We start from the raw sequence: 113,420 nt of genomic DNA on the forward strand, positions 1-113,420 counted from the left end.
GCTTCTCACTGTGGCAGTAGTAGTCATCGTCATATAAGGTCCCTAAAATTATCGTCATATCCATCTTCCGCATGCATGACTGGCTGACCCGGATTGTTTTGTCCGCAGGCTTTCCCATTCCTCCTAAAATGAAATGCGTCGGCATGCGGCACGCGAGGCGTCTTGTGCTCATCCTTGTGGCGCAGACGTACGTGACTGTTTTCCTGGTATTTTTCCGAGCACCACGGGCAAGCCAGGTTGATGCCGCACGCTCATCGCAAAACGCGTGCACACGTGCGGGGTAAACGGCGGGAGTAACTACGACGTGGTGTTTTCTGATGACGCCGCACACATTACGGCCAGCAACGTATGGCGGCTGGTCGTATTTACTATTAATTTTATAATGGGCACAATAGCAGTATTGTCGTAAAAAAGAACTGCAGCTAAATTATAAATCCTAATTGTTGTATGCTAGTGACATGTTGCAAGAAAATCGGAAATGTAATAGTTATATCCCTTCGCTCACCAGCTGTACAAGTTGTACCTGCCCCATGAACCTTCAAATGCTGATTAGTCTCATGGCCAACACATGAGCCATACATGCTCAACTGTTCCCAAAAGGACTAAGCAAACACACAACCTCCAAGAAAACACATCCGGCATTGGGAAGAAACATCTAAAATTGGCTCACTTTATTTGACCAACAACCAGTACATTTTGCTTTTATAGCCCACAAAAGACCATCGCCAGCGCTGGATTATGGCTGAAGAACTTTTCTGCAGTTGGCTTTGGCAACAAGCAGAATGCACCATTATGAACTGGAAATACATATGACAAGCCACAGCTTTTACCAGCCCATTGGTTGCACTGGGTGTCAAGAGATAAAAAGGAAGAACCAGCAAAAATGCTTTAATGTATTTAATGTATGCACAATGATCAAACATTAATTCAGAGTGTAGAAAAACATCCCTTCCAGCATGTTCGGCTGATCAACCCATTTGTGACAGCCTTATCGAAGTGAAGGCAAGAACGAGTCCGTGGCAGGATTTCGATGTGGGCTTTAAGAACAGTAGGCTGTCTGCAGTCATAATTACTATTGTGCACCAAACACCCTAGTACACTGAGTGCAGTGAACTTCAGCAATGAAAGTAGTCATAAGAAATTTTTATCGTATGGTGACCGTTGCGAATCCTAGTAAACCGTTACAAGCACCTGGCATGCTGGCAAGAGAGAGGTAGAGATAGTAAAAGATTTTTGAAAGGAGAAGAGGCCAGCCTGAGAAACTGCACTTGGGCCTGCTACTTAAATCCCACTGGGGCAAGGAAGGTACTGAATACTGAGGGTATGAGAAATGAGTGAAATCAACCAATGAACTTTGTACACTTAAAGCATATATGGGGCGCAGAAACAGACTAATCACTGCATAATTCGCATAACTTATTTACCGACCATAAAAAAAAAGTTCCGCAGTTTGTGAAATTTCACCACATAGACCCAAGAGTCCTGACAGGACAAGCAGCGATTTGACAGCTCGGTCTTGCTTCTTTGTGTCAGTCCACGTGCCAAAAATCTTTCGTTCAGACAGAGGGTAAGCATTCAAGCCTAGTAAGGCTGCTTCAAGGTCTTTTCACCCACTAGTATACCTTGGTCAAAAACTATGCAAATGATCAATTGTCTCTGTACAGCCTTACACAGAAGGCAGTCTGGGCTGTCCTCGCGTCCGATTGTGTGCAGATACTTTCAGGTCAATGCTACTTTAAGCCGCAGCCTGTGTAACAAGGTTTCATTGACTTCTGTGAAGTTGAGGGGCATGAGCGAGCCAGAACCTTTGCTCGGGATCAGTCCTGGGGAGCTGTTCCTGTCAATTCTGTGGGTCAGACCAATGCAAGGCAGCAGCTCGTGCACGGGCTCTGTAGAGTATTGCATTGCTATCTTGTCTTATGATGTGTGTAGCCAAAACAGTGTATATCCTTTAGCCGGCACAAAGCAGCATTTCCTTCACAGAAAATTAGTTCAATAATTGTAATTACACTAGCTAGTTTCTAATCATTTTTTTCAAACAAAGAGCACGACTAAAAAGTGTAACAAAGGGAAGGGACAGCAACGACTTCCAGCTAGTGCCTTGTTTGAAACGTATGACCCATATAAATACCATGCCCTTTATAACATCAACATAGCAAAAACAGCACGATGCCATGCTGCAACTTTTCTGCTACGACCCCCATGAGCACTGCCAGCTTTCATGTCCGCAACCTCGTTAAACTCGGTTTCCCCTTGAGAACATGATTTTAGTGCTAAAGATGACAGACACACTTTACTGGTGCTTGCATCTATCAATCAAACATCAGCAAACGTCAGTTAATTTGAAATGATACGGGGTAAACTTGGAAGCTGCCACAACTAGGTGGGATGGGAGTGGCAACAAAAATCTGTGCACAATACGGCCCTGTTGTGGCATTTTTCAGCACGGCGACAGTTGTCACACTGCCCTTGTTAACCTATATTCGAATCTCCTGATACTATGGAGAGACTTGTTGCATTGGTGGCACACTGGAATTACCACTGTGTTGAACCATGGAGCCTGCCAGTTGCCATTCGAGTATGCGAGTCTACCGATGGAAATTTTTTCTGGCGACTGTTGCACTGCCCTGCAGTGCTTCATGAATTATTTCCTGCTGGCACAGCCATTCCATTCCACGCAGACAAACAAAATGCGCACAGGCTGCATGCAACAGGCATGTGTTTGTGTTGTGTGGGAAGCAGGTTTGCCAACGGGTACCAGTCGGCTGCGCAGTAGCACCCAATGTATGCTTAGATGCAGATATACCTAGCGGGTCCACCTTGGTTCATTCCACGGAGGCAAAAGCAACGCTTTCTCATGTTTCTCTGATGGTGCTTTTCAATGGCCTCAACTTTGAATTGCATTAAACGACGAGACAGAGAAATATTTTATGGATTTGCGAGCAGAAGGATGTTAAAGCTTCCACCCCGTGAGAGCTGTTCTTAGTCCAAAGGCACTGAAACCCACAAGCGCCGTCAAAGTCGCCCACCCCGGACTTTCACTACCGCCTTCACCATCGCTACAGTTACATCTGGATTTTTTTAATTATTAGTAACGATTAATTATTAACAGTGACTCTACATGGCTAGTCAGTGAGTGGAAGTGGTTTGGTTTGTTGGGTAAAAATCAGAACAGACTGCTTTCACCATACGTTGTGAAGTGGGCGTGACAGTGACCCTGGCTCGTCAGTGAGCAGAAGTGGTTTTGCCGGTTGGGTAAAAATCAAGCATGACTGCGTTGAGGGGCAGACGAAGAGTGTGGAGCACGTCAGACATACTTTTAGCCTGTGCGATCAGTGTACGTGCTTTGTGCCATTGAGAAATTTAGCAGGTATATCCCGTGTATTGTTTTTTACAAGCTTGTCCGACATAAGCGTTAAATCATTCATTCCTTTTAAAAGCAACACGAAGCCAGCAGGTGAGAAAGAAAAAGGTATGCTAGTAATACTAAAGGAAATTCAGGCTGTTAGCAATGGTTCAGAACGACATGCAAACAATCTTTGCTAGCATGCACAGTAGCTGACGAAATACTGCAGGGTAACAGTAGCACATGCACACGTGATTACAAAGAGGGTTATGGCATGTACAGGTAAGTGTGTAAGGTTGATTTAGTGCTAATATGCTGCGTGCACACGTAAATAAAAATACCCTGCAAAAAAGATGAACAAGGCAACTGAGGTTAGAGCAAATAGAAACAACAACTACGCAGAGTCACCTAGATGGTATGCTTAGAATGTAGATATAACAGTTCAACACAGCACGTAGCATCTGTTATTGCTGAAGCCACTGACGCATCACCTAGCTTGTCATAAATGGGCACGATCACGGACGTTTGGCGACATCGTAAATTTTGGAGCACACGAACACAACACACACGGAAAATGCCACAGTAACTCACGACAGATATCCGGCGCATTTTTTGGCCACGCTTGTAACGACAAGGATCACGGCAAGTTGAAGCGAACGAACGAAAACTCGCTGTCACTGCGACGCACCATTGCTAGCTGATGGGGCTCTAGATTATTCACGTATACACTCCTGCAGCGACACAAATCTGGACACTTGCAAGTCGAGTACGGAGCAGTATCAAAGTATTTGCCTCGCGTTGTGATGCCGACACAACACCGTGTATAACAATGACTGTGATGATAGCATCGATGACTGCGGCGCCAGCAGCTTCACACAAACAAACCTCTGGAAAACTATGACGCACCACACACATCGGTCACGTTTTGAAGGCAACACGGTGCTTCTTACTTTACTGCACATTTTGGGGCAACATTTGATTCTGATACGTACGTACGTATTTGATATGAAAACATTGCGCTCTGCGCAAGTGCTGACCAGCACTTCGCGTTGCTGCCACGAATAGTCATCGGACTTTGAAGACTGCAGAAGATACAAGCGCGGTGACACAGGCTTGGAGCTGAACACCTCATATGAAACGAAAACACAGCGCAGCACCGCACCACTCGTGAGCGACTCCACACAACGCCGACGCTCGTAACATTCTTGCTTGCCTCGGCACCGCGCGAAGCCGGAATGTTTGAAATAGGCCAACGGAACAAACCCGGAACAGACAAGCCCGTACTAGAGTGAACTCTACCCGTACGTATGCCAATACGGGGCCAAAATTCGCTCTTCGATGGACTTCGGCCTCTTCTCCATGCCGCTCGTCCGTAGGTCATCCGTAAAACCCGCGGTAAATCTATAAAAAGTGCTTTGTTTACACAACTACTTCTACGCGAGTGTCAAAAACAATAACAAACTCGAGTTTCGCAGAGAAAAATATAATGCAAACATCTACAAAGCATGTCCATGACGTCACGGTGTCTAGGTGACGTCATATTAAAAGACAATAAACTCAGGCTAAAAATAAATCTTGATACTGTAATATTAGTGTGTCACTGCCAAAAATATATGCAATACTATTGAAGTAATTGGAATGTAATGCAATTGCGCAATTTTTTTGTTGACGCACGTCACTTCCGTGGGGCGCAGCAGCCAGTTAGGGGGGAATCGGCTCGGAAGCCCCGGGTTGCAGCAGACGCAGCCATTTTTTTTTTGTTGACGTACGTCACTTCCGTGGGGCGCAGCAGCCAGTTCGGGGGGAATCGGCTCGGAAGCCCCGGGTTGCAGCAGACGCAGCCCCTTTTTTAAGCTCTACAGTAGAAGTATACGGCTCTTTTAAAAAAAATTATTGTATTGTGAGAGTTCAATCTAAGACGTCTAATAGCGTCCTCGATAAACACGCACCGGTGTTGCGCCCAAAACCGGCGCGGTGCACAGTGCCCCACGACGGTGCGTACCGGCACGGAGCGTTGATCGAGGACAAACGGGGCGGTTCTACCCAGGCGCCATCTCTTAATCTAAGAAATCAACTCGTAAAAACGTTCACAGGTAACAATACAGCACTGTAATGAGACACAGCGCTATTTGAAAGTGGTATTTATTGAAGGCTAATGATTATATGTACGCACAACTTAAATCCGTCACACATGCGGAACAACGTACCGCCACCGCTTCCACTAAACAGCTACATACAAGTTGCTTCTAATCTTCGTTTGAGCCATAATGCGAGTGCCTGTTTTGTTCCGCCCTTCCGTTACAGCAAAACAAGTAGGTCTTCATCGTCTTGCCACTTCGGTAACAGTTCATGATAATTCGATCGAACGAAACGATCGAATGTCAATCCCCAACTTTCTGGCAATGCATGCAGCCGTCTTTGAAGTACACAAAGTTCGCGTCCTCATTTACAATCACTGGCCGTTGTTACCGCCCGTTAGGAGACTGTCGCATCGTTGCCCGATGAATTCGCAAGCACGCCATCCTTGTCAGCAACAATACACTGCTCCGTCCGCCTTGACACGAGTGCGGCGATGCGCCGTCGCTGCAGCAGACGGCGGAGGAAGCTCCTTCGCCGGCATCGTCCGCGATGCATCTCGGGACTGCACGCGGGCGCACCGTCGACTCTCTCGGTGCGCGGCGGTGCAACCAAAAATTGCCCCGCGACGGTGCACCCCGGTTTATCGAGGACGGACGGTGCACACCGGTGCGGTTTATCGAGGATGAAAAGGCGCACCGGTGTGCCCCGGTGTGCACCGGTGCGGTTAATCGAGGATGCTATAAGATTCAAGCCATTTCAATTCAAGCGTAAGCGAACAGTTCTGGGCAACAAACGTTTGTGTCATTTGCTTTGCGACAAATTCGCCAGATGTCGCTACTCGGCAGAGCCGGTAAGCCGGAATGCAGAAACCGCAGAGTGCAATCACAGAACAGGGAGGATTTTGTGCAATCCTTTCGTTTTCAGCGGCAAACGGCTACTCTTGCTTCATTTAACACGGTAAACGGTAAAGCGCGCTAAGGACACTAGGCAACAGGTTCATTCAGAAGGCCGGTGCAGCAAACCACACTTTCCTGCGATCATGACTTGATGGGAAGCAATGAAATGAAACTCTTTGGCAGTTGTCGTTACGGGATGAGCATGCTCTTGCCCTTGTCGCGACCGCCGCAGAGAATCAGCTGCGACAGCGTTTGGGCTTGAACTGATTTATTCAGCCCGCGTGAGCGCACTTGAGCGTGCGCCTCGTGATCACGAGCAGTGCCCGGCGTCGTCTCCTCCTTCGCCGTCGGCGCGGCGCTCGGGCGCCGTTCGTTACCACCTCTGAAACAACGTCGAGGCTACGCTCGAAACACAGATGGTGCAAAGAATCCTTTCGGGTACAGCGTCCAAGAAAGCAAATGCAAAGAAAACTGAGACACGGAGTGCTGAGCGATCACGCTGGCTGCAAGCGTCGTTGCTCCTGCGCTCACTGTATCCTTCCGCCGAGAACGGAGGAGCGTCAAGCCCGGTTTGGCCCGGTGTGTAAGTGCTTTACACTCCGGTATAAAACAAATATGTGTGACTGTGTAAAAGCACCCACACACAAAAGATGTTTTTTGTAGGTTTCTGATGTTTTTACGCTCGTAAAAAATTGATTAAATCAAGAGCGCACAAACACGTCACGATTAGTTCAAGAAATAGCCGTTGCGCTCCGATACCATCGACCCCCCAAAAAACCCCATCTCAGGGGCCCTTTAAAACCACCTGCAGAAGGAACACATGAGACAAGCATTGAACATTAAGTGTTGTTTACCGGCAGAAAGCACCATCCCACAGGGAATTTACACACAGTCTGTGCATTAGCCACACATTGTATCCATGGTGACACATTGCGATGGAGAATTGTCTCCTTGCTCCTCTCAGCCTTCAAAGCTGCAGTGCATGTTCAAATGGGCACTCTGCATGTCTGCCACAGGTCCGACCTGCAATCACATTTCCCGTGCTAGCGTGCCGCAACTGTCAACTGGCTGGTGAAGCAGCGGTGCGACGACAAACGAAAGTTTTCGCTCGGAGTCAAGTCTTAAGCGCTAACCACATGGAGCGATTTTTCCAGCGACGCGACGAGCGACGCGACTAGGATCCGCAGTCGCCGACCCGAAGTCGCTCGCCGAGGCAACCACATGACAGCGACGGCTCGAGCGACTGAGCATGCGACTGAGGATGGCGATTTTAATGTTTCCGCACTGCGCATAGTAACGCGCTTGGTACGCTGGATGTCTGCAAACATTTTTTTTGTTCATTTGTCATAAAAAGCATGACTAAAAAGTATTACGCCTTTCTACCTTGCTTTTTGCACTTCATTGCACCTCTAAAACTGGTTTGGGTTAGCGATAGCGCACGCTTTTCCTTCTGCGCCTCGTATCTCGGCTCCAACATGAACGCCGTGAAGGATTCGCTTTCTTGACGTCGTTTTTCCCACACGGGTCTCACCCAGTGTGAGCGGGAGCCTGCTTGCTTCTGCTTCAGCGTGTATTCAAGCTTTGCCACGCAAAGCTTTCTTTGCCGCTGCACCGCAAACGTCGTCTGCGTGGATCTTCCCCCGTTCTCTTTCAAAACCGGAGGTTGCGTGCTTCCGTAGGGGCTCTCCTATTGGCTAGTCGCTGAGGCCACTTCCGGGAGGCGAGCGACTGTTTCTGGCGGCCCAGAACCGAGCGATTCGATGAGCGACTTGGTGCGCGGCGAAAAGTAGTTCGTCGCTAGTCGCGTCGCGCCCCAAGTCGCTCGCAAAATCGCTCCATGTGGTTGGGGCTTTAGTGTATGACAGAACAGGCTTTCTCTCTAAGACCCCCTTCCTCTTGGCGTACTGCACAACGTTCCGAAAGTCATTTCATGAGAGTGACATGTAAGTAAAAGTAAAGCATATCAGTAAAACCAGAGTCCTTCAATGGTAAAACTAAACGAAGTAAAACACAATTAAGGTAATGGAGATGACTGGTGTAAACGGCCAGGTTTTCAAAATGTGTGATAAGAAATGAGATGTAAAAATTTGACGTCGGTAAGAAACTCAAAAACGCGTTTTACTGAAAACATGGGCTCGTCGCCTAAAGAAATGACGGGTATTGTCGAATATGCCGTGTGTAAATGTTGGGAAGTGCTTGCGTCGTGTTGTGTTAAGTGCCTTGCAATGAATGAGTATGAACTACGGATAGGGCCTCTCCACGCCTGCTACACAGTGGTCTTAAAGACGCCGTGAGCTTCTAGTCAGTGTATGCCGGCATTGATTCATTTATGGCTTGCAGTTGCGCAGGCAAGCGCGCGATCTTTCAGTGTCCATTTTATATGCCTGTCCAAAGCAGTTCTGAGTAGTGACCAAGCTGCTCTAAGACAGGAAGTTCCGTAATGGGTGACCTGAAGAAGCGGATCTAACCTGCCCTGAGCTGTCCACAATTCAGCGGGACAGGCAAACTAAGAAGGAGCAGACGATTTGTCGTCTGCGCGTACCGGTGGCGCGCCTTGGCGCACAAGAACGCTGCATTTAGAACTCTACTAATTGTTATTTCGTTATAAATTATTTCAGCTAATGGTAATTTGCAACGTCGGCCAAATTATTTACAAAATTTCTCGCTTGCTTCGGGAACCGTTGTTGACGCAGCAAAACGCGCCTTTTATGAGTGTTTCTTCGCGTTCACAGCTAGACGGGAAGCTTTTTAAATGCTTATCCTGATTGCAGAAGTGCTGTGAAGTGGGCACAGGACAATGGAAATGAACTGTTCACATCGCGTTGCGCTACCAGCAATTTTGGAGATACTCGACTCCCATTGTGAATAAGAAGAAACGGTGGCGTATCTTGCTGTGAAATTCACATGCCCGGATGCAGACCGTATTTCCGTGTACTTTGTAGCGTTGTTCCAACCTACAGCGATGACGAGTTCAAATGCTCTTTGAGACTACCTAAAGGGACGTTTACCGAGTGCAGAAACGCCGGCCGATACCAGGAGATAGAACCGTCATCATTGCACTGGGCTATGTCTGGTCCCAATCTAGAGCCCATCGCAATTGCTTCAGCGAGCGGACATTCTAACATTTCATGATGGCATCAAAACATTGCCATTACCATGTACCTACTGTCAGACGCGAAAACCTGGTGGCCTTAACAAAACACCGCTGCCCCACCTTCGTCAAACACCGGATACAGCAGACGAGGCCGCCGTTCTCGCACTGAGCAGACGATCAACTGACGCGAGAACGAGCGAGAACTGGCGAGAACGCCAACGAGACTGCGAGCCTGTTGTGTCGTCTGCTCGCCTTTCTGTCGTCTGCTAGCGCTGCTCCTATCGAACAGCGAGGGCAGATTGGGCAGCTCTCTGGTGCAAAAGAAATACATTGAGCAGTTTCGGGATTGGTGGGCGGAGCCAAAGCGAAGCTGCTCCCGCAAATATTATAGGGAGCTGTTTTGGAGCTGCTTAGAACTGCTCTGAGAAGGCGGATAAAATAAATCTACTAGCAGTGTCTTTTTAAAAAATAGACGTGGGTGTACTTTTTGCGACAGCAAACAGAAAATTCGGGGAAGCTTGCACGCACGCGCAAGACTTGAATGGCCAAGCTGTTGCAGGTGAACATTGCCGAACACATAGTTAAGCTTCGGTATCATTGCCTATTTGCATAGTTGCGGTGCTACTCATGGGAGTGCCATCCGCCAGACCTACCACCACACCTTCGTTCCCGCATCGCTTCCTGGGAGGACTGGTTGAACCCGGGTCCTGGCGTAGATGTCAAATCGACGCAAGAACTTCTGGGGGCCCACTGCCTTCGTGTTAGTGCGAACCTCTGGGAGTCCTACGGACCAGCCATCTCCTAATGAAGAGACTGTGGCACGACGGCCCGGACTAGGGCTGTTTAAAGAACAAAGTTTTCTCTCTCTCTTTATCTCGTCGTCACATGCATCGAAGAGCTCGTCACCTTCTTCGCAGTGAATGGTAGATGCGTAGTCATGCTCAGAATTTTAAGCTTCCACCAGCCCTTCGTCATCGACTCGAGGCTGCAGCGGTGGCGGAATCTGCAAGTCGTCTCGGGAAGTATTGGCACAGTCGTATCCATGTCTCCAGTTATTCATAATGACTTCTAGAGAATGCGGTGGGAGCTGTGACCTCTCCCAATCAATGTGTCTTTATATTTAGCATTATGTAATGCAAGAGTTTCTTTTTTTTTTAAAGTCACTGCGTGAGCCGGGTACTCGGTGGTCACCGCGGTTCACGCGCTCACGAGCTGTTGTTGTTGTTGTAGTCCTTTATTAGGCGAGGGAAGGCCATGCGGCCAAAATAGGGGTAGGGGAAGGAGGGGAAGGGGGGAGTAGCCCAGTTAAAAAGATGATGCGTCCATGAAGACGACACAGGGGTTCCCTTCAGACCGCGGAGGTCAGGCTAAGGTGTAGATCTACCATTAGGAGATTTTCACGACCGGAGTAGGCCCGATTCTACACTAATCTTGAGAGACCACTCTCTACGCCGAACAGCCCAAGGGCTCTGATAAAATTCGGATCTTCAAATGGAGGATCATCTTCTGAGGCATCGGGAGGCATAGCATTGGTGAGGATAGGCCGGTACAGCAAAAACGCGGAGCAGCGCCAGATTAGGTGGTCAAGGGTGGCGAATACGGTCATTCGGCAGTGGGGACAGTAAGGAGGTGGAGACCCCGTTGGGTAAATCCATTTTCTTGTGATGTGGGGTGTGAGAGCTGCGTTGGCTCTAGCTTTGTTGACGAATACTTCCGCAGAGCGAGGCATCGGGGGAGCCAGAGCCAGGTAGCCAGGAGGGGTAACGGAAGAAAGACGGCACTTCCGTGCCTGGCGTGCGTGATCAAGTTGAAGGCGAGGGCAGAGGAAGGAGGGCGACGCGTTGTCAACCAGGGGAGGTGTACTATCAAGGCGCTCCCGTGCTGCATCATGTGCAGCCTGGTTGCCCCCATCCGGATCTGTGTGACCCGGAACCCATGCCAAACGGGTAGTGATCCCATTACGCGACAGAATGGCGGTCATATGTTGGATTCGGTGCACTGTTGGATGATCGGTGAAGGGTTTGCGCAGCTCTTGGAGGGCTTGGTGAGAGTCTGTGAGAATGCGGATGCGTGGAGGTGGCGGGTTTGCAATGGTGAAGGCCAAATGATCCAGTGCGCTAAGGATGCTCTGGAGTTCCGCTTCCAGGGGGGACGAGTTACAAGCGTGACGTGTGAGGGAGCCGTCCAGGTCCGGTCGAGCTGGGCAGCGCCAGGCCAGACCCATATGGGAAGAGGAGAGGCTAGCATCCGTGAAAATATCGACCTCGTCCGGCAATTTCGCTGCGAGGACGCGCTGAAGGGCCCTTTCACGAGCGGTACGACGGGAGCGCGGAATTCCGGTTCGTTGGTGGGCAACTGTAACAGGCGGGCTTACCCAAGGGGGAGGGGGTGGTGAGGCCGATGGAAGTACTGGAGGTACACGTTCGTCCCACGCACAGAGTGCAGTTCCCTGTTGTGTTAGTGTCCGCCGAAACCGATGTTGTTGCACGGCTTCCGCAAGGAGCTCTTCCATTGGAGGGACAGGGGCAGCTCGTTCAAGAGCGTCAATGCGAGTATCCCTAGTAGCACAAATTGTTGCCGCAACGTTTCTGCCGTGTTGCCAATGTTGTGTAACGTTACGCAACGTTACACAACGTGGTGACAATGTTGCCGAATGTGGGCCAACATTGGACACATTCAGCAACATTCCCGCAACGTTTACAAACAACGTATAGGCAACGTTGTCCGTATGCACATTTTTCACGTTGCAGCAATGTTGCCAAATGTGGGCCAACGTTGGAGACATTCAACAACATGCACGCAACGTTTACAAACAACGTATAGGCAATGTTGCCCGTATGCACGTTTTTTCACGTTACAGCAATGTTGCCAAATGTGGGCCAACTTCGGAAACATTCAACAACATGCACGCAACGTTTACAAACAACCGATGCGCAACGTTGCCCGTATGCACATTTTTTCACGTTTCAGCAATGTTGCCAAATGTGGCCAACGTTGGACCCATTCAAAAACATTCATGCAACGTTTACAAACAACGGATGGGCAACGTTGCCCGTATGCACGTTTTTTCACGTTCCAGCAATGTTGCCAAATGTGGGCCAACGTAAAATCAGTGTTGGACGCATCCAACAACATTCACGCAACATTTAACGCGTAGGCAATGTTGCCCACATGCACATTTTGTTGCGTTGCAGCAATGTTGCTAAATGTGGGCCAACGTTGGATACATTCATGCAACGTTTAAAAACAACGCATGAGAAACTTTGCCATTTACACGCTTTTTTCGCGTTGCAGCAATGTTGCCGAATGATGGCAAATGTCATATTTATGATGATAAACGATTTCACGTGGAGTTACATAAGCTGCCTAAAAATTCAAATGATCCCGTACAGCACACTTGAATGTTTGCGATATAGTACATATGTAACGTCAGGATACGTTAATTTCGGGAGTGTGGTTAAATGTGATCAACGCGTACGTACAGTTTCTACATATTTAGCAATGCTCACGAAAAACCTTCAAATTAACATTGCCTGTGTACATGTTTATCTAGGTTGCCGCAATATTGAGGAATGTTGAATGTATAGCTGCCTTCTATTGATTTATTATGTGAAACACCACACTAACCCATGTTTTGGAGAAATTACGTCACCTATAAAAGTTCAAATGGTTATGCCCAATGGACGTTTTAGCCACAGTCCACTGCAACGTTTTTAGATTAGGTTGGTTTAGAAAACGTTGGTTCACTGTACCATCGCCTCGTGTCTTTAATTACTGTACTTTAGCTGCATATAATACGGCACTTACACGCACACGCACAGGCACGCACATAAATGAAATCCCCATCGTCAGCCTGTCTACTGCAGGACGAGGGCCTTCCTCCATGCACGGCACTTGCTTCGCGCCATCTCTGCGACCCCGACCTGCCCCGACATACAACCTCCCCCCCCCCCCCCCCTCCCTCCTCGCCCGCTCCATCGCAAGGGGAAAAAACGTGGCCGAGCTTTCTCTTCTCGCGCAAACCCTGCCGCAGCCCAAAACGAAGAATCTGACGCTCCCGCGCCGGCTCCCTCCTTCGCCCTGAGCACGGCTTTTGAAGCTCCTTTCATGGCGGCCGAGCTCGTGCGGGCCATTCAAAATGCAAAAAGGAAAAGTGCGCCCGTAGCCGAGAGGCAGCACTCGCGCCTTCTTGACTTTGAAACTTCCACTTGTCTTCCGGCACCCTCCCTGCTCAATTTGGCCTCGAACTTGTCCCTCCCATCCTAAAAATGAACAAATCTCCCAAACTTTTTTCCTCTTTTCGTCCTATTTCACTCACGACCGTTGCCTCCGAAATTCTCGAATCCATGGCGCTCGCACGCCTCGAATTACAAGTATGCACGAATCTGCAACTTGAACCCTGAGCAGCAGACGAGTTTTTCTCCCCAGCGCAGTGCCATTGGATTCAATTGCCGACCTTGTCTCTGCACGAGAAAACGCGAAGGCTACCAAAAACTGGCCTTTGTTGTCCTTTTGAACATTCGCAAAGCCTTCGACCGCTTACGCCACGAGGCTATTCACGATGCAGTAAAACGCTGCAAAATTACTCGGCCGTCACCCTCATCTCCCCCGACGTTACAAGACTGGACGAGGCCCGCCACTCCTTCGCACAAGAACCAAACAAGCAATACCCATACGCGTGGGTTGCATCATGCAATGCACCCGCTCGCATCCCAAGCATCAAATTTGGGTGACAAGAATCCTGCCTATTTAGCAGGCTCCGTAACTGGCTCCGTACTGCAGCCTCCGTACCAGTGCTCACCTACAACTGAATGAGAAAATCAACAGTCCCATTTGTTCTTCATCCACATAAATCAAGCAGCCTAAAATATAGAATCCAATTCGCGAATCAAACATGAAGGCAAACCAGATTTCGCTCAAATTCCAAATCAAATAACTACCCGCTCTTCATTTAAAATATGAGTTAGAAACAGGCCAGAAAATATTTCGGAGCTGGAAAGATGGGGATGAGGGGAGATTTGAACTAAGACACACTTTGTGTGGCTGGGGCCCCTATATGTACACCACGCTATGAATGCGAATTCTCAGTGTAAGAAAAAATGTAAATTTGTGGACGTCCTAGCGATATCGCGTAATGATGTTATAACACACCTGCAGCGATATCGCATGGATGTCCACAAGCAGATGATCTTGGGTGAAACATTGTATGGACATCACATGAATGTCCTGAAATGACATTGGATATTGTGACCATTTGTGGATATCCCATGGACTTTCGTGGTTTGCTGGATTCAGATGGCAGACCGCAAAAACCCTACATCGATGTGAGATCACTTAAAAACGCAGCTCTCGAAAAACTGCAGAAATGCATGTGGAGGAGACGCTGAGTGTGTGGATTCCCCCATGAAATCTAAAAGGAACCGTGAACGTTTGAACGTTTCTCAAAACGAAAGAAACGCGTGGTGCCGGTCCGACGGCAGGCGTAGCCAAACTCGGCGGCAGATCCGTTTATTTTAGTCCCTCATTTGTAGGATGATCACACAATATTACCTTAGAGTGGATGCAGCCTCGAATAAAATAATACCGCCATTCCGCGCATCGTGCGTTACGTTAAAGCCAGGTGCTGCACCGTTCTCAGACGGTGATTTTTTCAAGATGGCCGCCGGCTGTTCCATGAAGGAAATTCGTTTTTATTTCATTTTTTTAGTAAGCGGGTAAATTTCATCGCCGTTCTTGGTGTTAATGAAAATATACCACAAATATGGTACCTTCGATTGAAGGTTGAGCGCGAACAAAATATTTTTTTGTTCAGCAAAAACTTCCAAAAACACTCATTTATTGCTGTATCATTTTGTAAAGCTAAAAAATACACAGACAGGCTTCGTTTACGTTGGAGAATAGAATTTTAACAGGTCAGGCAGGCAGATTCCCGATCATAGCCAATACTCTTTCTAGTCTCACTAAGTTATCGGTGTCGTGCGTGAGCTCGCATCATCCGCAATGATCGTGTTGGCAGCGGCATTTATTTGTGTTGCGCATTGGCCCGCGGCGATTTCCTCCACGTGTAAGAAATCGAACTTCTGTTATTAGTCACGCAGGCGTAATTATTATAATCATCGAAAAACTACGTCCAATAAATATAAATACAGTAGGATCGTTATAACGAAATCGCTTTATTCGAAATATGCGCTTTATTCAAAATTTATTCTGGTCCTAACCCAAACGGATGCATTTTAGGCCGCATTACTCGAAGCGCCAGAAGAGCTTGACCCGCTTAGAGCGAAGTGGCGAGCGGAGGCGTCGCCGTGCCGCGGTGACCCAGCGGCGAGTCAGGCTGTCAACATGGCAGGTCAACACAAGCTGGTACTTCGCCGGCGGTTTTCTCGAGCCGGTCAGGCTCGATTCGGGTGATCCCCATTTTGGGCAAACGGTCCAAATGCGTGGTAGGGTCATTAAAACTTCGTCGCAGCACATTGATCAAGGGCGTGGACACGACGGTGCGCGAACACTGGCAATCGAACCGTAGAATTGGCAGTGTCGCCGACAACGAGGCGCCGAAGAACTCTTGTGTTGCAAACTTCACGGCTGCACAACTCGGGAAAACAATTCCCAGTGATCATGCAATGCCCCTAATGCGAAACCGATCAGTTTTCATGATTGTGCTTTGTACGCCCAATGAGCGGTTAATCTTTTTATTATTACTATTTATTTATTTTTTGAGCTCAACAAACAACCTCCGTCTCGAGCCACGGCATCTGCGGCGCTTTTCAACGCAAAACTCTCGTATAGCGTTTCGTGACGCCCGCACGCCCCCCTATAAAAGGGGCACTGCCGCTGCCAATTTTTGTGGGCGGCGACCATAGCCTCCTGCATTGCTTGGTCAAATGGTCAAGTTGTAGCAGGGGTTGCTCTCGCCCGGCAAGAACATGAAACAGCCACCACAGCTTACTCTGAATAACGTTTTGCTTCAGTGAATACATTATGGTTTGATTCCGCGCAGCTGTGGCGTATAATAAGGTAAACTGGTTTAGCTTTTCTCGAGTGGTTGCTTATATCAATATACCGCTTATAACGAATTTTTTCGCCGTCTTGCTGACTTCGCTATAACGAGGGGTTACTGTATCTGTATTCTACATGTTTCCTCTTAGTTTTACGGAATAGCAAGCTCAGTTTAAGCCAATCTTTGCAGCGCGTATTTGTTTTCATCAGTAAACAATAACGAGAAGTTTGTGTTCCCCCTCGCCCCCTACTTGTTGCTTATCCCTGCTCCATTTATATGTCCTATTTGAACTTCAGCCTTCGTAATACTATACGAAACCAACTTCGCCATTTTGCGAATGCGCTCTTGAAACATCCGTGCGCTCAACGGTTCGCACCAGCCCCTGCAGGCCGTGTCGCTCATGCAATTGGTATACCGATTGTCTCATCTTACAGTGTGATTTAGTTATTCTAGAAACCCACCACGGTGGCTGTTGTGCTAGCGCTGAGTCCAAGGATTGAGCCCGAGGACGCGGGTTCGATTGCAGGCCGCGGCAGCTGCTTTTTGTGCGTGCGTGCGTGTGTGTGTGTGTGTGTGTGTGTGTGTGGAGGCGAGAAGCGGAAATGCCCGTGTGTTCGGGATTTCGGTGCACGTTAATTAGATCCCCAGGTGGTCAAAATTAATCCGGAGCCCTCTACTACGGCGCGCCTCATCGCCTGTGTAGCGTCGGCGCGTGAAACCTCATAATCAGTAAAATCAGATATTTTAGGGCGATTTTAACACATCATTAAACTTAAAGAGCAAAACACAACTGCTGAGCACCATTAAAGCCGCGCAGCTTTCACCCTCAACTGTGCGTTGTCACGTATGGCCAACTATCGGGCTGTTTTCGTGAGTAATTTACAAATGCCACTCGGGTGCGTTTTTGTCAATGTGCATGCCGCATATATCCAGGAAACTGACCAAATGCACAGCGCCTGCTAATTAACCCAACGCGCGCGTGAAACGGACGGCGCAGCATTTCGACGTCGTAAGGCACGAATGAGAACTTGGGTTTCATTGCCGTGTGTTATTTCGCAATCATTATTTGCTGAATAAATAAATAAACTGGAATTTCAACAAGAAAATAGCTTTTTATGCCATCGTCAAATGGTATCTACTCCGACTTGAATTTACGTTCCATAGCCGCTCACTTCACCACGACATCATACCGAAATTTAACGCGGCCTCTTCACAATGGAGATGTGTTCTTTTGGGAAACGTGCACCATATGGAAAGACAAAGTGATCGGGTATACGCCGTGTTTTTCATTCGACGTGTTGGCCGTATCTTTAAGAAGTTCGCGCAGATTTCTTTCATAACTGCCTGAAAACAGCATCCAGAAATGACTTCCCAAATTTCCTTTCCTATTGTTAAAACATTGCGCGCCTTCCTTTGGTAGTAGATTACGGTTGCATTATAAAAAGGTAATCGTGCATAGACAAGGAAAATTTCCAGTTCCATTTTGCTAAGTTTTCACAAGCGACTCGCACTGTTAACTTTCTCTCTACTGACACCAAATTTTTGCTTCATGTTTTTATTCGTTAGGTGTAATAGGTGTAATATTTGGTAAATGTTGCCGTGAATGGGTATTCTAGCGATTGCGCGATTACAATGGCCACCTTCGGAAGCCTATTTATGGCCCCTTTAAAGCATGCATGGCCGGGTTGTTTTATGTTGCCGCCTGTATATCCTTAGACAAAAGTAATATCTAGATAAAAGGCTCAAACATTGCCTTGTTGCTGGGTCTTCATAATTGCTCGAAAAAAATTAATTTACTGGAGAAATTTTATATGCAAGCTATTAAATTTCTGTGCATCATATATGGGTGTGCGAGCCGTACATGTCGCCAGCTAATTACAATCGTGCGTTTTCCCTTCATGTATGTATACATTACCGCAGTAATTACGGTTGATTTATGAAACGGATTTAAACCCAAAGTTCATGTTCTTTAAATTGCCGCCTTCATGTAAAATTTAGTCACTGTTATAGCCCCTCTGATCAGCGAACGTTCCAACTAGTCCACAACTTGCACGTTTGAAATAGACAACATAAAGTGGGCTGTTTTATATTTCAACTTTTCCATAGACATTTCACCTACCTAGAGCGCCAAAGTCAGAGCACCGTGATATTGTAACATATATGAAACAATAAAACAAAACAAAGACCTAACCCTGGTGTGACACCCATTTTCCAGCCGATACTGCCTGTACAAAAGCTCATTGGCCTATTTCAAGGATATTTTCTCATTATACAAACGAACCTTCCAAGTAACCTGAACATTTTTGCTTTTGTTCCCTTCCAATAGCATTGCACACACTATCTTCAGATTTTTCCTGGTGTAATTTTTCTTCGTAAGAGGTTCCAATGCATCGGACACTTGTCGCGTTCTGCTTGGCGCGAAACGAAATACAGGGCGCCAGGCGTTCTCGGAAGAAGGCGGGTGCTGGGAATCAGGCACGCCGTCTCGCGCATTCCTTTCTTCCTGCATGCCTTATTTATTTTTTGTTTTCGTCGACGCTCCGTCCCTTCTGTGTGTCGCGAAGGAAGTTTCAGCAGCCGAGCGCTAAGTTGGGGATGGCCGAAAAAAAAAAAAAAAAGACCGAAAGAAAAGGCTTTCGTTCTTGGTCAGCGTTTTACCCTCCTCTCACACGCGCACACGTGCGCGCCCCTCGCAGAGGGGTCCTCCTCTCCTGCTCCTTTGCGCCTGGCAGCCGGCGTTGGGTTGGGAAGAGTGGACGAAATGCGCGCGCTTTTTGTAGAAACGAGCAGCCATCGCTGCCATCCTGCACAATCAAACGGAATAGAGAAGGAACCATGTCATACGAAATTTTGTTGTGTGGCCGCATGTTACGGCGAATATTTGCGGGCCGGAAAGTTCATAGCAACCGACCAGTGAAGGTAAGCGCTTGATTTTCTGAGCTCGCCTAGTTCTTTCGAATGCAGTTTACTTCGTAAAAGAGCGGGAACAAGACTGCCCTCCCGTTTCTAACTTCTAAGCATATCCTAGGCTTTTGTGAATGCGTACGGTTGTAAAAGGGGAACACGTATTCGCTTAAATTTTATGGAAAGAGTATAATGAGAAATCAGATAGGCGCTCAGTAGTAGATCTTTTGTTATGATGCTGAAATCGAGTGTGTATATGTTCTGCAAGAACCTTGATATGTACGATTGGCTTTTAATTTACTTCTCGCCGCAGCTGCTCACGCACGCGAAAAATACAACTAATAAATTTAACTTTGGTATGTTTAATTTCACGCGAGTTTTGGCGGCATGGTGTAACAGAACACAATTTAGCGTTGCAGGTAAGCCATATGTTATCAGCTGCTTATGCAAACCATCTTACGATGTAAAACAACGCCTGACGTCTTTGTAGTATTCACATATTTTCCATGTGAAAGGCTGGTCTACGTCGGATGCTTATAACTATAAAGAAAATAAATGGCAAATAAAAATAAATAAATAAAATGATCAAAAATAAATAAAAATATGAAAATAAAACAGCTCAAGCCAGTTTTTAGCACATTTTTCGAGAGCAAAAGGTAAAATTAGGCAACCAAGAAAATACACGGTTGTAATTTCATCTAGTTGTACATGTAATGTTTCCCTTCTTTACATTTGCCTGTTTACTAATTTTTGTTCGTTGCGTTTTTATGTTTATGGCCATTGAGGTAATTATCGTCCTCTTTCAATGATTGCCGACGTACCACGTCGTCATCAGTTGGTCGGCTTCTCTTGTTAATTGAAAATTCTCTGGCAAGCTGTCTGATCGAAGTCTTTTCACTTAATTACTCAATGGCCTGGAAAGAAAGCTGTAAGGTATTTTATATAACTCAGTATTTTGTCCTTTTCTGTTTTCCAGGGATGCTTGAAAAACCAACTCAAGCGATGTGCGTCATAAAGTTGGCACGGGCGACTTTTTCGTTCCAGGTTGCGGGCGACGCGTGCCATAGCCAAATTAAAAAGAACAGGTCCAAGGACAGAACCCTGGGGAACACCCCTGTCTAGATAAAATGTTCTTGGGTTCCATCCTGGATGCGTGCTGTTGAGCCGAATTGGACGATTTTCAAGAAAATTTCGTATCCAGTTTTGGGCCCTTTGGCTGGGGAAGGCCATAGCGAGCTCTTCGAGGATCGCCGATTGGCTAACGTTGTCAAATGCTTTTCGCACGTCAAAAGTGAGGACGTAATCCGGATTGCCAGCCCGTGATGTGCGATTAAGAACACGTCGGAGCAGCCAAAGGCAGTCGTGCGTACTTAGGTGAGGACGGAATCCAGTTTGAGACGGATGAAACCACGGACGCACGTATTCCAAATAATACTGAAGGCGGTTATTGATTAGGCGCTCAATAAGTTTGCAAATCGTGGGCGTGAGTGAAATTGGCCGAAGGTTAGTCAGGACAGAGGAGTCTTTGTTTGGCTTGGGTATCGGATGAACTAGCGTCAGTTTGAGGTCATTGGGAACGTCACCCGAGGCCCAGTAAGTATTAATTATATCAAGCAGTATTAAGTGCGCCGACTCATCCAAGTTACGCAGGTGCTGCCATGTCACACCATCATGACCAGGTGCAGAATATGGTTTGCCCTGGTGAAGAGCCGCTTTAAACTCCCCCATGGTGAATGGGGCGTCCAGATCTCTATCCACGTCTGGAACCATTATGGTCGGCAGCGGGGGGTGGGGACTGAGAGAGGCGTGAGGGAAAAACGCCGTAATAAGGCGACGCTCAACGTCCTCTGGCGTGTCTCGGAGAGTGAGCGAAGCAAACAACGTGGGTTTTTGCTTGCACTTGCCCGACAAGCTCCGAAATGTGCTCCATAGTTTAGAAAGCCCGCGTTCTTTACCAAGCTTCTCACAAAGGCTATGCCAATGCTCGTTGGAAAGGGATCGTTGGTATTCCCTGATGATTTGATATTGGCGACGAATCCGGATCAGGTCTTGCTGACGTTTTCCATTGGTGAGGTAACGAGTGGTGAGAGATTGCATGCGCTTCCAGAGGTTAGTGAGATGTGCGTCCAGGGCATATGTCGAAGAGTCACAGATGATTATCTCTGTAGCCTGCAATTTCGCACACTGTATAGCCGCAGTGAATTGCGACAGGGTAGCATTTTCAGGGATATCAACGTTGCTTCGAAAGGCTGTCCAGTTGATGTGCGAAAGGCATTGACGAGCGCGGAAGCGCTTTCCTCGAAGAGTAAGGAGGATCGGGTAATGATCGCTTCCCCAAGTGGTGGTATAGGCACCGTGCAGTGAACAGGGGGCGACACTGAGCCGCGACACCCAGCGCCGCCATCGGGGAATAAGAAAAACACTGGGTCGGCCACCGCTCGCCAGCGTGCTCGGGTTTCGGTTGCGTTCCTGCTTGGCGGCACCGGATCAAATGTAGTATACGCAATTTTTAAGTTTTATATTAATTAAAACATACTGCTGTAATTATGCCGCACCGGGGTAGGAATAGACTGAAGGACGGAACTGTTGACTACGCGTACGGAGGAGGAAAGCAAGCGATATTGACTTTGCCATGCGTACCCAGAACGCAGGTGGAGCCTTTCGTGCGCACGTTTTCACGTTTCCACATAGCTTTTTTCAGTGAATTTGTGTTTCCACTAGAAAGCACAAATTAATTAGCTGCTCACAGCATTGGAAAGAATCCGTTTTGTTCGCATACTTGAAATCGGACCGCCGTGGTTTCGCGAGTACGGTGCCCGTCTCACAGGATCGATTGTTTGGGTGTAGTGCGGTGTGTACGCTGCGCTACGTGCTAGTAGCATTCACTTCAAAGCAAGTAAAATTACCTTAAATACGCGGGCTCCAGTGTGGATCATGCGGGTGGGGAGCATCGAGAACTGCGCACCAACTGGGGGAGATCTTCGATTGATTGTGCGGTTCAACTCGCCGACGCCAGACAGGCGATGAGGCGCGCCGTAGTGGAGGGATCGGGATTAATTTTGACCACCTGGGGATCTTTTACGTGGCCAGAATCTCGAACACGAGGGCGTTTTCTCTTTTCGCCTCTATCGGAAAAGCGGCCGCTGCGGCCGGGAAACGAACCTGAGGACGATTTTCAATTTCACGGCTTGAATGATCGCCAAACAATCCCAGAATGCGCCTTGCTCCTCGCCCCTGACAGTTCGTTCCGGCTGGTGCCAGTTGGTCCCACCCCGTGAACACGGAGCGAGCACGCTTTCTTGCTCCGTGCACCAAGTCAATTATATCCTCAGGAGCGAAAGACTACAACCTCTGTGCCTTCTGTCTCCTTTTCTGTGAATACATTCACAATGTACACGGGTTTCGCTGCAAGACTACCTCTTCCTTTTTACGGGGTAAGTAGGGCCTCCAAATATTAGAATCATCATAAACTCCGTTTATTTTTTATTGTTCTCTGAAGTTGCTGTTGTGAGCCCCGTTAAAACGGCAGCTGAGTGTTACGTGCCGCATGAATTTTCATTATAAACGTCGCGGAAGACACATGCACAAAGCAGAAAAACCAACATTCGTGCAAATACTGCCAATGCGCGCGGTATTCGCTAAGAGGGGAAATTTATTGTAAGCTCACGAGTATTAACAGCTGGCAAACCGGTATACTTTACTTTGACAGCAGCATGTAATCTGCTTGGTAGTCATCGCCGTTGTATTTTCTAAAAATTTCGTGGAATTGTGCCGCCTGTGAGGCTGTGACCAGCCTTCCCAACTCGGACGATTCAGGGCAGCGAAGGCGGTAGCTTTCCTTCTGCGCTTTGTTTCTTTTTAAAGCCTCTCGGTCGATAACACTCCATCCTGTCGCCGTCGCAGCGTATTCTGTAAACTTGAGTCGCTTAAGCGCACCTAACCACTTGATAGAAGCCTTTGCAAGGGCGCGTGCACAGTGCCTAAAGCAGGCGGCCGGCCAGGACGGTGCGGCTCGGCCTACCCAGTGTTGCGTGGAGGCGCGGTAGATGGCGCTACGCCCGCTCGGCAAACTTGACTGCACGGAGCCTATAGGTGCTCCACTCACGAATCACCCCAGTAGTAGAAATGGTGAGGTCAGGTGAACTGTTATTTTGCTTGGGATGAAGACCTACCCTCGTGGGTAATGTAGGGTCATTGAGAAGCGAGAGGCCACAGTCGTCAATGGCCGCCTCAAGGCAGGAGCCTCGGCTGTCGGTAGAGGCATATCCCCATGTGGTACTTTTCGCATTAAAGTCGCCGCCGATGATAATGGGAGTGCGGGGGTACTGCGAAATGAGGTGGTGTAGCCAGTTATAGTTGATGGATTTTTGCGAGCCGGTGACTGGACGGTAGTACACGGATGCTGCAATTATTGGTTTCCCGTCAGGTAGGCGAACCTGCACGATAACCACCTCGTGATCCTTCGAGCATTGACCTGGGACGGACAGCTTGCAGCAACCTAGGTCCGATCGTACCAAAACAGCTGCTTGTTCTACCACTAGAGGCTGGGAGAGTGGTGTGGTCTTGCCACGGTGAGTTATTGATGGTTCTGAATAACTCGTGTATCCTCTAAGTTTGGGCATGGATCTGGTTTCTTGAAGGAGAATAAGAACTGGAAGAATTTGTGATACTCGACAGGACAGAATAGAAGCCGATTGATTGAAACTACGGCAGTTCCACTGTAAAACGCAAAGGGACCGCTTCATTGTCCAAGGGTAGCACAGAGGGTTATCTTTCTAGGCGGTTCATCGCCTTCATTTGGTGGACCGGGTAGGGTTTGGAGGTAATTCATCATGGCCGTAGTTTGTTCAGCATATTTTTCTGTGAAAGTGCGAAGCTTGTCCATGTCAGCCATTCGAGCGCGCCGTTCTTGCTGGATGTCAGCGCGAATAAATTTTAGAATCTCCATAATATCGTTCGTGTTGGTCGCTTTTTGCGAGGTGGGGGTACGCTTGACACTAGTACTGCGACTTTTTCGTTGCTTGGGCGTGGAGGGAAGGGGATTGCGGAGGGCCGACTTTGCAGGTGCAATAATGGAAGTAGAGGGGGAATCAGCCTTTTTTTGGGGGCGTGATTGAGGTCGAGGAAGCTGCATGGGTGGGCGTGGTATGAGACCCCAGCTTGGATGCTGCAAGTTCAGCCTTGAGCTGCGCGTTTTCCTCACGAAGCTGGTGAAGTTCCGTTCGGAGGCTGGCAAGTTCGGACAATACTGTCTGCAGAATGGGGCCGCTTGTCTCAGGACGTGGAGGTGGAGGGTCAACTGTAGCTGCAGCAGGTGACGACACTGCGCCGACGGCATTGGTACTTGGGTTGCCATGAGTACGAACACGATCAGCCCAGGACACGCCGTCTTGCACTTTTGAATTGGCGCGAGGGGAGAAGGCAGAGCGGGCCGGACACGTGGGGTCCACTGCCAGATGCCCATCCTTTTTACATGCCACGCAATAAAGTGTGCGCTCGCAAGGTTCAGCTTCGGCATGTACGCGCCCACATTTACGACACACAGGTTGATGCGGGCAGTACTTCGCCATGTGCCCGATGTTGTGGCATGCGAAGCAAACCATTCGCTTGGGCTCATAAGGAGATACTTTAACTATAGCCATATAGTATTTGACGACGTTCGGAATCGTTGGAGAGGCAAAGGTTAGAACAGCTCGATTCGTCTTGCCTATCCGTTGCGCCGCCAAGACCTCAGCTTGCTCACAGCGAATCCAATTCAAAATTGTTTCATTTGAATCTCCAGGTTCCACTGTGATGACTCCACGTGAAGTATTCGCACGGCTGGGGAGTGTTTAACCTCGATAGGAAGAGTGACCACACGGTTGTCGTGCTGAAAGCAGAGACTTGTAGTTGCAAGGAGGCGGTTAGCGTGCTCCTGGTCATATAAGGTAACCTGTATGCAGTTTCCGGCGACGTCGTAGCGGTGTGTTGCGAGTTCGGCCATTTCGGGAGTAGGAGCAAGAGCGCCTAACAGATGTGCGAGGGCGTTTTTGGGTATAGCGCGCACACTGATTTTTGTGAGTGGTCTCATCAAGAAGAGTGCTCGGGGCCTACTTACCCGATCTAGGCGAGTGATTGCAGTCTTCCGATTGGGCTTGACTCGAGTCCAGATCTTCCAGGGGCCGTCGTTGTCCCGGTTGCTGCCGTAGCACTCGCTATTTTCTTTGTATTTTTTTTCTGCAACGGCGCACTAACAACGGCGAAGTAACAACAGTTCCGCTGTTAAAAAACACGCATTCAAAATTATTTTAGCTAAAAATGCAAAAAGGGGGTGCGATGGAGCCTTCGGCTCGAGGCTCGCTACAGTACCAAAAGGTCCCAACACTGGCGGGGCAGCAGTGCGAACACGGGACAAATGAATTGAGTTTAGTGAAACGTCATTCTATTTATCACTGTACGAGCGAGACGGGCGGCGAACAGCGTGATAGGTGGCCGATTGAGAAAAGAGAGGCCGTTACTGGGGAGCGGCGGCAGAAGCCTATCGTCTTCTGACGTCATCTGCTGCCAAGCGAGGAGAGAGTGGCCAAATTTTTTGTTAGTGGTCTTATCTCCATTTAAGTTTTAAAAACAGTTTTTCCTGAATCCTATTCTTTCATTGAGCGCTCATTTTTAGCTGTTGCCTTTCAAATCGACTCCACTACTAGAAGATTCAAGCAGTTAGAACCACCGGGATATATAAATAGAATCTCCTTTTTACAGAAAAATAGTTATAATTCGTGCATCCAATTTTTGCGAATCCCAAACTTTTTTTTTTGCAGTAAGCAAGAAGTAGAATGTCGAGTAATTTTCCCTAGAATTTTGCCATTTACGCTTGTGTGTATACTTGAAAGTGTATTGCAATTAAATAGATAACGTTCCTTGTAGTGCTACAAAAGACCTGTGTTAAGATTCGTGCATTATTGATTTTAAGCATAGACAAAACGCTTTGTGGTTAATTGCACTGGCCTGAAGCTATACACCAGATTACTAGTAAATTGGTAAGGTCTTGCAAACACAACATTTTGTTACATGCGGTCTTCATTGCACGTTGTTTAGCTGCATAAACGTTCCGTTTTCAATAGAAATGGCCTGGAAAAAGAAAACGCCGCTAACTGCAGCCAAAAATAAATCTAGAAACTGATTTAAACAGTGCTCTTGATAGGAATCTCACCAATACCGTTTCATAGGCAACTGAAATGTTCGTGGGCAGGTACTAGAGATATTTCTCGACCGCAAAATAAAAAAAAACTCCCAATTTGTCCTATAAACAACAGTTACGTCTGTATACAGTGGCCCAACTGTCTCGGATCCGCACAAAAACCGGCGTAGCCTCTCAAGGGTGAGCGGTAATCTTATCGCGGATGACTAAGGTGGTCCTAAGCAACACAATTTTCTGTGTCTTCGTTCTTAAAGGGACCCTGCAACACTTTTTAAACTTTTTCCTAAATCCTAAATGCTTTCACAACGTAGTGAGCAAACACGTCCAGTACTTAGATTAGGGAATCGCAGAGTACATCACCAAAAATTACAGCTATGCGTCCGTTAGGTAACTTATAAACGGGCTGAATGTTTTTTTCTACTTTAACAGCAAAGCTGTTTAGCAAATCGTAATTTTTTGTGCCAGCAGTTAAAAATAGCAAGACATTGCCGAGCGCGCGCACGTGAGCGCGGGCCTGAAAGTGACGGCCCAGCAGTTAACAAAACCAATAAAATGCCGAGCGCGCCTGTGTCCGTGCCTCGCGGCAACCGCCCGGCATCCCCGGCGCACGTTTGCAAGCCAATCATACCCACTAAGGGAGATTGGCCAATAAAAAAAGAAAAGACTCCAGCATTCGCCGTCATCGTGGCAACATTTGCTCGGAACGAGAAATGCACTGCATGATGCATGCCCTTTAAGGATTGACACTTCCAAAAAAATGAAGGAAGCTCACACACTTATAGCAGCAGTGATGGGGTAAAGGTCTGCGGCAGCGAATAAGAAGCACGTAGGTTGCATTCGTGGACCTAAACCTTCGTGATGGTCTTGAAGGTTACGTACAGCTTTGCTACCTTCAAGTCAAACGGGATAGTGCGAGCTTTCTTTATTGTTTTTCCTTGTCTTGGCGTTCTTCAAGCGCTCACAAACAAAGCCACCAAAGCAAAGCAGAAACTGAATGCGGGTCAGCTGCGACGAGTAAATTACCCAGTGGTGCTTCGTGCACAATGCTTCCACACGCAAGAAAAAAAAAGACTAAAAGCGTTTACCGAAAGTGTCAATTTGGTCACTTTAGTCACTTTAGTGTATTCTCGTCATTTTTCTTTTGGTTGCAACTCGCTGTAGTTAGCAGATTTTCTTCGATTTTAAAATCGGGCTACCGCAGCATTGCATTTTTTAACACATATTTTGGAAAATGTACCGCAAGAACTGTTCACTAGGTGTATAGGTAGATAAAAAATTATACTTTTGTGTAATAGGACGTTATTACGGAACGTGTCAAGGTGCAAGAACAAGCTCGCTGACATGCATCAGTAGATTAGAGCGGTGAGATTGCAAGCATCTCGCAAACGGCAGCAGAAGCTGTTTGATAACGTTGCAAACTGCACAAGCAAGATAACGGGACATTGGCGCGAAAAATATTCCACCGTGACGTCACAAATTGTTCTGGACGTAATGACACTAGGATTTGTAATTTCGTGGCTGCTTTCGCACTCAAATTATCGTAACCCTAGCAAAAGTTCTGATAGAAACTTGTATTAGTCTTATACATTTTTGTATTAGGTGTATAAGACATGTATTAGTCTTATACAAACTTGTATCAGTTTTATAAGTTTCATATACAAGTTGTATTAGTCTAATACAAATACACCTATTAGTTTGTATTAGTTTACAAATACTAATAGATCTGATAGACCTGAGTCTAATACGAACTAATAGAGACGTATTGGTTTTAATAAAAACTAATACAAATGGACCCGCAAAGTGCGATTTCCTGAATTTTTATTTTTTCTGGAAAATCACAAGCCAAAAAAGGTTGAAATGATCGCCCTTGAGCAATAATGTTTATTTGGTATATTATTATGAAGCGTTTTGTTCACTAACAAATCTCCGTAAATCTCCAACCAAATTCTTATGCAAAATAGGTCAACTTTTTTTTTCATTTTCGCTCCTAAAAATGCGCTACATTAAGAGCGCTGATGGGAGCTGGGAGTGCTGCGCCAGCGATAAGCCACCTTACCTGACCTAGCGTCACTAAATAAGCTACGCCTTTATTTAGTGACGCTAACCTGACCTAAAGGTCCTTGATCGGCGTTTAAAGCAGATGATGGGACTTTAACCTGACCGTACCTGCGAGGCTGCAAGAAGAGCAGCAAGAAATCTAACGAAGCCGAAAAAACTGCAACGAAGTCAAGCCAAGCCATGCCAATGGTCTTCGTTGGGTAGCCAAGATGGCGACGGTATCAAAGTGCGGCTGGCGTGTGTGTACGTTCGGGAAGAAGACGGTTAGAAGGAAGCGGCTTCTAGCGTTATTTCACATCAGACGCGTGTGCATCGCGTCATCTAGAAGTGTTGGAGATGTGTCTAACGCCCGTATAACTTTGGCAAGTATGAACCAGGCCGCAGCGCGAACCATCATGGACCCGTCACCTCGCGGCTCCGGACATCTTTGCTCTGTCTGCTATGCTGTTTAACGAACGCCTGACATCGAAGAAAGCGTGTGCATCACGTCATCCAGAAGTGTTGGCGCTGTGTCTAGCGCCCGCCGAACATTGACAAATGTGATCCGGGTCGCCGCCCGACCCATCTTTGACCCGCCACCTCGCCGCTTCGGACTCCTTTGTTCATTCTCAACGGAACGCCTCACGAAGACGAGACTCCATTCTAATCGCGTGTTGCGGAAGGGTGAATGCCGTTTTGAAGTTGCATCGAAATGGGAATGGTGTTCAATCGGCCATTAATGCGCTCGATATGTACCTACGGCTGGACCGTACAGGTTTGACGAGCTTTTCTGATTGCATGCTGGAGCTATTTTGTGGATTCGCATTGCAATTTATTCATTCGTTCTTAATCAGGTTACGAACTTATTTAACATTAAATTATTCAGCCAGATTTCTGTCAGCCAGAGGAATTTGCCTGTGTACCCTGATAATAAAATGTGTTGCCATGTTTCATTGCTTTGTTCGAACTTGCACTGGTTCTGATAGAACTAGTACACTCTGGTCGACCTATCAGACTAATACAGTCTGATAGACCTGCCAGACTAATACACACTGATAGACCTAATAGACTAATACAGACTAATAGACCTAATAGACTAATACAGACTGATAGGACTAATAGGCTGATACAAACTGATAGACCTAATAGACTAATACAGACTGATAGGTCTATTAGTGGCAATAAGCATATACGTGTATTAGAATTTGTATCAGAATTTTTGCTAGGGAAGCGTTAGGCATTGGTAGTCATCTACTGCCTGCATAGGTCGGCAAACTCACTCATGAGTGCACTCACACACCCCCACTCACCACTCATGAGTGAGTGGTGGGTGAGCCTCGCCATCGTTGTGGGCTGGTGAGTGCGAGTGCGAGTGCCACCCGCGGCGAGCCCCACTCGCCACTCGTGAGTGCGAGTGCCACCCGCGGCGAGCCCCACTCGCCACTCGTGAGTGCGAGTACTACTAGTGGTCAGCCCCACTCACCACTCGCGAGTGCGAGTACACTCGCGGCGAGCCCCGCTCGCCACTCGCGAGTGCGAGTTCCACTCGCGGCGAGCCCCGTTCACCACTCGCGGTGAGGCCCACTCACCACTCGTGAATGCGAGTGCTCTCCCCACTCGTGAGTGAGAGTGCTCTCACCACGCACGTGGGCGTGTGAGTCCCGCTCGCCACTCGCCAGCGGCAGGTGCACTCGCGCGATGTGCGGTGCTTACCGCTGTGAGCGCCAACCCTTGAGCTTCTAATCGTGTTGGCTATTCTTCGCAGGAGCCGCTCGCTGTGGTGGTCCACCACAGCGAGCGGCTCCTGCGAAGAATATCTCGAGGGTCGGCGCTCACAGCGGTAAGCACCGCACATCGCGCGAGTGCACCCGCCGCTCGCGAGTGGCCAGCGGGGCTCACTACTTGCGAGTGGTGAGTGCACTCGTACTCGTGAGTGGTGAGAGCACTCGCACTCACGAGTGGTAAGCGGGGCTCACCGCGAGTGGAACTCGCAATCACGAGTGGCGAGCGTGAGCGCGAGTGAGTGCGAGTGGTGGCGACAAGTGGTGAGCGCGAGTGAGTGCGAGTGGTGAGGACGAGTGGCGAGCGTGAGCGCGAGTGAGTGCGAGTAGTGAGAGCGGAGTGGCGAGTGTGAGTGCGAGGGAGTGCGAGTGGTGGGCACCAGTGGAGAGCGTGAGCGCGAGTGAGTGCAAGTAGTTAGAGCGGAGTGGCGAGCGGGAGTGTGAGTGAGAGACAGTGGTGAGGGCGGGGTGGCGAGCGTGAGTGCGAGTGAGTGCTTTGGTATAAATATATTTTTTTGAGTGAGCGTGAGTGAGTGGCATTCAGTTTTGCCGAGCTATGATTGTTGCTGGTGCCTTGCTTGCGCATCTACTGTTTCATATATGGCTGAGTCTGCTGCAACCCGCTAGGTTTTAATGGTCATCATCATCATCATCAGAGAACAAGTGCGGGCCTCCTGTGTTGCGAGGGGACAAAGCCCCTGCTCGCTCCACACACGCCTCGTGCTGCAACAGTGCCGGAACTGGCCCAGCAACTTCGGTTACAATTTGTCATTCTTCTATACATACCTCATTTAATAAACACTATTTGTAAAAAACGCCAAATATTTTTCACAAAGTATATAACAAATATACATTGATATCTATGTTCTGTGGTGCAGCCTGAACAATTCTTTCAAACAGTTGTGACAGTCTCCCGATTTGAGATGGCTGGGCAGGCTGGTACACAAGGAGGCAATCTGTGCAATTGCGGTATGTCTTGTCTTGACGGTTCCTTACAACTGCAGGAACAATGCCTATAAAATTTGTACAACAGCTCAATTCTTCACGGCAAGTCCAGCTGCCACATAACTAACAGCACAAAGACTGCAAAATGTTAACAACTTGAAAAACAGGCAAAAGCTTGCTGGTTATTGTTCGCACGGTTCGATAACCTAGGCACCAACTCTGCAAGCTGTTTGCACCTTGCTGTGAAGATGTGAAGCAAGTTGAAGATCTATTGCACTGGGCAGTGCTGTAGGTAGTAATGAGATTGCGAAGCCTCCACTCAACTTTTACAACCAAGACTGGTAACGGGGAGCCATATTCAAAGAATGTGTTCCTTTGCATTGCACGAGATGTCACCATTGTGAGCCTCAAAATCTTAGCCAAGTGCTGAAATCGCACTTTTGCAGTTTTTTTTATGCCTGTGGCACGAACTTTAAAGCGAAGCTGTCGGCTTCTCACCGATGACACCCGCACGCAAAAATGCACTGCAGAAAAGCTAACTTTACATCAATGTGGAACGCACCGGTGAATACTGTACTGGTGCCGCCATTTGGGAGTGACCCCAGGAAATACAAAACCATGCGCAGTTCAAATGTCAGGAGCGAGGGTGTGTCCTGCAATTTGCCCTCTCCTCGCTCGCGTGCTTGCCTTGAAGCCATGCCACAGGAGCGCTGAAAACAACCGTCAGCAATGCGGCGCAACATACTAATAGGCAACTGCAGCCACTCTGTGCTTCCCACGAGCGCCGGCGTCACATAGCAGACATAGCTTCGCATCTGTGGTGCAGAGACTCGGGAAAATGACGATGGCCACCTGGGTCACTGTCCACTCCGGAGATTCCAGTGTGGTTTCGTCGAGTTTCCGTTTGGTTTTGATTTACAGATTTTAGATCCAAGAAAGCTTTGCGTTACCTATCGTTATCAGTACCATAAAGTTCTGAGCAAATGCCCACCCCAAAACACACACCCCACCTCCCTCGCCCCCTTCAGGGATGAAATTGAAATTTTTGATTTACTAAAAGAGCCCAAAGATAACCCACCCCCTAATATCGATGGCTTTAGCGCCGATGAGTGAACAAAATAAACTCGAATCATCTACTCATGTGCTGATGTGGTCACTTATTTGTCCTTTCTGCACTTGAGCTGGAAGTTCACCCATCTAGTATTTTTTCTTTACATCTCCGCAGTTTTGGTTGCCGGTGCAGCCACTTTTCTCTAGTTTTTCGCACCTGACCCAAAAGATCGCCCATCCCGTATTTTTCACTTGATATCTCTCCACTTTGGGTGGGCGTTCTTTCATAACTTTACGGTAGACAGAGGGGAGGCTGGTTTTTCTTTACAGAGCGAGCTGTCAGCACAGCTGCATCTCCTCTTATCTCGGACACCTCCAGAATACTCTGGAGTGTCTGGCAGGTACAGTAAAACCCCCTTACAACAAATCTGCTTACAACAGACATTTAAATACAACATACTGATTTGCAATGCTTGGTTGGTCTTCCTATCTGTACCATTGATTAAACTTCTTTTACTGCAGATTCTGTTAGAACATACATTTGGATATAACAGACCGGTTTGAAAGGTTAACAAGTCCACGTTTACATCTCTAAAGTGGACTTTTCAAGTGCACGCCACCAACCATTCATTTGCTAGGTACGTTTTCAGAGTTTGTGCTTCTACCTCCCAGTTGTGATCAAACGAAAACAATTTGAAACAATTAAAAATAATTGCGAATTAGTAGAAGTGAAACTTTTTGCATCCACTTGCAGTATGCACTAGTGTGATGTCCTGGCAGTCAAGTGATTGGATTTAAAATTTAAGTGTTATAGTGCAGCAGATGAGGTGCTTATATATGAAAGTTATCATTAAAACAAAAAACGTATGCCCTCATACATTATAGATGGCTAAATCTCCAAGCTTAGCAATGAATCTTTAGTTGCATTTAATTTATATTCATGTGAAGACAATGGAAATGCAAGTGTAGGTTGAAGACGTGAAAGAGTAATATTAGTACGAGTGAATCAAAAGTTTGAGGGGGTGCATTACAACAGGAGCCCAGCAAATGTAAGAAGAATCATGCATGTGATTTTGTGATGTGCTTCACAGTGTCACAAGAGGATGAAACTGCTGAAAAACCCAAGTCATCCCGAGGGCTTGTTGGCCTAAAATACCAACCTGTTTAAGTTGTAACTGAATCTCTAGAAACGACCGGCATACTTTTATTGTGTGATTTGTTTTGAACAGTTGAAAAGTCCAAACTCTTGTTATAGCAGACTTCATCCATGATTCTGTAAAAGTCTGTAGTAACAGTATTTGGATTGTTCATACTTCTTTTATAGCAGACTGAAATCATGACGACTATCACGGTCTGTTGTAACGAGGTTGTACTGTAGTAGCTATGGGCTCTCAAACCGTTGTCGGTGTCGTGCATTTGCAGCGACAGGTTGCCACAACTGCAGAGTACCATTTTTTTTGCTTCTTGAAGCTATAGTACATGCTTCCAGAACAGCTGTGGCACGATCGCCTTCAGGACTCAAATTGGGGAAGCGAAATTCAATCACTGATGTAAGTGCGTCTCTAAGACACTCCACAACAGGATGGGGCCATGTTCGCAAAGAAGACAAAGACAACACGCTGCCATTATGTTCGCTTTATTTTTTGGTGCCCCTCCTCGAGATGGCAGGGTTGGTAGATCCGTGCAGGCAACCCTTTTGGCGAAAAATAAATAGACTGCCACGAATGGCAGCCTCACGAGTCAAGTGGGATAAAAAGGGGGGTGGCTACAAGAGGGACAAGAGGGAAAGAGCTGGAGAAAGGCGATGCCGAGGGAACAGCAACACCCATGTCAACATTAAAAATACCAAAGATAAATATATACAAATGTACAATTAAAACCATGCAATTGGAGTGCATTGTGTAATGACAGTGACTATTAAACTGCTCCGTGACTTGATAGGCGATAAATTAAGAACAAGCAATTATGTATACGACTGCTGAAGAGGCGCACACGTCTATGGCCGCCGCAGTTTCCTGAAAAGAGAACAAGGAAGACGTAAATTGCAGCGGTACCATCTCTGGTATGGTACAATGGCAGCAACTACGACAAAAATGAAGCGATGCTCCACTGATACCAGCAGCCATTTCCTCTATGCATTGAATGCCAAACTCAACACTATAGTTTCTTTAAATCTGAGCTGGAAAGCGCTTCGCACAACATTACTTGTGGTCCGTGCCACCCTTTCCTTTTTTTTTTCCAGGCGAAAAAGGCGGCCATTTTGCAGTAGAGAAGGACACACGAAGCACAATATTTTGGCACACGAATCTGCCTGCGCATACCACTTCCCTTAATTAACACCAGGCACATGCAGTGACACACCTTTGCAAAGTCCAAATTTCCTTTTTTTTTTTTTTATTTCATCAAATTCTGGGTGTTTCACAGGCCGAAGCTATATACCTGGGCTACAAGGATTGCTGTGGTGAATATTAATTAATACCACCCAGAGATGTCCAACGCGTGTCAAAGTCCCGACGCAGGAACATTTTTATTTTTCACCTCCATAAAAAAGATGGTTCCTGGGACCGAACTTCGATCCGGTGCAGCTTCACCCAAAAGTGGTAGACTTTGTGCACAGTGTCTTATTACTACAAACACCAATAAATGTATTTTAGATTCACAAATTCTTTTGAAATACCCGCCAGAATGGCTGCACAGTTGAAAACCGCGATAACAAATCTGCCGGGGAAAGCCAGAAGTTCCGCTTTTGCGGGAATTCCGTTGCCGTGAGAATGAAACAAATTACGGAAGAACCGACTGCAAACCGAAAAATTTGTTTCCAAAAGTCGGTTACATTACTTTGCAAAACTTCACAGGTGACCTTGAAGGGTTATCTGGACTGTGACATCCTCAACAAAGTGTGCGAGCAAGAAGAATGCAGTGATTGAGGACGATGCAAACACCGTATTTACGCACGAAGAGCAATACTGTTTCTAGCTCGGCTGCTCTAGTGTTCATTCCTCAGGCGTTGCAAAGATGCTCCCCTTCACAAGAAGGTCGAGGCTGTGGAGGCGCCCCTCCTGCAGCGAGTGTTGCCACTCCCCAGAAGGTAACAGACTTTTCCCAGAAATAAACGCTGAGTGGAGTGGGACTATACACAACTTTTTTTGTCTTGTTATTTACGTAACACTGGCACCTGCTGTAAAGGTAAGTCATTTTGGCTGTGCAGGGTTCGTACAGGCTTCAAAAGCAAAAATTCAGGGGTTTTCAAGGACTTTCAAGGACCAGCAAACACATTTTCAAGGTCCCCATCTAATTTTTTATCTGGGATTATTTATAACCTTTCCAAATAAATGCAAAAAGTTTTTTTTATTGCACAATACCTAAGCACATTTAGATAGGTGCTAACGGGTTTGTAAATGCTCCCCCAGCGTTATTTTTTTTTATTTCATGGCTGGTATTAACAGGTTTTTCTTTTTCTTTGTGTTTTTCTGAGGCCGTTTGATTTCAAAAATTTGTTAATGTTGCCTGCATCTCCTGCTTTGTCAGCAAGAGCATCAGCTGGAATTAAGTCGACCAAGTGTTGCTTCAAGGCAGGATGAACTATGTGCACGTCCACCATTCGCACGTAAAAAGCAAACGAAGATGGAGCGTATGAAGCACAGACTAGATGGAAGATGCAAGATAGAGAACAGAAGCTGGCTTTCACTGGATTGTATCGTGATATGGATTGGACTGACAAGTGCCTGCTCCCAATGTTGCCTTGTAATAATGAAAATCCACCAAACTTGTAATTTCACGCAGTACACTGAAACTTGATTGTTACAATGTTTCTTTACATTTGTTAACACCTAAAATCCATGACAAATACTTGAAATTCTTGTGAAAAGGCAGAACCATTGATTCTCTCCAGAAAACTCAAGGGTTTTCAAGGACCATTTAAAAATTCCAGGACTTTCCAGGCCTTGAAATTGACACTTCTAAATTCAAGGGTTTTCAAGGACCTGTGCGAACCCTGCTGTGTTACATTACTGACACGGAAGTGATGGTTTTTCACTAAAATATTTCGAACCGCGGAGATTGCTGTAACGAGATTCTACTGCGCTACTAACTACCCTCCTGGGGCGGTACGCTTCGCCAGTTATACAGCTACTTTCAAGCTGAAAGCTATCGAATACGCCATAGAGCCCGGCGACTGTGCCGCAAGCAGGCCCTTTGGCGTCTACGAGTTGAGCGTGCGCTACTGGAGACGGCCGCCCGGGGAACTGAAGGCCACCAACAAGAGGCGCAAAGCTAAAGGAGCTGCGCACTGAGCTGGCTGTCATTCCAGGTGGCTGAACTTCCATGCTCCCGCCTTTGAATGATTCTTTGAACAAGCCGTTCAAAGATAACGTTCAAAGGCCGTACACAGAGTAGATTGCAAGCACGCTCTGACGCCAGCCGACAAGCTGAGGAGACCGTCGGCGGAGATGCTGTGCAGCTGGATATCGGAATTGTGGGGAATGATCGCCGCAGATGTCATCAAGAGCTCCAAAAAGTTGGGCACATCGAATGGCCTGTATGCGACTGGAGACCACTCGGTGTGTCATGGAGACGAGGCCTAGGTGACGACAAGGCAACAGCCAGCTATGTTAGCAGCCCTGACTTGGACTAGGACTGTTCCCATTCGGATTCTCAACTACCAAACGTGCGATGGTGAAGGTGGGCGGCGGCGGCTGGCCGCAACGAACAAAGTTTTGCGCTTCGTGCCCATGTCGACCCTGTACTTTATTTTGACGGCAAGTCCTGCTTGGAAATGGCTTGGTTACGTATAATAACTATTCAAATCTCATTTCAGCTTGATTTTTACCCCTCAAAGTTTTTTTTTCCCCACATAATTATCGCACCCCCCAACTTCACACAGATTTTTCCGGAAAAAAAAGTGAGAGGATTACGTGATTGAATGCGGTACTATGCTCATGACAGAAGCACACTGCAACAAGGACGTTGCCCACCAACCGTATCATTGCGTGACAAGCAGCCAGATTGGCAACAAGTGCACTTCCCAGCAAGCCTTTAAAGGAGCCACGAAGAGAAAATACAACTTTGTTTAATTTGAAAGAACTACGATTGAGTATCTCACTCAGCTCCATTACAGCCCCAAAAGATGTTTTTTTAATGAAAAAAAGCAAGAAGTATTTAAAAAAATTCAAATTTCGCGCCACAGTGACGTGTTATGAGCAAGAATGACGTCATACGGGCCAACAATAAAACATAATTTTCAGTGCGTTAACTGCACGTTAGGATTCAAGTGATGCGGTCAAATGGCAGCAGAGGCCCCATTACAGACGTCCAGTCATGTGTCATCGCGACAGGTCAGTTAGGCGGCTGCCAATCGCACAAACAAGGTTCCGTGACGTCATAGAAAAGTTGCGGAAAATTGGCTAGGGGGTCGCGACTGCTTCACACGTTTTCTTCAATATCTCCGTTATTTGTTCGAAGATTGCGATGATATTGGTGTCATTGTTATCGGGACTAAGCAGTCTTTCTAATAAACCCAACTTGTATTTTCTCTTCATGGCTCCTTTAAAGCACTGCTTGAAAGGCTCTTTTGCCACTCAGTCCCCTGGCACTCAGTCAGTTCCCCCAAAAGGAAAGCAAGGTTTCAACTTACACAGTCAGGTTCGCCTCTTTGTAGGTAGCACACCTGGTGCTGCGTGCCGGGCGCCCTGACGACCTCCGAGCTGGGCTGCCTCCGCCCACCGCTGGAATGAGAAGAGCCAAGGGGCACCCAAGTGAAGCGCTCCGCTTCCTACCCACCACAGCCCGAGACATGACCACTTTGTGGCAGCTACTTTCATTCAGTAAAACGGGAAAAATTGAGAAGTTTCCCCCTCAAATAAAATGGCAAGAACTCACATCCATAGACAGCCTAGAATGTGTGTGCACTCATTTGGGTGGAAATACCTGCACATCCCCGAACCCAATGCACACCAATCAGAAGAAGGGCAGACAACAAACTATTCCCCTGTCTGAGGCTACAGATGGCGACTGCCCCATTCCTGCGTTTCAGGTCGTTCCCATTCCAGTAGATGACAAAAGACTGTTCCTCGGCAGCACAGTCTCGCAAGGTTGTCATCCTCAACCAGTTGCTCGTGCTTTACAGAGCCACAGAAGGGCAACAACTGCGGATTTAAAGAGGCCATGCCGACAAAATAAAAGTTTGTTTTACACAAAAAAATTTTTTTTTTGTTTTACTGTGCCCACAGCGCTCGCCCGACAGCAAGCGATGCTTTATTTACTGAGAAATTAAACATTTTTTAAGCCAAACTTTCAACTCCCCCGCTAAATTACGTTTTTTCTTGCCTTCGACAATGACATATCCAGAGCAGAACCTTAAAACTAAAGATAGCCTAGTGACCAGGGCGTAGCGCAAGGTCGCTTTCCCTGACGCAGGCGGGCGTAGAGGACGATGCTGTCGCAGCCAGTGCGCGAGGTTTAATAATAAAAAAAATTTACCTCACACCAATGCAGGAGAAAGGTAGAAGTAGTTACAGGTGCCATTAGGGTAGTTACAGGTGCGTATGAAATTTCGACAGACTATGCCCGGGGTGAAGCATAATTAAGTGAATTCGTTGCACAGCAGTATTTTTTTTGTACTCGTGCATGGTTCCAAAACACAAGATGTTCACCGGGTTTATTTCTGAAAATCTATACATGTTTAACAGTGATGCTACTGGCTTAGGCCGCTTTGGAGCAGCTTTTGGAGCAGGCAACAATGCGTTTTGGAGCAGCAAAACCAGCTTTCAGAGCAGGTTTTGATAGAAGCAATTTTAAGACGCATCCTGCATTCACGATAGATAATCACTAAAAGCACACTCTTCGACGATAATAAATAATTAAGAGAACCCAGAACATGGATATTTCATCCCCATTTTCGTCAAGTCTCCTGAAGAATGTCTGCATTGAACTTTGTGCAGCGGCCTGCACAACAAAAATAAAAAAAAACAGGCTCTCATTTTTACACAACAGCAGATGTACTATGAACAAACTAAAAATTGCTCGTGACTATGAACATGCTATGTAAAATGAGCGCAATTGGAAGGCTATTGTGGGAGCACCGACCAATAACATCAGTAGCACCTCGGCTTTGACTGCATAATTTGCATCAATATTTAGCAGCGTCAACGCTGCCACCATAAGGGTCTAAAACAACAAGCCGCTGATAGCAACGTTATTGTTTACAAAGGCAGCGGGCAGCCATTTCTGGCAACCAACATGCAGCACCAGGCTGAATCTTGCCCCTTCACGACACATTTGCCGCAAGCAACCAAAACGCTTCCGTTAATGACAAGGTAGCCCATTAAAATCCGAATTAAAAATTGCCTGCGACGCTGGTGCACCGCCATTGCAGCAATAATCAACGGTAAATCAGCCATCGCTTTTGTACCCCTGCTATGCGGGCACTTGCAACGGCCAATAACGCGAACGGCAGTTGAATGCCTTGACGGCCGTAGGAACTGAACGGTGGTGCCTGTGCTCACACGGCACTTCCCATGTTTAGTTCCGTTTGGATGATTCATCACGTTACTCTTGAGATGCTACCTCGCGAACTAAAAAATTTTCTTCTTTAATTATTTTCTGTGCATGTTACACAGTGTATTTCTTTCACTCGTCGCAGCCATTTTTTGTAATAGTACTGCGTAACATTTAACCGATCCAATCCGATTCATGGCGTTGCAAATGGCTGCACTTGTTTTAGTTCCAATGTGGTGAAGCGTCCTAATTCACAATCCATCGCTTTAACTAACCGCAGCGCCGCTGTCCTACCACAAGTTAATTTGCAAATGCGTCGTGACGAATCGTTTTTGTGGCAGCGCGCTCGCCTGCAGTGGGGACACGTTGCTGGGTGCAGCCATCTTGCCCATCTGCCGACGGAACAGAGACCAGTGACCTCCATTGGCTAGGTGATCGCCTTTGGATTTCCAACGGCACTCGCGCTGCCATGTAACTCCGCCTAACTGCCTTTAAGGCCAACTGCTGTTCTCGTAACGGCCGTTAAGGTGCCCGTGTATAACAACCGTTCAAGTCAGGGAAAAAGAACCGCTCCGTCATTTGTTTGCACACTGCTATGCCTAAAGGCGGTCATGAAATGAGATCCCCATCGACCTGCAGTGGCACACATGCAAGAAAAGCAAAATACAAGTAAAATGTACGACTATTTCAGCCTTGAAAACGCCATCGACAAGGCCTGTCGACGGGCTTCGCACCCGGTTGTGCGCAGAAACTTCAGTTGATGTTCACACAGCAAAACGCATCATTGCCGTTATCGCAACAAGGGCCAGTTTGCCTTGGCTCGGATTGCGTCCTGAAAACAGGTGCACCGCGATGTCGCTTTCAATGGGGAACCCCAAGTAGTTAGTTTCATTTCGGAAAGTCAGCGTACACCCTTGGGCGCAGGTTGGGCGCAGAATTGCCAAATTTAGAGGAAATGTAGGAGGATGTAGCAGCCAGAGCACTTGCGCGCAGTTCGGCGCAGCCGTAGCATCGCACGGAACGCATATTCCGTTCGTTCCGAGCAAGAATCAGATTATGGGAACTGAACAGACGGAAATCCAACCGTTAGTAAACATGAAGACACCACCTACGTCGTTTCCTTTTTTTCTCATTTAACTCTGACAAATAAAGTAGATGACATGGCAACACTACTTGAAACGTTTGGCTTAACTTTTACCGCCATACTATTTACAGAGACGTGGTATAATTCAGCATCAGAAGTGAGGACAGGTGGGGAAGGCCAAATGGCTATCAGTATTTGTCCCACAATAGGCAGGGTAAACGTGGTGGTGCCGTTTATTGACGTGTATGTTTGCAGATACAAATGCACACAGAGTTTTCCAGTCTACCATAAATGGACGTGGTCTACGTAATGTAATAAAAATCCTTACACGAGTTACGATCGGTAGTTGTCTACTTGATGCGTTTAATTAGCAATATCCCAAACTTACGGCTGATGTGCATACAGATATTAGTGATAACCTTCAGGTAAACTGCTCACTGAAACAAATATTACCCTTAAGAAAGCCATGCCAACAAATTGTGTGCAGAATATTAGCCCAGCAAATCTATAAATACAGAAACATTCTTCCGGGAAAAAAAGAAAAAGAAGCAACACGTGAAGAGTGGATAGCGGTGTGAAACGCATCACGGAAAACCGCGACATCCTAACTCACAGCAAATAATTTGATAGTGAGATTGCAGTAGTACTTGAGACCCCTAAGCATATTAAAACAAAACGCAAAAAAATGATTCATTTCTACCCGTGGAAGCCCAACACAGATCTTTTGACTATCGTAGTCGCCTTTCTATGAGCAATACACGAGAGCTTATTGGTATTACGCTGTTTTCGTGCACGCACAACACCCAGAGCTTTCGAAACACCTTGAAAGACAAAAGAGCCAATTTTCGCGCTGTAATATCACGCGAAAATGCTGTAGCAGCGAAAAAAGGATTCAGCACGCTGGCGTTCACTCCGCCCAAAATGCGACAGAACCCTGAGCTATGACATTCTTATTTCAAACAAACGACCCCTAAAGCTTCGTGCAACAATAATTGTGGCTGTTAAACAATGTACGTTAGACGACCTTGTACTTGTAGGATTGAGCCAAAACACATCGACCACATATTGATAGTTTTTCTGGCATGAAAACGTGACAACGAAGGCCGATTTACAACTCAAAGTGCAGGCAGCGTCGGCCAGACGAGCGTCTCTTCAGCCTTAGGCTAAGGCCGCCACCTCGCAGCGTGCACAGGAGTTAACAAAATTACACCTCTCCGCCTGGCTCCGCGCCGAATGGGATGGCCGGAGCAACTGTGTGCCGCCGGCAGCCAATCACGGAGGCCATGGTTCGGTTATCTTGTTTATCATCCACTCTCATAGATGGCACTGCAGTACCGCTAGAATGCCAGTGTTCACACTTTGCTTCTGGCCAGACTTTTATACCTGCCATATTTTTTTATGGTTCATACCAATCATTTCCTAAAGCGTAAGCTATGATTCAACAAACATGGTCACGTAAGTGACCATGCCGCTTATGGTCACTTACTCTCACTCACTTCCTCTCTTGGTCAGTGTTGTGTCAGACAAGTCCAAAGCGTTTGACGGCTGTGTTAGGCAGTATCAGCTGGCAGAGTGCTGCACCAACTGCTTCGGTGTTTACGTGTTTGTTCATAACTTTAATTGTTAACCACAATTCTCACTGCTATAAAAAGAATGTGCTATAAAAAGTGCAAATAACTCGTTCGGCAAGCTTATAAGCCTCGCCTAATTTGCGCTTGCTTTTGCCAGCCTCAGCCAATCACACAGCTACAGGCATATGACATCATAAGTTCTGTTGCGGGGAAATTAGCTAGTGCGTCGCGCGGCAATTCCCTTTTTTCCTAATTACATTTACAACTGTATTTACAACTATGTGCATGTGAACCACTTTGCTAGTTTACCACCACCACCACCAACTGCCAGGTATGTACCAGAGCTCAGCGTTTGGCGTTGAGGCCTTGTGTTAACTGGTATGTGCAGCTTGAAGTACGTTGAATACACCAAAGCACCTTTCCAATGGGTACTGGCCGGCGCCGTCATGCTACAAACTGTGCCACATGCAACAGCCCAAATTAGATGTGGGGCGTTTTAAAGCGACCCAGTAGCGCCATATAAATGCATGCATTCTTGGGCTGGGCGGTCGCTTTGGGGTGTTTAGCAGGGGTGAGGATGGCCCAGAGTAGTGCTGTAGCAAGGGCCGCAAAGCAACACGCACTGCCCTCAGTTGTTTTGCTTGCCGCTTTGCGTCCTTGTCCTTGCTACAGCACTCCTCTGCAAAACACGAGAGGCATGAGGCATGATCACGCCGACTTCACAAACAGGCCACAGTTACGATTGTAAATGAAGGCGAGCCAGAGAGAGAGAGAAGCACTCACACGAGGAAGAGCGGACAGCAGCCACGGCTACCACTGCGCCGAGTGTTGGGGGAAGAAGGACCGGCAGGCTGGGGGAGAGGAGCGGGCTGCTTGGGGTCTGTGGCCTCCTTCAGCCCCTGCGACCTCTTCCCCCGCGACTTCCTGGCCTGTGGCAGCTTTTCGTCGACGCAGTGGTCCTGCTTGGGATGGAGGGCTGGGTTCCCCGTCGGACGAGCGCCCGCTACGTCGAGCAGAGCCGAGCGTTGCGGTCGCAGGCCGCCCTCTCTCCCACTGGCCGTCGCCGCTTTTGGCAGGTGGGATGGCCATGTTTGTCACGTCCCCTGCGGCGTCTCCAGCCATTTGGGTCCTCCCCTTCTGGACGAAGAAGGTCACCCGGTTTGCCACCTTCTTTCGCTGCACAGCAAAAAGGCGGACAGGGTGTGTAAGCCCACGACCATGTAGACCACTTTTCACACAACCGTGTAGACCATACACTGGCAGGTTGCATTGTTTTTGTTCTCATACCTCAAATAAAAGCAGGAGCTGTTTATGTATTGGTGATTGCTGCACCCCTGGGCACCCGAGTCACCCCCTGGTCACAGCAGTCCAGCACGAACAGTGTTCTTGACTGTCTCAGCACCATACAATTGCCACGAGACCTCTCCATTTATCCCAAGAGCTATGCATTAAAACTTCAGATCCCAGTGTGCCAAGGCCACCAATGCGTGACAGGGCACAGCAAGACGGGTTGACAGTGCACTCTCCCACGCATCTAATTTTCCACCCCTGACCCTACACATCCGATGTAGCATTCCTGGAACCCCTCTCTCCCCCTGGTCTATGGCCTGCTCCATCAGCTTAATGCAAAGCCCTACTCAGCACTGTTTGATTATCTGGACGAGACTGGCAGCACTGAAACAATTTAAAATTTAGAATAGCAGAATCTTCAGACTGCTTCATCACACTACGCAGCTCTACTCACACAAACTGAGTGTTCTGGTTTTCCTTTCCCATATTTTATTTCTTTTCTCTTGTCCTCTATCTTGTACCCTGTTATCTATCGGGCCCCTTCTTTACTCCCTTCCAGCAAACCTCTCTCTCCCAGGTTAACATTTTACATATTAGGTCAATTGCACAACAAGCACTGCAGGACTTTGCACAACAAGCACAACAAAGTCCTCATCCCTGCAGGATTAGGACTTTGCACAACAAGCACTGCGTGCAGAAATAGTGTATTTGTGGTATTTTGGCTGCCTCAAAAATGCTGCCACTATAACAGAAAGAGAAAAATTAAGGCTGTTCCACTCAAAGTGAAAGCTGTCGGAAGTGCAGAGCAGTGATTCGCCATAATGGGCTGTGGCGCCGTTATCCGCTCCCTGCTACCACCCATCACACTCTTCGCCGCCCTGCCTCACCCCTCTCTTGATGAACGGAGTGGAGGTTTGTACAATGCAATTCAAATTTCCCGCCTTTGCAGTGCTAGCGCATCCCCTGCCTGGAACAGTTCGAGTGGGAGTTTTGTTCTTTTTGTGCTTGCTTTCATCTCCACGTGCCAGCACCTTACTGTGCAGTTTGGAATGCGTCGTTCCTGGCGGCCACTTTTTTCGCTTACTATCGTATAAACCAACCCAATGGGCATTCCTACCTAAATGAACGCGGGGGGCTTCCCGTTATATACACAGATTTTGCCTCAAATGTACCTGCAGTTTTCTTTGCACTAAACCACGGGGAGATATGTGACAAGTGCCAGCGGTTATGACTATATAAGCGAATGGTTGACTATAACCGTTCACTATAACCTAAGCGAACAGTTATATAAACGGCTTGTTTTTCGAAGCCTCTGTCACAGGCTATACATGGGTCCGTTACATCGCTGCAGCGCCTGATTCCAGCAGTGGCTAGACACTGTGATGGTGAACGAGCTACAACGGCAAGGTGGGCCCCTAAAGTGCTCTGCACTTAAAAAGACATCCAGCCCCCTTGTAGTGCTGCTCTACTGGACAGCTACAATACCACAATTTATCATCATCATCATCAGCCTATCTACGCCCACTGCAGGGCAAAGGCCTCTCCCATTATTCTCCAATTACCTCGGTCCTGTGCCAACTGTGACCAATTTATCCCCGCAAACTTCTTGATCTCATCTGCCCCTCTAACTTTCTGCCACCCCCTGCAACGCTTGCCTTCTCAGGGATCCACTCTGTTACCCTTAATGACCAGCGGTTATCTTGCCTTCGCATTACATGTCCTGCCCACGTCCATTTCTTCTTCTTAATTTTTACTAATACTATGTCCTTAACACCTGTTTGTTCCCTGACCCACTCCGCTCTCTTCTTGTCCCTTAATGTTACACCTATCATTTTCCGCTCCATTGCACACTGAGGTGTTCTCAATTTAAGTTGAACCCTCTTAGTGAGCCTCCAGGTTTCTGCCCCGTAGGTGAGTACCGGTAAGATGCAGCTGTCATACACTTTCTTCTTCAGCGACAATGGTAGGCTGCTATTAATTATCTGAGAATGTCTGCCATATGCACCCCACCCCAATCTTATCCTTCTAATTACCTCTGCCTCATGGTTGGGATCTGGGGTCACAACTTGGCCTAAGTAGATATATTCGCTTACCACTTCCACTGCCTCGCCACCTATCTCAAACTGCTGTGCTGTCCCGAGGTTATTGATCATTACTTTAGTTTTCTTCATATTAATTTTCAGGCCCACGGTTCTACTCTGTTTGTCCAGTGCACTAAGCATGCTTCGCAACTCCTCCCCCGAGTTACTTAACAAGGCAACGTCATCAGCAAATCTGAGGTTACTGAGGTTTTATCCATTAACCCTTACTCCTACTTGTTCCCAATACAACATTGTGTCTCCTTGTCTGACGCCTTTCTTTATAGGTATTTTACTGCTCTCGTTACGGAGGATGATGGTAGCTGTGGACCCATTGTAGATATCCTCTAGTATTCTTACATAATGCTCATCTACCCCCTGGTTCCGTAATGCCTGAATGACTGCTAGGGTTTCGACCGAGTCAAATGCTTTCTCATAATCTATGAAGGCTATATATAGGGGTTCAGTATACTCAGCACACTTCTCTGTCACCTGATTGATCGTGTGAATATGGCCCATTGTTGAATAACCCTGCTTGTTCTGTAGGTTGACTGAAATCTAAGGTTGCAGAAATTCAGTTAGCGATTACCTTGGTAAGTACCTTGTAGACGACTGACAGTAAGCTGATCGGCCTGTAATTTTTCAAGTGCTTCATGTCGCCTTTATAACAATTTATAACAATTCACAAATTTAATTCCTGCCCCTTTTGTCAGCCAAAGCAAAACCAAAGCTCAGAGCTATGCCACATGTTGCCAATGGTTATTCAAGCAAAAGACAGCCTGCTAGGTTGCACTAGGTGTGGTAACCAACTCCAACCTTCCCGTTTTTGATGCGTTCTCTTGGCTGCTCCTGCAAGTTTGCCAAGTCATGTTAAGCCACAGTAAGCAGGCAATTCAAAATGCACCCTTTACAACGCAGTATCCCTCTGCGATGGCCGCAACGTGCCCCCAAACAAAACTGCCCCGAAGTACAAACTCCGCAACCTTTCTAATAAAACAGAGCTGCATGTTGTCTTTACGGTTCCTTTAAAATTGGCGCCCAATTTCAGCTCTTTGTCGTTTCCACTTGGCTTCACTTTTCTTTTTACCAACGAGATTTGTTCCGGAGAAGAGCACCGAGCCAAGCAGGTGACTGGAACAGCAGTGAGAACACAGGCGGAACGAAAAATGTCCAAAATAGGCGATTAACTGCTCAGATGGCTTGTGGATTCCTGTGAAGAGGGAACCACTCCTACAGGAACATCCTAAATGCTCGCAATAAACGTTTTGTTTTCTCTCTCTCCCTATCTCCCTCCCTCTCTCTACCCCAAGCGCAACTTTGGGTTGCCTGAGAACAGTTCCCACAATTGCAAAGTTCCCCCCCTTCTCGTGCAAGTGCTCCACCTGCAGCCACTCACCCCAGCCTCCGACGGCCGCGACTTGAAGGCTGACTTCCTGGGTCGAGTCTTTGCCCCAGGTGGACTATTCTCGTCACGTCTGAAGTCTGCCACCTCCCTTGGCAACAGGGTGTTCCTGCTCAAGGCCTGGGTTGGGCTGGGGGAAGCGATGAAGGCCTCGTCGAGGACGCACGTCGGAGACAAGGCTTTGGCCGCCCCTGGGCCACAGTCTCTTGCGGCTGGCATACTTGAGCGCCTGCCAAGAGGACCCTGGGCCATGGCACCTGCCGACAAACAACACATGGTTGCCATGTGAGAAAGAAAGGGAGGAAGAGGATGGGATGCGAGGTGCACTGGAGCGGAGGAATGCCAATTGGGAGTGCGTGGAGTCTTCAAAGGGGCTTTAAATGCGCCGACACTACGCAGGCGATGAGGTGCGCCGCAGTGGAGGGCTCCGGATTTTTTTGACCACCTCGGGATCTTTAACGTGCGCCGAAATCTCGGACACACGGGCATTTTTGCTTTTCGCCTCCAACAGAAAAGCAGCCACCGCAGCCGGGAATCAAGCCTGTGTCCTCGTGCACAGCAGCACAACGCCTTAGCCACTGAGCCACCGTGGCGGGTGTATCACTGTGAGCGCTACCGTGCACGCGTTGCGGGACTGGACACAGGTGGCAGCGTAAACAAGAAGGAGACAACAAAAACGCTCGCAGAGCTAAGAGTGGAAAGTGGACGCACAGAAGATTCAGTTTCACCAGGAGTAAATGCCGATTTGAGTCGTCCACAAATGATACTTCACGAAATGATGCTGTCCAGTGGTTAGATCGCGTGAAAAGATGTATGAACAAGGCTTTGCACAGAAGGTGCTGTCAGAAAAGCGCGACGCCAACCTCGTTTCCCCGGCCAAGGCAGCAGGGCAGCAGCTTCAGATGCCCTCATCCGCTGCACCCGCGTGAAAGCAGGGCTGGAGCTGGCATCTTCCAGCCAAGCGTTGAACCTGGCACCCTGCTTGGTTGGACTGCACGGGGTGCGTGGTATCTTGGGCCGGGGGCTGAAGGCCGCGCTGTATTCGTGAGCACTGCGTAAAGGGCAGGTTGTCAGCTACATGGCTCCTTCCACCTGTAGGCAACGAGCTGACACCCTAACTACTATTGGCTCACCACAGTGAGTGGGAAAGGAAAGAACGGAGGAAAAGTGTGCGCAATAAGTGCTGTCCCATCACAAGGGCACCACTAACCGGAGGGTTTCCAGGATGGTTGCTGCAGGCACAACAGTCGTGCATGGCAACATTTGGAAGAGAGGGAAGCAGGGAGGGACGTCTACCCTCTCGCACCAGCAGGATTAAAGTTAGCTCAGGATGCAGATAGAAAGCAACAGTGCCACATCGCTAGTGGCAAGTACTACAGGTGTGCACATATTCCAAAGTTCAAATATTTCACGAACAGTGTCTGCTATTGGATTCAACTGGCAGCGCAACTTCGCTGTACAAACAATCAATGTTGGCTCTGCCACATGAGATGCAAACTTTCAAGCTTAATTGGCTTAATTAGCTTAATTAATCGCAGGGCTTAATTGGCTCTTTCGCACGATGCCAAAGCTCTGCCAAGAGCATAATACGCGACAGCATTGCACAAAACAAGTGCATCCTAAACTATGGTGCATGTTAACTGAAGTGTTACGCTAGTTCGGTAAAATTTTTACCCCAAAAGAAGTTGCCTGTCAATACAGTGTCCCAAGTGAAGAATCGAAAGTTACTACTCGTTGGCTTGCAGCAAGGTCTTACTAGCCACTAGCATGCCTGGCACCACTGTAATGACTGGAGGGACTGGCCAAATATATACTGTTCGTGTGCTCAGCATGTTGAGAAACACTTATTTCCTCGTGGCAATGCATGCCAGATTTTTCTTCCGCTGCTCTGCCATCTTGTCTGAATCTCCAATTTGTACTCAGCCATGTCAAATCATGAGTGCTGAAAGTTATCTTTTTATGTAGCCGTGTTCTTTAAAGGAGCCATGAAGAGAAAACACAAGTTCGGCTCATTCAAAAGATTGCCTCGTTAGAATCTTACTGACACCACTTTTAACGCAGACTTCGCTCAAATAAGCTACATAATTAGGAAAAAAGGAAATGGCCATGCGCCCCACCAGCTCATTTCCCGCAACATAACCCATGATGTCATACGAGCCAGCTCTGCGAATGGCGGAGGGCGGCACAAGCAGACGCAAATTAGGTAGAGCTTATAAGCTAGCCGAACGAGCGATTTGCACTTAGATTTAGGGCACAGTCTTTTTAAAGCTCTAAGAATGGTGGGACAAACAGTGGAAGTTACGACAGCACACGTAAACATAGAAGTACCGATGCGTACTGCTGTTTGTACTCCGCGCACTATGCTTGGTTTAGCTGCACAGTACTGCGGGGCTTTGGGGTTGTCTCAGATGACACTGGCGATTGACGCAAGCAGCGGTGTCCTATGTGAACATATTTGTCGAGCGAGCACTGTTTCAGGAAACGATTATTTTCTCCCAGAACAAAAGCAAGCCAGCTTTAATTACGGTCAAAAACAAACCAAAGGCAGAAAACCATTGCAGAAAACGGCTTGCCACGGTATGGTGGTGCCATCTAGGTTCAGAATGGGGTTCCTCGAGGACAGCACCACCTTGAAGGGTGGAGACACCCTTTGAACGGCCCCGTGCTGCTGCAATCGGGTCAACGTGCTCAACGTGTTGTTCTTTTCGTTTACAACGATACCTAGCAACGCGATACAGATAAGATGATTCAAACTTTGCCAGTAAACCGCGCTGTGGTGACAATTTTGATGCGGTTTTCACACAACGACTTGCTTCGGCAGCGAGCGAGCGACCCAAATTGGCGGCGCCTGTGTATACGCGTCTCTACCCTGTACGGCGGATGCTTGAATAAGGTACTCTAGGCTGCAGAGCGGTCGGTTCCTGTGATGTCATGAGACCACTGTGATGTCACGAGTCCTGTGAGACCACGAAAACAAACGATTTGGCGGGAAAATCGAAATTTGAACTTAAATTGACTAATTTCTCAGGGAATAAAGCATCGTTTGTATCCGGACAAGCGCTGGGGGCACTATAAAACATGAAATCTTTCGAATAAAACAAACTTGCATTTTCTCTTCATGGCTCCTTTAAGGGCCAACTGCACTCAAATTTCACCTTGGCCAAATTTACTTCGAACGTACAGTGCGTACCACCAAACTAACTCCTCGTGAAATGCCTCGTTAATTATAAACATTTAAAAAGCTCCACTGCACGCGAAGGTGCACCTGCTGGCAGATGATAGCTTGAACACCGGCATGAAGCAGAAGTGACATGGCGGCCAGCCCTGCCCTTTTCCCCATGGACAGCCAGGAGAACCGGTCGAGCTCCGGTGGGCGCAGTTCTCAGATGGCTGCGGCGAGGGCAAAACGTCGTACGCAGGTTTGCTTCGACCGGCCAGCCACGTGCGGCCGCTTGCTCGCTGGCTGGGCCGTCCCTTCGGCCTGGCCATAATGGCCCCGCTCCTCTCAATTTTGGTTTAGAAATCTTGATTTTTGATGGTCGTTGTTTGCAGCATGGATAATCGCATTTCAGCTGTCATATTTTGTATACTGCGAATCTTGTGAGGCAGACTATATGGAAATAAGGTTTTAAAGATGTTGAAATTTTGAGCGCAGTAGTTGGCCTTTAAGCACTATAAACACGAGAGCAATGATTCTTTCATCCCAAAACATTTGATTTGATTTGCAAACAGTTCTCACCATTTCTATTTGGTCGGAAATCCCACATTTGATACTTGCACACATCTAACAATAATGCGGTACATGTGACCTAATAACACCCTTCGCATGCATGTGCACGAAAATATACATGCAGTTTCGTTTGAAATCAAAGTGCACTATGGCAGCAGCTACTTCTAATTTCTAAAAAACAAGGAAACAGTCGGTATACTGCGATTACTTGTGGTAGGTAAATACTAAAAACATCCACAGCACTTTGCGTTCTCATGTGTTCGCAACAATAAGTGAAATTCGTCAGTCTCTGGGCAGGTTGTTTCCACTGGGCAGGTTGTTCTCTCTCTGCAAACTGATCTCTCTGCAAACCTTTGTTTGTTCAGAATACCATAAAAAATTCTACAATACCCCGAGCATGGGAAAGTTAAATTTGAAGGATTGTTCAGACCCTCCGGACTTACACTAGTCCAATTTCTGGGAATCTGCTAGGGAAAATACCGCCTCCAGCACACAGTTCCTTGAGAATAACGAATTTGGCTGAAGGAGAGGGAAATTGTGAACAGTAAGAGTGCGAATATTCGAAACTCCCGAATATTGAAGCAAACAGCAGGATATTCAATTCAGCTTCGAATTGATTTGCACAATTCGATAATGTCAAATGTTTTTGAATTATATTTGAAAATTCATAATAGCAAAGGGGCAGTTTCAATAAGCCGATATACAATAAAGGCAACGCTGGCTAAAAACGAGTAATGCCCTGCGAAAAGAGGTGCATAATATATTCTCTGCAACGAGATGGAGCTAGTTGGGCGCGGAATGTATGTCACTTTGAGCCCGTGCAATCAACGGATGGAAACATGCACTGGCTTTCCCTGTTGGCAGCAACAGGCTTCCCCACAATGCAGCGATGATGTGCTGATAAACAGCATGAGGAAAATGCCCTTGGGGAACTCCTCTTATCTCCCAGACATGAGGCCAACGTGGTCCCATTCAAACTGTCCCGGTCAGCACCTCCTAGATAACAAAGCCAAGCTGTGCTCTGAAGTAGTGCGAGGTTTTCCAAGCAAATGATCCGCAAAGTTGATTTTTTCCCTAGAATGTTCCTTTATATAAGATACCGGGAAGACTGCGTTGTTGCCGAGCTTCATACTCCTAGAGACCTCGCTAAAGCTTTATCAACAAAAAGGCACTCACACTGGTTACCAGCAATGCTAATTTGACAACTGTGCACACTGATTAGCTAGCACCACTCTTTACATTTTATATCAGGCACGAAATGCCATTCACAAAACCCATATTTAAGATTACTGCGCATACAGGGTCTTCAAATTAAAATTCATGCACCGGAAGTGCAAAGTAAGGGACCCGCAAGCAGATGGTAGAAAAGCGGGAGGACGGTACCACGAAACGAAGCCGTGCCTGGGAGGTTTCACAAATCAGGCCGATTGTTAATGCCTTGCAATGCGCCCCATATCCTCCGTTATTTTCCTAAAGTTGACATCAAAATTCACAGTGCTGTTAATGCTTCTTTTAGCAGGTGAGCTGTTTAAGCTTCTAGTTCCACCGCATTTCAAATGCGGAGGGAGCACAGGACAGCTCGCACTGCAGACACAGAGTTTGCAAAGCCTGTTGTATTGGGCTCTCGCGCGTGCTAACCTGGTCCACTCTGGGACTGCGGATAAAACGATCCGTGCCTGCCAGTCATGAACTTCCAGAAGAAAGTTCAAAAATCCACGTGAGGTGCAACAGCTGGGACTCCAGCGAAGAAAGAGGGGCCAAGCCTAGCTCAGCTGTTTCTCCAGCGTTACACCTTTAGTGGAAGCTGCGCAAATTCTTTTGATAAGGCGGCGCATTATTCGTATAGCTCGTCAGAATACAGTTATACCAGAACTACACCAGTAAACTGAAGCACTCGTGGTTGAGGCGGGTACAGAGGAGAAATGCTGCCCCTAGAAACTCTGAATGCCCCACATATAAAATAAAACACCGTCATTAACAAAGTTAAAAGCAGCAGGACAGCCCTGGTGAGCATTTTATGCCACGGAAATATTGCACCAGTTTCACAAGCTGCAGTTCTTGTTGCTGAATGTTCGCTTTCGTTCAAAAATACTCGCTGCGATGCACAACCTATTCGAACAATCATTTGACTTCATATTCACCTCAAAACCAAAAATCATTATTTACACGTGGCTAAAAGTAAGGGCTGCCGCATCAAAAAAAAAAAAAAAAGAAGAAGTACAAGTCGAACGATGTACCTGTGGCCTTTGAGCTCGTCGGGTGGCGGCACGACCACAGTCTCAGCGCAGACGACGTTCGTCTCCTGCCCAGTGATTTCAGTCACGAGAATCGAGGCCTCCGTGTCAACCACTGGAATTCCCACAGGTGCAAACACACAAGACAGCGCAATGCGATTAAGCAATAATTCAAGCAGTACAGCAAGGTGCTGCCTCTGCACTTTGAACTATCCCCATTCAACATGCTTTGGCATTAGGAAGACTGGAACGACGTCAATTTTTCTTGCAATTTTACTTTAACCGCACTATGCAAATTACAGCACTTGGGTACGTTGTCTTTTGCTGTAAAATTTGCCATGAGCACTGCACTTGAAAAAAAAAAAACTCAGCTATACTCCAGTTATCATTCAAGGCATTCTTGCAAGGGTTCTGAGAAAAGAAAACGAAGATGCCAGAAGGCCAGACCCCGGAAGGCCAGAAAATGTAGAAGCTATGGCCAAACACTAAAAATGCCAATGTTAGGATAGAAATAAAGGGCAAAATAACCTTTTCTTATCCAAGAATTGCAAGTTTGCCATAATGCAACTCTGTTGTACACATCTTCCTTTCCTCTCCTTCCCTTTGTTTCTTCTGTGCACCACGCTGAAGGCGTAATGCTGCTTGTAGGCACTTATACAAATAAATAAATAAATTGATCAAGCAACATTCACTTCCCTTAGTTACGTAGTGTCAAAAACAGTCGCCTAGGATAGAACATACTAAAAACCTGAACTTCAGCCAGGTGGCACATGAGAAAAGGCAAAGCACAACAACAACAAAAAAATTTGGAGGAAAACCGTGGCTTGGGTTGCTCCAGGCTACACTTCCAATGCAAGCGGTCGCCACATTTGCCGCAGTTTTGTTGGTCAAGCTACCTCTTTATGCCGTCCAGGCAACTGTCACATGCGGACGGAATGGTGAATGCACTGTGGCTAGATTTTGCTGACGGGTAACTGCCTGACATCTGTCTACATAGATAGCGGCTCTTACATCGAATGGGTTCTAAACCCCCCCCCTCCCCTTTCCCCTGTAATTACAGGGGTCTCATTTCCACTGGCCCCAGTACAGTGATTCAGCTTCTTGTTCAGTCTCCCACCACCAATGGATACAACAAAAAAGGTCCGTTTCGCCATACAATTCCCGTGTCGATCGCAACAATGGCCAACGACGGTGGAGGAGATTATTTGACTATGGGCAATGCAGAGACCTACAACTCCCTTTTCCCAACCAACAATGAGAAAACATGGGCAGTGCAGAACAGGAAGGCAGGACAGCTCTGGCATTGTCCTGTGTGCCTCTCCTCTGCGTTCCAACTTTGAAGACGTTTGAGAACACCGTTTTCAGTGTTTGGATGAGACTCGCTCAATGGCACACGTACCGGCAAATGACGGCACGACCGGCGACTGATCAGCCGAGGCAGGAAGGGGCTCGTCCACAGGGAGGCTGCAACGATGGCCCGAGCGACTGCCCTTCTTCCGCACGGTGACTGTACAGGGGAGACACAGGCGCTGGCTTGGACACTGTTCTGCAGATTGTGGAAACATTTCAGACGAGCACAATTCCTTCCTCCTAAATTTAAATCCTTGATCCTAACAAATAAACAGAACTGCTGAACCAAGCTGTTGTAAGTGAAGGTAGATGCATCAGAGTTAAAACTGGATAGCGAAAACTTACCATGGTGTCACAGGCAAGCCTTTTTGAGCCCCCCCTGTCACAAGTTGGAATAGCCAAATGGCTGAGAACGAGCAGCAAAGGCAACAATAGCCGAGCCACTTCAGGCCACAACAAGGAGGCAGACAGACGGAACAGTTCATAGCCAAGCAGCTCCTGAAGCTCCCTAAATGCGGCTCTGCAGGCATGAAAGGTCTGCAAGGGCATTGCAGGGCTTCCATGAAGCCCACCGAGATAACACCTGCCCTTAATCTCTCTTGTTAAAGCGGAGCTTTAGTGTCATCACTGATGCCACTGTATGAAATATGCCCTGCAGGAAAGCCAACTTCCTCTGACGATGATGATGATGAATGACCCAGGGTGTAGTGAAAGAAAAAAAAAAAAGACTCTTCCCGTGGCCGGAATAGAACCTGGTCCTTCGCGCTATAAAGCCGACTCCGATTGCTCCATTTCGACACGGTCGAAGCGAACGCCGAGCAGCACGTGCCGATTCTAGAGGTGTGCGAATATCAATTTTTTTAATTTCGAATCGAATTCGAATAATAAAAACAAAGTTCGAATCGAATCGAATATTTTTCGAATATTTTTCGAATACGAATACTTATTGTTTTTTGTAGAATTAAACTTTTCACCATCTAGAAACACAAAAACTGCACTCTATTGCACAACAAATCACACAAAGTCAAATTAGGAATTACACAATACCATTGCACTCAACAGGTTAAGGTCTGCACTCACTTAAATGTTAACATGGAGAAAGGTTAACTGCTCTACATGTTCGGGGAGCAGTGACAACCTCCTGCTCGTCACGACTCCACCAGATACCGAAAACAGCCGCTCACTTGAGACACTAGTGGCTGGCATGCCCGAGCCCGTGCACATTGCCGCACGCTGATACAGTACAACCTCGATGATGCTAATCTCGCGGGACCGCGAAAAATATTCGTATCATCCGAAATTCGTATTAGCCAACACAGACCAAAAAATTGGGCGCTGAAAAAAGTTTTCGTTTATTTCTTTTCTTACTTTCGCGTGAAGAAATTCGTGATTTTTTCTGCTTTTTTTAACCCCCATGTCGCAAAGCAGCCCTTTCTGGAGCACGTAAAGCTTCGCGCTCGTCTCCTCACTCGCTGTACCCAAGCTCGCTACACGCCGCAACAGTCAAGGGTGAACCGCATGGTGCGTTTTTGCACGCGATTCGCTCGCCTCGGCTCTGCGAGCGCTGTATTTTCACGCCCGCATCGACGATTTCGCGCCCGCGGTAGCGCCTACCTTGGTCAGAAAATGACGCACGACGCGCGCGGCAGAATGGAGGAGCCTGACTACTTGCGATGAGATCAAGACAGCCGGCTTGGCTCCACCGGAGATGGTTAGGCTTAGTACCCCGACAAATATTTTATGGGCGCTTTCACTAGCGGCGCGGATGATGTTTTATAGTACCGTTTTCGCATGCATTATCAGCTCCTTTACAGCACACTCAACTTCGGCATTTTAAAGCGGCATTTTAAAGAGCGGTTAGAAGCGGTCGCTCGAGCGCCCGCGCCACTTTGCGGCTGGAGCAGGCGCCATGTTGACGCCGCCAGACGCGCCGCGCGCAGCGTGGGGGTGGTTTCGCGGCGGTGTCAGCGCGCGTTGGGCGTGCGCAGAGCGTTTTCGCGAGCAGAAAACAACAGCCCGGCTGCTTCTCGAGAAAGAGTGACAAACAGGGGAGCGAGAGCCGTCACTTGCTCGTTCGCGGCAGTCGGGTGCCTCGCCGGCTCGTTCGTATCTGCCGCCGGGCCGCGCAGGTCCGTTCCTAACAGCCGAAATTTTCCCATTGCAAACAATGCAATTTCGCCGGGACTTTTCGGAAATTCCTATCATCCCGAAATTCGCACCCCCAGAATCGTACCATCGAGAGTCCAGTGTAACTACGAATAAACACCAATACAGTCTGCGAAAGCACGTACCGTTCGCCGTGTATATGCTTCGCGACTTTGCTGCTGAGACATGCTCTGAATTTATTTTTTTTTTTAGTTTTGGGTGGTTCGAATATTTCGAACAATAAAAGTGTCATTCGAATCGAATCGAATACCAAAAAATTCGAATCGAATATTCGAAGTTTCGAATATTCGCACACCCCTAGCCGATTCATGCCGCACACCCCAGACCCAAGCGTCAGGCCTTTAAAGGGGGGAGACACTGCTCTTAAGGGGGCAGACTGGTCTTAGAGCTATATTTTTTATTTACCAACCAATTTTAATGAAACTGCACTGCGTAGAGTTTTTTGTGCTGATTTCAAATCTCCTATTAGATTTTTTGTAAGCTGATTATATTTTGAGTTAATTAATGATTAATTGCCATTATTTTGGGACACAGTTACAAAATAACCACTCCATGCAGAATGGCAATTACCACGTGGCTAGGCAGACAAATGACTAAAGAATACAACATAGGAAGAACTTTATTGATTTAGCTATTTTTGGTCATTTTACAACACAGGGAACTTCGCTTCTCCCGCGCTCTGCCAGAAATGGCTCGCAGGTGGTGCCAATTGAACACAATAATAATTTTCCAAAGCCTCCATTTAAAAAAATTGTTTCCTATATTGTATTCTCCACACATATTGGTATCAGAAGCAAAAAGAATTAAAGTTGTACCTGCTCTGGGTGCCAAGATATCTGAGGATGAAATGCTAGCTTTGCATTGCAAGAAAAGTGCCGTTTCACCGTCGGATTCTGTGCTAACTGAGCAGTAGAGTGCACTTTAAAATGCTATTATAATATAATAACAAAATATGATGCCTTTTGATGAGGAAATTTACAGACTGTTAGAAAAATGGCCCTGGAGGCCAAAAATTCCATTTTTGAGAAAACGCTTTTTTTGACCGTTTTTCGGCCCCAAAGACCCAACTGCCCCCTTAAAAAGCTTCCTTTAATTGTTAAGTAAGCTGAGAAGCTTGTCAGTCTTGCTGCTTTTTTCCCACTGATTTCAAATATGCTGTTATTTTTTGAGCAAGTCAATTAGTTACCAAGATAATTAGAGTTAATTTGTCATTTTTGGAGGAACAATAGGCAAAACAGTGTTGGTCATAAAACTTTAATCTTTACAGTTTCAATTTTTACGAACCCTGGTGAGTGCAAAAGAGAATCGGTTTTTTGATGCATTACTTGGAACTAATTTTACGGCTCATTAAACCTTGGTGGCACCAGTGGCAAGGAACCACTTCGCAGGCCCATTTCAAACACCAAAGTTTAATGAGCTGCAGCAAAGGTGCAAAGGTAACGACTGAAGCAAAGGTGAATGTTGCCATTGCGGTTCATATATAAAGGGACACTGAAGCAAGTTGTGAACATGCAAGCTTTTAATTTTTTGGCAGATTCGCACGCATGATTTTTTTTATAAGTGCATGTGAAAAGGACGCTTCTCTCGCACCTTCCTCCTTGACGAATAAGCGGCAAATTGAGGAGAATTTGAGCAGACGGCTAGCCTATTCAACCTCCACAGTCTGCTCATGAACAAGCAAGAAGGTCAGTATTGATCACGAAATGGGTGCACGTCGATATTTTGAGAGCGACATAGATGCCACCACACTGCAACTTAATGCGGCGTCAGTGTGGTGGTTGGTGCAGCGGACAGTGACCACAAACTGTCTTTTGCCTCCGATTACAGATGAGCTTGGGCTCTAGGCGTCTGCTAAACAGCCATTTTATGGACTACACGAGTAACACTGTGCATAGCAGCCCCTCATCAGATTTCGACACCTGAGCGAGCGGCCAAAAGCCCCGCCCAACGCCTACCTCTGGAAGAGAGGCTGATCTCTGGTTCGGGTGTTTGGGCGATGTCTTGCAGCGGCTCCACGACCGCTGTCCTGTCCTCGTCATCCTCCTCAAGCACCATGGACATGCTGCAGGCTTGGTTGCAGAGGCGGCTGCCCGGAGGGTGCAGGGAGGGGGGCCTGCACACACGACAGGCACATCCGTGTGGGGGAAGCGTGGCGAGCACTAAAGCTTGCGACACTGAAAGCCGAAGGTTTGATTGAAGGATGGTCGGCGAGTTTTTGGATATGCAGTAGCAGACCAATTTTTCGGACCTGGAGGGGAACCAAAAATAGTCCGAATAAAAGAGCAGTCCCAAAAATTCGCGAGTCATCACTCCTATAGGACAACTGGTGGTTCCTCGGGAAAGACCGAAATATCCAGCAAGTGCGGATTTTTGGAGTCCGAAAAAACGGTCGGCTACTGTACGTACAAGTACAAACAATACTGTTTATTTGAGTCTTTTCTACCCTGTACGACGACAGGTACAGCCGCAGCATTGCCTCTTTATTTAACCCGTTAAGGGCTTATGACGACCTGAGCTTGTCATAAGCAGTCGCCACTTTTCTCCTTATGACGAGCTGTGGTTGCCGTAGGTCTTTCGCAAGGTGCCAAAAGGCTTTTGACGAGCCCAGCTCGTCAAATGGTGCTTTTATATTTGAAACATAGATGGCAGCACACATTTCGTCAATCGGCACTTTTATACAACGCGAGTTTGCACACTAGATGGTGGAATGCGTGCCTTGTGTTTCTAGCCAGTTATATACACAGATGTGGCCACATCTGTGCGGCGTTCTATATCTCTCTCCCTCAGACGGTGAGAGCGCAAGTGATGAGGACGTCAGTGTTGTGTTCGATTCCTCAAGTGGAAAGAATAACGATGGCATTTAAGGAAAGCGGCTCTGAAATACAGTGGAATCTCGGTCATACGAATCTCAAGGGGCGGCAAAAATATTCGTATCACCCGAAAATTCGTATCATCAGAAAACGAGAAAAAATGGAATAGTGCCGCGCATGTGACATGCGGCGGCAACATGGCGTCGGCTGTTGCCCTGAAGAGGTGCAAGTAGTTCAGCGACCGCTTGTAACCTTCTGTTAAAACACAGCTCAAGGTGTAAACTCAGTTGTTCATGCGGGGAAGAGCCCATAAAGTGGGAGAAAACTGCGCTATAAAATATCATCCGCGCCAAATATGCGCCGCGGAGGTGGCCCAGCAAGCGGCTGCGAGCGCTTCGAAATTGCCGCCATGAGGCACACGTCTCCCCATTGGCGCAAGTCATGACTCATGAGGCTCCTCTCACTGCCGTTGGCGGCAACCAAGGCTGAGCACGGCGGGGGGTGTCGATTACAACGTGCGCACGCGGCCGCTATAGCCCGGCCGTGGGCAGAGGTACCACCCCAGCAGAGGCTGGCGCCGCGGTGCCGGCCCGAATCGTCAACGCGAGAGTCAAAAGAACGCGTGCTCACCTTCGACGCGACGTGCGCACGCGAACCGCATGCGATTCGTGCACGTCGGCGTTGCGCGCGCATTATTTTCACGCCCGCGATGACGATTTCGCCCCCGCGACAAATGCTAAAGGAGGCCATGATGCTACCTCGCTCGGAAAATGACGCCCGACGCGCGCGGCAGTGGGAGGAGCCTGCCGACTTGCGCCAATGGCGAGGTGCGCTCTTCATGGCGGCAGTTTGAAAACGCTCCGGACAGCCCGGTGGCCCCGCCGGAGATGTTTAGGCCTAACACCCCAGCAGATATTGAATGGGCGCTTTCACTACCGGCGCGGATGATGTTTTATAGTACCGTTTTCACCTACATTATAAGCTCCTTTACCGCTCAAGCAATTTCGTTCGTGCCTTGAGCGATATTTTAGAGAGCGCTTAGAAGCGGTCGCTCGAGCTCCCGACACCACTTCGCGGCCGAAGCTGCCGCCATGTTGCCGCCGCCGGCCGCGGCGCGTGCAGGTGGTTACGCGGCAGGGTCAGCGCGCCTGTGGCGTGCGCGGCGCGTTTTCGCCAGCAGAAAACGCTCCATGCGGTTCACGCTCCATGCTTTTGTGCCCGCGCGCAACCAAGGGCGCACGGCCACACCAACACTCCCGCCTCCCGTCCACGCCGCAGTCGTCTGCTCGCGGCTCCCGTGTTCGTATCACCCGCACCAGGTGATAAATGCGTACGGATCAACCGAATTTTTTTACATTGCATACAATGCATTTTCGCCGGGGAATTTTAAAAATTCGTATCACAACGAAATTCGTATCAACCGAATTCGTATCACCGAGATTCCACTGTATATTCATAAAACACCTCACGTCCCCCCAGGAATAGGGTATTAAGTGGAATGACCTGAATGACCATAAAACCTTATCTGCCATAAAATATCTGCCACAACCCATAGCCTTGTGCGGGACATGAATGCATGGGGTTGGAAACATGCAAAAACCTTTTAGCGAGAAGGGAAGGGTGGGAGGAGAGAAGAAAAATAAATTAAAGCCGTTGCACTCAATGTGAAAGCTGTCGGAAGTGCAGAGCCGCGATTCGCCATAACGGGCTGTAGCACCTCTACCCACTCACTGCTACCACTCAATGCAATTCAAATTTCCCGCCTTCGCAGTGCTCGCGTGCCCCCTGCCTGAAACGGCGCCAGTGGGAGTTCTGTTCTTTTCGTGCTTGCTTTTCCTCCCACGCGTTGCCAGCGTTGCACTGCCACTTTTTTTTTCGCTTACTATCGCAAAAACCAACCCAACGAGCGTTCCTAAATAAATGAACACGGGCACTGCCGGTTAACTACGTATATTTTGTCTTACATGTACCTACAGTTTTCTTTGCGCTAAGCAAAGAGGTCATGTATGACAAGCGCCAGCGGTTCACAAGTTTCGAACGCTTCTGACTATATAAGTTGCTGGGCTTTCGAAGCCTCTGGGTTACACCGCGAGTTCGCGACAACAGAACATCGTGTTGGGTCCAGCGAGTGAGCTACGACGACAACGCGAGCCCCCAAAGTGCTCTGCACTTAGAACAACACCCGAGGGCCAGAGGTGAAGCAGAACTCACTCCTTGGGTGGAGACTCGCAAGCTGTCTCGTGCAGCAGGCTGCTGGCAGCCGTGAGGGTGATGTTGGCATCGGCGGTGAGGAGGTCCTTGAGCAGGGTGGACGCCCGCACGTGGCTTTCGAACAGCGCCCGGATGTGGCCCATGTCGGCCTCCAGCCACCCCTTCAGCTGCGCACAGCACGTCGAGAATGTAAGGGGCACACACCTGACATGGCGGTATGCCTAAACGAGTGCACGACACACACGAGGCCCCAGCCTTGCATTGCATTTAAAAATAAAACCCTGGTCTATGAAACAAGCCAGAGAGGAGAACCCTGGAGGAATATTTGACCACAGAGGTCTTCACTACACACCAAAACCTTGACACATGCGTGTATTCATTTTTTTTTCCACCATCGACAGAAACAGCTGTCACAACCGCGACCAGACCTGCACCTTTGATCTGAGCAGCATGAACACCTTAGCCACTGAGCCACCACCATGGCCAGTGTCAGGCATTGCGCAATATCGGCAACTGCCCGATAGCAATGTTTCATGTTGTACAGCGCTTCACATCAAGTTGACAGAAAAGGAAACAGCATTGTGGAGGTTCCACAAGGCCCCTACCAACTGAATGTCAATCCCAGAAACTTATCCTGGTGCCTCAAAATATAAATTGAAAGGGTGTCCTTTCGGTACTTCGGATAGCATTCAGAAGGGAAAAATTACTTCTGTACAATTCCTTTGCCGCTGTTACCAACAATAAAAACAACATTTTGATTGGCGAGTAGTGCCCAGAGGAACTGCACTGAAGAGGAAAACCCTCAATTTCCAAGAACAGACTGAAACAAGATGAGTCACATAGCTTTTCTGCCACACCTTGACATGCATACACAAACACACGCATACAAAAAGGGCAAAGGTTTTCTGCTGAAAGTATTGCCCAAAGAGGAGAAAGAAGGCTGTCCCATACAATGGGCAGGTACAGGTCTTCATTCTTGCCCCACCGGCTGGCAGCCGCCTTGAGCTCTGCCATCTCCGCCCTGGCTGCTGCTAGGGCCCGCACGAGCGCTTTGTTGGCCTTTAGCACGGAAAGCATCTTCCGCTTGTATGTCGCTGCAGACGGGAAAGGAATTGGTACATGTGGCAGACCGTTCAAGACTGAACGAAGCGCCAACAAGGGAAATGCGCATAGGGTATGCATGACAAAGTTTTTCCGTTTAACGGAGATTCTTTTTTTTAAATCATTAGCATCACTGTCCCAAATATCGGGGTGGCAACTACACACAAATTTTTAACAGTGAAGGAGTCAGGGTGTATCACACAAAAAAACATGCACAAGCTTGCCGAATACTACGTTCAGTAAACCTAGAATTGCCAAGAAACAGCATGCCTGTGAACAACACATTCGGATTTTTTTTTCATTCGTGTGGGTCTGAAAGCTTTTGCATTGGGAGGTTGAACAAAGGAGCCCTGGAGCAAATTTACCCGACTGAAGTTTGTGGCTGCGTTGAGTCTGTTTCATTTGTATAATCCCTGGTATCACTACACTGCGGCCTTTAGTCACTATGCTACTGCCCATGCAGTATGGAAAAAGCCCAGAGGAAACGAATGGGCTCACCACACATCTCCTGTGCTGAGGTCACAGAGGTGCTCTTGTTCTTGTGCAGCCATTTCAGATTGTACCTCACCTAAAAAAAGTCAGGAAAAACATTTTGCGCAGATTTAAAAATGCAAAGCAAAGTGGATCACTTAACCACATGAAAACTGGTTCCAATCTACAAGTGGACTTCCCTCATATTATGGCATAGAATTTTTGCATAGCACTACACTGACAGCGACAGCGGTGCATAGTTTCAGCAATGGAGTAAGACACCCACAATCGTTGATTTTTTTTTATGAATGAACTGCGGCCCATTCTACAGATGTGTTGCAGTTTTTCAACGGGATATTACAGAAGTGCTTGCAGTTTAGGCGTCAAGGTGTGCTGATTATCGCCCACTGATAGCTTTGCAAGCCTTATCATGCCATGGCAGATTTGTTGAAGATTCCACGTCAAAGGCTTGCTTCGCCATCCCCCTTATCGGGTGGCCAACGAGAGGACTCACTGGCGCTGGTGGCGGGTTGTACCAGTTGTCATTGAGGGATGTCTGCTTTGACAGCCCACACACCCCTCAACAACTGGTATCAAATTAATGGTTCAGCAGCTCAAATCACCCGCAACAGGCCACAGCATGAGTGCAGCCCTTTCAAAACCTCAAAGAATCCCTGAAAGTCATTGATGGAACGCAGAAAAGGGACTGCTCAGTGCAGGATGAAATGAGAGAAACACAGATCTTGCTACAGCAAGTTCAGGGGCGATCAGAGTGCAGGTTGGCAATACGATGTTCGTCCTGAGCGACTTCACTTTAATCTTTTTTTTTCTTTTGCTGTGTTGTAATTTTCAGGATCAGGAGAGAGCCTTTGTTAGAACAACCATTCTCCCTGAATAAGAAACACACTTTGATCTGTCGCCATGACAGAAATTTTGGCGTGTTCGAAGATAACGGGCCCAATGGCTGGAGGGGAGCCTAGAACATTCAGAGCACCCCATCAAAGCAACACACCCGGTCACGCTGCCATCTATGCACCATTCGGTGGAACCACTGATCGACCCCACGCACTCAAGCTGACAAATAATTATTGCCTGCAGGGCGTCTAAACATTGCCTTAATTGCGAGAAGCATTCTCAATTTCTGTGTCATAACAGTATGGGAGGCCACATAAAAAAGGAAGGCACTAGGGCGCTGCACAACCTGTGGTCATGGTACTGGATGTCAAAAGTGGTTCCATTTGTTGAAGCAGGGTGCGACTGAACAAGACAAATTATTCAAAAAAAAAAAAAATGGAGAAAACGTAGAAGTCTTATTTTAAACCACTGACGGACTTTTACCAGAGCTGTGCATTCAGTGGCAGACGTAAGGGGAAGTTGGGGGCTCCCGGGCAAAATAGCACTACCACGCCTACAGTACAGTCGGCAAAAGGCTTGTCTATAACGCTTGAGCGGCGAGCACCAAACTGCGTGGGAAACACCAAGAGATAACGCCTGGTTTGAGACCGGTAGAAAGTGAACATGCGCAGCCCGCATCAGCACGATGGCTGGGTCCCTCCTCGCTGTGCCTGTCACCTTGGCTTCCACGCCTTTGACCGTAATAAGCGCTGCATGCCTGCGCTGCCGGGCCGGGAAACAAAAACAGAGATTACCCGACTTAGCGCGCGCTGTGCAAGTTTTTTTGTCTGCATTAGCTTTGGCGCACAGCTGTTCACTGCGTCATCGTTCTGACAATACACTGAACGAGTATCGCGTGCACCACTATTGGGTTTCCGCACTCGGCTTTGCACGCCACTGCTGACGGGATAATGCCACAATACTTAATGCACTGTGCAAGCGATCACACACCGATAGCTAGCCACTCTGGAACACCAGTAGCGATGGATGCGTTTCCGGCGATTGTTGTTCGTTTTCTCGCATACAGAAAAAACAACTGTCTAAATTCTGTAGGGCGCCGCGAAAATTAAGTGTTGCACGTAGTTAAACGCAGCCAACGTTGTACTAACACTCGCTAATCTCCACTTTTCTGTCCCTGCCCGGCAGCGCATCTCGCGGCAGAAGAAAATACGGAAGCCAAGGCGACGGGAACAGCGACAAGGGAAGCAGCAATGGAGCTGATGCGGGTCGCGCATGCTCACATTTTACGGTTCTCAAACCAGGTGTTATCACTAGATGTCTCCCGCACAGTCCAGACCATGCCGCTCGCGCGGTATAGAAAAGTCTTTTGCAGGCTGTACTAATTCTTTAGTCACCATAGCGACCCTACTCCGCCCCCTCAGACGAGGTCACTCTGGGTCCGGCTGTGGGCGCCCGTAGGTAGTAAGCGGCATGTCGACGGAAAGCTTCCTCCTGACATTTGCCCGCTTTGCGGCAGGCAGTCAACGCCAACACCTTTCTCCGGGATTAGGGCACGCCAACAAGGAAGGCTGTGGACGGCGGTGGCAATGGGGGAGTGACATCAAAAAAACGAAACAAAAAAGTTGCTTCGCTTTGCTCTTTTCGTGCACCCACATCTTAAGTTCGAAAGTGGCCGGAGTATTCTGCAAGGTCATGTCTTCGCAGGGGTTGTCATTCGCTCTAATAACGCACTAGACCACGCGCCTTCCATTGTAGATTTGCCGTTTGATTTCCGGCCTTCCCTTCCCGAAATTCGCACCACGCCACGTTGGAACACCGACAGTCAAAGTATTCACTACAAAATAAGGAAGCTCAGGCTTTCAGATACGCAGTATGCAGGCCGTATGCAACATAAGAACGCACAGAAGCAAAGCATGAACTTACGGAAGACTGGGGCATGGTGACGGGTCTTTCGCTATGGTGGGAAGGCGTCGGTTGGACGGCCTCTGCAAAATGAGATGAACGAAGTGCTTTGAGCAATGCGTAGATATAACAAAAAGGGTTAAATCAGGATTGTGCTGCACGCAGTGCCTGCTTTGAAGCAGTACCTACAGTTTAACAAGTGCGCTTCGAACAGAGCCACGTTCAAATCTGGGACGTTTTCGAACTGCACACCAACGTTTATAGCTGCACACTGGGGTCCCAGTGTTGCCAAACGTCGGCGAGAAAAAGTAGCTAAATGATAACGCGGTTCTGGCGGTGACATTCAGCATGATGCTAAAGGCAGAGCGGGCAGAGTGCTAAAGGTAATTTTTCTTTTGAAGCAATTGTTTAACATCGATACTTCTTGTTTGCTGAAACGTCGTATTAGCGTATTTTTACTCGCGTTTGTTTCTTTGTGTTGTTGCACGAATTACTTTGACTGGTTTCTGTTCCGCGTTCGAGTCTTTTTTTTTTTTTAATTCCGTTTCTTCTTACGGCGCGAATTACAACAGCAAGCAGACTGACATACACCGCAGCCTCCATAGAATCAGGGTTCTGCGTAGCTGGTGTGCACCAGTGTATCGGAATGGCATCCCAATTTCATTCCAGTTCCATTCCGAGGAATTAGAACTTGTCGCAATTTCATTCCCTTCAATGTCTCGAAATGACAACACTTAACCTATTCCCACTCCTGGAATGGACGGCCAGTTCAATTCCATTCCTTTAAAGGAGCCATGAAGAGAAAACACAAGTTTGGTTCATTCAAAAGATTGCCTCGTTAGAATCATACTGACACCACTTGTAACGTAAACTTCGCTCAAATAAGCTACATAATTAGGAAAAACGGGAATGGTCATGCGACCCACCAGCTCATTTCCCGCAACAGAACCTATGTCGTCACATGAGCTAAGCTCTGCGATTGGCGGAGGCTGGCAGAAGCAGACGCAAATTAGGTAGAACTTACAAACTAGACGAACGAGCGATTTGCGCTTAAATTTAGGGCACATTCTTTACAAAGCAATAAGAATGATGGGACAAACAGTGGAAGTTACGAAAGCACATGTAAACATAGAAGTACTGATGCGTTCTGCTGTTCGTACTGCGCACAGCATTCTTGGTTTCGCTGCAGAGCACTACGGGGCTTGGGGTTGTCTCAGACGACACTGGCCGATTGACGCAAGCAACGGTGTCTTACGTGACCCCATTTGTCAAGCGAGCACTGTTTCAGGGAACGAATATTTTCTCCCAGAACAAAAACAAGCCAGGTTTAAATGCGGGCAAACACAAACCAAACGCTTGCCACGGTATGGTGGCGCCATCTAGGTTACAGAACGTAAAGAAACGCGGGAACAAAACAACACCGCTGTACAGGGTGGAGACAACCTTCGAACGGTCCCGTGCCGCCGCAATTGGGCCAACGGGCTCAGCGCGTTATTCTTTTCGTTTCCCACGAGACCTAGCAACGCGAAACAGACAATATGATTCAAACTTCTTCAGTAAACCACGTTGCGGCGATAATTTCAGCGTGGTTTTGACACAATGACTTGCTTCGGCGGCGAGCGAGCAACCAAAAATGGCGGCGCCAGCGTATACGTGTCTCTACCCTGTACGGCGGATGCGTGAATGAAGGTATTCTAGGCTGCAGAGCGGTCGGTTTCAGTGATGTCACTTGGGACCACGAAAACGCATGATTGAGCGGGAAAATCAAAATTTTAACCTAAATTGTTTAATTTCTCAGTGAATAAAGCACCGTTTGTATCCGGACAAGAACTGGGGGCACTATAAAACACGAAATCTTTCGAATAAAACCAACTTGCATTTTCTCTTCATGGCTCCTTTAATTTCTCAAAGGCTTGGTGACATATATCTCGTGCAGAACTACCCTTCTAATGCGAAAAGGGGAAGTATCGACACTGCCCCTTTTTGCTATTGCGAGAGCTTGTTCTAATATTTTGTTCTTACGCGGCGCGAGATGAAGCACTTATTACATTGATGGCTGCATTTTCCATGCAGTTTCGTTGCGCTGCCTGTCAATCTTGCTATCTGCTTCACGTACCGTCAGCACTCACAGGCATGTCGCGCGTACCTTCTCACATCTACACGCACTTTAAATGCTCACTTGAATGATTTCAAGAGGATTTAAAGCATTTGGGAAGTAATTTTCTATACCAACGCAAGAGACAGCAAGGCAGCGTCACGAAACACGTACCATTGACAGTTTTGCAGTCACCGTAGGAAAGTCGCCATCGCTTCCACGTTGACCTCTATTTCGCTTGCTTATTGCTCTGGCATTACCTCAGCACAATCCGTTCAACACAGGAAATTATTTATAACCCTTTCACTTTATGCGTGTGTAAAGGTATGCCTGGAGCCTTTAGTGGGCGTTTTCCGACCCGACTTAAGCCCTCGGCTTTTTTTCCACATAACGCAACAAATTGAACAAATGCATAATCGGATTTGCTGATATTAAGCATGGGGCTGCTATATTTGTTAGGTCTAAAACACTCAGGTCAGCTGTCCTAAAGACTTACGCGCCATATAACACTTAAGGTGACAGAACCATATCGTGACAGGAGCCCTAACAAAATAAAAAGTATGGCCAGGCAATTTGTTTCTACGAACGAGCAACCTATATGCATCAGGACCAGGGATAAGCGAGTATTCGGTGTTGTCGAATATTTGATCGAATTTCTCTGTATTCGTTATTCGCTTCGATCCGTATGCTGGTGTTTGATATTTTCGAATTATTCGACGCTCCCGGTTAGGCAGCCAAAGCCAAGATTTTTGGTCAAGCCTTCCGAGATATCATCCCAGGCTTGACACAAGACCTCACCAATGTGGACATTTCTACCATCAGTGCCAAGTTAATTGCTGTGCTGCCCAGAGGTGCGACGAGCTCTTGGCCGCCATCACACTATCCATTCAAATATGGCACTGAAACGACACTGCTGCCAACACAATGGCACCAAGCCAGTGGAACTGTACTGCCGATTCGATACAGAATTAGCGGAACACTGTTAAATATGGCAGCCTGTAATTTGCACTTTGTTTATCCACGGACACAGACACTAGTGGCTACATTACACTTTTTAGAAGGCAAAGCTTTCTACCTCTACCAGCCAACGGTTTCGTCGTGTGCGCCACAAGAGACTCCAAACTACTGGCACTGCCAGGGATCAAACCTGGGCACTAAGAGAAGCGGAGCGAGAGCCAGTCGTCTTTGCGACTAAGCTACGTCCACACATGGAAACGGGGAGACAGACACTGGTTTTGATTCAGCAGCTGGGGAGGGGGTGGGCGCTTTTTGGCGCGAATCCCAGGTGACGGCTGGCAGAATCTCTGGTTTCATTCTTTGTAGAGCGACGTATGTGAAATCAAGTGACGTCACACGGTCAGTTGTTGCGGGCGTCGTTTACAGCTTTGCTTTCCAACCACCCTTCATAGCGTGGATTGGAGCGAATATTTTTAACGGAGTTTCTTGATAGTGCTAAAAACTCTGGAACCAACGGCGCGTGACTTTTTTATTTTGGCGACTACTAACTGCGCTGTCGTCAGCAGCCAGCGGGAGCTGCTTCTCCCGTAGCATGTGGAGCAACTAGTATTTCTACAAAAAAACTTGTGAATACAGTAAAGGAAAGCTGTGCATGTAATTTCTGAATACATAGTACTCAACCCGTAAAAGTTTCACAAAATGCTGTGCCTCCGTGAATTCAATTCTTAGTTGGGTCACAATTCGCTAATTTTCCTTTGTAATTTGTGATGTGTACTATTCGAACTGTATATGTATAGTATTCGATTCGAAATTATTCTATCAGGTCATGTTATTCGCTTCGAATTTGCTTCAAACCTCAAATTCACTATTCGCCCATCCCTAATCAGGACTTTATCATAACTTTGAAATGAGGCCTTCCTATCCAAATAGTGGCGATGCTCCATCTCTCAAGCTGACGACTAAGGCTTCAGTATAAATTAGGCGCAAAGGCCACGTGCACAGAAACGCAGTAACCAAACTACGAACAAGTTTGGCACAAATGGAGGAGAGGGCATGCACATTCGGATCAAAGCAAAGCGCAGCGTCACATTGCTGAGAGCTGTCAAAACACTCGCAAACAGGGGCGCTGCTAGAGCCGGAACTGTTAGAAACAAGCGCCCTTTGGCAGCTGTGTCTTCTGCATTGTCGTATATGATGTCTAATGCAATCATACATCCCAGCTGCTCATTACTGTAGCAGAGCGTGGAGGTAGAAAGCTCAGCAACACATCCGAAGCTCGCTTCTTGGATGTGTGGCTGAATTTGGAGTAGGAACAAGAGTCTAAAATGCAACCTTAGACTACTTAAGTAGCCAGAAGGCACCAGCGATGGTAACACCATCGTCTGAAAATCACCAGTCCATTTAGGGCAAGAGGAACTTAATTCCATTCCCATTCCATTCCAGCATCTTGAAAAGGTTGGAATGAATCCGGAGTCATTCCAATTCCGGAGTGGTCACTGGAGGACTGCATGAGCCCAGGCTGACCTGAAAGCTGCGGGCCGCGCTGGCTGGCCCGAAGCATTTCTTTGGTGGGCCCGAGCCAGGCTCGGGCTTAAAGTTTTCGGTCTGACATGAAGTGTAGCAAAGAGGATTAAAGATAATTTTTTAGTTTACTTCCCCACGCTTCTTGACGTTAGTTGTGCACATTATTTTAAAGATGTTTTTTGCTAGGTCTGATAGTCATTGAACCCTTTTTTTATTTAAATTTTGCATACAGCATCAAGATTTTTTATTTTGGGTATAACATACCAAAAATATGATTACAAGGTATGCCGCAGCGGAGAAGAGATTAACTCAGACAACCTGGAGCTCTGCAGTTATGTATATGTACACCTGTGTTTCACATGTCGCACCCATTGAAATGCGGCTGCCGCGGCCGGGAATCGAACTCGCGTGCTAGAGAAACAGCAGCACCGAGAACCACTGCAGGCAACACATTTCAATGCACGTAAAGTACTCGTACATTGAAACACGACATTAAACATCTCAGCAACTTCTACCCGAGACAACCACGTTATCTCTCCAAGACTCTGGTAAACAAAGGTGATGGCGGCTGTGATGCAAGAATACAGATTGTTCCACTGATGCGATGGGAACTAAAGGAGCCGGAAGCTAAAGTACAAGCACTGCTTAATTAACTGCAGATTTTCACGTCTCAACTCACGAGTGCTGTACCCACTAGATGCTCTGTCTGATTGCTCGCTACGAAGGGAGCTCAACCAAACATAATAAACAGATTACCTTCAGCGTCTAAACCCAGGCCCGTTCACGCAAACGCGGTCCCTCCCTAGGCTTAGGAATAAATGGCTGGGCCCGGGCCGAGCCCAGGCTGGCCTCACTTCTAGACGCACGGGCCTGGGTCAGAATTGGGCTTCATAAACCAGGCTCGACCCGGGGCCTTAAAATCAGGCCCATGAAGTTCTCTGGTGACAACTCCACAACACCGGTGTACACCTATTTTATTCGCGTGCAATCAGGTTCAGGTGTCACACAGCACACACCCCTCTACACCATTTACGCATCCAGTTTATAGTTTTGTGAATTTTGTTAAAAAGGGAACATCACCCCTCAAAGCTCACAATTCCTGGCCATTCCCCAAAGTGTGAACTATGTGCGCTGAAGAAAAGAAGAACGACTCGTTCAAGGCGCGAAGTTGGCACGACTCCCGCTTGTTGGAAGTTGGAACAACCATCGCTACAGGGTACTACCATCGCCTCCTGTTCCACACAACGTGCAGATGAATTATATTTCAAAACAATATACACACACCCATTATACTCTTCATTTCTGTGTATTTTTCTCAAAATTACTTGGCATTCTTATTTCTATGAAATGTGGTATTTATGGCTTATCACGTATGACGAATGAAGTTGCATACATGCACTGAAAAATGTTGCTTTCACAAGTGAACTGACAGTGCTTTTTGATTTTAATATAAGCGAAACAAAATTTCTGAAGGTCTTACGCACGAAAAATTTGTGGGTTCGGGCTTACCCAAAGGATTCCGTACTACAAAAGTGCCAGTTGTCGACATATCGCCAGTTTCAATCGTTATCTAAACACTTGGGAACACACTCGGACATGGGCCTGTGTGTCATTTTGTTGCCAGTGTACCGATATGGTTGCGCTGTGATAGAAGCTGAATCAACAACACCTGCTCGCCCAAATTGCTACATTGCCCAACGAGGAGCTTTCAGTCGCGTGCTAGTCGTGAGCAAACCTTCAGTGCCTGTCAGGGAGGGCCCTCAGTTGATTGATTGATTGTGGGGTTTAACGCGCCGACGCAATGCAGGCGATGAGGCACGTCGTAGTGGAGGGCTCCGGATTAATTTCGACCACCTGGGGATCTTTAACGTGTGCCGAAATCTCGTACACACACGGGCGTTTTTGCTTTTCGCCTCCATCAGAAAAGCGGCCGCCGCGACCGGGAATCGAACCCGCGACCTCGTGCTCAGCAGCGCAACGCCTTAGCCACTGAGCCACCGCGGCGGGTGAGGGCCCTCAGTTGCTTAGGAGTGTAAAGCAAAGCAATTAATTAGCGTAAAGGTAAAGAGCCCTCATTACAATGTTTTTACCACATTACCAGCACACAAAAACCAGTGCCCGGTGAACTCACCAGATTTTGTTACCAAGTTTGTGCTGTCCTAAATAACTGTCCGCGACAAGCGAAAACACACAGGAACCAACGAACTTGGGTGCTAAATTTCTAGAATTTGGTGAACAAACATTAACGAATGAATTTTCAAAGAGTGCTACGACTGCTAATGATAATTCTGAGTAAAAGTTCATGTGGATTAATGATTACAGAATTCAGTAGCAAGTGTGTGCCTTCAGGTTCATGTTACCACACTTGTGTTGCATGTTGTTCGCTGGCTGCATATATTAATACATTAGCCCCTGAAGGGTAGCATAACAGTTTCGCATTACACCTATGGTACAGTTCTTCAGATGCCTGAACAGCTGCAGAAATATCATTTATTTTCAAAGTTGCTGTTGAATGATGTAGCGAACGTGTTTTTTAGACCAAGCCCATACCCAAGTAGCACCAAAACATTAGAAGAACGTATTTTTTTTGTTTGGTGCTAACGTTAGAGCAATGTTCTTAATGTCATTTTTTTTAATGTTTAACTAATGTTATCAAAAACGTTACAGTAATGTTTTGTCAAACATTTTTTAAACGTCCACAAAACATTTTTACAACATATTATTAATGTTAGTGTTACATTTCCCTAACGTTGCAGCGAACAAGCTAATAACGTTCAAAAAACGTTTAAAAACAATGTAAAACGTTACATCACATTTCGCCAAACGTTATGCGAACAGTAAGAAAGCATTCCTACAACATATAAATACTTTTGGAGTTACGTTTACCTAACGTTGCAGAAGCACCCTACAAAAACATTTAAGAACAACTAAAAAACGTTACAGTAACGTTTCGTCAAACATTATTGGAACTGTGAGGAAGCATTTCGACAACATAGTAATTATGTTGGATTTACATTTACTTAACGTTGCAGAAAACACGCTTGAAACAATATTTTAACGTTAGAAAACCTTTTCAGAATGTGGACCAGGAACGTTACAGTGACGTTTTGCCAAACGTGTGGAATGTGTATCGTGGAGCATTGTTTCTGTTATCCACGTTTGCCGGTTACGATATATTTTAAAGCGTTTTCAAAATAACAAGGAAAAGTGATATTTCAAATAAAATTTTATTTTATTTTTGCATGGTTACAACTTTTTTTTTATTTAACATTCCATTGCTGCTGCTGTGCAGGAGAGGAGGCTCCATCCAGGGGCTGGCTGCGTCTGTGTGGAAAAAGCAAACAATTCCTACTTCAGTCCGCTGCGGCGGTTTTTGCGCGAAAAAGTAGTCGCCGCCTAAGGATTTGTTTAGTTAACGAGCGCACACACGCACACACACGCACATGCACACACGCACGCACTAAAAGGAGAGTAACTGAACAAGCAGCTACGCAGCAACTCGTGCTAACCATATGACCAGAAGAAAGCAAGCGCACAATATTTTGGGTCACCTGACTCCCAACTTGAATCTCCTTAGTCAGTAACCTATACAGGTTAGTGACTATTCGTCAAAGTCGCTCGCTAGCGGAGTGTTGTGTCTTCTGCATGGTTCGTGTATTTTTATTAGGCAGAGATTAGGATGAAAATCATTTAAATATAAATGCACTATTAAATTTTGAGAATATTAGTTTATTGCTTACCTTGTGGGTTCCTGTAAGCCCAATATTCGCAAAGTGGATCCAGTCACCAATCATGTGGCCCGCTATCGACTGTGACCTGCGTCACACCAGCAGCAGCTGGAAAGCATAGGGCGCGACTAGTTATGGGCTGCATAGCAGTTCATAAATTGAACTACTAAAACAAATCAAAATACGCTCTCAGAAATTTTCTACACTCACCAAATACTATTCGGGAACGGATACTAACCTCTCGGACCTTTTTCTTCTTTTCTTCCTGTCCAACTGTATATAGATGACCGCTACCCCAGTCGAAACAACCCATCTGAAAATTCGCTTGGTTGTAGAAGCGACGTTTGCTCCTCCAGTCCGGCAGATCTTTCACCTAAAAAAGAACACAAAGTGCTACAGAGGTATTACAGATGGTTCACACAAAAGAAACACTCATTAAACACGAATGTGTATAATGGTCCAAGTTTACTTACGTAATAAAGGGAACCAAAGTGGGAACTCATAAACGAACAACTTCGATCCTAGTCTTTCTCAGCACTGAAAAGAGTTGTGTGACATGTTTAATACATGCTTGGAACAGGCTAGGGGAAGAAAAGAGGAAGAATTTGAGCATTTTACAACAACCCGGGCATTCTTCTTTTTTTTTTTTTTTTTTTTTTGCACGAATGCAGGAAGGTTCTGTTTTTCAGTCAAAGCCATGTGTATCATTACAGCCACTAAATTTGTTAGCGTTCACTTTAACCATGGTTTTTGTTTTTTTCACGCTCGGCGTTGTTACCGCGTCATATGAAACGCACCCTGTTATTCATCACTGCTGAGCCTTTACAGGATTTTTCAAAAGTTGGGAAGAGCACCTGGAACCACGGCTGTAAAAGCCTTTGATTCAAGCTGTTCGAAACCGCACCACCGATGAACAGTACTAGAACTAGCCTTTTTGCTCGAAGCATGTCGGTTTTATTTCGGCGAACGACGGCTGTGCATGATCAATGCGCCCCCAATGAAAGCGTGTTGGTTTCAAACTTCTGATAAAGTACGCGCAGTAGGCAAAATTCTGTATCCAGAGTGACCTCTTTTGGGCGGAACGGTTCCCTTTAGAGGGAGTGGGTGATCGCTAGCATGACCAAGTACCTCCCACACCTCTTAACCCCAATTCCCCCCTTCGGATCTTTATCGGCTTAGTTGAAAGTGGCACCTGCCCTGGTCATTCCAGCTCCTGTTGTGCTGTGCGTTATCGATTGAATTCGCTTTTCCATTTTGATTCGCTAAACCCGCTAGCCATTTACACAATATTTACTTACCAGTTTCTATGGTCTCGGGATTGGCACTCATCGTCGATGAACTCCGCGGCTTTCCCGGTTTGAGGGTATCTTGAAAACCATAGCCTGCAATGAAAGTGACTTCGACTCTTTACCAGCTGCTATTTACCAGCCTTTTGGGGTGCATTTCTCACAACTCAAGAACGCGCTATGCTGCTTTAATGCATTTCAAAAATGTAAGTCGAAAACGAACGCATGTACTCGAACAGCGCACTTTTTCCCACCCTCTGTGACACCTTCAGCCCTCAAAGTGCCCCTTTCTAACAAAGTTGGCTATATAGTCACGCAGGTTGTCTGATTGCTTACTCGCCAGCGAAGAAAGCTACGACAAAAGGCTCAGGTTTGCAGCTTTTAACAATATATCCCAGAAGTCTGACGAACTTTTTGCGATAGGTACACCGTCATACCGTCTAAGTTAACCAGCGGCAAAATAGGCTACCAAGGGGTGCGTTCTGACCTGTTCGTTTGCATTTGTATCGACTACATTCCGAAGTAGCTGCACTGGCTGCACCCCCCCCCCCCCTTTTTTTTTTTCGCGTTAAGGAACCCCGACGTTCCCAACATAATTATCGCATCGCCAGGCAATTAGGGGCAAATGTAATGCTTTTTTTTTTTCAAAATTCGCACAGCGAATTAATGTGACACGCACATTATTTTGTTTCGCGTGCCCAAGCCGCTACCTCACTTGACCGGCTGAAGTGAAGATCATTCGAGTGTGGGCGAGATTAGTTATCCGAATTCACTTTGCTTTGCACAAAGCGCGCAAAAATCGTTTCCATGCAACGAACAAAAATCGTTTCTTGCAACTTACCCGTAACATCGATTATTCCATCAATACTGCCTACTATATAGTTCAAAGGCCCGTTCACACTTGCGACGATGAGACGCGATTTCGGAAACTTTTGCCGCCCGGCGATCCGTTTTGTCGTTCGGTCTCGGCCAATTTGTCGCCGCGACAGAAATCGCGTTGTTCGTCGCAAGTGAGCAAGAAAATACTCACGAGTTGCTCCTGCACACCTTCCTTGTATGTCGCTCACATTGCCCAAACGCCGCCTCTGGCGCTTCGTTTTGAATATCCAGCGATAAACGGGTCTCGGTTGGACAGACCACGGAGAAAGATATAACACCATCGAACAGGCTACGACTGAACAAGCATGCGCTTGCGCATATACTTACGTCTACAACTGCAGTGTTCCAGGTAAACGATCCGGTGTAACGACTGGAGCTGGGTGCGCACGCCCAGGTAGCACAAAAGAGCTTAAATACGTCTACTACCGCGATTTTTCAGGACGAAAGAAACGGCTTGCAAACATCCCAGACAATCCGATCACGCATTCGCGACGTTTTCGAAAGGTCTTAAATCGCGTCTAATGTCCAGCGGGTATTACTATTTCTAGACGATTTATTTACTATCTTTAAAACATCCTCAAAAATCGGTTTAGAAGTTGGATTTTACAAGAGCTGCATAAGTCTGTCAATGCGACTTTTCAATCCGCATTTTAGATGGTTAGAAGACGTTCTGATAATTCTGGTCTAGCAAAGGGCTTTAGAAAGATGCTAAGAATCCCTTTCTTGGGATATTTAGAGCCGCTTTTTAGACGTATGAAATACGGCTTTATGAACCCCCCTGCCATACCCCCCTCCCACGGAGGTGATGCTGGGGGCGAATGCAGCGGCTTTGCTGCATGCATTCGCCATTAAAAGCCATTTGGCTCGAGCAAACATTTTATTGAGACCAAGCAATGGGGGTAATGTGCTGAGGAGAAAAATACCGTTACAATTCAGAAAACATTGCGGTGAAAGCGTCCTTTCCACTTGCCAGAAGCATCTTATATAAAAACGTCCAAATAAAACACTTAACAAGATAAGAGCAATGCAACAAACTTGTATCAACAAGTCCAGAACTCTACACTTTCTTATTTTTAAACAAAGGATGGAGGGCAAACAGAACTCTGAAAACAAAAACAAAATAAATCAATGCAAGAAACTTGTAAAATCAGGTCCATAACTTTGTGAACTTGCTTATGGATATTGGAAGGTACGAATGCAGCACAAATAAAACACTACAAAAAAGGCACACGCAAGAAACTCTCACCATCACGTCCACAACTTGTACAGTTGTGTATGATTATTTGAAAGCAAGTATGCAGCACAAATAAAACTTTCACAAAAAAATATAAATAGAAGAAAATTGTACCATCAGGTCCACAACTTTGTACATTTGTTTTTAAACTTAAACAATAAGATGCAAGGACAACTTGTTCTACAAAAAATGATAGTCACTTAGGAAAGTGAAACAATTGAACTGCGTTTATCTGAAAGATCACATTGTAAAAATGCTAAAAATGTGCCACAACATGTGTTAAATACTTTCTTCCAAATAAAAAGCCACGTGCAGCATGACTAACAGAGCATCACCAGCGGGAGTGAACATATCTTAAATGCAAAGAGCTTTTCTTCAATACACATGGTTCATACATGGTTGAAAAAAAAGAAAACAATGCACAATTTTTCTAAACAAATAAAAAGCCATGTGCGGCACGACTAGCAAATATCACCAGTAGTAGTAAACCTATCCTAAATGCCAAAACGTTCCCAGCCGAAAAAAACCATTGGCCGACCAATTGGTCCATTTTGCCACCCAATGGGTCCAAATGGAATCCCAATGGGTCCAAATGGAAACCCAATGGGGCCAATTGGACCTATTGGAGCGATCCGAATTGGGCCCATTGGCTCGATTAGGATGGCCAGTTGGCCCAATTGGACCCATTGTCTCCAACTACTATAAAGTTAACACTACTGACTGCTCCAACATGATGACCCAATCGGGGAGCCGTTTTGGATAGTATTTGGATAGTATTCAATTACGACAACAATTGGCTGAAATTTAATTCTCTCTCTCACCCTTAATTTGAAACCTTCAGAAATGTTCAAAACTTCAACCTTTACAAATGTATATTTATGAGGCAATTAATTTTGATATTACAATCAGCAATTCAAGATAAAGTTCTTAAAAAACATAACAAACAAACACTAATGAAAACTTTCCGACACGAGTAGCAAAATTGTTTTGAAATAAAACCCCGATCTAATCCAATCGAATCCAATCCACAGACGGACAGTGGATAAGTGACATGGAGGAAAGATAAGTGATATTCAACGCGGTGTTGGCGGTGTAGGTAGTGTAGGCGTGTTGGTCGGTTGCACACGCAGTCTTCTCTGACTGCATTGCATTGGAAATGTAAGGTGGTCTGCAAGAGTGTGAGAAGTGGCGACGATGATATCGCACACCCATAGCAGTGTGTTTCAAGATGCATCTTTACGCTGAACGCCGCTAAGCCTCGCACCGAAGATAGAGTGTCTCTTTATGTGAGTATACTGTTTATATGCGAGTTTTCCTTGCCATTTTCACCAATCATAGCGTGAGCGGTGTTATTAAGAATTAATTTGTCTGCCTAAATATATTTCAGGGCTGTTCATGTTACGATTGACAGGTTCACGACATCGCCGCGCAACGCAGTTCGCCATGCATGGGACGTTGTTGAAGAGGTGAGCTCACGCCACTCAACATTTTAGTGCCTTGTTTTAATGCGCGAAACTGCGGTTTATTATAAACGTAACCCATTGTTCGCTTTTGCCACTCACTTTGTGAAGGTCCAGCCATCCTGCGGCGAGCGGAGCACGGCATGGACAATGGCCTGTGAACAATTGCTTAAACGACGAACTGTCTGCATGCTGTGTATACAAACAAAGCAATAAAGATATTCATTCATTCCAAGAGTTCTTGTATTTGTGATACAGGTAACCAACGCACTGCAGCGGCAGCTCAGATGGAGTGGCTGCGGCAGTGGGATGAACCAACTAAAAGTGCAACAAGTTGGCGGCCAATGGGAAGACCTATTGGCGTTCCAATGGGTCGGCCAATAGGTCGCCCAAATGGACGGCCAATGGGTACGCCAATGGGTGCCTAAAACATTATTGGCCGACCAATTGGTCGACCAAATGGCCGACCCATTGGAACGCCAATAGGTCGGCCAATGGTTTTTTTCGGCTGGGTTTCATCAATAGTCATGGTTCATACATGCTTGAAAAAAAAAAATACCCTCAGCAACCACAACAGATAATGGGGTCCTCTTGTCTGCACTGATGAGGGGCAAATCCTCTGTGACCTTTCTGTCGACGACGCCTTTCCCATTTCTTGAACTTTCCTTAATTAGAGTGGCCCGAGCGGCGGCCTCTCCCATTGCTCCGCCGGGTCGACTTTCGCGCAGAAAATAAAGCCGGTGTAGCGGCGGCGCTGCTGTCGTGAACAACTGAACAGCCGCCGCTTCCCGGCAGCAGCTCCCAGCCCGCGCGCGGGAAAATTTGCGCTGCTCACTGCGGTTTTCGGCGCTTGGGCAGCTGATTGATTAATTGATCACGTTGAACGTGCCGATATGCTGCCCGTGCCGACCTACTGAACGTTCCGACTTGCTGTACGGGAACCGTCATTCTGCCTTCGCAGACCCCATCGTTCTCCCGGAATTTTCTACTCATCGCGGAGCTCCACACCCGATCGGGCACGACGGCAGCGACAGATCGACGGTATAATTTTTTTGGTTGAAATGACTTTGTAGAGTCGATGGCGAGGAAACGGCGTTTAAATCACTGCTATGCGCCCGGGTGCAAAACTGGATACTCTCGGACGGAGCACGTGCGAAAGTATTCGCTTTTCAAGGCGCCAGCCGATGAGGCGCAGCGTCGAGCTTGGGAGCGAAATCTTCGGAGAGCAGACAAACCACATGAACCCGAAAGTGTTGTGTGCGAACTTCATTTTGAGGAGCATTTAATTGTGAGAGATTATGTTCACATCATCGACGGAAAAGAAGTACGAGTTCCCAGAGGAAAGCCGACCCTTGCCCCTAATGCTGTTCCGACGATACTGCCCAACATGCCAGCTTACCTGAGCAAAAAAACGCCGGCTCCAAGGACGCATAGAAAACGACAGCAACCACCCCTTGACGGTAACACCCAGAAGAAACGCCGCATAACAGATCAAACGCCGTCTACCTCATCAGAAGGCACACCCCGGGATGAACTCCTGACAAGTGAAACTGACAATGATGCTTCACCTGCCACAACTTCACCGCTAATAGACACTAATGCCGGTGAGCCGGCGACCCTTTCTGACCTTCGAAAGCTGACGCTTCCGTCAAGTTCTTGGGCGCCTCATGAATTTCCAGACTTTACTGGTGTGGCTTATGTAGCCTGCAAACTGATCGCCCGCACAAGTGAACTGGTGATTGAGAGAGCTGTGTTTTTCAACTGCTCCGAACAAGGCGCTGTAGAGTGCAAAGTGTTCATTCAAGATAACCTGACTGAGGTGTCACACATTGCAACAGTGCAAGAAGCTACAAACCTACTGAGGCTAGTATCCAGCATTCCGCTTTGTTGCGGAGCAGCGGAGAATTCATCAGTGTCACCGCATGATTTGACAAAAGGTCTTCTGGGACAAATGCGTTCAAGAACAGGCACCTACTTCAGCGTGAACTGCTTGGGGAAGTCAACAAAGGAAGGTAAGAAGTTAACTTTGATATTCTCAATAAATACTTTAAGGCATGTGATTTCGCGCAACTTAAAATGGACTGGAGAATACACCCATAAATTAAAGATTCTTAAATTAGGTTTGCATATTTACAAATGCTTTTAAAGTGTAAAACTATGAATGTTTCTTTGCACAAGTTTCCAAGTCGTGGTACAACGGCATGCGGTTCCGCAAGGTACAGCCTTTTGCGCTTGAACGGTTAGAAAAAGCCGAATATGAATAATGTGTAGCTGCTATTAAGGGTATATACCGAGCTTCCAAAAATATTTTCAGGTGTGTCCTTTTCCGTTTTTTTTTTTCGCACAGACCAGGTGCTCTCGGGTGCGCGTAATCCGCGGAAAGCGCCCGCTTATATCATCAGCGCTTCCTGGAGTGCAGGCTCCACGGCGCCATGTTAAAATTAATGCTATTTTTTCAAAAAATATTCCACGTGTCTGGAATTTTTCGGCGACACTTATAGCGCCTTCTTCTGAAGAATACAACTCTTCTTTTGTCTTGGTTTTGATAAGCGCACAGAAATGTTCTAAGCGGGGCAAAGCGAGAAGCGGTATACAGTTATGGACCCGCCGCGGTGGCTCAGTGGCTAAGGCGTTGCGCTGCTGAGCACGAAGTCGCGGGTTCGTTTCCCGGCCGCGGCGGCCGCTTTTCTGATGGAGGCGAAAAGTAAAAACGCCCGTGTGTACGAGATTTCGGCATACGTTAAAGATCCCCAGGTGGTCGAAATTAATCCGGAGCCCTCCACTACGGCGCGCCTCATCGCCTGCGTTGCGTCGGCGCGTTAAACCCTACAATGAATCAATCAATCAAAATCAATACAGTTATGCGGAACATGTGAATTGCTACATAAACGCCCGTGCGGAACCAGTTTGCATTTCCTCGGAAAGCAGAGAATATCTACAGCCTAACATATAACTTCAATGCTGTGGGGATCCTAATTGGGGCTACTCCCAATTACGCGAGCACGTAGCCCGCGATCCCCTCTCCCCGAGGGGTGAGGATGGCCCCTCGCGCCCTCTCCCTGCAAGGGGGTACGGGCTGACCAATGCGCGCCGGTCCGTGGGCCACGTGGGGCGTGACGTAGTGGCCCCGCCGAAGGGCTCGCGGCGGCGGGCGCGCGCTTCGGTCGGACCCGTGAGAGATTGGCTGGGTGCCGACTCCGACAGGTACTTCGTGCTTGCACGCTGCTCGCCTCGCTTCGGCCTGAGCGACCGCCGTTCTCTCACTTCTGTGAGGTCGGCGAACGTACCGGGAGTTGGATTTCTCAGTCAGTCTGGTGGTCGGTTCCGGTCATTGCCGGGCCCATCACCCGCAGCGTTTCGGTGGCTTACGCCACTGGAACAACAGCTGCCGAGTACCCCCCCTGCGCGTCGGGCTCTGTGGCTTGAAGCGTACGGTCGGCGGGTACCCCCCTCTCTGCCCCAGGGCTAGGAGTGTAATACCAGGGCTGGTTGCTGTACCGTGGATTACCCGGAATAAAACCACGTTTTGAGGAGCTACTTCGTCTTCGCGGAGTGACTGTGCACGCGTGGCGAGGGCCGCCGCGGCCGTTTACGGCTTGGCTCGCTCGAACCCATGGTGGGCACCTTGGCAGGCTGCACTGCATTACAGAGGTGAGGCCCACATGTCTGGCGCCACAACGTGGGGCAGCCTTTGTTCTTACAATCGTTGCCTCCCTTTAGCGAGCTTGCAGAGCTTCGCTCATGCAATAGGCCGCTCGCGCCATGGACGCTAGCCTTGAGGAGACGCTTACGCGGGCGTCGCTAGCGAACATCGCATCCTTCCGCGCTTCACCGAGCGTGGACGCCGACCAACGCGATGTACGAGTTTCGGGAATTCCCGAGTTCGCCGTTCCTCCGTCGCCTGAGGCCACATGTGTTGGGTCGACGCCGCTCCTAGCCGGGAGAGCTATCTGGGCCCCTGCCCCTCCGGCCTCTGCCGGTATTGTAGAGCGAGGTGAGAGGCCGCACTCAGCTTATGCGGGGAGTGTGCCGAGTAGTACGCCGCGTCTGGTTCAGCCGGGACTCCGGCGAGTGTGCTCGCTAGATAATAGTCGGTACGGTTTGTGCGATAGTGATGTGTACGCATGGCAATCCGGGTGTGCTCCTGTAGCCCTGGATGGTAGCGCGCGCGCTGGCGAACGCATAGGCGTATTGAACGCATTCGGGTGTGCTTCCGAAGCCCCGCTTGCTAGTGATGTTGATATTTGTGCATGGCAATCCGGGTGTGCTCCCGTAGCCCTGGATGGAGGTGCGCGCGATGGCGAGCGCATAGGCATATTGAACGCATTCGGGTGTGCTTCCGAAGCCCCGCTTGCTAGTGATGTTGATACATGTGCACGGCAATCCGGGTGTGCTCCCGTAGCCCTGGACGGAGGCGCGCGTGCTGGCGAGCGCATAGGCGTACTGAATGCATTCGGGTGTGCTTCCGTAGCCCCGATTGCTAGTGATGTTGATATATGTGCACGGCAATCCGGGTGTGCTCACGTAGCCCTGGATGGAGGCGCGCGTGCTGGCGAGCGCATAGGCGTATTGAATGCATTCGGGTGTGCTTCCGTAGCCCCGATTGCTAGTGATGTTGATATATGTGCACGGCAATCCGGGTGTGCTCCCGTAGCCCTGGATGGAGGCGCGCGTGCTGGCGAGCGCATAGGCGTATTGAATGCATTCGGGTGTGCTTCCGTAGCCCCGATTGCTAGGGATGTTGATATATGTGCACGGCAATCCGGGTGTGCTCCCGTAGCCCTGGATAGAGGCGCGCGCGATGGCGAGCGCATAGGCGTATTGAACGCATTCGGGAGTGCTTCCGTAGCCCCGCTTGCTAGTGATGTTGATATATGTGCATGGCAATCCGGGTGTGCTCCAGTAGCCCTGGACGGAGGCGCGCGTGCTGGCGAGCGCATAGGCGTATTGAATGCATTCGGGTGTGCTTCCGTAGCCCCGGATGCTAGTGATTTTGATATGTATGCACGGCGACCCGGGCGTGCTTCAGTGGCCCCGGAATGTGGCGCGCGCGCTAGCGAGGCTGCGACTGCGCGCGAGCGCTTAGGCGTATTGGGCGCCTCTTATGCCGGGCGAGCTGCATTGCAAGCCCCGGCCGGTACTTTCATCGACGGTCCGAGAGCCGCAAGTACCAGGCCGCTCCCAGTTAGTACTGGGGGCCAGCCATGTATCCAGCCAGCCACAGGATTACCTGGGCTTCGGCAAACCGCCCCCGTCGCCACTCTCGGGGCGCGCGGTAGCCCCGCGCCGTTTCACACCGGCTGCGTCGCCGCTGAAAGCCTGGCTCGCACCAGAGAGGCTTTCTTGCCGCAAAGGCCACCCGTTTTCGGGAGCAACGCGGCAGGAGACCCCGCTGTCATCGCTTACGCGGAGGCAGCGGAGGCTCGGGAAGCACCACCCGCCAACACCAGCGGGCTGGGCACACGAATTCTCCCTCCGGCCGCCGAGCCGCCGAACGACCCGCGAGTATTTTCTCGGCCCCCGTTTTCGAGAGGCGAAAACTTCGCTTTTTTTTGGGGGGTCCCGGCTGAGCCCGGCAAGGCCGCCTTTCTTTTTCTCGGAAGCTCCGAGGGGTAGTGTATTCTTCTTCTTGTTTTGGGTTGGTTTCGCCCGGGCTGCCGTCGCTCGACGGTGGCTTCCTTGGAGGGTTGGAACGAGAGGGAGCGTGAGGAGCCGTGGCGTGGACCGTTTGGCGGCGTTTTCTGCTTGCCGGCCGTGTATCTGGGTTCCCAGTAGTTTTTGTGTGAATGTGTTTATTTTGTGCGTGGAATGAGTGAGTTTCGGCTGCGTCCTTCGCGGTGCTACACGCGGGTGAGGCTTTTGCCCTGGCGGCCGGACTGGTGTCACGTAACTAATTTAGTGGCCCTAGGCTAGGACACCGCCGGTCGGCGGTGCTTCCCTTTGGACGTTGTTAAGAGACGACGGAGCAGATCTTCCGTCGGGGCCTGTTGCAGGCTGTTTTTTTTCATGTACGGGTTGGTCGGTTTGTAGTGTTGGTGAGGTTCTAACCGTAACCGTTGCTCGCTGCGCCTGTTCGGTGATCAGGACATTCCGCCTGACGGATGTGAGGGGGGACTGGCGCGGTGCTTCTTTTTTCCCCTCTTGTGTGGTTGTGTGTGTGTTCAAGTTCAGTGGAATGACAAGTGTGGTGCCTGTGTGGCTGCGCGGGTGCCTACGAGGGACAAGTGCGGTGTGCTTGCGCGTTCTTCCCGCGCGGCTTGTGATTCCCCCCCCCCCGTGTGCATCGGCGAGCGGCCAGTCTTCGTCCGGAGCAGCGAGGAAGCAGTTGCCGCCGCAGACATTCTCCGCGTTTTGTTCCTTTCCCGACGAAGATCATGGAACGTCCGGCCGGCAGCACAACGGGACGCGGCGGCACCCCAGGAGGCCGTCGTGGTGGCAGAACGTTCCGGGGGCACGGGCGGCGGCCGAGGAGGACCGGGGGCCAAAGGAAATTCCCCCGCCATCACCCCCGGGGCCCCGGGGCCGCTACGCCTGGCGCGCGGGCTGAGTCGGCCTCTGGGGCCTCGGGCTCCGCACAGCAGAGCCTGGCCGCGGCGACTCCGTTGCCGCCCGGGCGAACGGTGGCGACCTGGACCTGCCAGGAGGGACGGGCGGCTCCTCTCTTTTACGCATCAAGGGCTCCTTGGGGAGACCAGCGGCGGGTGGAATGGGGCCAGCGGTCGGTCCCATACCCCTTCGTCGGCCACACCATCAGCGACCACGACGCGGCTGCCGGTGGCGCCCACCTGCCACTCCCGGAGGATGCAATCTGCTGCGGCAAGTGCGGCCAGGTGATGGTGCACGCCGCCCACAGCTCCGGTCGCCTACATCCACCGCCAGCGAAGGACGCCGCGAACGTCGGCAACAAACCCACCGTTGCCTCAGCGGCGGAGCTATCAGACGTGGAGCTGGCGGCGTTGTGCCGGCGCCGCATGGCCGCCGACCCGGGTTTCGCGGCCATGGTCGCCCCGATCGTCCACCCGACACCCGGGTCTGGCATCGAGGCAGGGACACAACATCGGACGCCTCCTCAAGAGCCGAGCCAAACAGGCGAGATGAGTGGGGGGCAAGAGAACTCTCGCTAAGAACTTGCAACGGGACCCCCCCCCCCCCCCCCCCCCCATGTTCTATTCTTTTTTTCTTATTTTTCCGTGTTAATTGTCAAGCTCCGTGTTGTTAATGTGGTATTCCTAAGTGCATTTCGCGGAGTTCCTTTTTTTTAAAGGGGGGAGGGAGGTTTAGTGGTTCTGTTAGCGTCCTTGTGTTTTAATTTTTTTTTGTTTGTGTGAGCGTGGAGCTATTGCACAATTGCAACTGAGTTTTTTTTCTTTTGGTAGGGAAGCCTTTCGGCAGATAATTGTAGCTATTCTGCATTTTTTTTAACTTGCTTTAGTTTCTTTGTTCTCCAGCTGGGCGTTTCGACCAGTAGAATTTTATTATCGGGCCTTGTGTATAGTGTGCCCGCGTAGCGTATTCTGCACGTAGCATGTTCCTTTTGGAATGGGTGTGAGTGCGTGTGTGTGTGTGTATGTGTGTGTGTGTGCGTGTGTAGAGAGGAATGGGTTTGGCAGGCATTAATGTTCGGGACACTCAAGCTTGTGTAGTTTGCCTTCCTCGTAGTGTTTATTTCCCCTATAGTATTTCGCGGTTTGACTTGTTAGTTGTTCTTGTGCAGCGAATTGTACATGTAGCCTTCCTGTTGTCGGTTTGACATGATTTAGTTTTTTTTGAGTGGTAGTTTGTATTATGTATGTCGTACTTTGCAGTTCTAGCTGGTGGAATCTTTTTTTGGTAACGTTCTTGTGTATAGTGTTTTTTTTTGTTTTGTTTTTAATACGGTGTCAAGATGTGTAATAATAGTTGTAGTTTAGGTTTGAGAAATGCATGAAGTGTATTGTTGAGGGCTGGAGGAGAGGCTGATGGGCACTACCTTTTTACTTGCATGAAGATTGTTCTTTTTGTTGGTAGTAGTCGGCCTGCTTCCAGGTCGGCGAGGGCATTTAAGGAGGGGGGGATGTGGGGATCCTAATTGGGGCTACTCCCAATTACGCGAGCACGTAGCCCGCGATCCCCTCTCCCCGAGGGGTGAGGATGGCCCCTCGCGCCCTCTCCCTGCAAGGGGGTACGGGCTGACCAATGCGCGCCGGTCCGTGGGCCACGTGGGGCGTGACGTAGTGGCCCCGCCGAAGGGCTCGCGGCGGCGGGCGCGCGCTTCGGTCGGACCCGTGAGAGATTGGCTGGGTGCCGACTCCGACAGGTACTTCGTGCTTGCACGCTGCTCGCCTCGCTTCGGCCTGAGCGACCGCCGTTCTCTCACTTCTGTGAGGTCGGCGAACGTACCGGGAGTTGGATTTCTCAGTCAGTCTGGTGGTCGGTTCCGGTCATTGCCGGGCCCATCACCCGCAGCGTTTCGGTGGCTTACGCCACTGGAACAACAGCTGCCGAGTACCCCCCCTGCGCGTCGGGCTCTGTGGCTTGAAGCGTACGGTCGGCGGGTACCCCCCTCTCTGCCCCAGGGCTAGGAGTGTAATACCAGGGCTGGTTGCTGTACCGTGGATTACCCGGAATAAAACCACGTTCTGAGGAGCTACTTCGTCTTCGCGGAGTGACTGTGCACGCGTGGCGAGGGCCGCCGCGGCCGTTTACGGCTTGGCTCGCTCGAACCCATGGTGGGCACCTTGGCAGGCTGCACTGCATTACAGAGGTGAGGCCCACATGTCTGGCGCCACAACGTGGGGCAGCCTTTGTTCTTACAATCGTTGCCTCCCTTTAGCGAGCTTGCAGAGCTTCGCTCATGCAATAGGCCGCTCGCGCCATGGACGCTAGCCTTGAGGAGACGCTTACGCGGGCGTCGCTAGCGAACATCGCATCCTTCCGCGCTTCACCGAGCGTGGACGCCGACCAACGCGATGTACGAGTTTCGGGAATTCCCGAGTTCGCCGTTCCTCCGTCGCCTGAGGCCACATGTGTTGGGTCGACGCCGCTCCTAGCCGGGAGAGCTATCTGGGCCCCGGCCCCTCCGGCCTCTGCCGGTATTGTAGAGCGAGGTGAGAGGCCGCACTCAGCTTATGCGGGGAGTGTGCCGAGTAGTACGCCGCGTCTGGTTCAGCCGGGACTCCGGCGAGTGTGCTCGCTAGATAATAGTCGGTACGGTTTGTGCGATAGTGATGTGTACGCATGGCAATCCGGGTGTGCTCCTGTAGCCCTGGATGGTAGCGCGCGCGCTGGCGAACGCATAGGCGTATTGAACGCATTCGGGTGTGCTTCCGAAGCCCCGCTTGCTAGTGATGTTGATATTTGTGCATGGCAATCCGGGTGTGCTCCCGTAGCCCTGGATGGAGGTGCGCGCGATGGCGAGCGCATAGGCATATTGAACGCATTCGGGTGTGCTTCCGAAGCCCCGCTTGCTAGTGATGTTGATACATGTGCACGGCAATCCGGGTGTGCTCCCGTAGCCCTGGACGGAGGCGCGCGTGCTGGCGAGCGCATAGGCGTACTGAATGCATTCGGGTGTGCTTCCGTAGCCCCGATTGCTAGTGATGTTGATATATGTGCACGGCAATCCGGGTGTGCTCACGTAGCCCTGGATGGAGGCGCGCGTGCTGGCGAGCGCATAGGCGTATTGAATGCATTCGGGTGTGCTTCCGTAGCCCCGATTGCTAGTGATGTTGATATATGTGCACGGCAATCCGGGTGTGCTCCCGTAGCCCTGGATGGAGGCGCGCGTGCTGGCGAGCGCATAGGCGTATTGAATGCATTCGGGTGTGCTTCCGTAGCCCCGATTGCTAGGGATGTTGATATATGTGCACGGCAATCCGGGTGTGCTCCCGTAGCCCTGGATAGAGGCGCGCGCGATGGCGAGCGCATAGGCGTATTGAACGCATTCGGGAGTGCTTCCGTAGCCCCGCTTGCTAGTGATGTTGATATATGTGCATGGCAATCCGGGTGTGCTCCAGTAGCCCTGGACGGAGGCGCGCGTGCTGGCGAGCGCATAGGCGTATTGAATGCATTCGGGTGTGCTTCCGTAGCCCCGGATGCTAGTGATTTTGATATGTATGCACGGCGACCCGGGCGTGCTTCAGTGGCCCCGGAATGTGGCGCGCGCGCTAGCGAGGCTGCGACTGCGCGCGAGCGCTTAGGCGTATTGGGCGCCTCTTATGCCGGGCGAGCTGCATTGCAAGCCCCGGCCGGTACTTTCATCGACGGTCCGAGAGCCGCAAGTACCAGGCCGCTCCCAGTTAGTACTGGGGGCCAGCCATGTATCCAGCCAGCCACAGGATTACCTGGGCTTCGGCAAACCGCCCCCGTCGCCACTCTCGGGGCGCGCGGTAGCCCCGCGCCGTTTCACACCGGCTGCGTCGCCGCTGAAAGCCTGGCTCGCACCAGAGAGGCTTTCTTGCCGCAAAGGCCACCCGTTTTCGGGAGCAACGCGGCAGGAGACCCCGCTGTCATCGCTTACGCGGAGGCAGCGGAGGCTCGGGAAGCACCACCCGCCAACACCAGCGGGCTGGGCACACGAATTCTCCCTCCGGCCGCCGAGCCGCCGAACGACCCGCGAGTATTTTCTCGCCCCGATGCGGACCCCTCCGCCGCACACGCAGTCGTTCATAACGGAGATGCTTCCCCAGATGCAACCTCGCTGTTGCAGCAAGCTACTCGCTTGATCCAGTCCCTTTCAGGCGCTCTCCAGGTTTCCCTGGGGGCACCGAAGCTGTCAAAGCCGCTGGTGAGGCTAGAAGTGCCAGTTTACCGCGGCTACGAGGATACCATCAGCGTGACCGACTTCATTGAGTCTCTCGCGCACTACCAGACAGCCATGGGGCTCAGCGACAGCGATATGCTCGCTCGTGTCGTGCCAGTTGCGCTTACGGAGCGAGCAGCGCAGTGGTACCGGCTTGCCGGTCACCGAGCCGCCACGTTCACTGAACTGAAGGCGGCAATCCGCCGCGAATTTCTTCCGGTGGACTACCATCGGAGGATGCGGCGTGAACTGGAGCTGCGCACACAGGCTCCCGAGGAATCGCTCCTAGAGTTTGTGCGGAGCATGGAGGAGCTATATCAAATCGCCGAACCGACAGCCCCGAACGATGAACGCGTCGAGAGGGTTATCAGGCAGGCGCACCCCACTTTTGCGGCGTACCTGCGCGGCGCTCGGTTCCGCGACCTGGAGGAGTTAGCCGCTGAGGCGAAGCGGATACAGGGCCACATACTCGCTTCAAGAGCGTATCGCCCTCCTCCTCCGGCAAGCGAGGCTCTCGAGCCCCGCTGCGCGTGGAAGGGAGCTTCCTCTTTTCCTCGCCACCCGCCGCACGCCGCCCACGCAGTCGGCGCGGAAGAAAAAGGTCTGTGGGAAATTAGCGCACGCGCTTTGGACCCATACACCTACGGACGCCGCACGGCTAATGCCGGAAAATGGCCTCAAAACAATTCTGCAGCGAACAACCGCCCGAAACAACCCCCAGGTCCGGCGGCAGGCGGAGACGCGCCGAGGGATGCCAATCGCGGGAATACCCGTGGTGGGCTGCGCTGTTTTCGTTGCGGAAAAGAAGGCCACATGAGGCGCAACTGCTCCCAGCCGCCGGTGCAGTTGGGAAACGCAGAGGCCGGCCGAGCGGGAAGGCCCGTTCGGCCGAAGTAATTCTGGCCCCCTCCCTAGGCCGCCCGGGTTGTCCCGTTGGCGAGCCTGCGCCGTTCATCACTGTCGTCATTGCGGGACGAGAATTCCCGGCTTTATTGGACACGGGAGCTAGCGCTTCTTTGTTCGGAGACGAAGTGTTGAACCTCTTGCAACAGCGTTCTGTTCGCCTCAGGGAGTGCCGAGCTGTGTTCAGCCTTGCCAGTGGTGCAGTGCGCGCCGGCGGCGCCGCAAGGTTGACAGTTCGATGGGACGGGCGGATGAGACGCTGTCGTTTTATCCACCTGCCAAGGCTGAGTGTCCCCGTGATTTTGGGCCGCGACTTTCTTCGGAAGTCCAGAATTACGATCGACATTAGCCCCGTGTACATGGACGCGACGGGGGCGGGGTGAGTTGAGTGGCGGGTTCAGCTTACCTCGACGCGTCCGAGTTTATATGAACTCCCACGGACGAGTCGAGGTGAGCGGTGATCGCAGCGACGCCTTGCGTCGAGGCGAGCCGAAAACCCGTCCTCCGGTACCGGTTTCCGCTCCTCCAAGCCGGCAGAGCAAGAGCAACTTCGGCGCGATGGGGACAGGGGAAGGGGAGACCGCGACGGGCCGGAAAGGTCACAATGGGCGGAGGTATGCGGAGGCCCGTCAACTCGGCGCGACCGGTTATACATGCCCTTTCCGAGCGCGGCGAGTTCAGCCAACCTACCCCCCGTCTCCGGGTCGACCGGACTCGCCGCGACGGCTCCCCGACCCGACGCGTCCGCTTATACATGGGGAGGGCGAGTCCAGAAAACCTGTTTATTTCGACTCAACGCGCCCTCGTCGGGTCAATGTAAACGGGGCTATTGCGAGCGGCGGTTACAGGGCCGGACTTTTGTCCCCCCTTGTTCCCTTCGCTAGCCCGCCTTCGCCGGCTCTCGCTTGTGCGGGAGAAGCGTTGCCGCCGTGCGGAGTGCTGCGCACCGGGGAATACCCCGGGGCGGAGCAAAGTTGTTCGACCGCTTCTCGGTTGAAGAACAAGCCCGCGCGCGACGATGCGCTCCATCCCTTGATCGCCGATGTGGCTGGTTGGGATCGGAAGGAGAAGGCCCGCATCTCGGACATTTTATTCCGGTTTGCGGAGCTTTTCACGGATCTGCCGGGTTGCACTGATCTCGTGCGACACAGGATCGAGACAGGAGATGCGCTTCCTTTGAAGTGCTACCCCAGGCCGACTAGCCTCGCTAAGCGGCGGGCTATTGACGGCGCGCTGGACGAGCTACTCGCGACAAATGTGGTGAGGCGCTCCGACAGCCCGTGGGCGTCTCCTGTAGTCCCGGTAGAGAAGAAAGACGGCAGTTTTCGCTTGTGCGTTGACTACCGAAGGCTGAATGCCCTCACCCGGAAAGATGCCTACCCGCTGCCTACGATCGAGTCGATAGTGGGGAACCTGGGGTCAGCTAGGTATTTCACCATTCTGGATGCCTCAAAGGGTTACTTGCAGGTGGAGATGAATTCGGAGGATCAGGCTAAGACAGCGTTCACCTGCCACCGGGGTTTGTTTGAGTTTACACGTATGCCATTTGGGCTGTGTAACGCCCCTGCAACATTTCAGAGGCTGATGGACCGGGTTCTTGGGGAGTCAAGGTGGTCACATGCAATGTGCTACCTTGACGACATTGTAATATACTCGCGTTCACTGGAAGAGCACGCTAGTCACTTGGAAGATGTGCTCGGTAGGCTCAAGGCAGCGGGTTTGACATTGAATCCGGCGAAAGCGCAGATAGCGCGAACTCAAGTGCAGCTTCTTGGGTTCACGCTGGGCGGTGGCTGCATCGAGCCAAACGCGGAGAAACTCCAGGCTATCCTGGGCTTCCCTGCGCCCACAGAAGTACGCGGCCTGCGCCGCTTTCTGGGAATGGCCAATTTTTATCGGTCATTCATTCCGTCCTGCGCTAAACTCCAGGCTCCCCTGACGCGGCTGTTGGGGAAATCTGTCGAGTGGCATTGGGGCCCTGAGCAAGAAGGTGCGTTTCGCAGCCTGTCCCGCGCAATTGCCGAGACAGCGCAGCTCAGGTTGCCCGACCTGAACAGGGAGTTTGTCGTACAAACGGACGCAAGCGACCTCGGATTGGGGGCTGTCCTCCTTCAGGAATACGATGGCGCGCTGCATCCCCTGGCTTTTGCCAGTCGATCCCTTCTCCCCGCTGAGAAGAATTACTCAGTGACAGAGAGGGAGTGCCTTGCTATCGTGTTTGCGCTGCGGAAATTCGACGTCTATTTGGACGGGACGAAATTCGTCGTGCAAACGGACCACAGCGCGCTCACTTGGCTGATGCGGCTCCGAGAACCCTCCGGGCGATTGGCACGCTGGGCTCTGCTCATACAGCACTACGATTTTTCCGTGCAGTATCGGAAGGGAAGCAGCAATGTGGTCGCCGACGCGCTTTCACGCGCCCCGCTTTCGCTCCCGGCCAGCGCCGAGAGGAATGTTTCGCCTGCCAGCGCAGGCGAGGAGGCGGTTGCGGCGGAGCCCGCAGTCGGAAAGTCGTGCACAGCGGTACGGGAGAACACAGCTGGTGCATTGTCACCACCCGTAGCAAGCGCGGTTGGGTCCTCTGTTGTTGAGGCCAGCGCATCTCGAGCGCCGAAGGGGAAAACCGTCTGTGTCATGCCCCGCGCAGAGAAAGGAGAATGCGCTGCTGTTGCGCTGTGTACGGAAGCTGGACCCTCTCGAGGGAACGCCAGCAACGCTCGTGAGCCAAGACGGCCCCCCGAACTCGGGCAGCCCCAGGCCACGACGCCGGAGATTCAGGTCCGTGCCTGGTCTCCTTTCGGGATTATATTCAGCCGGGAAGAGCTCATTCAGGCTCAGCGAGACGATCCTTTTTGCCGAGACATTCTCGGACGCCTACGAGAGGCGGAGCGCCGTGACGTTGCTGCCTTTGCAACGGGCGCAGAGGGACCGGAGCCAGCTTGCATTGCTGGTAGTCCCGAGGATACGTACCTGCTGGACAACGACGAGCTCGTGCTGAAATACGTCGCCACTGACGACGAGTCTATCGACCCGTTCAAGGTGGTGATCCCGAAACGTCTGAGGTGCGCGCTTTTGCGGTACGCTCACGACGAGCCACTGGCCGGACACCTGAGCGGCTCGAAGGTCTTTTCAAAGATCAGTCGCACTGTCACCTGGCCCGGCATGAGGCGGGACATTTTCCACTATTGCCGGTCGTGTCATGCCTGTCAGTCTGTCAAATCGCGCGGTGGGCGCCCGCCAGGGCTGATGAAACCGATTGACAGCCAGCGGCCGTGGCAAATAGCCGCCTGCGACCTTATGGGGCCTTTCCCCAGAAGCAAGCACGGCTATCAGCACCTGTTGGTAGTGGTGGACCACTTTACGAAATGGGTGGAATTGTTTCCACTGCGTAAGGTGACATCCCGGGCTGTGCTGGACAAGTTAATGGAGGTATTCACTCGCTTCGGCTTCCCGGAGCGCCTCATCACGGACAATGCCTCCTATTTTACTGCCCGACTTTTCCGTGAAACATGCTCATCCTTGCGGATCGAGCATCGTCCCACGTCGCCCTACCACCCCCAGTCCAATTTGACAGAACGCTTCAATAGGAGTGTGAAGACAATGCTCAGGGCTTTTGCCACGAGCCAAAAGGATTGGGCCGACCACCTGAACGAGCTCGCGTTCGCTGTTCGGACAGCGGAGAGCCGTTCAACGGGATTCTCGCCCGCATTCCTCACTTTTGGGAGACACTTGGCCAACCCCCTGACCATTGTCACGCAACGCCAAGACTCGGACGAGAGCGCGCACCGGGATTGTTCCTCGTACGCGTCCCAACTCTGCGCCCGGCTCAATCTGGCCTTCCACAAGGCGCGGAAGAGCCTCGGCGTAGCTCGAGCCCAACAAAAGGCTCAGTACGACAAGAGTCACCGTAGCATTTGCTATCAGGCAGGTGACTTTGTGCTCAAACGCAGCCACGCTCTTAGCGATGCCAGCAAGGGGTTTTCCGCTGCATTGGCTCCTAAGTGGCTTGGGCCCTACCAAGTTGAGAGGCGACTCTCACCGCTTGTGTACGAGCTTAAGGATCCCCGAACAGGGAAATCCAGTGGCCGCGTTCACATTGCCGACCTGAAAGCCTACCATTGTAGGCCGGCAGAGTTGAAGCCGGGGTCTGACGACCTCGCGCCAGGGCAAACGAGCACACCCGGTGTGTCGGGTCGCTTCCGGCCCCCGCATCGGTATGCCCTCCGCCGACGCCCACAGTTGGGAAATCGGCCGGCTTAATACCGGGCTTTTCCCGGTTGAAAGCCCTACACGCGCACATCAGCCTTCTCACAACGAGCTTTTCTCCGTGGCATTCCCGGGTGAGCCAGTGATCATGCCTCCAGCCCCTTCACGTGAGTGTAAAAAAAAAAAAAAGTGCATGTTTCTCTTAGTGTAATGTATCTTGTCGCGTTTAGGCAAAGTGTGCATGTTCTTTTTAATTGTAGCGTGTGTCGCATGGCGTTTAGAAACTAGTGGTTTGTTCATGATATGTATACAGTTGCTTAAAGAAATGCCTTATTTTTGCTGTTTAGCCAACCGCATTCGGTGGGTAGTATAATAGTGTGGTTCATTTTAAACTGTGTGCAAAAGAACGCGTTTCCTCGCATTTTCTCGGGCCCCACGTTGGGCGCCAGACATGTGGGCCTCACCTCTGTAATGCAGTGCAGCCTGCCAAGGTGCCCACCATGGGTTCGAGCGAGCCAAGCCGTAAACGGCCGCGGCGGCCCTCGCCACGCGTGCACAGTCACTCCGCGAAGACGAAGTAGCTCCTCAGAACGTGGTTTTATTCCGGGTAATCCACGGTACAGCAACCAGCCCTGGTATTACACTCCTAGCCCTGGGGCAGAGAGGGGGGTACCCGCCGACCGTACGCTTCAAGCCACAGAGCCCGACGCGCAGGGGGGGTACTCGGCAGCTGTTGTTCCAGTGGCGTAAGCCACCGAAACGCTGCGGGTGATGGGCCCGGCAATGACCGGAACCGACCACCAGACTGACTGAGAAATCCAACTCCCGGTACGTTCGCCGACCTCACAGAAGTGAGAGAACGGCGGTCGCTCAGGCCGAAGCGAGGCGAGCAGCGTGCAAGCACGAAGTACCTGTCGGAGATTGGCTGGGTGCCGACTCCGACAGGTACTTCGTGCTTGCACGCTGCTCGCCTCGCTTCGGCCTGAGCGACCGCCGTTCTCTCACTTCTGTGAGGTCGGCGAACGTACCGGGAGTTGGATTTCTCAGTCAGTCTGGTGGTCGGTTCCGGTCATTGCCGGGCCCATCACCCGCAGCGTTTCGGTGGCTTACGCCACTGGAACAACAGCTGCCGAGTACCCCCCCTGCGCGTCGGGCTCTGTGGCTTGAAGCGTACGGTCGGCGGGTACCCCCCTCTCTGCCCCAGGGCTAGGAGTGTAATACCAGGGCTGGTTGCTGTACCGTGGATTACCCGGAATAAAACCACGTTCTGAGGAGCTACTTCGTCTTCGCGGAGTGACTGTGCACGCGTGGCGAGGGCCGCCGCGGCCGTTTACGGCTTGGCTCGCTCGAACCCATGGTGGGCACCTTGGCAGGCTGCACTGCATTACAGAGGTGAGGCCCACAATGCTCAGCCTTGGAAGAGATCTACGCATTTCATCGAGGCTAGTTGCTGCGTTTGCGTGATTGGGAGCACAGATGCTGTGTACTGAACAGCTCGGGGAGGGGGGGGGGGGGGAGGGGGGGGGCGTAGTGACATATCGCACGTTTATTTTTTTTTTATGTGACACCCTCATTTTAAAGCATGGTTTAGGGCTTAGATACGTTTTTTGATACCCTTATACATTATAAAACACATAAAACATAATTTGGCCCGCGGCTGTTAGTTGAGAATTAATGGTTACTTTAGAAACATCGTTTTCTTAATTTTCCTTCGACATTTTCTGTTTTACATTTTCAGGGTTGCCCTGCCTATCTTGCAAGTACCTGCGGAAAGCCTTGCAGACAAGAACGTCTGTAGTAAGAAGAAGAATCGCGAAGAAAACGCAAAATAGACGGAAATCGCGACTTCAGGCTGCTAGTCGAAGAGCAAGAAAGTTACAGTCAAAGGTGGAGACTCTAAGCGATGTGATCGCTAAAATGAAAAAAGCAACAGCGGCGACTGCTGAGGAGGTGCTTGAGCAGAAACTGAAGTGTCTATTACCTAAGCAGCAGTTGGCCGTGAAACAGTGTTTCGAAGCTGCGCGAAGAAAAAATACAAGGGGCATGACCTACGACAGGGAGTGGATACTGGAGTGTATACTGCTAAAAATGCGAAGCCCGAAGCTTTATGAATACATTCGGCGGCAGAACATTCTGACACTTCCGGGACGAACCACTCTAAGGAAGTACATGTCGAGTTGCATGGGGAGCTTCGGATTTAATGAGAGAATGCTGGATACTCTAAAAAAGAAAACTGCCGGAATGGACCCCTTTAGGTACCATGGGGGACTTATAATCGACGAGATGAAGTTGTCTGAGCATCTGTCCGTCGACACAGCTGGGAAAGTTGCTGGATTTGTGGACATCGGACCTTACACTCCTCAAGAGCAGAAACACGTGTTGGCAGACCATGGCCTTGTAGTGATGTTCGTACCGTTGGTTGGGAACTGGACTCAGGTTTTAGGCACTTTTGCCACACACTCCAACATCAGCGGGGACCTACTAGCCAAGATCGTACTCGAAGCAACAATCTTAGCCGAGAAGGCGGGACTCTTTGTTGACTATATTACATGTGATGCTGCTGGATGGAACAGGAAAATGTGGCGAATACTGGGGGTGAGGGCAAACTCGAAGGAAATTGTCGCAAAGCGAGCACACCCGGCTGACAGCAAAAGGTATCTACATTTCCTGTCGGACTTCCCTCACCTCGTGAAAAATATTCGCAACAGGCTTCTGGAAACAACATTGAAGACGCCAGACGGAACGGTAAGCTGCTTTTGGCACTGTGTACATGCACGTAGCATCGACTTATGCACCTTTGCTCTTTGGTAGGATTGTAGGAGGTTATAGCAGGTTGTGCAAGCCGGGACATTTACTTTTTTTTTACAGCTGACACATATATATTGCCCTTTCAGTAACGCACTTCTTTTATTGATATATGCGACGGAAATATCCATCTAAGTTGTGTGTAATAAAAAGGCTAGGTTCACTTTTCATTGTTAAAATTCATTATATAAGCGTGCATGTTAAAAAAACTGAACCCAGGTACATTCAGAACACCTGGTCGACCTGAGGGGGTGTGTCTGCTGACTTCACTGTAGCCGAGGAGTAATATCATTCAACGCGTGCACATTAGCTTAATTCGAAGTACGTCTGACTGAGTGAGAATTGTTTCTTAAAAGGCCCTCGATATTTTCTTAGTGTCTCGTATGGCACTGAAACTGAAAGGAGACGCATAAGGGGCGATAAATAATTATGTGTCGCCCGTAGTCCGAGCTCAATGCAATTTGAAATAAAAATTAAATTGGCACCGGTTTTCTTCAAAATCTGCTATGAACAACTTTAAGTATGAAGAACGTTTGTTTCTCTATCTCCTCAACCACCGAAACTGCTCGCTTAATATCACTTTTCATTCGTTTTCCCCTTACGATTTCAGGTCTCCTTGAAGCCTCTGCGAGCAGCTTTTGAGCATGACTGCAAAAACCTCACCATGAAGGCAATGCCTCGGTTGACAAGCACACATCTTGAGCCAAACAGCTTCGAAAAAATGCGCGTAAATTACGCTTTCCAGCTATTCAGTTCCGAGACGATCAGAGGCCTTCACTTTTACAAGCCCCAGATTGAACCAACCTGCGGAAGTGTCGAAGCGACGCTGAAGTTTTTCAAGTGAGCGTTTATTACGCTTTCACATTACTTGGTGCAGAAACGCATATAGACTTCGTTCTCTTCACAGTCAGCTGCAGTCGCTCAGTTTTGTAAAAGGGCTTAATTAATGGGCATGCTTGTTCAGGTCATTAACATTGTAATTACGCAGAGCTGTTTCACAATTATTTTATAAGGTGCCAGTAGTTGCATGCATATTAAAATTTCGGCCTTTTTTATTTATTTTCTGCAGCATGATGAAATCCCTCATCGCCACAATGACATCCCGACACCCAGCTGAGGCGTTGAGGGTAAACTCGGCCCCTGTGCAAGAGCTTGCTGACTTCCTGGAGTTCTTGACGAAGTGGGAGAAGAATGCGGACAAAAAGCACTTTTTGAGTGAATCAACAGCCACAGGCTTGAGAGTTACATTGACTAGCACTATGGCTCTCCTTGAGTATGTCCATTCAGAACTCGGCTACACCTACTTAATGACATCACGCCTAAGCCAAGACAAAATTGAGAATTTTTTTGGTATTGTGAGGCTATCCTCGGGCTGCAACGCGCACCCGACCCCGCAACAGTTCTTGACAACTGTAAACTGCCTAAGCTATTGCGACTTAGCCAAAAGCGTAATCGGGTCAAACGTACAGGACGATGTGATCAGTTCACTGCTGACAGTGGACGACCAGACGTCCCGTTCCTATAAGCAGCAGCATCTGATTGATGCACTCATCAACAAAGGGAATTTAGAGGAAGCGGAAGCGGTCATGGAAAGCGCAGATGCAGTTGATCCCAAACATTCCTACCACCTGCAGAGGAGCGACTCGAGATTAACCTACTACGTAGCAGGTTACGTGGCAAGAAAATGCGTGCTAAAAACAAAGTGCCAAGCCTGCAAGGACCAGCTCCTGCTTCCAGCAACGCAGGGGAAGCTACTTAATGCAGCAGTGTTCACTAACATTTGTGATTTTGGGGGACTTCTGTACCTGTCAGTGCACCTTTTTAGATTCATCAGCAATCTCGAGGACATTTTTACTGGTTGTTTCAGCGCCAAAGAACTCCACAATGACAGCGTTATGGATGTGCTGGCACTTGTTCACAAAAAACACCTTAACAGCATTGGTTGCGACCAGCATTGTAAGACCATAACTGCAAACTTGGTTGGGTTTTAAGTCGTGACACGGATGCATTTCTACATCAAAGGACTAAACAAATCGCGCGATTACATGCGAAAGCGGGCACAACACCTTAAACTTAGCCGTCTGTAGTGATCAACGTTGAGTTTTGAAAAGGCGTTGGCTCAGAATGTAAACAAAGAATTTTGGCCCAGTTAAAACTCTATGTTAGCATTCTTGTATCTTTCTTTGTCGAGTAGACTTCGTGTATAATTTTCCGCGTAACATTTCATTTGCGTTGCCATCGAAAATATCAACAAAATGTGCATCTAGTCCCAGTTCGTTTATTTATAAACTTCGAACCTTTCTTGTATAAGAGACATCGTCTATTGTTTCCAGTGTTACATTTTATTTTGTCGCGGTTTAATATATTTGCTAATGTATGTTTTGCTTCGGCTTTATAGTTCTCTTAGTATACTTGTGAATAAAGTTTGTGTCTATTTGACTCAACTCATTTCTTGACTAAACCAGGTCAAAGGTGTTACGAAAAATAGAATGTTGGGGGAATAGTTACAATAAAACAAGGTCTTGGGGACAACTGGGCTAACCGCTGGACTAACCCTTTTCTAGTTGAAAAAATGTTTCGCTTGCGTGTCATTTTCTGCTCGGACAGGCGACAGCATTTGCACCACGCCGATCCTTAATTATGATACGTGGGCCACTATTCACAGCTATAATAATTCACGTAAATTACACCCCAATAAAAAAAAATCACCTGAAAAGCCACCATTCCAGCCCTCATATATTTTAATTTCATTTGTGTGAACGAATTATTTCCATCTAGCAGAACAATAAGGACAAGATCATAAAGCAATCATGAACTCGTTCATATTAGGCCATTTTGCGCAAAATACTTTTTAGTCAGAAGTTGGAATAGCGAAAATATCGCTGATATTGCTCGAAAAACTGCCATTTTCCCGTTGTTGTCGAGCGGGAAGGGGAAAATTAGCGTAAATGCGCCGCAGTGTTTATTTTTCATTTCGTTACTCACATTCCACTGTACCTACAGTATATTTAAGCAGTTGGACGTCCCGCTGAACAAGCTTCAAGCACTCCGCGCGTACAGCAGCCGCGTTTCCTTGCCGCCGACAATGCGACCTTGCGCGCGGCGGGCGCGCGGCCGGCCGCCGCTTTCAGTTGTTGTTGACTACAGCGCCGCCGCTATTTTCTGCGCGAAAGGAGCACCTCTCCGGGCCGCCGGTCGGGCCACTCTAAAACTTCTAGTACACTCTAGTGCGGCTACCGGACTGGAAAGTGCCCAAGTTTGCGTTGCAGTTTCACTGGCAATCCCAGAGATGACTAGTCAATTAAACGGCCGTTCTATATATATAGGTAAGCAGTACTTCATGCAGATTTCACGCTAAAAAATTATGGAATGTTTTTACCGTTGTTCGCGTGCCTTCGATATAATTTTTTGCGAAGGAGGAGGAGACGGAGGAGGAGGCAAAACGTTTTATTGAGTAAAAAAAATGAGAGGGTGGGTGGCGTCAATAAACTTTTTTTCGCCAAGTTTCAACTTGTCTCAGTGTCAATAAATTCAAGGTGATATCAGTTGAAAACGTTCATACACTAACCTCGCAGTATGAAGCGTTGAAAAGCGAAATCCAGAGCGAGACCACAAAAAGATCCAGATTCCAGATCCAGCACTCTTCCAGTCAACAGACGGACACCTACTAAGGTAATAGGACGATTGAATCATATCAACAGGGAATCTACCTTGTAACAGTTGCAAAAGCACTGCCGCGCATTGCCGGCCTAGCAAACTATATATTGCAGCGGCGATAACCAAAAAATTGAGTTGCGAATCGTTCGGTTGCAAGTCGCCTACGTACTGCACACCGTGTATCACTTCCCGAAAATCTACCAGACGGGTGTCCGCGCGTACGACGGGACGGCGCGTTCACGATATCTGCACTTCAATAGGCGCGTCGTGATCGCGACCGGAGCAATAGCTTGACGCGGTACAAGGTGCACTTGCAAGTAGAAATTAAATGACATATTCACATCGGCGCAGCTGTCGCAACTCGCAGCATCCTTTTCGAGTTCCGCAAGACCACAGCGCAGCAATCTTCGCAATCGGATGACAAGGCAGGCGCTGCCTTTCCTCCATGACTGGCGAACGGCGGGCGGGCTGTTGCTAGGACGCCGTTGCTAACGCGACTTCCAATGGCCGCCGAAAACACGTGACTTCCTCCACACTTTTGCCAATGCGCGGGGATAGCTGGGGGCCTCTCCTAAGCTTTTTTTTCCTCCATGTTTATCGGCATCAAAACACGGATATTTTCAGGCGTTGCGGCTGGCTAAACGTTCACCCACGACGCCCTGTCAGGCAGGCACTGCGTCATGGCATAGGACGACAGAATTCTCCCATAAGGAGTGAAACAAACCCACTTGTTCGCTTACGGCCCTCCTGGGTTAGTGCAAAAAAGATGCCGCAAAATTTTGACGCCGGCTTTCTTAAAAATTACGGTGAAAGCGCAGCTCAGCGTTTCCGACCAAGGATGCCAAGATGCAGCACAAGTTGTCGCGCAAGTAAACCAAAACATTTAATAAATGTTACAATGCCAACAATATATTCCAGGAGCAGCTGCTTAACCAAATAGTTCTCGCTTAAAACTAACCACGGTATTACGTATACAACACTCGTGTTTGACAACATCGCGAAACTGCACACATCAAGACAACTTAACGGGCGTTTGTGGCTGGAAATAAAGCTATTTTCAGAATCACTGTCACAAATACATCAAAATCATGTCACAGCGCGGCGGTATCAACGGGCGGAACAATATGTGACCAATGAAAACGGCACAAATAGCAAATACTTACAAAAATGAGGGCTACACAAAGAAGCTCGAAGATCGGCGCCCAGCCGCAAACTGACCGTTGGGGTTGGCGCCAAAATGATTACTCTTCAACCCAGCGCGCGCCCAAGCTCATGCGAACGCTGCGGAGGAGGTAGAGGCAGAGAGGAAAGCCACTGTTTTCCCAGTCCATGGAGTCACATCAGGCCATACCGAGGCATTTTTTTTTACCTGAACTGGATGCACTGGTGCAAGGAGTGAAGCATATGTTCATTTTTTTTACTAATTGATATCCTCAGTAACCCTCTGCACTGTTCTGCACGACACTGCACTAATCTGCACCAGTTCAGGTAAAAAAAATGCCCCTACTGTTGGCGCCAAACCTGATTTCTCTCAAACCAGCGCGTGCCCAAGCGCGGGACTGTACGGCCGGCTACAAGAAGGCTAGAGGAAGAACTGCTAACAGCAGTTATCAGAAATACGTTTTAAAGACGTCGTTGTCTGAGGGATATTATCCTTGCAATGATTGACTTCTAGAAGCCATCTTTTCCTGTCTGAAATCCCTTTCTGACGTTTCCTCCATAAATACGACGTTTTCTAGACATTCTGTGCTACCTGGGCGGGGTCGGCAGTGGCGAGAAAAGACCCCTTGAGCCCTTGCCCTTTTTTCTTTCCCTCTCATATGGGGCGAGAAGGCAGTGGATCTCCAAGCAACTTTCCGCAGCCGCTGTCTGCGGCTGAAACCTGTCTGAATGAACAAAAAGCCGTGGGGGGATGCTACACAAAGGAACGTCGCACAATACGACGGGAAACTTCTCCACCCGCCCTTGGGGACAGCGCCGCGAAGTTCGCCTTTTACATCGCAAAGTGAAGACAGCCTTACCTGCTCGTCTCAACGAACAGAATGAAGAGGACTCGCGAACAAGATTGACTTTGAACGAGACTGATCGTGATGCCTGGATCAAGGAACGCTTCATAACCAAACATGAAATACGAGTGGTGTAGGGAGAAAATTTGTAAAAAAACACCAGTGGCATTTTTTTTGTAAACTAGAACTTAAACATTTTGATTCACTAGTCAGAAATATCATGCTTCGATGAAAAAAGAATTGTGGGCAACTTAATCAGTCCGGCTGGTGCGTACGGAATAACTGTGTGGTCACATAACTACAAAAAAGGGGTTTTTTTTAAGTGCGAATGCACTTTATAAGCGACCCCAAACCATCCACCGCCGGCGTCGGCGGCGGCGTCCGCAGTGCTCTTTAAAGAAAAAACAGCATCCGGCGCCAGGTTTCGATCCGAGGACTTTGCGGGCCGCAGCGCGACCCGCAAAGTCCTGTTCCGGTTCGCGCAGCGATCGGACGTGGTGATGGCTGGCTCCGAGCCAGGTGATTCTGCGGCTATGTTCAGCCGCGGTGACCGGTCCTCTCGTGCGCCTTCGGGCTACAGGTTTTTGCTTCCGACATTGCCTTCAGGGGATTCAATGAAGACCTGCTTGATCCTACACTGCGACCTTGGCGGAAGGCCTTACACGATTGAAGACTTCCGCACGCCACTTCAACAGTTTGGCGTGCTCAAGGATATTGGAGGCATCGGTCCTTTCCAAATGGGACATGTGTGGCTTATTAAGCTGCGCACGCAAGAAGCAAAACAACGTCTGATAACCGCCGGAGGAATTCAGGTCAAGGGGCGTTTCTGCGCCATCATCGACCCCGCCCACCAGGAACTGACAATCAAAGTGCATTGGGTGCCATTTCATGTATCGGACGAGGCTGTGCGCAGGGCTTTCACCGAATTCGGGGACGTCAAGGACGTGCGCCAAGACACCTGGGCAGCGGCGGGTTTTGAATCCGCCGAGTCGACGACAAGGTTGGTGCGTCTTACGCTACGTGAAGACCTATCGCCCGACGAGCTCCCACACCTTTTCAAGTTATTCGGGGGTTCCGTGCTTGTTGTAGTGCCTGGACGTGCACCTGTATGTCTGCGCTGTCGTAGGAGGGGTCATATCAGAAGGGACTGCAGAGTTCCGAAGTGCACCCAGTGCCGCTCGTTCGGACACGAAGCCCGCGACTGCGTACGCACATACGCTAACGTCACTGGGCGTCCCGAAGAGCAGGAGGTGCACCCCGACGTCATGGACGTCGAGGAAGCGGAGAGGGCGGCAACGGCGGCGTTAGCTTCAGCAGTGACTGTCGCACAAGGCAACAAAGAACCGGAGAAAGCGTTTGACATAACTCCGCCCTTTCCTACGCCGCCTGATGAAGTACGTGAGGGAAATACCAGCGACGGACCTCAGAAAAATGGGGACGACACATCCAAGGCAGTGGAACTTGACAAGAAGAAGGAGGACGACGCTGCTAGCCAGCACTCGTCAGAATCGACTTTGACCCTACCTAGCGACGGCTACCAGACCGCGGAAGACACCGAGGGAGCGGCCACGAAGGATAAACAAGGGACGTCCTCGAAGCGCCCGCGTGAGCTGACCGAACTGGGTGACGAACAAAAGCTGCAGCGCTTGGAACACGAGTGGAAGGTCGCAACCGGAAAAAAGGGCAAGTACGCATCGGGGCAACTACGCTCTTCGTCAACATCTCGGGTTTCCCGACGGGCTACTTAACAGCCCTGTCTAATGTAAGTGCCGTGGTGTAGGTGTGCTGTTTTACAAAAAAAAAAAAAAAAAAAAAAAGAGGGCTATGGCATTTAAAGCGCCTGTTTGTGTAGCTACGCTTAATGTCCGAGGCCTCAATTCGAAACAGCGACAGTTTCAACTTTCTAAGCTCATGGAGGATAGGCAGTTAGACATACTAGCAATCCAAGAGAGCAAAGTAGAAAGTGAACAGCACACTGACACTATGGTACAGCCTTTTAGGAGGTGTTTTGACGTGTGCGTTAGCCATGCGGTTGGTACGTCTGGCGGTTGTTGTCTTTTTCTAAGGAAGTCGCTGAATTGTGTAGTTCAAGGGGTAACGGCCTGTCAAGAAGGTCGTTTCATTAGTTGTGATTTTTGTTACGAGGGGTTACAGTTAAGAGCGGTAGGTGTGTATGCTCCCACTAAAGTGAATCAACGAAAGTGTTTTTTCGAGGGCCTGATCAAGACGCTCAATTGTGACCGACATGTCCTGTTGCTAGGCGATTTCAATTGCGTAGTCAACAAGGAAGATCGTTCGAATCAAAATGCCCCTTACGATTCTAGTGCTCAGTTTCTAAAAGAAAGCCTGAGCAACCTGCAACTCGAAGACGTAGTAAATGTGGCTAGTAATGCGCATACGGTCAGATATACCCACTATCAAGGCTCAAGCCATGCCCGTCTCGACCGAATATATTTATCGGCAAACCTTGCCCCTGAGTGTAGTCAATACGCTGTTGAACAAGTATCCTTCAGCGACCATTGCCTAGTATCAGTTACGGTGGGAGGGGTGAAACAACGAAGAGCAAAGTTTAACTACGAACTCTGGAAGTTTAATATCAAGCTACTACAAGACGAAAAGTTTCTTGAATTGCTAAAAGAAAACAAATCACTGGAAGATGCTAATGAACACAACATTATCGAAAAATGGGAACGTTTCAAACAACACGTCAAAATGGTGGCTATCGAGCGCTCTACCGAAATGAAATTTGAAGCAAAAAAGGAGGAGTCTGATTTAAAAGAATTACTAAACCGACTGACAGTTGAAGAAGCCAACGAGCCAGGCACTTTCATGGGAGACATACGTAACATAAAGGCCAAACTAGAAGCGATAGAAACAGAAAAATATAAAGGAGCATTGATAAGAGCACGGGCAGAGAATTACACTGCTGGCGAGATGCCAACAAAGCGTGCACTTGCGGATGAAAAACGCTACGCAAAAAAGAATGAGATAAGCCAAATAGAGTTTAACGGCGCAGTTACCGAAGAGCAACACGAAATACAACTCGCCTTTTTTTCAACATTACCAAGACCTTTTCTCTTACAAAAAGCCTCAAACAGGTTTCGACAGTCTTTTCCTCACGCAACTGCCGCAGCTGGAAAGCGAAGTTACAGAAGGACTTGAAGCGCCCATAACCGTTAGCGAAGTTGAAGAGGCAATAGGGAACCTCAATAATGGTAAATCCCCTGGACCTGACGGGTTAGGGGCAGACTTTTATAAAGCCTTCAAGTCAGACTTGGCAGTTTTTTTATGCAATGTTTTTTGTGAATCTTTCAGGCAGGGTTGTTTACCTCCCTCCTTCTCCAAAGCCCATACGATACTTATACCCAAAAGCGATGACCCAGAACAACTTATCAAAGTAACTGGTTTCAGACCGATCACATTAACAAACACAGACTACAAAATTTTCATGAAAGTGCTAGCTAAAAGACTACAATCGGTCATCAAAACATTAGTAGGGCCACATCAAACGTGTGGCATAAAGGGGAGGAGCATTTACACAAATATTCATGTTGTACGCAGTATTCTTGAATCGTGTGACATGGATTTCAGGCGAGTAGCAATGCTACAGATAGACTTCGAAAAAGCCTTTGATAAGGTTTGCCATGACATTTTGTTTAAAATTCTGAAACACGTCGGCATTGGTAAAGTCATTTTTGAAGGGGTTAAAATGGCATATCATAACTCGACCACCAAAATAATCGTTAATAAAAAACTAACAGATAGCGTTCACGTCCGTTCGTCGGTACGACAAGGATGTGCACTGTCATCCTTGCTTTTCTCTTTGTACATCGAACCCTTATGTGCCAAAATTAACAATAGTGATCTAATCAGAGGGTACGTTTTGGAGTCCAGTGACGTGAAAGTACTTGCTTATGCGGACGATGTCGCTTTTTTCTGCGTTGATCGTGAAAGTGTTTGTAATGCTTTGAGCATCACGCAGGAATTCTGTGATAAAACTGGCAGTTCGGTGAATTTTAAAAAATGCGTTGGTCTTTGGCATGGTGTTTGGCCAGCAGCACCAAGTGTTTACGAGCGGGTGTCTTGGTCAACGAAGCCTACGCGTTATCTCGGCATCCCTTTTGAGCATTACCGAGAAAATACGGCCTACTGGAACGAGAGAGCACACGATGTGCGCGAGCAAACGGAAAGATGGGGAGGTAGGAACATGTCCATATTTGCCCGTGCAACTGTCTGTAATGTTTTTTTTTTTATCGAAATTATGGTACGTTATGCAGGCATTGTATTGTTCTAGGTTAAATGTGCAAAAATTACATCGTATATTTGCAGTGTTTGTATGGCAGTCCCAGTTCGAAAGGACGAGTCGGAGCAATATTTTTAGACGGCTAGAAGGGGGTGGACTTGCACTGCCCCACTTATTTATTCGCCAACTTGTATCACGTTTTTCTTTTCTAAGAGACCAGTCTCACCCTTTTGTACGTGCTTTCTTGCAGATTAAGTTGGTCAATGCTTTACCTGATTTTGTTGTGTCCACAGTTCAAGGATCACGTACTAATGTCAGTTGTTTCTTGCGTGAAGTGGTTTTTGCTTACCGATTCTTGACTGCTCGTTTTTCTCGCGATTACCTGTCTTCAGTAACCCGCAAAAAATTGTCCAGAGATTTAACAGAATCCTTGTTTGCCGAGCCTCTGTATAGGACCCGATTCCGTGCTGGCCCAGGTCAGGATGTTTTAAAAAGAGTTAAAAAAATGACAGTACCGGGAGGGGTAAAAACCTTTTTTTACAAGCTGCACACAGAAACACTACCGGTTAAAACGTGGATGCAAAGCAAGGATATTTATCTGCCATGGGGTGCCGATTGCTTCTTGTGCAAGAAGCCAGAAAGTGTAGAACACGTTTTCTTGGATTGTTGGGATGCCGTCTTTTTTTGGGACGTCCTCCAACGAACTCTTAAAAAAGACCTTCCTCTAACATCCCACGGCATTCGGTACTTATCTGTCATGCCTGAAACTGTACCGTAAGCCACGGCCGCGACGGTGATATCAGTGTTAGACGCGCCTTATATCTTTAACGCATTCAAACTACGTCGTCAGCGGCGTGCGTTGGCGACTCAGCGGCGTTATAGCGGCTTGATAACTGCGTGGTGTACACGTGATACTACAAACCCGATGGAAGAGATGGAAGAGAAGGCGGCGAGGCGTTGGGCTGCGGGGGCCGAGCGCAAGCGCCGCAAGCGGGCCGACAACCGTGCATTCGCACTTTCACATTCTCCCCCTCGGGGAAATGCGGGGGAATTTTTCGTACATGTATGCTTTAAACAAGCGAGTTACCCCTGCAGCCTTGAGCACTATTAGCGAACACGATTACGTAATTTCTCGCCTGATCGCCGATAAAGCATGCCTTCGCCAGGAATGCCTTCGCACATGGAGTCCATCTCCCCCCCCCCCCCCTTCTTCCTCCCCCGTTAAACGGCTCCGAAAATTACATAGTATCACGACTAGAAATAATAGGATATCATTTCACAGTAAATCACGGAATATTACGCAAATTACGGGATATTACGGCTAGAAACTGCTCTTTCTAATGTTTTCTAAAATGTTTTCTGAGTGACTCTAGAGCAATCTCTCCCCTGCCCAAAGAACCACAACTTAATAGGAAATAAGCCGCAACGAGTAAAATAAATCTGCTTTATAATAGGTGTTGCTTGAAGTGTGTTAAAGAAAAACCTAACAATGAACACAAATCGTAAGATAAACTTTTGAAGCGCGGCATTAATATAATAAAAAAATTCAGTAAGTGCAGTAAATAGTCATTCACGACATATGATTTACCAAAATCAAAATACAACAATACGTTCAAAGCAAATAAGGCATACAAGAACCAGACCGAAGTAGGTGGCTAGTACCAACAAATATATTTTACATGACCTGCTCGAGACAGCTAGCGCACCGCTGGCGTTGTCTTATTACCGCTGTTTCCAGAAAACTGCACGTGCACTGCTTGCGTACTCAAACGCTTCGTCGTAGTTTTCTACCGTCGTTGTCTTCTTCCATCGTGGCACGTTAGGAGCACACTACGAGTAACCATATCTGTTCTTCAAAATGTTTTCGCATCGAAATGCCTTTGAACCGAGAAGTCCGTGCATCGGAAAGCCCGTGCGCCGAAACGTGCTTCACCGAAATGTCCCAGACCCCGTCATAACAGTAACAGGGAGACACTGAGATCGGATGATTCGTTTCAAATTAGCTCGATGGCATAGGCGCCAACAAAGTGGGCGCTGAAAGGCTCGATCCCCCCCCCCCTCTTCCCTCACCCTCCCCATTTTTCGAGGGCTTCGTGTCCTTACGCCGCACACGATGATGGGAAAAATATGGGTACGCAGCTTTTCAACAACAAACGCAACTCAAGGTTTTAAACGAAGTTCGCGTAATTGGAGGCTAAACATTGCGCTTCGGCTGATTATAAGGACTCGAATACTTCCTAATCGTCTTGCCCTTGCCTGTGAGAAGAATTCGGGCTTTGAGTTAGCACAATGTCTGCAAGGCACAAAATGGGAAAAAAGGAGTCATTTCAATTACATTTGAACCAGGATGTAACTAACTTCCATGTGACGAATTCCTGGATTTAACAAAGTTTTTCAAATCCCCATTGCCAGCCTCATTGAAAACGATGCGTTTTCGACCTGACCTCTATATAACGAAGGCATGGCAACAGTTACACCTTCATGTAACGAATTCGCTACGCTGATGAGCCATCGTTTTTTGCACTTTTTCTGAAAATTGGCTGGAGATATGCACTATATTAGCGAACATTGCCCGCGCTGCAAACTACCGTGTGTTTCCAATGTGAGTGTGGTGTCGCTTAGGTGCTAGGCCCAACTGTCGGTGAGTATATTCGCGCGTCTCCACTGATTTCTGAGGTGTAGGTTCGTTGGTGATGAGTTCTGCTACTAGAAAGCAAAAAGATTTGTCTTTTCAAGACAAGCTCGCAATGTCAGGTGCCGTCTCCGCAGGCAAGTAGGATCAACGTTGTCGTTCGGTACAGCATGCCAGCTAGCACCTTCTCAAAAAGTTTGAGTGCACAATTAAATAGCATCAAGTTCGCGAAAAGGCGCCCTTTCAGCACACGTTTGCTCCTTGAAACTGGTTAAAGCAGCGAAGAGTGTCAAAAGGCAAAATTGATAGTTACGTTACGCTTGCGAATACAGGGGTATAAGTGACCTTGATTCTTTGGACTGCCGTGTACTGAAAAACTTCGTGGAAAAGCAGAAGCCGCAAATAGAGCATTTTTTTCACTCTGAAATAAATTCTTGAAGGGAGAGTTCACTGTCCCTGATGTCAAGTATTCTGATTTATTTTCAGCTTCATTTACGGGTGCCTTAAATCGAAACTTGCATATAATGAAAACCTGCATGTAACGAAAATTTTGAATTTTTATCAACTTCTTTACATACAGGTTTAACTGTACGCGTAACTCTATATTTCGACGTGGTGCGTGCTTTTACACGGCGGATAAACCAAGGCTTGCATCAAAATTGACGAATTGATTACGTCTGCCGCAAAGGGAAGTTTTCAAAGTTTCAATTTCGTCGCCTAAATATTTTTATGAAGTTTCATCAAAGGTAATACAGTTGACAAACATTATAGCTTTTGCAGTGAATTAACAACACCGCAGCAGCAGACATCAAAATATTTAGGCAGCAATCGTGCCGCCAGCGCAGCGCTATGGGGAGGAATTGGAGCGACAGCGGAGTGCAGTTTGTTGTTAAAAGTTGAAATCCACTCTAGAAATACAGTTATGCGGCTACAAAGGAAGGCTGTACAGCTTGGTTAGATACTTCGCAAGGGTCCCGGTGCTTGATTTCACCTAGGGTCCACCGCCCATCGACATCATGAAGTCGATTTCCCGACTAAACTTATAACCAGGAGGCTAGCCGTTTGTAGCGCGAGCGTGAGCGTAGGGCATCGATAGTGAGCACTTACGCGCTCGTATAGGCTCAAGGCAGGAGCATGGATATATGGTTAGCAACCGCCACCAAAATGTTACAGAGAGGAAGACGTGAAACGAAGATGTATTTACAAGGCGTATTTACACCCGCCTTGGTGGCTCAGTGGCTAAGGCGTTGTGCTGCTGGGCACGAGGACGCTGGTTCGATTCCCGGCCGCTGCGGCCGCTTTTCCGATGGAGGCGAAAAGCAAAAACGCCCGTGCGTACGAGATTTAGGCGCACGTTACAGATCCCCAGGTGGTCAAAATTAATCCGGAGCCCTTCACTACGGCGCGCCTCATCGCCTGCGTTGCATCGGCGCGTTAAACCCTACAACCCATCAACCAACAAGGCGTATTTACATAACAGAAGGCTCCGCGCAGACCAAGAACGCCAGAGCTTCGGCTTCTTCCTTTTCAATACATGTACACCTCAGAGTCGATCTGAGCGCGCCCAGCGTGTTGTTTTGGCTACAATTTAGCACACGTGCGAGCAGGCTAGGCACTGGCGTTCGTGTCTTCTTCCTCTGTGGCTGATGCACCATAACAATGCTGTTGTACTTTATATGGCTAATGCGAAACAAAATAACGCGAAACTGAGGTGTCGCAGTTTCGCGTTGCATGCGCAGGGCAACTCTGGCTTTCACTGTAGGTGTGAGTTCGTTACAGATCTACCAAATCATCCAATGGGTGTTAATTCGATCGCCGCATTGATAAGAAGCAGCTCTCGCATTTTTGTTTTCTGCTTCAATGGCGCAGAATTTGCGGTGCAAACGTGACAGGAATGCAAAAATTACACATAACACTGTCAATTCCTATTCATTTTTTTCTATTCCTATTCATTCCTAGTCATTCATTCATTATTTCATTCATTCATTCATTCATTCATTCATCCTAGTCATTCATTCCTAATCATTCCTAGTCAGTTCCTAAAATAAATTTAACTTCATATGATGCTTACTGAAAATAGTTAAAAGCGTGCTTTCGTGTATATTTGAAGTAACCTGCATTTGACTTGCAAATCGTTGTTTCCCGGCAACAAGTGTATTTCTCGATGACGCAAAACACCTTCTGCTGCTCTGTGCTGTCGCTCTTTCTTGCGCTCGGTGCAGATGACAGAAAAGAAAAATACCAGGCAGCCTCACGCCAGAATACAAGACACAAGAACAGGCTTTTGACGCACTTCCCCTGCAGGTCTTGAGAGGGGGAGCAAGCCCCCACCCGCCGCGCGCACCCGCATGATACACGCCTTGCAAAACGAGGGGAGCGGCGGTGGGCAACAATAGGACTGGTCATAAATGGGACCGGTTGTAGACGGAGCTATTCCTCTGAGGGAACAAAAGGCAACTGAGGGGAAAGCCGCCTTGCCTGAGAAATGTTTCGCGCGGACTCGCAGCGGCCAAAACCACAACTGATGACACGATTGGCGCTGTAATTTACCCTCCTCAACACGTTGGCTTGCCCATGTCCTGGGCTGGGCTGGGCTCATAACACAAAATAAACACGCACGCATACACACTTGCAACATTTGTCTCAGCACATCTCCGGCGGCGTCCAAATGCAGTCAAGCACTGAAATAATGTGGCTGCGATTTTTAAAAGCATTGGCGTAGCCAGGATTTTATATCGGCTGGGGAAGGGGGGGGGGGGGGGTTGAGCCGCCAGAAGTTGGCCGCGGAAGACACGCCAAAGATAGCAGAATCGGTGGCGACACGCCGACGGCACGAGATGCAAAGTTCTATATATGTGAAATAAGGAAATAACCCGAAATATCCTCCCCCCCCCCCTTTAATATGTCAAAATGGTGAAGAGGGAGCCAGAAGAACCGACCGGTACGTGCTGGAGCCTGGAAGCGTTA

At 48.7% G+C, this 113,420-nt stretch overlaps 3 protein-coding genes and 2 long non-coding RNA genes across 7 annotated transcripts; 3 read left to right on the top strand and 2 right to left on the bottom strand.

Moving 5' to 3' along the window:
- Positions 1-33,929: 33,929 nt before the first annotated feature.
- LOC144138235 (uncharacterized) lies at positions 33,930-66,340 on the bottom strand. 2 transcript variants are annotated; one of them, XM_077670425.1, is made up of 13 exons: positions 66,248-66,340; positions 66,080-66,141; positions 63,329-63,398; positions 62,681-62,823; positions 61,730-61,896; positions 58,664-58,821; positions 54,592-54,738; positions 53,196-53,307; positions 48,092-48,279; positions 47,223-47,485; positions 43,242-43,634; positions 37,942-38,032; positions 33,930-34,324 (listed from the first exon to the last, which is right to left on the bottom strand). In XM_077670425.1, the coding sequence occupies exons 2-11, from the start codon at positions 66,092-66,094 to the stop codon at positions 43,269-43,271; spliced, it is 1,629 nt and encodes a 542-aa protein (XP_077526551.1). In that variant the 5' UTR covers positions 66,095-66,141; positions 66,248-66,340; the 3' UTR covers positions 33,930-34,324; positions 37,942-38,032; positions 43,242-43,268. The 2 variants fall into 2 exon arrangements, with proteins under 2 accessions (XP_077526551.1, XP_077526552.1); XM_077670426.1 differs by having other exon boundaries at positions 54,592-54,699; positions 66,248-66,339.
- Positions 66,341-73,873: 7,533 nt separating this feature from the next.
- Positions 73,874-78,427, bottom strand: LOC144138236 (uncharacterized). Of its 2 annotated transcripts, none has more exons than XR_013315843.1 (6): positions 76,679-78,427; positions 75,661-75,744; positions 74,836-74,899; positions 74,601-74,735; positions 74,375-74,470; positions 73,874-73,958 (listed from the first exon to the last, which is right to left on the bottom strand). It is a non-coding gene; the product is annotated as an uncharacterized LOC144138236 (long non-coding RNA). The 2 variants fall into 2 exon arrangements; XR_013315844.1 differs by having other exon boundaries at positions 76,855-76,916.
- Positions 78,428-78,849: 422 nt separating this feature from the next.
- LOC144138237 (uncharacterized) lies at positions 78,850-79,576 on the top strand. Its single transcript, XR_013315845.1, has 3 exons — positions 78,850-79,047; positions 79,149-79,227; positions 79,333-79,576. It is a non-coding gene; the product is annotated as an uncharacterized LOC144138237 (long non-coding RNA).
- A 5,164-nt stretch (positions 79,577-84,740) lies between these two features.
- Positions 84,741-86,353, top strand: LOC144139237 (uncharacterized). The gene has a single exon (XM_077671655.1). The coding sequence runs from the start codon at positions 85,596-85,598 to the stop codon at positions 86,343-86,345; it is 750 nt and encodes a 249-aa protein (XP_077527781.1). The 5' UTR covers positions 84,741-85,595; the 3' UTR covers positions 86,346-86,353.
- Positions 86,354-104,059: 17,706 nt separating this feature from the next.
- LOC144138238 (uncharacterized) lies at positions 104,060-110,623 on the top strand. The gene has a single exon (XM_077670427.1). The coding sequence runs from the start codon at positions 104,079-104,081 to the stop codon at positions 105,324-105,326; it is 1,248 nt and encodes a 415-aa protein (XP_077526553.1). The 5' UTR covers positions 104,060-104,078; the 3' UTR covers positions 105,327-110,623.
- Positions 110,624-113,420: the final 2,797 nt, after the last annotated feature.

Source organism: Haemaphysalis longicornis, unplaced genomic scaffold (assembly GCF_048455015.1).
Source record: "Haemaphysalis longicornis isolate Haplotype H1 unplaced genomic scaffold, Haemaphysalis longicornis Haplotype H1 scaffold_5, whole genome shotgun sequence".
NCBI classification, from domain to species: Eukaryota; Metazoa; Arthropoda; class Arachnida; order Ixodida; family Ixodidae; genus Haemaphysalis; species Haemaphysalis longicornis.

What these genes read in the sequence shown, in the direction of transcription:
- LOC144138238 (XM_077670427.1), top strand. Translation starts at nt 104,079, where the DNA reads ATGGCTGGCTCCGAGCCAGGTGATTCTGCGGCTATGTTCAGCCGCGGT.
- LOC144139237 (XM_077671655.1), top strand. Translation starts at nt 85,596, where the DNA reads ATGGAACGTCCGGCCGGCAGCACAACGGGACGCGGCGGCACCCCAGGA.
- LOC144138235 (XM_077670425.1), bottom strand. An exon ending in GATCAGCCTCTCTTCCAGAG is followed by an intron (nt 54,739 to 58,663) that starts GTAGGCGTTGGG and finishes CACAATCTGCAG; the next exon opens with AACAGTGTCCAAGCCAGCGC. An exon ending in GGTCGTGCCGTCATTTGCCG is followed by an intron (nt 53,308 to 54,591) that starts GTACGTGTGCCA and finishes TGGGAATTCCAG; the next exon opens with TGGTTGACACGGAGGCCTCG.